The sequence below is a fragment of the Lithobates pipiens genome, unplaced genomic scaffold (assembly GCF_037356315.1).
Source record: "Lithobates pipiens isolate NorthernLeopardFrog02 unplaced genomic scaffold, aLitPip1_a1.2 Scaffold_18, whole genome shotgun sequence".
Taxonomy (NCBI): domain Eukaryota; kingdom Metazoa; phylum Chordata; class Amphibia; order Anura; family Ranidae; genus Lithobates; species Lithobates pipiens.
The window spans coordinates 78,731,977-78,876,155 of record NW_027507758.1 but is presented as its reverse complement, the minus strand read 5'-3'; the positions used below and the strand labels follow the sequence as shown (position 1 = coordinate 78,876,155).

Below are 144,179 nucleotides of genomic sequence, written 5' to 3'. Positions count from 1 at the left end.
CAGAGTAGTGAAGATCTGCTGAGAGATGTTCAGGTACTTCTTCACATGCTTTAAACTTTAACTGTACACGTATGTAAAGGAAAAACTATACAATGAAAATGGGCAGGCTCTCTTTACACCACACTCCTTTAAAAAAAAAAATAAATAACCTGAACCATAGGCTTAAATGCTTTGAATCGCTGATTTTAAACAAGTATGCAGATGGGAAGTTTCCATGGCCACCCCCCCCCCTCCCTTCTCCCCACTCACCACTGGCACCCCTGAATTTCTCACTCTGTACATAGCGCATCCCTGAACTTCACACATAACGCACTCCTGGTATTTATGGCCCCTTTAAAAACCCTCGAAAATATGGCAACGCCTACCATTTTATGCAGATCGGCGGAGGGGGCATGGTTGAATTCCTGCACCTATTCTCTAAGGGGAAAAAAAGCCCTGGATAAATTTATATAATCTTACAGATATAAACGACCCTTTGAGGGCAACCATAATGCTTTGGCTCAGAAGGAAATTGAGTTTGACACCCCTGTTTTAAAGTATAAATGTACGTGTGTGTGTGTGTGTGTGTGTAGTAATATATATATATATATATATATATATATATATATATTTATTACACACACACACACACACACGTACATTTATACTTTAAAACAGGGGTGTCAAACTCAATTTCCTTCTGAGCCAAAGTAGCATTATGGTTGCCCTCAAAGGGTCGTTTATATCTGTAAGACTATATAAATTTATTCAGGGCCTTTTTTATATATATTTATTACACACAAACACACACCCTGCTGACTGTAATGATGTCCATTATTTCGAGTTTTCTGTATGCGATTTTGAATGCATTTAGAAGCTAAATTAAAGAAGTCCAGCCTAAGCTTGTTTAGCTGGGCTTCTCCTATGGGTCACAGGAGTGCAATTTGTTTTGCACTCCTGTGACTGATTGTCAGCAGAGAGCGGACTTCATACCATTCTCCGCTGGAATCACTGATGCCCATCTCAGCCTCTCAGCGAGCTGCTAAGATGGTGAGATGGCCGCTCCCCGCCCCTCCACAGGCTGCAGCTTTCTGCTTGGGAAGCTGAGAGAACCAAGCCATCGGCAGAGGTGACGGGGAACAGATTCTGCATCCACCTAGTTAAATTTGATTAGGGGGGGAAAAAAAAACACCCTTTACTTCTCTTTTAAAGTCTACAATACTTCTGCTCCAATGGTCTGATGCTCATTAGGGCCCTCACCAGTATCTTCTCCTGGGTTTCTTCCATGTTTTCGTCTTCGTCTGTTGTGATTGGCTGGTGCGTTATGATGTAACTCCTTGCATGTGCAGTACTTCATTTATCTGGCACATAGGCACAATGCTGGTAATGTAAACTGAGCTGCACTGTGCATGTACATTAATAAAGACTGTGAGCAGGCAGGTAAGTTAAGAGCCTGTCTGCATTTTTTTAAATGTAGCCCTATGTCCAGAAGAACAGCAGCTGTTGGTGTGTGTGTGTGTGTGTGTGTGTGTGTGTGTGTGTGTGTGTGTGTGTGTGTGTGTGTGTGTGTGTGTGTGTGTGTGTGTGTGTGTGTGTGGGGGGGGGGGGGGGGGGGGGTGTGTGTGTGTGTGTGGGGGGGGGGGGGGGGGGGTGTGTGTGTGGGGGGGGGGGGGGGTGTGGTTGCAGAAGTCCATTGCTTTACTGAATAAAAGCAGCTTAAACGATTTCCATATAGGTAGTTGTATGGGTGTTCTACTGCAGATATGTTTGAAAACCTATGCAGAGGTCTTCACCTAAGATATTGAATTTTGGAATTGCTTAAATATTTTCTATTCTTAAAGGTATATTTTTTCCCCTCCTATTACAGACTGCAAATAAGAACACAGCAAAAGTTCCACCACCTGTTCCTTCCAAACCAAAACAGATCAACTTGCCTTACTACAGTCAAGCTCCCCAGCCTGCTACAGCTGACACAAAGACAGACATAGCCCCACCAAAGCCTACATCAACTTACACTGCAAACAAACAGAAATTATCTGTTCAGCAGAGGTTGTCTGTGCCTTCCAGCCAGGAACTTCCACCACCCGCCAAATTGGATAATCCCCCTGCAGTGGCAGTTCGTCCATTCACTCCTCAGACAGTCAAAGACCCACCAGTGCCGCAGTTCAACAAACCTCAGATGGTGGCTGCTAGTTCTATCTACTCTATGTACACAAAGCAGCAGACTCCTGGGAAAAACTACAGTGTACAGGGTGCCCTCGGCAGAGCTCAGACACGGTCTCAGTTTTCCAGTGGTAAGGATAGAATTCATCTACAATCCATCTGTTGCTGGTGCTCAGTCTGGTACAGCAGACTTGGGCTGCTCTGTAGCACTATAGGTGTTTTGAAGTTTGATCCTGCATGCCTTTTGGGGTTAGCCATTTCCTGGTTTGTGCTAGATTTTTCTTTTGGTAAGTTAGGTATGTAGCTTGGATTCAAAATCCTTATATTGGAGGGGGGAAATACCTAGAGCTGAACAAAATGAAACTCTGCACCAGGTCTGGAGCACATTTTGTTTTTGTGGTCCCATTATTTAACCGCTTGCCGACCATCCCATAGTAGATTTACTGCTACAGGGTTGCTGTTTTGTGCAGAATCATATATATATATATATATATATATATATATATATATATATATATATATATATATATATATATATATATATATATATATAATAATGTCATGTGTGATTCTGCACTTCTGAGTAGGGGGCTTGCACCGCTTCTGCTGTGATTGGTTACAGCAGAAGCCGAACAGCGAGTGCCGGCCATTGGATGCCCGTTGGCACCCGCTGATCGTTTAGGAGAGAGTCTGGACAGAGTGGTGCATATATAAACCATGCATAGCTCCATCCTGACAGCAGGGATGTGATGGATTTTCGTTCCCTGCTAAGCAAGAAATAAAATCCATCACATCCCTTTGTGTACACTGTGTGGTGCTTTCACTAACGCTGGTTAGGCACACAGTTAACTTTGTCGGCCTAGAGGTTAACCACTTCCCAGCCAGTGTCATTAGTACAGTGACCGTGCATATGTTTATCACTGATCACTGTTTTAGTGTCACCCAAAAGTGTCATTGTCCACTGCAATTTCGCGGTCCCTTTAAGCCGCCAATTGCCAGCATTACTAGTAGAAAATAAATAATTTTCCGGTATGTATACCATAGTTTGAAGATGCTATAAATTTTGCATAAACCATTATATATATATATATATATATATATATATATATATATATATATATATATAATATTATTATTATATATATTATTATTATCGTCGAGGCAAGTGTATATGGTAAATGTGCAGGTTTAGGAGATATTTCTAGTACATACAAGTAAGCCTCATTATAGGCTTACCTGTAGGTAAAAAATTGTGCAACCACTTTAAGAAGCTTTGTTGAATGCTTTTGTAAAAGTTTGCTGTGTAATATCTTTTTATTTAATTTTTTTCATTTTTCTACTTTCAGTTTATGGTAAACCAGTCATTGGTGGTGCAGCAGCTCAGAACCAGCAGAATGGCAGTCTACAGATAGATGGCACCTTAGTAGATGGACAGAAATCCAGCAGTCCAGAACCAGACTCGGAGACACCAGCAGCCAGCAGTGAAAACCAGGAGACCGAAAGGATTCCCCGTCCTCTCAGCCCCACCAAACTGCTGCCATTTTTATCCAACCCATACCGTAACCAGAGTGATGCCGACTTGGAGGCTCTGAGAAGGAAACTGTACAATGCCCCCAGGCCTTTAAAGAAACGTAGCTCCATAACCGAGCCAGAAGGACCCAATGGGCCAAACATTCAAAAGCTTCTTTATCAGAGGACTACCCTGGCTGCCATGGAGACCATCTCTGCCCCCAAGCAGACCCCTGTGACACCAATCTCTGAGAGCTCCACAGAGACTCAAGGTTTGCAAGTCTCCACAGACGTACAGGAGGAACCCCCCTCAGAAGATTCTTCTCTGCATGTCTTGGACATTCCCCCACCCGAAGATGTTGGCATGTTCACCGAGGACATAGATATCCCCTCACCGGAGCTAGGTCCGGACAGTATTCCTGAGGGAATCCCGTTTCCAGGTGTGACATCCCCAGCAGAGGTGGAGGTGAATCAGGATACCATTCAGCCCCCTGATACATATGTTGAAGAGTACCCTCCCTACCCTCCACCCCCATACCCCACTGGAGGGGACCCAGAGAACTTGGTAGAGGACATTAACATGCACCCTCCAGAAATCACAGAGCAATTCTCTCTTCCTCCAGTAAGTATCACACTACTTACTTTAGGGCAAATATGTAAAGCTGAACTCCAGCTAAATCTTGGCACAGTACAGAAAGTGATAGAAAATCTCTCCAACTGGTGGAAATTGTAGTGTGGGTAATTGAGAGCATCTGACAGTACTTTTACTGCTGTTCGTGGCTTCCGGTCTATTTCTCGAATAGAACACTACCGTTAAGGTTTAAAATGTAATTTGATGCAAACAAATATTTTTTGGTGTACTTTTAGCTGAGTGTTTATTACTTAGTTTGTGATGTTGACAAGTCAGCAATACATGGGTTCGGTTTTGTGTTCAACTATCCTCAGTGTTGCTCCACAGGTAGGAAGCGATTAGTAGTTCCATTCATCTGGACTTGTTTGGTCGAATTTTGTTCATAATAAAGATGGTCCATGGATTCTCCAAGCCACTTCATTTCTAATGAGTGTTAGGAACATTGAGATTAGTACACACTATAGAGGGATATGCTTTGCTCATATTTCATGCCTGAAGTTTACAACCACTTTAAGGTTGTAGGAAGACTGCTAACCTGTAGAATTTGTCCTCACATCCATGATCATTGGATTAAGATGTCTGTACTACTCATAGGGCTATAAATGCTGAGGTATCTTCCTGACACTCTTTAGAAATAAAAGAAGCTACAATACATTTTCAGCATTGCAGACCAAGTCCATCTGAGTGTTACTTCTACTAGCCCCATGGCCTGGATAAATGAACACCTTCACTGTTCTAGAGTTAACAATACTAACCCTCAGCAGGGAAGCTGCAAGATCCTTTGCTTGTTAGAAGGAACAATGCTTTCCTCCCTGAGGCCTGTTTAAGTCTTGATCAGCCAGATGTGATCTTACCCGGGTAAATGTCACTGCCCCATCCATGTTGACTGGGTTTGGGCCTGGCAATTGGCTGTTGGATTATGATCACATGGGGAGGTCACATGCTCCATCATACCCAGAAGCCTTGTTCAATTAGAGCAAAGAAGTGAGAGCTCTTACAATAAGGAAGTGCGGATTAATGAGTATACCTTACTGAAGAGTTTGTATATCGGGAGACAGTTACTTTTTCCTGAATGGACATAGGGACTGTTTAGTCATCAGCTCATTACATCTTTCAGGCACTGACACTGTGGAATTGTCTGTGAAAGTAGATCTGCCACAAACCTGTGGAATTTAGTGTAAGCATACAGTGAAAAAATTTAATTTAAAAAAAAGATGATCAGCAGATCCAGAATTCTGGACATCTAAAACTATTAATGCAAGTTTTACAAGAAAGGTACATTTATAACGTCTGTCATTGGAGAAACAAGGAGGCTGCCATTGCTAATGTCTTCATTAAACTGCTGGTTGCTGGGCTATAAGGCTGACACTTCAGCTTCAATATGTGTGCTTGTACCTGACTCTTCATCTGCATGCCTTTTTTCCAGTTCAGTTATTCAAAATGTAATTAAGCCACAGACAGCCAGGCAACTGGTATTTTTAGGAGGAGGTCAGTGAATGTAGTCCCCTTGTTTTTTTTTTTCTTGTAAATAAGTTCATTTTAGCTTTATCCCTTGTTCCTAGCATCAGTGTTGGCTCTAGAGATCTGCAATTGGCAAAGCTCATGTTCCCTGTGCATTGGTGTGTTTTTGCTCGGAATCAGAGAGATTACTGCTTCCCCACAGGGAGCAAGGGTCCTTCTCTGCGGCATGCTGGCGGCACACTGGCAGGGGCCAGTTTATTCCAATTGGTGTGTTGCTGCTTTACAAAGAAAACAAGCTGTGAGATGTTGGATTCCTTTTGTTTAGCTGATTTATAGGAGTTGTAAAGTGTCAGGGTTTTTCACCTTCACGCATAGAATGCATGAAGGTGAAAAACCTTCTGTGCTGCAGCTGCCCCCCAGAGCCCCCTTTTTCTTACCTGAACCTGATTGTTTCAGCGACGAGCAAAGCCCAGCAGCTCCAGCTGTTGTGTCCGGGACCTCATTAGATGGATCGATAGCAGCAGGAGCTATTGGCTTCTGCTGCTGTCAATCAAATCCAGTGACATGGGGGGCGTGGCTGAGTCCTGAGGTCTGTGTCAATGGATGCAGCAGCAGGACTCGGGAGCGCACCCACACGGATGCCCCCATGGAAAACAACTCTCTCGGGGTACTCGCTGAAGGGTAGGAGCCAGGAGTGTCGCCTGAGGACACCAGAAAAGGAGGCTCAGGGTCGCTCTGTGCAAAACCCTTGCACAGAGCAGGTAAGTATAACATATTTGTTATTTAAAAAAAACCTTTTACAATCACTTTAAACTGAGAGTTACATTGAGAATTGACAGAAAAATTAACATTTTGCATATGACTTCAGCTGTCTGTATCTGGATCTACTGATCAATATGTCATGTGAGTTTTGCTGGTAGTAACCTCTGCTAATATAATTTTATGTGATCAGTTTTTCTTCCCAGGGTTTAACTTTAAAGCAGGATTGCCTAAACTTTTGAAGAGCGAGGGCCACTTTAGCGACTTGGTAACCAGTCGCGGGCTACAATGAGGGGAGCGGACAGATGACAGGTCTGTGTCTGTCTACTTTGCATATGCAGAGCAAACATGAACACAACACGCTCTACTCTATGGATCCTCCTATCCACCCAGACAGAAGTGTGCGCATCCCCCTTTTGTTTTTGTTTTTTTGTTTTTTTAAGTGGATCGGATTGGAGATAGGCATGTGTAAACAGACACAAGTCTGTTTACATTTGCTGCACTATAGAGGTGAATAAAGGGTCTGATTGGGTCCACCTGAAAAACAGACAGACCCGATCGTGACAGATCGTGTGAAAGGGGCCTAAAGCTGCTTTCACACTGATTCACTGCACCTCAACTGACCTCAATCTTCACTTCTTCCTCAGGATTCCTCCAGGTATGGCTGGCAGCTGCTGGCTGTCCCCCAGGCGGGTATGGCTGGCAGCTGCTGCTGGCTGTCCTCCAGGGCTGGTCCTGCTGGTGGTGTCGGCTGGCTGGTACTGCTGGTGGGTCCTGTTGGTTGGTACTGCTTTAGGTCCTGCTGGTGGGTATCCGTGGTGGGTACTGCTGGCACTGTTGGGGAGTAGCACTGGCACTGCTGGTGGGTATCTCTGGGGGATGTTGTCCCAGATCATGGGTTCCTGACTGGCATCCACCCACTGCTGAATTATCAACTTTGATTATATTAATATGTTCAATTATCTGAGTAGTGTGCAGGTTTTTATTTATTTATATTTATTTATTTATTTTTAAACCCCTGGGTCGTTTTCAACTCCTTTTTCTCTCCCCCAGGGAAAGAGAACAAACTTGCGAAAGAATGGCTCTGAGAGAATTGCACACGGGATGAGAGTGAAGTTTAATCCTTTGGCTTTGCTGCTCGATTCCTCTCTGGAGGGAGAGTTTGATCTCGTGCAGAGAATAATCTACGAAGTAAGTTGTTTGTAATGTCGTTTTTTTTTTTTTTCCTCTGCTCCTCCATGGGGAAGCTTTAAAGAGATACTGTTCTGTAAGTAAAGTTTTATGTCCAGGCATTACTGATATTTGAAGCTGAACTCGGGGTAAGTAAATATTGTCTAATACAAAAGGCATGTGTATTATTACTGGAATCTTGGTGTGATTTTTGTATTTCTTCCAGATCTGTGCAGTAATCCAGTATGAAGGGCCAGTTCACATGCAGTCCAGTGATTTTTTTATTTTTTTTTTCCATTAAAAACGCATGGAAAGTAGGTTATATGATTTTTAATGGCGTAGTTCACACCAGTGCTTGTAGCGTCAGTGCGTTCCAGAAAAAGTATAACATGCTGCATTTTTCCTGCACTGCACTGGAATGCACCAAAAACGCACTGGAACACACGTGTCCTTATTTAGGGCCAGTTCACACAACATGCAGTCAAAAACGCATGGAAAGTAGGTTATATGGTTTTCAATGGCATAGTTCACACCAGTGCGTTCCAGTTTCAGAAAAAAAAAAAGTAGAACATGCTGCGCTGGAGTGTACTGTAACGCTGTAAAATACAACAAAAACGCACCTAAATGCACTAAAAATACACTGGAACACACCTGTCCCTATTTAAATTTTAAGAAAAAAGAGGGGGGGGGGATTCACTGGACTGCATCAAAACCGCGCATGAAGAAAAGCATCTGGAATGCACCCGGACAACGTTTCTGTGGCGTGAACTGGCTTCAAATGTTACCTCTGTCCTGTAACAAAGACCGGTCACTACTTGTGTGGGATGACTGGTCTTGTAGCTTCCCTCTCCTGTAGTTTTTCGATTGGCAGCCTGCAATGGGTGGGGTCTACTGGGTCCCTCCCACAGCACTGCACTGTGACATTTATAAAGTTAGATCTTTGCAAGAAGGCATTTCATGCACTAAAAGTATCTTTTTTTTTTTTTTTTTTTTTTTTTTTTTTTTTTTTGTATGGCTGTTGAGGGATTCGGTAATATATGGTTCAAGTTTAATACCAAACCTCCCTGTCCCTCTCCAGGTTATGTCCCAGCTTTATTTATTTATTTTCTTTTCCTTTTTACCTTGTTTCTATAGCGAGGAATGGCTTTTATTACTCTCTGACATCACCTGGCTTGTAAAATTCTTGGAGTAGCAGCTTCTGAGGGTCGTTTCGTTTTTTCTGGTTGCCCACCATAAGAACGTTTATCTCCCAAGAGCCATTTCACCTACCATTGTTTTGCTGGGAAAGAAATCCGTTTATGCATATAAAGTTGAACAGAGATGGGTGGCAATTAGACATTCTGTAGTCTGGCTGGTAGAGCTGACAACATTGGTTGGGATTTTAGTGCAAAAAAAGGTAGTGTGTTGTCAACCCAAACAGGCGGTTTGGAGCACACTGGATTTCTGACAAATCAGGTATTTTTCTGTGTTTGGATTTTTGTTTTTCAGAGACAAATTTAAAATTGTGTATGCATTGTAGAAATGTACTGAATGTTTGTTTGATTATTATCATTTATTTATTTTTCTTTACATACTTTAACCACTTCCTGCCCACGCTATGGCTGAAAAACTGCTACAGCACGTTCTCAGTTTGCCAGACGGGGTGCGTGGGTGGCATGCTCTGAGTCCTTTGGACTCAGCTGATCACAGATTGGGGTAAAGAGCCAATCACAGCGGCCCTTTACCATGTGGACAGTTGATCAAAGAAGTAAACACAATCCGGTTATCGGCTTTTCTTTCCTCATGCTTACAGCTTACGGAGAGCAAAAGAGAGACAATCGCTGGCTTGTGTTAAAGCATGGGTGTGGCCCTCCAGCTGTTGCGGAACTACAAGTCCCATCATGCCTCAGCCTTTGAGAGTCAGGCTTGTAACTGTTAGCCCTTGTACACACGATCGGAGATTCCGACGGAATGTGTCCGATCGGAGCGTTTTGTCGAATATTCGACTGTATGTGGTATGCATCGGACTGTTTCCGTCGGAATATCCATCGGACCAAATTTTCCAATTTGCCGGAAATATTTTCTGACAAAATGCTCCAATCGGACATACTCCGATCATCATGTGTAGAGAATTCCGATCGGACAAAGTGCCACGCATGCTCAGATCAAATTCCTACATCAAAGCTATTGATTACTAGCCTGAACCTAGTCCCATCGTAACCAAATGACGTCATCACGTTCTGAAAGATCGGATTTTCCGACAACTTTGTCCGACCGTGTGTATACAACAGTTTCGGACAAGATCCGTCGGACAAGATCCGACGGATTTGGTTGTCGGAATCTCCGACCGTGTGTACAAGGGCTTAGCCTTGCAATGCCCCATGGGACTTATAGTTCCGCAACAGCTGGAGGGCCACATGTTGAGCACCCATGTGTTAAAGGGACATCGGCACTGATAATTAGGGCACTGATTGTCAGTGCCCTAATTATCAGTGCTGTCAATCAGTGCCCACCGGTGCTGCCAATTGGTGCCCATCCGTGCAACCTCATCAGCACACATTAGTGAAGGAGAAAAATTACCTGTTTTATCATATTTTGTTAAAATTTTGCAATGTTTATTTTGTTTATTTTTTTTGGTCTTTTTTCGTTTGTTTAGCAAAAAAATTAAAAACCCCAGTGGTGATTTAACAGCTTCCCTACTGCGGCAGGTTGGCTCCCCTGCGCAAGCCGTTGTAGCTATATGTCGGCTCTTGGGGTCGGGATAGCAGGCGCGTGCTGGTGCTCGTGGCCAATGACCGCCGGCAACGAGCGATCGTGAGCAGGAGAGACAGAACAGGGACGAGTGTGTGTAAACGCACACTTCCCTGTTCTGTTCTGAACGGAGTGACAGATCGTGTGTTCCTATTAGCTAGGAACCACAATTCGTCACCTACCAGGGACACAGTTAACCCCTCGAGCGCCCCCTAGTGTTAACCGCTTCACTGTCAGTGACATTTTTACAGTAATAAATGCAATTTTATAGCATTGATTGCTGTATTAATGACAATGGTCCCAAAAATGTATCAAAATTGTCCGATGTGTCCGCCATAATGTCGCAGTCACGATTAAAATCCCAGATCACCGCCATTACTTGTTAAAATAAATAAATAAAAATGCTATAAATCTATTCCCTATTTTGTAGTTGTTATAACTTTTGCGAAAACCATTCAATAGACGCTTATTGCGATTTATATTTTTTTTAACCAAAAATATGTATAAGAATACATATCGGCCTAAACTGAGGGAAAAACATTGTTTATATATATATATATATATATATATATATATATATATATATATATATATATATATATATATATATATATATATATATATATATATATATATAAATTTTTGGGGGGATATTTATTATAGCAAAAATAAAAAAAACATGCGTTTTTTTTTTTTGTCAAAATTATCGCTCTTATTTTGTTGTAGCGCAAAAAATAAAAACCGCAGAGGCGATCAAATACCACCAAAAGCTCTATTTGTGGGGGAAAAAATTACTTCAATTTTGTTTGGGTACAACATCGCACAACCACGCAATTTGTCAGTTAAAGCGACGCAATGCGGAATCTCAAAGGGCTCTAGTCAGGAAGGGGGTAAATTCCTCCGGGGCTGAAGTGTTTAAATACCACCAAAAGAGAGCTCTATTTTTTAGTCGTTGTGCTTTCGCTTCATTAGTGAAATTCACACCACCTTAGTCCAGATACACATCATTCCGCCATTGTAGTTTTATGAGGAGTAAGAAGCAACAACAAACCAAAGAAGCAGCTACCAAACCATTATATATTACAGGTATTTTTATATAGCCGACAGTTTATGCAGCGCTGTACTTATTGTTCATTCACATCAGTCCCTGCCCTAGAGGTAAGATTCCTATCTCACGTGCGCAAACATACATACACACTATAGTGCCAATTTAGAAAGGAGCTATTTCACCTACCAGCATGTCTTTAGAGTGTGGGAGGAAACCAGAGTACCCGGAGGAAACCCACGCAGGCACAAGGAGATGGACACCTTTCCTTTGTGATGAGGGAGTAAAAAAGTGCATACTTTTTTTTTTTTTTTTTTTATGCATTTGTTTTGTGAAATCCATCCATGGTGACCTGGCAGTTCATTCTCTACTCTTTATACCTTTCCTTCTCTTTTATATATATTTTTATTTCAGCTGGAAAGCATCCTCGTTCCCCTTTTTGTCTTTTTGCGGTAAAAAATGAAGCTGGTCTTGAGCACAGGCATTGACAAATGGGCTTTATTGTGTTTATGCTAATAGTGTGCAGTGCGGCGGCTCTTGCTGTGTAGGAGCGGTGAACGTCTAGAACTGTAACCTTCTGGAACAGTCTGCTGCTATTGGGTTCCTTCCCTGTAGTGAATCTGTAGGGAGTACTCTCATTGCAAGTGTTACACTTTAAAGATGACCTGCATTGTGAACGTTGTGCCAAAATATGCAACCAGAGGGCAAAGGACTAGTTGCAGCATTGCCTCTGGGCTCCCTGCAGCTGATCATTTCCCTGTTACAGACTTGCCATTCCGTCTTCTGCATCAGAAGCGTAAACCAACAGAAGGAGCACCCGGCCAAAATCCTAAAAATGTCCAAATTACTTTTAATGGTTCTTAATAAAACGATCATTGCATTTCGGACACCAAAAAACTTCCCGTAGGGCTACAAAAAAATGTGATATATTATGTATGTATGTATATGTGTGTGTGTGTGTGTGTGTGTGTGTGTGTGTGTATATATATATATATATATATATATATATATATATATATATATATATATATACACACACACGTTTGTATTTGTAGCCCTAGGGGAATGATCATTTTATTAAGAACCATTAAAAGTAATTTGGAAATTTTTGTGGATTATATAATATCATTTCATTTAAAATTATGTGTTTGTATGGCTGCTGCACAGATAGGTAGGTCTTATTTGAGACTAGTTCCTCGTGACTTACAGGCAATATATGTTTTCAGGTTGAAGATCCCAGCGAGCCCAATGACGAGGGAATCACAGCACTTCACAACGCAGTGTGCGCCGGTCACACAGAGATCGTTAAATTCCTTGTACAGTTTGGTGTGAATGTAAATGCTGCAGACAGTGATGGCTGGTAAGGTCACATTTTATTATTTACAGTTATGTTCTTTTGTGTGATGAGGTATCCTACCAGAACTGGAATGTAGATAATGTATTTTCTGTCTTTTCTGTTAAATACTTTTCCGTTTTTCCTTATTCATATATAAAATCTTAAAAAAAAAAAAGTTCGACCATTAGGCACCCAAGGGTCTCTGTACATACCTGTTTATTACAAAAGGGTTTCTTACCCGCTTTAGGGACCCCCAGACTTTGCTAAAAATTTCTTGTAAGTAAAAAAGGAAATTGGTCAAACTAACTGAGATCTAGAATTGGTGAAAAATAAAAAGATACTAAAGTGCGGATAAACTCAGAAATGTTCTGACACCACAAATAATAGTATAACAGTATAATAATAGTATAACAAAAAATAATGCACTAAAAAATATATATGTGTGTGTGTGTGTGTGTGTGTGTGTCTTGAATGCTGACAAAATGTGAATAGAAATCGCTCCATTATCTGTGATAGTCACTGCTGGATATATGTGCTGAAAATAATCACCACCACCTCAGTGTGCAATGCCCGCTCACCTCAAGGACCCCATTGGGTCTATTGGTACTTTCAGTGATACTCCAAAAAGTTCAACCAGATCAGAAAGAGATTTCAAATATTGGTTCCAGGATTATCAGAACTTCTCCATAAAGTTATCTTCCCCAGGTTCAATTTCTCAAAGCAAAATAAAAATCATCATCGCGCAAGATTGAATATATTCCTTGCTTTTTATCAATAAGAATGCCTTAATCAAATGCACTCACATTTCATTGGTGATGAAAACGCCTCAAACAAACAGTTTACAATGGGACGGATCTCCTCCTTGTAGTGTAAAAATCTCCTAAATGTGTGCAGTTTAGGAGATATTTACTGTACATGCATCCTGTGCCGTTTCTTCAGAGCATGTGCCGTAAACGGCGGCTCCGGCAAGCAGAAGTGAGGTCCCTGTGGCTCCGGCCAGTCACAGAGCCGGTGTCCACAAACCTGGAAGCAAAACGGGTGAAGATGGAGGCTTTCGCCAGCGATGAAATTGCGTTGCATGAAGGCTTTGTTTTCAGGTAAATTGCACTTTATGTGCTAGTATGCGACACATGCTAGCACATTATGCCTTTGCTTTGCAGGTAAGAAGAAAAAAAACAAAGTTCAGCGGTTTACAACCACTTTAATGTGGAGAAAACGATAGCTAAAAGGCATTTTTATATCCTGAATATTATCGTTTAAAGGTATTAATCCCAATAGTTACTAAAATACAATATTTTTTACTATAGTAGTCATTTTAATTTTGTCCTATGCTTTGTAATTTCTCCATTTCTTGACCTGAACATGAGTGTAATGTAACTGTGTCTTGTTGGCCACTTCAGGACCCCGCTGCACTGTGCTGCATCCTGTAACAACGTTCAGGTGTGTAAATTTCTGGTGGAGTGTGGGGCTGCGGTATTCGCCACTACGTACAGCGACAAACAGACTGCGGCAGATAAATGTGAAGAGATGGAGGAAGGCTACAGCCAGTGCTCCCAGTTCCTCTATGGTGAGTGTGCACTGAGTGATATGTTTGGGGTGTGTAACCAGCCAGCTGAAGTGTTAGCTGGGTGTTTGTATTTTGATACCCACATAATGGGGTGCAGGGGGTAGTTTGTGATGGGCTTCCAGTGTCTTTTTACTGAGTGGTAAAGTCATTCAGCAACATTACAGAATAATCTTTCTTTCACATATCACATTCAATGATTTATAGATTATGAATAGGGCACTGTCTGTGTATGGCATGGACTGCAGCCCCTTGGTGCCCTAAAGTAGACAATGACCTGAGTACAACATGGATACTGTTGAAGAGCATATAAACATGTGGACATATTTGTGGTCATCGGGTCCTTCCTTTTACTTTATGGACACTATAAAGTTAAAAAAAAAAACCTGCAAACTTATTGATCCTCCCTGGGTGTAATGCTTTGCAGGCTCTAGTGGAAAAAATAGATGTACATTTTCTTTTTTCTTTTTTCCTTGCAAAAATATGTGCATTTAAATTTTTTCCCTTTTTAAAGGGGTTGTAAAGTCTCATGGTTTTTCAACTTAAAGTGGAAGTAAACCCATCGATTTAAACAGTTAAAAAAAAAAGGCATGCCGGGAATGCTAACTGCACATTGGCTGTGCTCTCAGCCAAACTATTAAACCATCCAATGGCTGGTGTCATAATGAATCACATGTGCAGCACCATAGCAGTTGAAGATTAAACAGAGGCAAAGATGGCAGCTTCCTTGGCTGAAAACGATAGGGGAGTTTACTTCCACTTTAATGCATTAAGGTGTAAAACCTTCTGTGCTGCAGCTGCCCCCACAGAGCCCCCCCCCTCCCTTTTTTTTCCCTAACCGGAGCCCAATCGTCCCAGCGATGTGCATGAGCACAGTGACTCCAGCTGCTGTCTCCGGTCCTCACTGGATGGCTTGATAGCAGCAGGAGCTATTGGCTCCCACTGCTGTCAATCAAATCCAGTGATACAGGAGCGGGGACGAGTCCTGCTGTCTGCGTCAATGTACGCAGCAGCGGGACTCAGGACTCATGAGCGCGCCTGTGTGGGTGTCCACAGGGAAAGTGTCTCTCTGTGGGGGCATCCGTTGGAGAAGAGGCGCCAGGAAGCACTGTTGGGGCACCTCAGAAGAAGAGGATAGGTGCCGCTCTGTGCAAAACCCTTGCACAGAACAGGTAAGTATAATATTAGTAGTGTGTTATTTATTTTTTAAAGGTGAACTTTATCTTTTTTGTCTTTAAACCCAAGAACAAAAGTGTAATGTATTACATCTGACCTGTCCTTAGATGTTCTGGATGTTTTAATTTCCTTTAGTTTTTTTTTTTTTTTTTTTAGTTATGTTTCAACAATTCCAGTCTCCTTGTAACTTCCTGTGCAAAGAACTGACTTCTTAAACAATGTTATCAGCTTTCCCGCTATCGTCTGTGAACTACAGATTACCTGCCCTTTTTGTAATGGAGATGATTAGAGGACAGGTGTTTTGTAGTCCAAATAAGGAGTGATGGCTTTGGGTGATGACTCTGTTCCTCCATAAATACAGTGAGTGTTGTCGCCCTAAAAGGTTCACCAAGTGAAAAAAAATAAAGAAAACAAATGCAGCCGTTACATCCAAGTTTGTTCTTGGGTTCTGTATACTGCAGATATTTTGGTTTGTCCTTGGCATTCTTGGACTTCAGCAGTGTTAGTAAATGCACTTATCTGATCAGCTTTCTTGTTGAATTTTCAGTACTTTTTACTGCAGTAAAGAAAAGGCTAACTTGACTGTTGTGGTCTGACTTCCATAAGAATCGCATGCAGCATATATTATAATCCAGATGGAGTATGTTTTCTGGAAGCTATTCCCAGCCTATTCCCCCCGCCTGTGTGTTTGTATAATAGCAGCCGCAGTAGTCTGCTTACAATGAATGCCTGGAATGTGGCAGATTATAGGCTTCCAGCTTTCACTTGGCTCTGGGCTGAGAAAATAATCGTTAACATGCTGATTAGATTACTCGCTGCCAAGATGCCAGATTTACCCTTTACTATACGGGCAAAGCCACTGCAAGCAGCACACAGCGCATCTAACCGCATTAATCTCTGACCATTCACACCTTGTTGGTCTGGTTTACCTGAACCATGACTGGTGAGCAGATACTGAACCACACATAGAGGTGTCTGCAATTTTTCAACCTACCTAAAGAGCCGTCTGATTATTGTCATATGAAAGAAGTACAGCCTTGGGAATGTGAATGAGTAATGGCTCGGGCCTTGTCTCATCTATCACAGTGTTCATTTTAGCTGTGTAACGTGTCCTATCGATTTGACTTTCCTACTTTAAACAAACCATAGAAGTCACATGCTTGGCTATAAGTTGAGAATGAAAAAAGTCTCGGCCCTTTAACTAATGCCTAATACACATGATCAGAAAATCGTATATGAAAAATGCCACTTTTGAAGCGATAGTACAATAATCTGGTTGTTGGCACAGAGCTTTCCTGAGCCAATCGGGACAGTTCGTGGAAAGCTATCTGAAGAGACGCACACAAAAAATGTTATTCGTACTATACCAGAACAAACGATTTTTGTTTAATCAGTACAGTATTCATCCGGAGAAAACAAAAAACAAAACAGAAGACCAAGACCACGCATGCTCAGAAACAAAAAAAAAAATATTACAACACATTACATACCTTCGGAAGTTGTATTTTGTCGTACGAGAATTTTCGTAATTTAGTAAGCACTTCATTTTCGATATGAGACTAGCTTGCAATAAAAGAAAAACAAAAAACACAATCAAATTCTAAAGATGCACGGAATGATTGTGTTCTGAACCACTAATGCTCTTTTCAAGTCTAGGGGTGCTTTTGCCATACAAAACAAAACCAAAGAAATTCCCAGCTCAACTTACCGACCAGCCTTTTAACCAATCGAATTATCCTGTCTAACAGTATGCGTTTAAAAACAGGGGTTTAGTTTGCACACAATTGCAGATACATGTGTAAGCTTTAAAGCCTCGTCAAGGCACCCAAGTATTTTCTATAGTCCTAACTCTAAATTTCTAGAGCCTCCACAGTGGAAGCACATACATTATAATGGATAGGAAGAGGGTAGGTTAATCTGGAGGGAGCCTGCCCCTCAAAGGCACATGGGTGCACTGGACACCCAGCACATCGCACAATGGCAGCAAAGGTGTTCAGTATGTCCCCTCACCAATATTTAAGCAGTACAAAAAAATGGCCACTGCCCTCATCTATAACTGGTCTTTGCAGCAAGGTGCACATGGGAGGGCAGCGCATGCCAAACATACCAGCTTTGCTATACCATCTTGATCGGTGATGGAAGAGGGGCCCTAGGCTTGAGCTCTGGATATGTAGTGGGGTAATTTTCTGGGCTCCACTGATTGGTTGACCAGGGTTTGCCTTTTGTGTGTCCCTGATTTTGTCAAGGCTCTCGATCTATTGAGGTCTCCTGCTATCCCCTTTTTGTCTGGTTAGAGCTGTGGATGTGTTCGGGTCACCTGTCCACCACCTAATTGGCTGACCTGAATTTAGGATGTATTGGGGTCACCTCCTGTCATCTGAGCAAATGTCTACACTCATATTGGAGCTTGTTAAATAAGTTTCAGTGCAGCACGCCAGACCCTATTTGGATGGGACAGATATCCATGCTGCTCTCCCCTCAGATTAGCTTTACCCAGTTGCTGACTGCCCTATAGCTGTTTTACTGCTACAGGGTGGCCATGCTACGCAGAATCACATGTCTATGTATGTGTGTGTATACTATATATAAATATATATTATGTGATCCTGCACGTCTGGGTACTGGGCACCGGCGGCTCGCTCTCACTATGATTTTACACAGCGCGAGCTGATCAGCGAGTCTCACGGACCTGATGTCCACCGGCACCTGCGGTATGCAGGCAGAATAGCAGTCTGCAAACAAGGCAGATTGCCATTCTGTCAGTACAGAAGGCATGGATCCTGTGTCTCTGCAAATTGGAGACACCGATTAATGCTTCCACTTGTAAAAGTACCTCCCCCACAATTCAATAAAACACTAGCTAGGCACACCATTCATGACCGATAAGAGCAGAAGATCCCGGGAGCCGCATATGAGAACAAGATCTGCTGTGTGTAGACAAGTGACAATCTCAGCCTTAGCGGCTCACATACATATCATAGGCACACAGTTAACCCTTTGATCTCGCCTGATGTTAACCCCTTCCCTGCCAGTGCCATTAGTACAGTGACTGTGCATATTTTTAGCACATTAGTGTCACTAGTTCCCAAAAAGTGTCAGGTGTCTTTGTCCGCCACAATATCACATTCCTGCTATAAGTTACTGATCGCCGCCATTACTATTAAAAAATAAATAAATAAAAATTCCATAAATATAGTATTTCACAAAAGCGAGTACCCCTCACATTTTATGTAAATACATTATTATACCTTTTCATGTGACAACACTGAAGAAATTACACTTTGCTACAATGTAAAGTAGTGAGCGTACAGCTTGTATAACAGTATAAATTTGCTGTTCTCTCAAAATAACTCAACACACAGCCATTAATGTCTAAACCGCTGGCAACAAAAGTGAGTACACCCCTAAGTGAAATTGTCCAAATTGGGCCCAAGGGGGTGTACTCACACTTAGGGGTGTACTCACTTTTGTTGCCAATGGTTTAGACATTAATGGCTGTGAATTGAGTTATTTTGAGGGGACAGAGATTTACACGAAGTGCAGGTTCACACAGGGGCGGCTTCAGAGTCATCCGACTCTGAAGCCGTGCCACACAGCACGGCTTGCAAATGACTCCTTTAACAGAAGTCGATGCAAGCCGCTCCGAAGTCGCCCCAAAGTAGTGCATGAACCCTTTTCTTTTTCTGAACGGCTTGAGTCGCTCCTATTAGAATGGCTCCATTGCACTGAATGAAGTGCGACTTGTCAGGTGGCTAAGTCACCTGACAGGTCGCCCCTGTGTGAACCGGACTTATACAAGCTGTACACTCATTACTTTACACTGTAGCAAAGTTTAATTTCTTCAGCGTTGTCACATGCAAAGATATAATAAAATATTTACAAAAATGTGTGGAATGTACTCACTTTTGTGACATACAATTGTATTTGGGTACAGCTTCGCGTGACCGCGCAATTGCCAGTTAAAGTAACGCAGTGCCATATTGCAAAAGATTGCCTGGTCCTGAAGAGAAAAAATGGGTGTAAAGGTTCCTGCTCTAACGGGCATTGCTTGGATCTGCTATAATCAGAAACGGCTCAGAGCCAGTCTCATCGTCTGACAGATTAGGAGCTGAGAATTGCATCTATGGAGAATGGTCTTTGCCAAACTGTCAGAACCTCCTGTCAATGCACAGAGAGGTGTATATAACAGACTGGCCCTTTAAACAGAATTGCCTAGTCTGTGTAATCTGCCAGGGGGGCATATCCTGGTATCAGCTCTGTTGCTAAGCTGCAGCCATAATCTCCAAATAGGTTTAACAGTCTAGATGTTGTTTACTGCACAAGTTCACACACTCCTCCTCCTCCTCCTCCTCCTCCTCCTTTCGCTTTTTCTACTCCAAAAAAAAAAAAAACTTTTTAGGATATCAATTGGGTGAAATGGAATGTCCACACCGACCTTTCTTGATCTTTTTAATGTGGGGGACCCATAAAATAATCAGGTCTAATACTGTATCTATAGCTACTTTGGTAAGAACAGTAAGTTGAGACATGAGAAAACGGCAGCTCTATGCAACAATTATTTTTAGTAATAAAATATTAATGGCCAGCAAATTAATTGTGGACAGTGAAAAAAAAATGTGTGTTCCCTATCATTGGTGGTTACAGTGATGAAATGCCCACTTTCTGTGGCGGTCAGTGGAAAAGTGCCCCCTACATTGGTAGGTGAAGTTTGAGATCAGTGGGAGGAGGATCCCTTTACCTTGGTGGTCTTTGGGAGGGTTAGTGAGAGAAGGGTTTCATTACATTGGTGGTCATTGGGAATAATGCTCCATGTAATGATGGCTAAAAAGATAATTGGTGTCAATACTTACCTACCTTAAAATGGATGTAAACCCAAAATGTTTTTTTTTTTTTAGGTCATAATGTAGAGTATAAGATTTCCTATCATTTGAGCCCAGTCTTGCCACAGAGTTTTTCCATCTCAGAGCAATCCTCTTTTATACAGTGAGATAATTCTTGACAAACAAAGAAAAACTTTGTCAAATCCTCCCCTTGCTGTGAGTGACAGGTGATTTACATATCTCGTGCACTAGCCTAAGAGACGTGCATTATTTTTTAATTCCCTCCCACTCCTTTCTTCTGCTGCTCTGCCAGGATTGGTTGTCCCACACCTCAGCATGATTTGGCATGCTGAAGTCATGTGGGGACTTTTCTAGATTTTGACTAGATGTTGGTGATCGTAGAAGTTCAGTGTAAGAAATACACAGGAGAAAATGCATGTTGATAAGGGGAGTGTAGAGGTGGGCGGGGAGTCTACTGACATCACAACTCCACCCACTGAGCTCCAGACAACAGACCTACCCACAGAATATGCAGTTTTTCGGGTCTCATAGCAGACAGAGGGGAGACATTTGTCAGATAAGTATACATGCAGGAGGCATCTATATCCTTCTAGATAATCAATATTGCAGTAGTTTAGAAAGGATGAGAGTGGGTTTACATCCACTTTAATGTCCAAAGTTTCTCATTGCTCGAGAACCCCAAGCAACCCTAATTAAAGCGGTGTTAACCCCAAAAGCAAACATTTCTTATATTGCAGCTTACCAATTCTTATGATGTGATTGTTGCATTCGTTTTTATTTTGAGACTTTCTTCTATTTTCATCGACTGATCTGGCCAGGAAGTCGTGTTTTTTTTTTTTTTTTTTTTAAAGAACAAGCGCTTTTGTAGTTGTTGCATGTTTGAAACAAACCATTTACCCAGGGGTGCCCAACCAGTGGCCCGCGGAGCCCTCTGATGTGGGCCGCGACCTCCTGCTCTGGGATGGCTGGTTGGCAAGCCCAGATCTTGGGTTCCCGACCCGGCATCCCAGAGCATCAGTGTTGTGAATGAAGCCGGCAGTAGAGGAAGCAAGCGGCTGCATAGCAGAGCCATATAAGACAATGCCTCCTGTATAGCGCCACCTCTGTCACAGGTGGAGTGATACCAAATGCACTCTGCCTGGAACAGCAACAGCTGGTGATATCCGAATTGAAGACTGTTATTAAAGGTATGTTTTATACTATAATCACAGTGTATATATGGGTATATCTGTTCTGCAGTGGTTACTGGGCTGCTTTCAAACTGCACTGCGCCATAGACCTGTTATTACCTACAGGTTTGGTGCTCTTTCAGAAAGCGCACCACATCTGTAGGATATAATAGAATTCTATGTCAAAGTGCAGCTAACCCATAGGAAAGCCAGAGGTGCACAGCTCTGGGTAAACCACAGCACATCAGTGTGAAAGCAGCCTTAGGCCCCTTTCACATGATCGGTGCGAACCAATCAGACCCTCCATTCACTTCTATGGAGCGGCAAGTGTAAATGTGCCCATTTACACTTGCCTACCTTCAATCCAATCCGCTAAAAGAAAAAAAACAGAAGGGGATCTGTCCCCTTCTATCTGGGCAGATCAGAGGGCTGTGTCCGCTCTGCATATGCAGAGTGTACACGGACCTGTCATCTGCCCACTCCACTCATTGTGGCCCACGACCGGTTACCAAGTCGGCTAAGAGTGGCCCTTGCTCTTCAAAAGGTTGGGCACCCTTGCATTTACCACTAACTGGGGTGCTTACAATGATCTGCTTTTAGTTATGCAAAACCTTTATCCCAAAAGAAAAATATTTTTTTGCTGTAACTGCTTATAAAGTGTTAAAGTAGTTGCAAATTCAGATTCATAAATCACTTGCATCCCCTCTGTTTTATGAAGCTATTAAGTACAGTGTCTTTGTTTAAAAAAAAAAAAAAAAAAAGTATAGTCCTAAATATCTCCTGGCACAGCTCCATTCTGCGGTCACGTGACCTCCCTCCACTCTTTCTGATTTTAAATAGAGCAGCTGAAGAGAACGTCAACTAGCCAGCAGAGGGAGGTCACGTGACTGCAGAGCTGGTCTCTATGCAAGAAGGTATTTAGGACTGTTATTTTTTTTATTTTTTTTAAACTGACACACTGTACTTAATATCTTCATAAAACAGAGGGGATACAAGTGATTTATGTTATTTTACAGCCACAGGAGAGGAGAGGCAGTCATGATTACTGTGGTCAATACACCTGGGGGAATACAGGGACAGGCAGGATCAACCAGGTATTTTAGAACATAGAATCGTGCTTTAAAGGAACAGGAGCCTTTTTTTCTTTTTAGGGTTACAACCACAAAGTTTGGCTTCAATTTGTTAGTTTATCTAAAGCGGGTAACACATTTACCAGTCCCTCCCATAATGCCAAGGCTGCTGTGCTCCAGCACAGGGGTGTGTTACTGGCCAGGTCACCAGGTGAAAACAGAGGGAAAAAGCCTAAAAATGAAAACTAATGCAGCCACTACATCTAGTTAGCCAAAATATATTTCAGTTTTGGGTTTAATACTGCTTTAGGAAAAGCTCATCCACACTGTACCAGCGATCAAAATAAATGACCTCTTCCCCCTGCATAGCCAAGGTTTCTCGCACATTACTTTCCGGTGGTGATGGTGGTGCAGTATTCAGGGTGTGTGCTGTTGGTTGGCAGTGAGTAGTTCGTGTTAAGTAGGATGAAAGAAGATGTCCTTTAGGGCCGGTTCACACAGGGAGCGACACGACTTGCCGTGCCGCGACCTGACAAGTCGCCCCCGTTCTGTACTACGGAACCGTTCTAAGAGGAGCGACTCGAGTCGCTCCGACTTAGAAAAAAGGTTCCTGTACTACTTTTGGGCGACCTCGGGGCGACTTGCATTGACTTCTATACAGAAGTCATTTGCAAGTCGCCGCTGAGGTCGCGGCAGGTCGCGGCATGGCAAGTCGTGTCGCCCCCAGTGTGAACCGGCCCTTACAGTGTAACTTCAGACAAGAATATTTTTGTACAGAAGGCACATCCAATCCTCCTGAGGCACAGAGGTCAGTTTTGCCCAAGAGGAGGAAACCTTCTCCTTCCTGACCCCTGGAAATTTTCCACATTTTGTCATATTACAACCAAAAATGTATTTTATTGGGATTTTTGTGATAGACCAACACAAGGTGGCACATAATTGTGAAGTGGAAGAAAAATGAGAAATTATTTTCTTATTTTATTTTTATTTTTTTACAAATATGTGAAAAGTGTGGGGTGCATTTTTATTCAGCCCTCTTTACTCTGATACCCCTTACTTATAATATAGTGGAACCAATTGCCTTCAAAAGTCACCTAATTAGTAAATAGAGTCCATCTGTGTGTAATTTAATCTCTGTATAAATACAGCTGTTCTGTGAAGTCCTCATAATTTTGTTAGAGAACCTTGGTGAACAAACTGCATCATGAAGGCCAAGGAACAAACCAGACAGGTCAGGGATAAAGTTGTGGAAGTTTAAAGCGGGGTTAGGTAATGAATAAAAAATAAAAATATCCCAAGCTTTGAACATCTCACAGAGCACTGTTCAATCTATCATTCAAAAATGAAGAGTATGGCACAACTGCAAACCCACCAAGACATGGCCGGCCACCCAAACTGACAGGCCGGGCAAGGAGAGCATTAATAAGAGAAGCAGCCAAGAGGCCCATGGTAACTCCTGGAGGAGCTGCAGAGATCCACATCTCAGGTGGGGGAATCTGTCCACAGGACAACTATTAGTCATGCACTCCACAAATCTGGCCTTTATGGAAGAGTGGCAAGAAAAAAAGCCATTGTTGAAAGAAAGACATAAGAAGTCCTGTTTGCGAGAAGCCATGTGGGGGACACAGCAAACACGTGGAAGAAGGTGCTCTGGTCAAACTTTTTGGCCTAAAAGCAAAATGCTATGTGTGGTGGAAAACTAACACTGCACATCACGCTGAACACACCATCCCTACTGTGAAACATGGTGGTGGCAGCATCATGTTGTGGGAATGCTTTTCTTCGACAGGGAAGCTGATCAGAGTTGATGGGAAGATGGATGGAATACAGAGCAATCTTAGAAGAAAACCTGTTAGTTTGCAAAAGACTTGAGACTGGGGCAGAGGTTCACTTTCCAGCAGGACAACGACCCTAAACACAGCTAGAGCTATAATAGAATGGTTTACATCAAAGTATATTCATGTGTTAGAATGGCCCAGTCACAGTCCAGACCTAAATCCAATTGAGAATTGACTTGACAATTGCTGTACAGACACTCTCCATCCAATCTGACAGTTTGCACATTTAGAGAGCCACATTTTTGCCTATTCTTCTTTGCAAAATAGCTCAAAGCTGGTAGAGACATCCCCAAAAAGACTTGCAGCTGTAATTGCAGTGAAAGGGGGTTCTACAAAGTATTGACTCAGGAGGGCTGAACCCTTGACGAACACTTGACCCCTTGATGCCCCTCCCACAGTACTCGGTGACTATTTTTAGCTCTGATCACTGTATAAATGTCAATGGTCCCAAAAAATGTCTGAAAGTGTCCAATCTGTCAACCCGCAATGTCGCAGTCCCACTAAAAATTGCAGATCACCGCCATTAGTAGTAAAAAAAAAAAAAAAAAACAATAAAAATGCCATAAATCTATTCCCTAGTTTGTAGACGCTATAAATTTTGCGCAAGCCAATCAATATATGCTTATTGCAAGAACTTTCTGTTTTTTTTTTTATTTTTTATTTACATTTTTGGGGATATTTATTATAGCAAAAAGTTAAAAATATATATATTTTTTTCTCAATATTGTTGGTCTTTTTTTATTTATAGTGCAAAAAAAAACTGCAGACGTGATCAAATACCACCATAAGAAAGCTATATGTGAGAAGAAATGGATTTTGTTTGGGTACAGAGTTGCCCGACCACGCAATTGTCGGTTAAAGCGACGCAGTGCCGTATCGCAAAAATGGCCTGGTCATTAAGGGGGCAAATCTTCCGATCCCTAAGTGGTTAATGTGACTTATAAAATGTACAACTCAGTTGAACAACAAACTGAAATCTTTTAGGTGGAGGGAAGCAAGAAAAAAAAAATATATATGGTTGCATAAGTATGCACACCCTTAAACTAATACTTTGTTGAAGCATCTTTTGATTTTATTACAGCACTTAGTCGTTTTGGGTATGAGAATATCAGCATGGCACATCTTGACTTGGCAATATTTTCCCACTCTTCTTTGCAAAAACACTCCAAATCTGTCCGTTTGTGAGGGCATCTCCTGTGCACAGCCCTCTTCAGATCACCCCAAAGATTTTCAATTGGAGCTCTGGCCGGGCCATTCCAAAATGTTAATCTTCTGGTGAAGCCATTCCTTTGTTGATTTGGATGTATGCTTTGGGTCGTTGTCATGCTGTAACAAAAGGCTTCCATCTTGCCACTCTACCCTCATAGCCCAGATATATGAAGAATATGGGAGATTGTTGTCACATGTACCACACAGACAGTACTTGTCAGATATTCCTGCAGCTCGTTTAGCCTAGGTTCACACTACTGTGATGCGATGTACTGCAAATTTGATCCACCTGTGTGAGGTGTGAATTTGATGTGCGTTTTTTGAGGTGGATAGGTGCGAATTTACCGTGCATTTCAGGAGGCAGACCGTGAACATTTTGCAGATATGTGGACCGTGTGCTGCAAATTTACTGCAAGTTCAGTTGAAGTCTATGAAGATAAAATTCACACTGCACCATAGGAATTTGCATCACACTCGCAGTAAAGACGCACAGGACCCTTTTATTTATTTTTTTCTTGCACCAAATTTGCAACGCATAGATGTGAACCAAAACCATGGAATACTATGCTTTTTACATGACCTGCGAATCTGTGTTCCTAAATGCATCAAACCTGCTGTAAATTTGCATCAGTGTGGCCCCAGGCTAAAGATGGAAAAAGTTCTGAAATTATTTATCTTTTTATCATTTATTTTTTACAGCACAGAAACCTGACATTTTATCATGGGTGTGTAGACATTTTATACCCACTGTATGTAATCTGCATTTTGGCTAACCAGATCTTACATGTTCTTCTGCAGGTGTTCAGGAGAAGATGGGCATTATGAATCGCGGAGTCCTCTATGCTCTCTGGGACAATGAGAGTGACAGTAATGATGAGCTGAGCTTAAAGGAAGGAGATTGCATGACCATAATCCGGCGGGAAGATGAAGATGAGACTGAATGGTGGTGGGCACGTATAGGCGACAAGGAAGGATACGTCCCACGCAATCTTCTTGGGGTATGTATTGTCTACAACATGGACATCCTGGGTACCTAGATTTCATATAAAGTAGGGTATACATGGACCAAAAATTGGCTGGTTCAGAAGGTACTGCAATATTAAGCTTAAATCCAGAGATTTCCCCCGCAGTAGTTTTTTTTTTTTTTTTTTTTTTCCTTTTTCTTTGCCACTAAATGTTCCTTAATCCACTTCCTTTGAGCCCAGGTTGCCTTGGACCTGCCCCAGCCTACGGCTGGACAGTGAAAGAAGAAACCTCACTGTCTCCTGAGCTCATCTGTCACTCTGCTGTGTTCTCCACTCAGCATTTTTCTTGTCAGCATATTGATTGTACTGCTTGTTACTCTCTCACTTCAGCCCTGATGTACAGGGACTATAAGAAGCTATTACTGGGCCAAATTCGGGTACTTACATGCTCACATTTAAAATTACGTTATGTATAAGTTATACTTTCCCTCTGTGCAATGATACTGCACAGAAAGGTTGCTTAACTCCTCTTTTGGCAGTCCCCCTATTTCAGGTGCCTCCTTGTAGCAGGTTGGGTGCTAAAGAGGCACACATTCCCATTGGGTCCCTAGCCGGGCTGTGTGCATCCTATAGACACACAGCACTGGTAAGCCACACCCCTACTCCCTCCTCACATAAGTTTTGACTGACAGCAGCAGGATCCTATGAGTTCGCTGTCCTCAGTTCCTCCTGTGTCAGGTAAGTGTTTAAGGAGGACAGATGGGGTGTTTTTTACCTTAACCACTTGCCATCCAGTGACATACTGGTACGTCGCTGGATTGGAAGGGTGATATCTTGGTCATCTCTGTAGCTGCAGCAATGATCAAGATATAATTTTTTAAGGCCGGTGATTTCCCTGCGATTTGACAGTAAACCTAGCGGCTAAGAGGCTACTGGATTACTTCTACAGGCTGCGGAAGGGGATTCCACCCTCCTGCCACAGCCTATACCAGGCACTCCTGTGCATCGGGGAGCCCTGTAAGGACCGGACTGGCGCCATCCGGTTCCTGGAACAGAGGGACTGATGTTCCTTCGACTGTGTGATGTCAGAAACCGGAAGTACAAAGAATTTTTTTTATTTTTTATTTATAAAGCGCTGCGCAAACTGTTGGCGCTATATAAAACCTGTATAGTAAGGTGATCAAGTACCACCAAAATAAAGCTCTGTTTGTGGGGGAGGCATCAATTTTATTTGGGTACAGTGTCGCACAACGTGCAATTGTCAGTTAAAGTAATGCAGTGCTGTATCACACAAAATGGCCTGATCATGAAGGGGGGGTAAATCCTTTCCAAAGTCGAGTGGTTAATGAGTTCAGAATGAATGTATTTTATATCTGCCTGGAGTTCAGCTTTAATGAGGAGGAGTACATTAACTGACTAGGTAAATGTTTTTTGTTTTCCCCTTTCAGCTCTACCCGAGAATCAAACAAAGACAAAGAAGTTTGGCTTAGATCATTCTGCAGCATTCCAGCCAGGAAACATCCAGATGTCTGCGTCACTTGAAGGAAAATTGATGATTTTTCCTAAATAAATGAAGGATTGCAACATGCGCTGTGTCAGCGACTGCACATATACCCATAATGCACTGGACTCTTAAAGGGCCAGTGCATCTGACTGTAGACTGTCACCAGTGACAGGTAGTCCAGCCTGCTCTCAGCTGGGCCTGCAAGCTTCTTTTGACCCTCATTATTCGAGGTCACATCACTGCGTCCACAGTCCTTCATCAATCTCCGTTCCATTCCAGCATCATATATGAAGAGCACACAGACCCCATGTATGGATTATTTTTTTATGACCTGAACGGTGGAAATTTTAAGGTTTTTATTTTTTCCCTCACTAACAAATGTATACATTTTACAACTGGACCATATAGATATAGAGGACTTCAGTATTTTACTAAAACATTATTATATATTTATTTTTTTTCTCATTGCTGGAAAATGTAGTTTAGAAATGCTGTGTAAACTCCAGAGACAAAAAAGTTTTTAATAAAAAAAACAAAAAAAAAAACACGTTGTGATGTAGAATATCGTGATTGGTTTCATTGTCCACCTCCAAGGAATTCTGTACTGAGAGAAATATGGTTTAGCTACATCCCTGCCCTCTGCTTCTAATGGATTCTCTCATCTGCTTTTCTGTATGTAAGGCGTTGAATTAAACGCAAAAAAATGTTTTCCTATTTTGTGTAACCTGTCAAAACCCTGTCAGGTGTTGTGTTTTTTTTTTTTTTATTCATAAATGTCTCCCACTTGGGAGATGTCCTTTCACTTCCTGTCTTGTAGAACCATCAGGAAATGAGCGGAAATCTTTCTACTGGGAGGCAGTTGTCACGGGATCTAGTGTTCCCATTTGACGATGCCCATTCAAATGTTTTTTTCCCCCTACTTTTCAGTCCAGAGATAACATTCACCAGGTCTTTTGGAGAGGGTGAATCTCCCTAACAGGAACACAGACAACAAAAATCCTGACAGCGATGCTACCACTTTATTCAAAAATAAAAAAGTTTTTGTTTTAGATACTTGTATATAGAGATTTGTAGGATAATCACTAGAGGGAGCTTGGTCTCGCATTGGGAGATCTCAGCCACACAGGAAGCATTCTTTTCTATTGAGGGTAAAATGACAGGTCCTCCTAATGGAGCACCACCCACCCTCCCCTCCCATCCCATACCGTCTCCTTGGTCCCCCAGTGCTCTAATCCTCCATGTAAACCAGGAGTCCAAACCCTGTGTGAGCTCTTCAGGGTTAATTACTAACCTCACAGGTGTTTAGGCCTAGCGATTGGCTGCTATGGCCTGTGCACTGTGTCCTGGAAGGAAAGAGCGGCTGTCATATGCTTGTATAGATCAACTCAAGTGCGTTTTGTCACCTCAGTCGCACAGATGTCCGCAAGCCAGATATAAAATCGCACTGCAGTAATGCAATTTCAAAGCCGCCTTCGGTGTGAACCAGGGCTAAAATGTAGAAGCTGATTGGTTACTATACACAGCTGCACCAGAGTCTGTGTACATCAGTTTTAGTAAATCATTGTTCTTGTAATTCTTAATAGTATGTTGTACATGTTTTAAGTGCAACATGTTTGATTTTCACCCAGTGCAACACATAGCGGTTTGTCCTTGCGTGGGGCCTGTATTGAGCATGTGACATGCATGAGGCCCTAAGTAGGTGATGAGTTGTTTTCAAGAGAGCATGTCGCTTTCCTTGATTGGGCATTTTAAGGGCTAAGTACACAGGAATCTTAAGAGATTGGTTTATGCTTTGATTTTAACAACTGCACCCTAATTGCCCGTGTTCACGGCCCCTTTATAAGGAATAGATATATTTTTATAGATATGGAAGTCTGTTTTTTTTTTTCCCAGAGATGTGCACTGTGAAGATAAATTCAAGGATAGTATAAAAACAAATGTACATCTCCAGTACTTTTATCTTGGTTTTGCTTTTTTTTTTTTTTCCTGCTGCAAGTTGTGGCCAGAGAAAAACCTGTAGGCATAGATTGTACCACACAATGGATGTGTAGCTTAGGTGAATTGTCTTGTCTTCATTTAAATATACCCAAAAATTCACATCAAGGCTTGTAGGTGTGCTAAATTGCAGACAATAATTCACTATTACCGAAAGCCAATATTTTGTACATTTTAAAAATTTTACACTGTAATTTTTACTTTTCTTAATCACTTATTTATCACAAGGAATGTAAACATCCCTTGTGACAGTAATGGGCATGTGAGAGGTACTCTTCATGCAGAGATCAGGGGTCCATAAGACCCCAAACCCCTCCTCTGCACTTCACAGTATTCAAAACGTCAAGATCTGCGTTTTTGAATACTTTTAACTTTTTTTTTTTTTTAAACTGGTGCCTTTTAAGATGCCAGTAATCCAGGAAGTGATGTCATGATATTGCTTCTGGGTTACTAGATCCGAGACCTGAATGCAGCATCGGTTTTGCTTGGGTCCTCAGCCAACCGATGGGGGGAGAATTTCCCTTCCCGCTCCTAATGAAAGCTGAGTGGCTGCTGCTGAGCCGCATCTGTGGTTGTTACAATAAAGCATGACTATCTGCTCTAAAGAACGGTACCGGGGTGAATCCTGCAGCTGCAAGCATCACCCCGGTAAAACCCATTAAAGCAATATGTCCGTTTTTTTTTTTTTTAAAGTGAATATCGGCCACACCCATAATTGATTGATCCCTAATCTATACCCAAGAAGAAAAAGCCTTAGATGTGGTATCTGATTGATTTATTTTACCCATTTTAGTTTGGAGATCCTTCCAGTAAAATCCAATGTTCTATTAACCCGCCCACAATGAACACCCCTCCGCACTTTATGGACACCCGTTTGTTCGTTTTTGTAAACACAATATAATATTAGAGATATAATCCTTCCAGTAACACACTTCCTATCCTAGGTGACAACACTCACAGTATTTATGGAGAAACACCATTGTCGCCCTGGGACAGGAACTGTTAGGACCACAGAACACCCCCTTCCCTTCTCCACCCTTCCCTTCCCTTCCCCTCCCCTCCAGCCTTCCCTTCCCCACCCTTCCCTTCCCCTCCCCTCCAGCCTTCCCTTCTCCTCCACATGGGGACAGTGTGCTTGCAGCCCACAGAAATACCTGGGAACATGTAACGGATAACATTCAGCAAAGGCATGGAGCACATCTCCCAAGACTGGCGAGATCAACAGGTATTTTTACACTCCTCAAACAGAAATAACAAAACACTTTGTCAATGGTATAACAGACCAAATAAGAAAAGTTCAGTGTTGGGGTTTACATTTAAGGCGGCTTTTCGATATAACAAATGACTAGAATCCAGAAAATCAGCCAATGCTTTAGTTTCCTTTTTATTAACCAGCATTTCAAAATCATCTCACATAACATATTGAACAAGGCTCATATTATATAAATAAATCGGTCATGAACACAGCTTATCTCCGATTTTTGCATAGATCATCTTATAGTGATTTGGTTATGAAATATCCCCAAAGTCCCTCCACCACCTAATCCAGTCTATTACACCACACAAGGCGGCCATTCTGCAAGAGGTGAACCAAAGGGGAACGCAGCATTACTGGCTTACAGAGAAGTGAGGCATATCATTGGCTCCTAGAGAACTGCGGCTTTGGCTCACACATTCTACTTCTGTGGTTCCTGTTGAAGAGAAGCGGCTGACACCAATGAACTTTAGAGCTCTGTCAAGTACTTTAATTATACCGACTGCATTATGTTATGTGGCCACTTGGGATAGAAGTCATGCTTTTTTTTTTTTTTTTTTTTCCCAGAGTTGCTTAACAGTAAGCGCAGCATTACAGACGGGTTTAAAAAAATAAAATTCTTCTCTAGATTAAATTTTTCTGTAGTGAAAAAATTATGGAGATTACTAATATCCCATTTTGAAAAATGCTAGTTACTGGGCTACCATGCTGACCCACCAGAGTCCGTTTTTTTTAATTTTTTAAACCACTGAGGGGACAAGGATGTAGAGTAGAAGTTTTGACTTCAGCCCAGCTCTCCTGATCTGCAAGCTTTGTCAGAGTCTGAAAGTACTGAAGCCACAGCCAGCCCAGCAACTAGTATTTTTAATAAAAATACCTGGTGCTTCTGGGTAGGAAAGGATCATGTGACAGGGTCTGCCAGCCAATCGCTAGGCCTGAGCACTGTCACCACTCCCCCTATAGCGTCCACCTCCAGCTGACTAGTGTTGGCTGCGATGGAGGAAAATGTGGTGAGGGAGCACTGGCAAGGTGAGTGTCTGGGGGGCTTAGCGGACATTCACTTTGTCCTGAATTGCAGAAGGTCTCTTTAAAGATCCTAGGTGCCCTATGACAAGTTCTCATTAAACTCCTAAAATTGTAAGCAAAGCTAAAACAGATAATGCTGCAATGTTGTAAACATTCATCAGTGACGTGAAAGGCATTTAGGTGGAAGGCAAATAAACAGGAGGTATCAGAGCATATGTGAGAGTAGTATTGCTTTTCCCATATAACAGGGTTTTCATTCACTAAAGCGCCACTAGATGGTGCCAAACCTGAGACTAAAATGGATATATCAATTGGATTATAGGGCACTTGTACTGAGAGAATATATAGATGACCTCTCCTTCTGAAAATGCTAATTGCCTTGCTGTTGTGTTGATCGAGTGGCTTCAATATATTCCAAGTCACAGACCAAGGATAAATATAGAGATTAGGAATGTCTGGGGAAAAAAAAAAAGTCAGGGGTTTTGGTTAGGGACTTCAAGGCATGGAAGCAAGAATGAGAGCCAGGGAACTAGCATTTTCTTAAGAAGGTGGTGGCCTGTATGTTTCTCTATTTAGAGGCTGCTTGTAAGCTCTTTATGCTGCTAGGAGGATCTTCAGCTAGATCAGACAGCATTTTTCTTAAAGGCACGGGGGTCAGATATATAACGGTTCCTTGCAGTCGGCGTTCTATTTGGGTGTAATATTCAGAGTTCTCTGGCCTGCTGATCACAAGACTGTGAATGACATCCACTGAAAGAAAAGACAAATACAGTTCAGTTGTATGTATTACCTAAAGCTGATGTTTATACTGCTCATGTATTAAACCCCTTTTCTAATTACATATCTTATTTTAGGGCCAGTGACATCACCGCTTTGTGTTTGAGGTCTCTATACCAGGGATCCTCAAACTACGGCCCTCCAGCTGTTGTGAAACTACACATCCCATGATGCATTGTAAAACTCTGACATTCACAGACATGACTGGGCATGATGGGAATTGTAGTTCCTGAACAACTGGAGGGCCATAGTTTGAAGACCCATGCTCTATACAATGCAGGCAGATCATGGCTGGAGGGAGCAGTTGGCTTGGCTCTCAGTTGTGCGCCGAGAGGCTGAGCCAGGTGCCAGTTCTGGGGGGATGCCGACCATCCATATTGTCCCAATCTTTCCCAAGCCTGGGCCGGCTCTGTGATGTCAGCCCGCTGTCAGCTGCAAGCAGGTCACAGGAGTGCAGAATGATCCGCAGGAGAAGTACAGCCAAACAAGCTTTGGCTGTACTTCTTTAAAGTAGTTATAAAGGCAAGATTTGTTTTTACTTTAATCCATTCCCTGCATTAGGGAACAAAATGTCCCAGTAATTGTATCACTCCCTCTCCCCTTTACTTACCTGAGTCCTGTCTCGATCTAATGCTGTGCTGATCTCAGTTCCTCTCCTCATAGGACACAAAGAGAGAAGCAGCCATTGATTGCTATCAATTAAAACCTGTGAGAGGAGGGAGCGGGCCGAATAGCAATATGTGCGTCTATGGACACACACAGCAGGGGGACCCCAGAACAGGAGATTCGGGCAGCATTGTGTAATACCATTGTACAGAGCAGGTAAGAGTAACATGTTTATTATACAGTGCCTTGAAAAAGGATTCATACTTCCTTGAAATTTTGTAATTTCAACCAAAAACGTAAATGTATTTATTGGGATTTTATGCGATAGCCTAACAAGTGGCACAGAATTGTGAAGTGGAAGGAAAATTATAGTTTTCAACATTTTTTACAAATAAATATCTGAAAAGTGTGGCGTGTATTCAGCCCCCTTTACTCTGATAACCCTAACTAAAATCTAGTGGAACCGATTGCCTTCAGAAGTCACCTAATTAGTAAATAGAGTCCACCTTAGTTTAAATACAGCTGTTCTGTGAAGCCCTCTGAGGTTTGTTAGAGAAACTTAGTGAACAAACAGCATCATGAAGGCCAAGGAACACACCAGACAGGTCAGGGATAACGTGGAGAAGTTTAAAGCAGGGTTATGTTAAAAAAAAATCCCAAGCTTTGAACATCTCACGGAGCACTGTTCAATACTCTTTCCATTTTCAGATGATGTAAGAGTATGACACAACTGCAAACCTACCAAGACATGGCCGCCCACCTAAACTGACAGGCCGGTGCAAGGAGAGCATTAATCAGAGAAGCGGCCAAGAGGCCCATGGTAACTCTGGAGGAGCTGCAGAGATCCACAGCTCAGGTGGGAGAATCTGTCCACAGGACAACTATCGTGCACTCCACAAATCTGGTCTTTATGGAAGAGTGGCAAGAGGCCATTGTTGAAAGAAAGCCATAAGAATTCCCATTTGCAGTTTGCGAGAAGCCATGTGGGGTACACAGCAAACATGGAAGAAGGTGCTCTGGTCAGACTAGACCAAAATTGAACTTTTTGGAATAAAAAGCAAAACACTATATGTGAAGGAAAACTAACACTGCACATCGCCCAGAACACACCATCCCCACTGTGAAACATGGCGGTGGCAGCATCATGTTGTGGGGATGCTTCTCGTCAACAGGGACAGGGAAGCTGGTCAGAGTTGATGGGAAGATGAATGGAGCCAAATACAGGGCAATCTTAGAAGAAAACCTGTTAGAGTCTGCAAAAGACTTGAGACTGAGGTGGAGGTTCACCTTCCAGCAGGACAGCGACCCTAAACATACAGACAGAACTATAATAGAATGGTTTAGATCAGTGTTTCTCAACTCCAGTCCTCAAGCCACACCAACAGGTCATGTTTTTAGGATTTCCTTCAGATGAAAAGGCTGTAATAATTACTAAGGCAGTGAAACTGATCAAATCGCCTGTGCAAAATAATGGAAAGCCTGAAAACATGACCTGTTGGGACTAGTGATGAACTTCCGACGGGACGTTTCGCGAACGGGCCCCATTGACTTCAATGGGAGGCGAACTTCGCAAACCTATAGGTCAAATTTGCAGCCACAAAATAAATTATTAGCTGTGCAAACATAGTCCCACCACATGGCCAATGACATAACACATGTACGAGGTGAATCTGGGATCGACAACTACAAGCATTCTTTTTTTATATGGGAAATTGTTGTGATAATTCAGGACTGTGGAGCGCATGAAGGCAATGGAGGAGAGGGAAGGTCAGGGACCAGGGTAGGCAAAGAAGAGGGTGCAGGAGATGATCACCAGCAGCGTGACATACAGCAATGACAACAGCACCGTGATAGAGAGCACTGACATCAGCAGCGTGACATAAAGCACTCACACCAGCACCGTGATATACAGCACTGACAGCAGCACCGTGATAGAGAGCACTGACAGCAGCACCGTGATAGAGAGCACTGACATCAGCACCGTGATATACAGCACTGACACCTGCACCGTAAGCAGCCCCAGGAGGAAGTCAGCACAGCACAGGGATGGTGGGAGCCCCTCATAATAAGCAGCCCCAGGAGGATGTCAGCATAGCACAGGGACGGTGGGAGCCCCTTATAATAAGCAGCCCCAGGAGGAAGTCCGCACAGCACAGGGATGGTGGGAGCCCCTCATAATAAGCAGCCCCAGTAGAAATATGACACCGCTCAACCTCTTCAAAGAGGAGGGTACGGGCATATAGTACGGCTTTTTTTGGACAAGGAAGTGAGCCAAATGAAGAAAGAAGGTCTCTGTGCTCGATTAAAAAATTGTTTATAGACATATACATGGTCTACTGGTCACATGTGTTGAATTCCTCCGAGATCCATGCCTCATTCATTTTTAGAAATGTGAGGTAGTTAACACTGTCGTGAGCTAGGCGAGTACGCTTATCGGTCACGATCCCCCCTGCTGCGCTGAACGTCCTTTCGGACAGGACACTGAATGAGGGGCAAGCCAACAGTTTGATTGTAAATTAGGCAAGCTTTGGCCAGAGGTCAAGCCTGCCCACCCAGTAGTCCAGGGGTTCATCACTCCTCAGAGCGTCCACATCGGCCGTTAACCCGATGTAGTCGGACACCTGACGGTCTAGGCGGTCCCTGATGCTGGATCCGGGTGACACCTGTCGATGGGTCGGCTGAAAGAATAACCTCATATCCGAAGTCACCAACACATCTTCAAACCGGCCTCTTCTTGCAGGCGCTGTTGGATTGGTACCCGCAACTCCTTCTCTGGGAGTGGGAATTGCTCCTCTGCCAGCGCACGCAAAAGCAGAATGCAGCATTTCTCGAAGCAAGGCCTCGAGTGCTGCATTCTGACAGCCCTCTGTGACGGCGGTAACATTTCTGCCATTTTGTGTTTGTACCGGGGGTCTAAGTACGTTGCCACCCAGTACTGGTCCTTGACCCTTATGCTTTTTATACGGGGGTCCCTATTAAAACACTGGAGCATGAAGGCCCCCATTTGCACTAAAGTGGAAGCGGTGTGGTGGCCTGGCTCCTGCTCATCATCCAGGATAATGTCGTCCTCTTCATTCTCCTCTCCCCATCCACGCACAACAGGGATCCCAGAAAGGTTTAAAGCATGCTCTTCTTGCTCCTCCTCATCCGCCCCGGCACCATCCTCCTCTGACTCCTCTTCAGACTCCTGTTGTTGACTTGTCTCAGATAGAGTAGCCCCCCCTGGGAATTCATCCAGCATTGCGACTTCCTCATCTTCCCGCTCCTGCTCCTCCACAGCTTGATCAATGCACGCTCCATAAAGAAGGCATAAGGTACCCCTGTCACTGATGGCGCCATGGCTGCGACTGACCAGTTTGGTGATCACCTCAAATAAGCGCAGAAGTCTGCATGCGTCGCGCATGAGCAGCCACTGGCGTAGTGAAAAAAACCCCAGCTTCCCAGAACCGGTTCTGCTGCAGAGTTCATACAGGTAGACGTTAACTGCACGTTTCTGCTGGAGCAGCCTATCAAGCATATAGAAGGTTGAGTTCCATCGCGTCGGGCAATCGCAAATAAGATGTCTGACCGGCAGATTGTGTCGCCGCTGAATGTCAGAAAGGCGAGCCATGGCCGTGTAAGATCTTCTGAAATGGGCCGAGATTTTCCTTGCCTGCCGCAAGATGTCCTGGACCCCAGGGTATTTGACAAGGAATCGCTGCACGACCAAGTTTAAGACGTGTGCCATGCATGGCACGTGCGTGATTTTGCCCTGTTTCAATGCGCTAAGCAGATTGGCACCGTTGTCACACACCACTTTACCAACTGTCAAATTGAGGGGTGTCAGCCACTGATCTGCCTGTGAACGCAAAGCTGAAAGGAGTGCCGGGCCAGTGTGGCTCTTGGCTTCCAGGCACAACAGACGCAGCTCGGCATGGCAACGTCTCACCTGGCATGTCGAATAGGTACTGGGGAGCTTGGGCGACACAGCGGAAGAGACGCTAGCAGCGGAAAAGGAGGAGTCAGCTGGGGAGGAGAGGGAGGAGGATGGAGTAGGAGGAGGAGGAGAAGAAGAGTCAGGCCTGCATGCAATCCGTGGCGGTAAAACCAAATCTACACGGGTGCCACGGGTTACATGCTTGACGGCCGTCAGAAGGTTCACCCAGTGGGCAGTAAAAGTGATATACCTTCCCTGCCCGTGTTTGCTAGACCACGTGTCAGTGGTCAGATGTATCTTGGCACCGACACTGTGTGCCAGAGATACATTCACTTGCCCCTGAACATGGCCATATAGCTCTGGGATGCCCTGCTCTGAGAAATACTTCCTTCCTGGGACCTTCCATTGTGGTGTTCCAATGGCCACAAATTTGCGAAAGGCCTCAGAGTCCACCAGTTTATATGGCAGTAGTTGGCGGGCTATGAGTTCTGACAAGCCAGCCGTCAACCGTTGGGCAAGAGGGTTATCCGGCGTCATCATCTTTTTACGCTCGAACAGTAGGCCCACGGAAGCCTGCCTTTTTGCAGAAAAACGTGAGCTTGGCGTGATGGAAGGTGGAGTGGAGAACAATTGTGAGGAGAGAGGAGAAGGAGAAGTAGAAGACGAGGCTGGACGGTGAGAGCCTGCAGTGTGGCTTTGTGTGTTCCGTTGCTCCCACTCGGCTCGGTGATGGCAGCTCATGTGCCTTCTTAAGGCGGTCGTCCCTAGGTGATTGTTGGGCTTACCACGACTAATGCGTTGACTGCAAAGATTGCAGATGGCAACGCTATTGTCAGCAGCAGACACGTTAAAAAAAGCCCACACTGCGGAGCCATGTGCCGGTGTCCTGGGAGCGCCAGATGTGACCGTACATGGTCGATGACTCGCTCCTGATACATTTGCAGTCTGCTTTGTCCCTCCTGTGCAATGTAAGTTATTCCTGCTTCTCCTCCCTATCTGCTGGTCCATATCTCCCTCTGAATTCCCCTCCTCTTCCTCTCTTGTGGGCACCCACGTGACATCACTAGACATGTCATCATCAACGTCACCTTCCCCACCGCTATAAGTAGAGATCTCGGAGTAGGCAGCAACATCGGGGACCAACCTCCTCCTTGGGCTGATCTGGGTACTGTCGTCAGACTGCTGAGTAGCGGTTGTTGCTACCTCCTCTTCCTGATCCAATACCAAGAGTGGCTGCGCATCAGAAATGTCCTCTTGATATGGATCGGAAAATAATTCCTGTGACTCAAGCGGAAGGTATGTGGTGGTGGTGGTGGTAGTGTCTTTGGGGGTGCACATAGCAGAGAGTGAAGAAGAGGGTGCAGATCGAGAGGATGAGGAGGGTGCAGAAGAGTAAGGCTGAGCGAGCCACTCAACCAAGTCTGGTGCGTCCTTTAAAGTAATTGAACGCACCTTCTGCAACTTCCCACTTTGGCTCAAGCCTGTTGCTCCTGCCCTACCACCCCTGCGGAAGGGCCTGCCTCTTCCTCTGCCTGTCATTTTTTAAATGACCCTGTGACAAAACTCTCAGTCCCTATACCGATGAAGGACTGCTGCAGTATAGGGCAGCGGTCAGCAGTAGTGCACCTCAACCCTATGTATTGTGGACCGATACCAGTCCTTATAGAATGGAAGACTGTACCTCACTCAACCCTATGTACTGTAGCACCCTAGACAGACCAAGTTAACAGTCCTTATAAGGAGCTTTGTGGAACAAGTGGGTTGTGAATGATTAGCAGACTGCAGCAGAAGGGCAGCAGTCAAGTATAATATTCTTTCTATATTTGGAAGAAAGAATATTATACGTGTACAAGCCTATAACCATACCACTGATACCAGTCCTGAAAAGAACCTTTGTGGAACTAATAGTAACAGCTACTGATTAAACTGACACACTGCTTCCTGCCTGTCCCTATATAAACTGACAAAACAGAGGCTACTGGAACAATAACTGGAATAGCACTTTTGTGGACCTGATAGTAACAGCTAATGATGATGACTAAACTGACTGTCCCTACAGCAGACACAGCGTCCTGTCCCTTTCTCTAAACTGACAAAAGACACTCAGGCTGCTGCAACAATCACTAGCACAGCACTGCCTACCCTGAACTACACCTAACACCTATACCAGTCCTGAAAAGAACTTTTGTGTACCAAATAGCTAGCGATTTGGGTCACTGTAATCTCTCCCTGCTCCACACAGCAACCTCTCCCTATAGTGACAGAAGAAAGAATGTAAAATGGCCGCCGGATCGGGTGTATTTATAGGTTAGGGGGAATGTCCAAGTGTCCATGTGCTGTAATGTCTCAATTGGCTGTCCTGTACCCCATGATGGATGTGTCATCATAGGTCAAAGTTCTTTTACACAGTAAACGCGGAAGTCCGCCGGACGAACGTTCTGTGTAAATGCAAATATTCTCAGGCTATATTATTTTCAATTCAAATGTGTGAATGCAGGAAAAAACACATCATGGCCACTGGATGGCACTATCATAGAAAAAAGTATGCTCCTTTTCGCCATCTAGTGGCCATAATGTGGTAATTTCCACATTCACGCATTCAAATTGCAGATAATATAGCCTGAGAATATTCGATTTTACCGTTTTCACAGAATTAACTTATGTGCAGTTTTGATGGATGAACAGGCATGTCCTTTTTTTTATTTTTATTTTTTATAAATATACCTCTTCATGTAAAAAAAGGTAATTGACTTCCCATCCAACTTATACTTACATTGTCAAAAGAGAGAGGCACCACTCCGCTGTTCTCTGTATCCATCTGCTTGAAAAGTTCTGCAGATTGATAAACAAAATTAGTATGAAGGTCTAGGGATGCTTTTGAGGCCATTTATCTACAACACCACTAATAAAATTAGAAATGCTGTCAAGATTTTACCTTACACCTGGCTCATACTATAATAAACAATGGGGTTAATGTACTAAAGGCAAATCCACTTTGCACTACAAGTGCTCTTGTAAGTGCAGTCGCTGTAGATCTGAGGGGGATATGCAAGGAAAATAAAAAACAGCATTTTTGCTTGTACATAATTGGATGATAAAATCAGCAGAGCTTCCCCTCATTTCAGATCTTCCCCTCGGATCTACAGCGACTGCACCTCCAAGTGCACTTGTAGTACAAAGTGAATTTGCCTTTAGTAAATCAACCCTAGTGTCTGCTATCTAGGATTTACAAACACATCTTCTCTCCTGCAGTGGTGTTGTCACACTCAAGATGGTCATACATGTGACAATCTTCAGTCAATTGTAACCACTTTTGAGCCACTGAGAACTGCAGATATGAGAAACTTAGCAAGCTCCCTCCCACGAGTTAAATCACCAGAATTCAATTGCTTGTGAAGTCAAAACGGCAATAAATTAACAACTTCAATATAGTTTAACAGGGAAAATACTACTGCAATAATGTCTTCTAAAAGTGATTCGATTTTTCTACTATTTTCAATCAGGACAATCCCAACTCCCTACAGTCAATGGAAACCCCCATTTTGTGTCTATGGATAGCAGAGCTTTCTGTGCTGAGAGCACGCTCCCAGCACAGTGACTGAAGTGTCAAAGTAGTTTCTGCTACTGATCAGGATCCAGCAGGACTAGCTCCTGATCATGTAACCACTATGCCAGCCAATCACATTGGTTCACATGATCACCAGGTCCTTCTCGACCCCCCCCCCCCCCCAAGCTTAAAGCAGAACTTTACCAATAACAGCTTGATAAAAAATAATTTTCTTTAGCAAGGAACTAGGTTAACTATGCTAATAAAATTATTGTGTGCTGCAAATGGGCTTCAGCAAAAATGGCAGCCTCCAGCAAGAAGAAACGGGAACAATGCTGGAGGCTGCCATTTTACTGAAGCCCAGAGCTCCTGAGCAGCAGGAAATCTGTAGGCTGTCAGCAGATTGGCATCTAGTGGCTCTGACTTTCGACACAGTGCAAATAATAGAGAGAAACTGAAGCTGCGCAGGGCAGGGTGAGACCTGTGCATTACTGGGTTTTAAAAAGTATAGGCACTTATTTTGTATGTTTTACATAGCTATACCTGTAAAGGGATTGGCCTGAAGTGATCTATCATGACTTAAAGTGGTTGTAAACCTCAGTATTATGAACAAAACATCTCAACCCAAAGCACTGTGTAATTTCTGTCTGTTGCTTCATCCCTTTGCTATCAGCATGAATTGCATCTGACAAATTTTCCTGACACCAAGAGAAAAAAGGTGACAGTGGAGGGATCTCCAGCACACAGTCTGTGATTAACAGCCTTAGCTCTGTTCCCGTGTGCTATGTGAAGGGGGTGTGTCCCTTCACCCCAATCTGGTCTCCTCACTGATGTCAGGGCACCAATGGCAGGAGAAGAACTCTAGGGCCCAGCATCTACACCAGCACTTCACATGGGCCTTTATAAGGAAGTCTGCCAGTGGTTGAAGTTGCTGATTGATCTTCAGCTTGTTACTCGTGTTCCTAGTTTCTGTCCCGGCTTGTTCCCTACCTGTGTCCCCTGCCTGTCTCCAGTCCTCCACACCGGCTTGTCTAACAGATAGCCTCGGCCTGCTTCTCGTGTTTGACCTTGGCTTCTACCTGACTTGGTCTGATCAGCCTACCATCTGGTTCCAAATCTGGGCTTGTGTTGATTATCCTACTGTTTCAATGATTCACCTATGTGCCACCTGCCTGCAAACTGTTCATCACATCATCAGTGTTCTCGAGTCTATCTGCTAGCAACTCCGTAGGCGACCTGTCCTACTTTGTGCCCAACTCCTCCTGTCTCAGCTCCAGGTGAGTCTGGAAGTTAGCCGCTAGGGAAGCCCTCTCTCCATTGGCTTCCAGCACCTGTACTTGATAACTGAGCTCTGCAGACTAACTTCAGCTGCCCAGCCCCTTTTCTTCTGAAAGCTCAGGCAAGCTTTATAAATTCTGCACTTTGGACAGCTGCAGAGTAGAGTGGGCTGCAAATAAACAAGTACAGCTTATGTATGTGGATTCCTTTATCTCACCTGAGGCAGTCACATCACTGGGTATATGTAAGGGTTTACAAGCACTTAAAATTTCTGATTAAAGTTCCACTTTAAAGACCCTGTTAAATTGATCCCGGGGCTGGGCAGGAAGGGGTTAAATACCTGCTGTCAGTTTTTTTTTGCTTTTATATTACTCTGTGTCCCCATTGAGAAGATTCATCCCTCTATTTGTACTATTGTCACTGAGAAAGAAAAAGAGAAAATATGAAATTTTGGAGTTGTCCCCAGAACAAGAGGTAAGGGAAAATCTTCTAATGGGAACACCTGCTTTAATGATATCTGTCTATTAGGGAATTACCCTCACTTTTCCTCTAGCTTCCTGTTGTTTCTCAGACAGGAAGTGGGAGGATATTTCCCCAACAGTACACAAACACCAAAAAATATATATATTTTTACTCTTCCCCACTCTATCCAAACAAAGTTTGGGCTATACATATACTTTAACATGTGCAAATGCACAAACATACCACAATTCCTATTTTTTGGAGGATAAACTTTAAGTCACAGGAACTTGATAGCATAAAAACTCCCACACTGCACACTTTCACCAGTATAGTTTTATTACTGCTACAATTTGATCAGCTGTCTTAAACCCTAAGTGAACCCTCATTATTTATTACCATTTTGCAGTTGGCTGCACATACAATAATTAATGTGGGGCTTTTTAATTTATTTTTTTACAAATTTAAAATATCTTGGGCTGGCAACACACAGAAGAGCCGAGCCACTGCTCTCATGCACAGCTCTCCAGTGGTCTGACATCCCCCCTTTCACACTGCTCCCATTTCCAGCACTACCCAGGGAGTGACATCAGTGTAAGACTAGAGCCGTGTTCTGGGAGAATTGCACTACTGGAGAGCTGGCCACAACTTGTATGAGAGCAGCGGTCCGACTCTCCTATGTGCTGCATATTGATAAACCACGAGGAAATGTGCATGTATTGCAAAGATGTACTGAATAGGTTTTTTTTCCCCAGACATACACATCAATTGTCTACTTACTGAACATAATTTCCAGGCGGATGAGACATCGTACAAAGTTATCAAAGTCGATGGAGTAATTTTCATCAGCAAAGCGAGCCACAAGCAGTTGGTGGATCTGAGAATTCAGCTTAAATCCTGGGAAGGAATGAAGAAGGTCAACACTGTGCTGGGAATGAGGGCTTAAAGTGGAAGTCCATGGAAAAACTAAAATCCTTGCATCTATAGACACCACCGATCTAACACTAACCTCTCTATCCTCGTAAAGAAAAAATTTGTATAAATACCTTTTTCTTTCTCGTACATCACGGGACACAGAGACTCCGTAATTACTGATGGGTTATAGGGTATCACTAGGTGATTGGACACTGCCACACCCTAGACAGGAAGTTCAATCCCCCATATAACCCCTCCCCCTACTGGAGGTACCTCAGTTTTTTTGCCAGTGTCTTAGGTGTTGGTCGCAAGTAAAGAAAATGGAATTCCTATTAAAAAATGTTTTCTCCTTGGCAGGTTCAGTAGCTCAACCTGCAGTGACAGCAATTGGAGTCTGTCAATATTTGAGAGACCATGTTAACCACTTGGTTCCCACACTACGTCTATTGACGTCATGGGCTTTCAGTGGTTATATCTAAATGATGCCTGAGGCCACAGACATCATTCAGATATTGCCGTTTTCAGCCGGCGATTCCCTGCATCATAAGAACGATTATAGCGGCTGTTCCGCAGCTTGATCGTTCTTACGGTCAGTGTCCAATCCCCTAGTGATACCCTATAACCCATCAGTAATTACTGAGTCTCTGTGTCCCGTAATGTACCTCAAAAGAAAAGGATTTTACAGGTAAGCTGTTATAAAAATCCTACCCAATCTGCAACAGAGGAAGCTCTGCAAAGGACACAGCCGACAACAGCTGTGAAATGAATGGGAAGTTACGTCACCCATAGAGTTACTATGGGGCTTCCATTGATGGAGGTGTCCTCTGCAACCGCATGACAGCTCAGTGTAGGATCTGAGCTTCCACCGCTGGAGATTGGGTCGGAGCGGCTTAAAAAAAACGTATCTACACTCATTTTTTCTTTAAAGGACTAGAGAGGTTAGTGTTACAATGCTGGTGGCTATAGATGCAGTTATTTTAGTTTTTGCATAGACTTTCACTTTAACTATCATATTAGAATCACACAACTGAGAAATTTAAATTGGGACTCGGGAAAAAAAAAAATAGTTGACGTTTTAGTTTTTGGATATAGCGGAGAAGAGTTAGAACCTGTATCAGGACTTTATTCCCAGTGGCAAGAACTCTCCTTATTACCTGTCCTGAAGATGCAACAGGAAGTGAGAGAAATTCTCTTCCACAAAGGATTCTGGGTCTGGGGTGTACAGGGACATTATCCAATTGGATAAGCTTCAACATTATCCAAAACCAGAATTTATTCAGGGTGCTATCTAGCAGTGTAGGGAGCAAGGATGAGTTAGGTATGCATGCCAGGCAGTGTCATATACAGAAATGGAGCCAGCTTTCTGTGTATTGCACTTGGCTGGCCTATTAATAGTCACTGTAGTATATTGGAACTAATATAACAAAATTTCCAATAGGCTTTAACATGGTAATTTGCAATGCAAAGGTCATTTTCAATATTTTTAAATCTGCAGTTTAAATTAATTAAAATTACACTAGGTGCTGCTGCCAAGAACGTCTCTGTTCAGGAACTTCCTGCCATAGGGTGACAACGCGTTGTCCCCTTCTCCTACCTGAGCTCCTACATTGTCACCTTGTTACTCAGGCATCTGATGGAGACTGCAAAGTACTGTTTCAACACACATTATAATGGCATGGTCCAGTTTTGTGACCATCAGGAACCCCAGCCTGAGAAATGCAACCTATGCAGAAATATAGCAGCACTGAGATATAACAAAGGATGAAAAAAGTGAACAAAGGGATTTTAGTTTAGTTTAGTTTTTTTTTTTAAGGCAATTATTTTTGATACAGTGATGCATGTAATTCAGTTTGGGCTTTTATCTAGTATAGATCTAGTAAAAGGCACAAAAGAACAAGGTGGGATAGTATTTGCTCTTTACAAAACTGATCATTGTCCTTTCAATACATGAAATTATGAGGAAGGTCCTGTTTGGACTTTAAACACACAGCGGTGCAACTAATCTCCAGGTCCCCTCATACACAATTACTGACCTGCTGCCTCAAGGGCTTTCCTCATCTCAGTGGTATTCATCGTCCCAGATCGATCCACATCAATGCTGCGATAAATTTTCTACAGCCAAGGAAAGACACATGATTACCTCTTCCCACCAGAAGATGGCAGCACACAACCTTAAACATTACATTTGAATAATGAGTAATGATAATTTAGTGTTACTAAACCCAGTAATATGAAAATAGTTCATCTGTCCCCCACAGTGCCCACAGCTTATACATCTTCTTTTTACATTAAAATATTGCCACTATATACTTTTTTGGCTGATCTGTATACCACGGTCAGTGATAAACTGCACAGTTTCTCCAGTGGTGAGAGTTGAGGTAGGAGGAGATTTCCACTTCAGCCTGTATACACACCCACATGTGTGATGACAATATCATGTGACCTGGCTAGCTCTGAGAACAAGTATATGTTCTCTCCAGCATAAAAGACACAACTGAGCATGTGCAGGTTGACTACTCTGCCTGTGTTAGCTGGCTTTCACCAGATAGACAGTGCAGGTGGGGAGGATCTGTGCATACAGGATAAAAACAGCCTTTTTACACAATGCAGAGGATTAACCCCTTAAGTTCCACAGTGAGTATAACAAGCATGCTATGCTGCATATACATACTGATTTTACTGCTGTGGGTTTAGTAACACTTTAAAGTTGAATTCCAGCTTTACATTCATTCTTGCACAGTTGTACGGGCTCTTCTCCTGTACTGAAATTGCCTACTCTGATTTCACTGCACACTGTGAGCTTCTCACAAAATGTGGCAAGTCAGCTAGAACTCACTTCATTTCCTGACCTGAGGACATCCAACATCATCTAGCAGTGCACTTTTCTTCCTGACCACTGCAGACTACACTGAAAAGGATCCACTCTTAGTCTTTGAGTGAATAAGGAAGGAACACCACACAGAGAGTCACCCCTCTGCTCCCCCCTCCCGCCACAGAAGTAGAAGAAAGGTCTAGTGGTGCCCATTCTAGGGCCACCAGAAAGGTAAATAAATACAGTCTGAAGGAAGCAGCACAGGTACATGTTCAAGTCAATAGTAAGACCACACAAGAGAAGGATAACCCACATCCCACCTCCTATATACAGGAATCCAAGATCCAAGACAGGTGGTAGCAGCACAAAACTATTCTTTATGTTAGATTATCCAAGATACAAAGAAACAGCAACAGTTTCAGGCACACTCACTAAGCAGGCGGATGACAGGTCCGTCTCCGCTCACTGTGCAGAGCAGAGACAGACAGAGTCCCGATCCTCTATGGGGAGATCAGGTGAAAACGTACCGCCTGTCTGATTTCATTCAATTATATCTGATCCGATAGACAGATGGAAAATAGGACCACCATCCATCTGGATTTTGCAGGCAGGATCGGATGGCAGGAGTAAACAGGTCACCACTGACATCCACTGCTCCATAGGGATGAATGGAGGGTATTAGATCCGCCTGAAAAACTGATCGGACCATCCACGTCATAGGGGCCTTATCAAGCTGATTACAAACAAGTATGACATATTGTATCATTTAAAGCAGAACTAAAGTCAAATTAAAAAGTCTTCTAAAAATGCAGGACATTTACAGCAGGAAAGACATGTAATGTCTGTTCAGCAGTAAAACAAGCTTAACCGTCTGCTTTCACCGATGTACACCGAGCTGCGCATGCACAACTGGAAGACTGGCATCAATGAGGGATATGGTATCTGTGGTTTTAGTTCCGCTTTAAAGTGAACAGGTAGGAAGCAATATCATCTAATCACCAACACCATATGCATCTAAGTGTAAGTTCACACTGCCGCAACCTGAAAGTCGCACGGCTTGCGGTGAGACTTTGCCAGGCATCTTCCTGGCTACTTGAGTACTACTTTGATAGAAGTATAGAATGGAAGTCAGATAGAAATTGCCTTCAAGAGGTGCAGGAAACTTTTCTAAAGTGATAACAGTAGTGCTGATTAAGACAATTCTCCTATACAAACATAGAATTTGACATGTCATGTGACTTGGGGTCTCACAAGTTGGATCCCAAGTCCCAGTAGTGTGAACCAAGCCTTAAGAGAATGACATGCTTGAAACTGTTGCTGTTACTTTGTATCTTGTGTGTTGCAACTACCTGTCTTGGATATATCTTGACATCCCTGGGTGTCTTCAGTTTAAAAATGACCCTGGGGTGACACTGCATCCGCTGTTCCCATTTAAAACAGAATTGACACTCCTATTCTTTACAGTCATTGACGCTTCCATCTTAGGCAGGCCATAGACGGTGCAAATTTCTTACCTGCAACCACAGGTTGACAGGGGAATGCCTCCTGCCGAGCCATTGTCTGTTCCTGGCAGGGGAGGGGATGCCAGCCCCACTGAAAGAAGACAGTGATTATTGCTAGCAGCTAGCGATAATTGCAAGTGAATCCGGCAGGCTGGTTGTACCCAAGTTCACCGATCGATCGACTTGGTACATTCAGTTAATCTCAGCTGGTTCCTGCTAAACTGGCTGAGATTCAAACCGTCTATTGCCGGCCTAAGCCTCTGTTTGATATGCAGCTGCCATAGCGCTGCACATGTAATCAGTTATGACACCAGACATTTGATGGGTTGACAGATCAGTTGTGAGTACAATCAACTGTGGCAGTTCTGGTTCATGGCATGCCTTGAATCTAACTATTTTGGAACAGATAATTGGATGAGTTTGGTTTTGCTTTAATGGCCTTGCCCTTTATGTGCTTTATGGTCCTGAGAATTTTAACTTGGAGGAAAATTCTGTTGAAATCCCATTCACAAGTGACAGTGGGGCTGATTACACTGCAGCCTAATCGAAATAGTCCTTCTTATGGACTTCTGTGTAATTTGGGGACACTTTGCAGAGGATGCAGAGACATGCGTCCACAAAGGCATTCATTCCCTGCAGAATAACTGGGCTTAAAATCCATGGGTAATACTGACCTACAGTTTTTCAACATTAAATATGCCCTGTGTGCAGGATATCAATGCAATGGGTACAGATAAATAGAAAGTAATGGAGTTTAATTTTATCATACAGTTTCTTCAGTTTATAAAACCGTTCATACGCAGAACTCCATAAAAGAACTTGTGTATGAGACTTACCTGGTATTTCTGGAGTTTGGACCAGAGGATGTTAAATTCTTTTAAACCCAGTTTTCCTGACCCATCAGACTGTATTATTGTAATAAGTTAAAGAAAGCTATAGAAACACAAAGACAATCTAATTGGCTAATATTATTTACCCTAAAAAAATAAAAAAAATAAAAGGCTTCTGCTTTGTGATCTGCTATTGGTCGAGTTCAACAATCTCCCATGTTCTTGGTAATCTTCTAAGGGATCACATAGGCCCCTTTCACATGACAAGCCCACTCGGTTCCGCCTGTCTGTTTTTCAGGCGGATCCAGGTGGGCCACCCGTTGACTCCTATGAGCAGGCGGATGTCAGCGGAGATGTATCCACTGACAGCCGGCTGCCACCCGATCAAGACAGCCGTATGACGATATGTTTAGCCACCCATCTGGCGGATCGGATAAAAACAGACATGCTGCCCGTTTTCCAAAAAACAAACCAAAAAAAAGATAATTAGCAGATGCTCTGGTCTAGAGGTCCAGTTGTTGGCTATTGGCAAGTTGAATAAAGTACGTCCAATGCCTGACAGTTCATTTGCACCGATTGCTGCAGCTCTCCAAGATTCCACCGGGTGGCCAGAACAGTGTTCATTTTGGCAGCACATTTTGATTTCGTTTTAGTCTTAGGACTAAAATTACATTTTAGTTTTAGTCCCTTTTTATTCTTCTTCAAGTGTTTTAGTTAGACATGTGCAATTCCTTTCATTCCTAAAAAAAACGTTTTTTTTCCAACTAAATTAACGAAAACCCATGTAACTAATTTTTCCTGAAAATCTAAAAATTTTCATGCTTACTTTAGAATAATCAGATTTTCAAATTTCCAGGTTTCCAGATTTTCAAATTTCTGATTTTTCAGATTTTGAATTTTTCCGAAGTTACAAATTTATTCGAAATAACAAATTTCGATCATAACAAATGACACAAAAAACAAACCAAACCCAAAACGAATGTGATAGATTAGGGATAGGCAATTAGCGGACCTCCAGCTGTTGCAGAACTACAAGTCCCATGAGGCATAGCAAGACTCTGATAGCCACACTCATGACACCGAGAGGCAGAGGCATGATGGGACTTGTAGTTTTGCAACAGCTGGAGGTCCGCTAATTGCAGATCCCTGTGATAGACCAACACAAAGAGGCACATAATTGTGAAGTGGTAGGAAAATGATAAATGGTTTTCAACTTTTTTTTACAAATATGTGAAAAGTGTGGTGTCCATTTGTATTCAGCCCCCTTTACTCCCTTTACCCCTGATACCCCTAACCAACATCTAGTGGAACCAATTTCCCTCAGAAGTCACCTTATTAGTAAATAGAGTCTACCTGTGTGTAATTTAATCTCAGTATAAATACAACTGTTCTGTGAAGCCCCCAGAGATTTCTTAGGGAACCTTAATGAACAAACAGCATCATGAAGGCCAAGGAACACACCAGACAGGTCAGGGATAATGTTGTGGAGAAGTTTAAAGCAGGGTTAGGTTATACAAAAATACCCCAAGCTTTGAACATCTCACGGAGCACTGTTCAATCCATCATCCAAAAATGGAAAAAGAGTATGGCACAACCGCAAATCTACCAAGACATGGCTGTCCACCCAAATTGACAGGCCGGGCAAGGAGAGCTTTCATCAGAGAAGCAGCCAAGAGGCCCATGGTAACTCTGGAGAAACTGCAGACATCCACAGCTCAGGTGGGAGAATCTGTCCACAGGACAACTATTAGTCATGCTCTCCACCAATTTGGCCTTTATGGAAGAGAGACAAGAAGAAAGTCATTGTTGAATGAAAGCCATAAGAAGTCCCGTTTGCGAGAAGCCATGTGGGGGACACAGCAAACATGTGGAAGAAGGTTCTCTGGTCAGATGAGACCAAAATTTTACTTTTTGGCCTAAAAGCAAAATGATGTGTGTGGCAGAAAACTAACACTGCACATAACCTTGAACACACCGTCCCCGCTGTGAAACATGGTGGTGGCAGCATCATTTTGTGGGAATGCTTTTATTTAGCAGGGACAGGGAAGCTGGTCAGAGTTGATGGGAAGATGGAAGGAGCCAAATACAGGGCAATCTTATAAGAAAACCTGTTAGAGTCTGCAAAAGACTTGAGACTGGGACGGAGGTTCACCTTCCAGCAGGACAGCAACCCTAAACATACAGCCAGAGCTACAATGGAATGTTTTAAGTCAAAGCATATTCATGTGTTAGAAAGGCCCAGTCACATATTTGTAAAAAAAAAAAAAATTGAAAGCCATTTATCATTTTCCTTCAACTTCACAATTATGTGCCATTTTGTGTTGATCTATCACATAAAATCCCAATAAAATACATTTACCTTTTTGGTTGTAACAGAACAAAATGTGGACATTTTTCAAGAGGTATGAATACTTTTTCAAGGCATGTACACCGGTACTACACTCTCAGTCTGCTCTCTGCTCTGCATGTGGGTGGTCATCTCACGAGGTGGGCCTGTAATGCACAGTTATGCTCTGGTCTCTGGCAGTCACCATGGACGATGCACACGATTCAACTCCCTTGCTTGGGAGCGGGAGCAGAAGCAGGTGGAGCTCCGTGCAAAACCAAAAGTTGGTTCACAGGAGTAAACACGTCCCTGCCTCACATTTTCGTCTCATTTACATTCATTAATGAAAACGGATCCCTTCCAGACAACTATAAATACTTTTTACGAGGATCCTGGCCAACCATTTATCCCAATTCTGGACAAAATTGATCAAGAATCAAGTAAGCCTCATCCCTACCAGAGACAATACTAGACGCACCATAGACATGTTGAATAGAGTACGCAGACCTGCTAAATTCTTAGCTTAAACGCTCAGAAAGCGTTTGACAGATTGAGCAGGCCTTATACGTTCGCCACCCTAACCAAATTCGGACTCCGAGGCCCCTTTATATCTGCTCTAAAAACCCTCTATTCCAACCCTTCATCCTTTAAATACTCTACTATCAAGAGTCAGTGATCTCTCCAGGTACAAAATCAATACCTTTAAAAACGGAGGCGCTGCCTCTCCACATCCTATCTGTGGAACTGAATTTGTTACAACACTCATTCCCATACCACTGGTGTTCCTCCTCCCTCAAGTACCTAGGCATGCAAATCACCCCAACTTGCACTTCCCTATATGAGGCCAACTATGTTCCCCCATTTAAAGAAGTCAGTGACATGTTAAAGCATTGGAACCCAGTCCCAATATCTTGGGCAGGTAGGATCAATTTACTGAAAATGACTGTTAAGCCTAAACTGCTATATCTTTTTGAGACCCTACTGGTTCCTATCCCCATGTCACCATTAAAAGTTATCAAACATTGGTTCCTTAATTTCCTTTGGAACGACAAGACCCATAGGGTAGCAAGCTCTGTGGTCTTCTCCCCTCGGCATTGAGGGGGTCTGGGGGACCCCGGATGTTTATAATTATTATTTAGCATCCCACCTTCAGGCAGTGGTCTCCTGGTCCAGCCTAGAAGCACCAAATAGATGTACGGATTTTATTTGTATTTCCCACACACCCCTGCTCCCTTGTCTGGTCACCCACCCTGATTTAGGATCCCAAACTCCATAGTCTATGTTTAAGTTCTATGCTGTTCACATTAAAGCTCTGGCGCACTTGTATCAACAAATTCTCTCTCTTCACCATGCCCCCAAGTATCTAATGTACTCTTCAACCCACTGCTCCTAGACAGCCTATCCCACTCCCGTATGGCATCCTGGGCACAAGCTGGCCTGTTTCAAGTTCACCATTTCATCTACCCAGCCACCCGTAAATTCAGATTCTTCGCTAACCTCCAGTCTAAATACTCCCCAAAAATTTGCACTACTCTCATCTCCAAATAAGTCATTTTTGTCCCCTACCCTTGTTTTACCTAAACCAAGAACCTTTGAACTCATCTGCTCCCAAGGCCCCATCAAACACGATTCATTTCTGCTATCTACCAAATACTACAAGATTCATTCCCCCTTTCAGATGATCTTCACACTTACATGAGAAAATGGGCCCAAATCATCCAAAAGCCTATCTCTATCCCTCAGTGGGGCAGGATCTGAACCTCCACCTCCAAGATATCTTGTCACGTGGCGCAGAGAGAGAGACAACATTTAAAATACTGTTCTGGTATAGAACACCAGAGATCTTACACCGTTATGATCCCTCTTTGTCCCCACTTTGCAAGTTATTAACTTTTTGGTCCATAGTGATGTCGCTACTCTAATGACTATTTGAATCTCTTCTCCTGTTGGATCCGCTACATCTCCTCCTTGGCCTTCCCTTGCCAGGTTTGGGGAAAAACTCAAACAAATTAGCCTCATACATTTTATTAGCAGCTAAGAGAGTTATCCCAATGTGTTGGTTGGCCCCTACGCCTCCCTCTCAGGAACAGCTTCTCAATGTCATCACCGAAATTTGCAGAATGGAGTACATGACGGTATTGGTGGAGGATGCTGTTGACAGGTTTGATGGGGTCTGGGAGTTATGAGATGAACCTGAATATCGTTCTCCCCCCTGACCCTCTCTGTTTCACATCAGTCCCTCCATCCCGGCACCTTCTTGATATAGCTCCCCTTTATACTTCCACTTTCCTTGTTGATTTCTGGTTGCCACCCAGATTACCATCCCCTCACCCCATGGTATACACTCCCAGCTGTAATCCAGAGAAATATTGTTATAGCCCTTAATTGGTCTGCCTTATACAGCTCTTTTTCTGGATACACATCTATTTTCGACCTGGATACCTGTAATTTTTTTCATTTTGTTTGTTTTTCATTTCTTGTTTGATTCCTTCCAGCTCTCACCGAGCTTACTGTGCTGTATTTGTAATGTGAAAATCTTTACAAAAATACAATAAAAAAAAAACTAACATTAGAGGGCTTTCATACTGCACCGCCCATAGCGTCGGTGGTAAAACGCCACTATTTTTGGCGGCGTTTTACCGTCGGATTTGCGGCGAGAAAGGGTTAAAACTGCCTGCAATATGCCACAATAGCGGTGTTTTGCCGGCGGTATTGCAGCGCTGCCCCATTAATTTCAATGGGGAGGAGCATTAAACACACCGCTCCTTCACTGCTCCAAAGAAGCTGCTGGCAGGCCTTTTCCTGACGTCCTGCCAGCGCACCTCTCCAGTGTGAGAGCCCTCGGGCTTTCACACTGGAGATAATGGAGCAGCAGTTTTAGGGCAGATTGCAGGCACTATTTGTAACGCTATAGCACCTGAAAAACACCCTCAGTGTGAAAGGGGTCTTAGGGCGGATGTGTGCTCTCTCTCCTGTGTTTGTGTTGATTTAGTTGTGTCTTTTTTCAACCTAACTACGTAACTATGTACAGTAAATCGAATTCAATTTTGCACACCCGTTTGGGATGCCCATGGTCATGTTTGTTCACTCACCATTTTATTTACACTGCTAGGCACCGCAGAGGGTAGGCTGCCTACCCCATACAATAGTGATTTATCTTTCTCCAGTTTACAGCAAGGTGGTCATGCTCCTTCCCCTGGATTCTCTACAGGGATAGGAATGGAGGTGACCCTATAATGAGGGTAATAAAAACAGGACGGGGACTAAACCTACCAAACTTTTATTACTGTTTGGGGTAGACGGACCCTATAAATCAGAAGAGCCTTTTTTTTGTATAAACAGGTAAGACATATAGGAATCTTGCCCTAGAATAAAAAACAAACTGCAGTGTAATGTAAAGCTGGGTCCTGGGCAGTATACAAGAAAAAGAAAGGATACGTCCAGGAGATCCACAATGGTCTTGCATGTCTCCAAACTGAATCCATCAGACTTGATGTCGGGCTCTGAATAGGACAATAGGAGTGAAAAAAAGATTGCAATTACTTATCAGCTCATTTTACTGAAGTCACATGTGACATTTGTAGGTTACTTTGCTTTACGTCTTGATTTGCTTGTCATAACACAATGCAGTAGAACATAAAGGTCACCGATCCTTCCTACCCCTTTCTACCCCTGTCCAGTTTTAAAGCGCATCAGTGCCCAGACAAAGGACAATTAATCTTTTGCATATTCCTTACAAGCCGTTAAAAAGCTTTCATTATTCTCTGCGGCTGCTTGTAGTGTGAAGTTAATAATCGCCAAAGATCACAACAGACTCTAAGGCTACGTTCACACTGTATCGTATGGTGCAGCTCACATTTGAATAGGCCGCTGTACCCGTGTTGCAAAAAGCCCCTGACCCTTTTTTGAAAAAGCAGTTGCATGCAACTTTATGGTGCTTTGACGAGTTTCCAATACGTGAGGGTGCCATGAAAAATTTAAAGATCAGCGCCTTTGGGCTGCAGGTGTGGGAATGTGATTTATCTACATTTCCACAACCCCAATAGTGTAAACCTAAGCTAAAGGGAAAGCCCTGCTTGTCTGCCTCCTCCCTCCTCCACTGCCACATTTGGCCCCTTTGGGGGGGGGGAATCTGGGACCTGGTTTGGACAGGTTACCCCCACTTCTGTCTCACTTCGCTGTGGCAAAGTGAGCCCCCCCGCCTTCCCCCCGACAGCCAGACCATTCGGAGAGCACAGTGCGATTTGCGCATGCACAGAAGCAAACCAGCTGTGAAGCCACAAGGCTTCACTCCCCTTAGCTGAGAGCCAATTCAATGCACCAGCACCAGAGAGCCAATTCAAGGACCCCGCTGATGCCTGGACCGGTAAGTGCAGTATTTCTAGGTGCTGACTTTTCATTTCTTGGAGGGGGGGGGTTGTGTAAAATAAAAGGGAGAGGAGATGCGATTTCATTGCCTGCGTTGTGAACATTTAAGATTATTTTCTTCACAGCTGCAGAGTGTTTTCTAACTCATTTACTGTTTGCTCTAAATATTCCAATATTTTATTGTGCAAAGTCTGGGCATTTGCAATTTGTATCAATTTCACACCAGTGCTGGCAACCGTCCCTAATTTCTGGAGACACAGGGGCTCCAGTTAACACACCAGGATAAAGGTAATTATTTTTAAAAAGTGGCAATTGTTTTCAGTTGAGTCTAATGAGATTTGATAATCACATAGCTAAATTAAAGTTCTTTATCCTTGTGTTAAAACTTTGTGAATTGAGCTTATGGTCTGGTTTTGAAGGCTTGAATCCGGAAATGTCCCTTATTATCGTTATTACTGACCAAAGCCATGGCCGTTGCTATTGCACATAACATTCAACTTTCCTTATTTATTTATATTTTGGGAACTTTTTGAGGTAATACTCACCAAGGTGCAGCATTTCCACTGCAAAACACCCTATTTTTAAAGAGCACCTGTCAGCGTTGTAATCCAATACTGGTAAACATTTTTGCTGCCTAACATTAGGAACCATAAAATGTTCACTGTTTGCCAGTAAATCATCCTCCTTGTGTTTCTCTGAAGAGGTATGGCATGCCTAATTTAAGAACTAATGTTAATGTTAAAGTGATTGCATTTTAATTTTTTTTACCTTTACATAAACAAAACATCTCTATACTTACCTGTTCTTTGCAATGGAATTGCACAGAGCATCCACAAACATCCTCTTCTGGGGTTCCCTCGCACCCTCGTCCGCTTCCTATGGGGGCAGTCGCGCGTGTTCGCTCCCGAGTCCCGCTGCTGCGTCCTTAAAAACACAAACAGCGGGACTCGGCCCCGCCTCCCCACACCGTCATTCCTGGCTTTGATTCTCCCTCAGAAGCGGGGGGGGGGGGGGGGGGGAAGAGCTACAGACGGGCACAGCACTGGATCGAATGAGGGCTCAGGTAAGTAAAAGGGGGAGTTAGGGGGATGCTGATGCCTAAACATTTTTTAATACAAGCAATACAAATGTTTAGGCTTTAGAACTTTAAGTCCCATCAATTTTCATCTTCCTGTCAAAAGATCAAGCAAGGCACTCTAACTGAGAAAGAGAATGGCAATGGGTGTGGCTTAAGCTAACTTCAGAGGGGTACACATACAGTCAGGTCCATAAATATTGGGACATCAACACAATTCTAATCTTTTTGGCTCTATACACTGTCACAATGTATTTGAAATAAAACAAACAAGATGTGCTTTAACTGCAGACTTTCAGCTTTAAACTTGAGGGTATTTACATCAAAATCAGGTGAACGGTGTAGGAATTACAACAGTTTGGATATGTGACTCCCACTTTTTAAGGGACAAAAAGTAATGGGACAGATTTACAATCATCCAAACTTTCACTTTTTAGTACCTGGTTGCAAATTATTTGCAGTCAATTACAGCCTGAAGTCTGGAAAACATAGACATCACCAGACTCTGGGTTTCATCCCTGGTGATGCTCTGCCAGGCCTCTACTGCAACTGTCTTCAGTTCCTGCTTGTTTTTGGGGCATTTTTCCCTTCAGTTTTGTCTTCAGCAAGTCAAATTCATGCTCAAATCGGATTCAGGTCAGGTGATTGACTTGGCCAGTGCATAACATTCCACTTTTTCCCTTAAAAACTCTTTGGTTGCTTTCGCAGTATGCTCCGGGTCATTGTCCATCTGCACTGTGAAGCGCCGTCCAATGAGTTCTGAAGCATTTTGCTGAATATGAGCAGATAATATTGTCCGAAACATTTCAGAAGTCATCCTGCTGCTTTTGTCCGCAGTCACATCATCAATAAATACAAGAGAACCAGTTCCATTGGAAGCCATACATGCCCACGCCATGACACTACCACCACCATGCTTCACTGATGAGGTGGTATGCTTTGGATCATGAGCAGTTCCTTTCCTTCTCCATACTCTTCTCTTCCCATCACTCTGGTACAAGTTGATCTTGGTCTCATCTGTCAATAGGATTTTGTTCCAGAACTGTGAAGGCTTTTTTAAATGTTGTTTCGCAAACTCCAATCTGGCCTTCCTGTTTTTGAGGCTCACCAATGGTTTACATCTTGTGGTGAACCCTCTGTATTCACTCTGGTGAAGTCTTCTCTTGATTGTTGACTGACACACATACACCTACCTCCTGGAGAGTGTTCTTGATCTGGCCAACTGTTGTGAAGGGTGTTTTCTTTACCAGGGAAAGAATTCTTCGGTCATCCACCACAGTTGTTTTCCGTGGTCTTCTGGGTGTTGCTGAGCTCACTGGTGCATTCTTTCTTTTTAAGGATGTTCCAAACAGTCGATTTGGCCACACGTAGTGTTTTTACTATCTCTCTGATGGCTTTGTTTTGTTTTTTTCAGCCCAATGACGGCTTGCTTCACTGATAGTGACAGCTCATTGGATCTCATATTGAGAGTTGACAGCAACAGATTCCAAATGCAAATAGCACACTTGAAATTAACTCTGGATCTTTTATCTGCTCCTTGTAAATGGGATAATGGAGGGAATAACATACACCTAGCCATGGAACAGCTGAGCAGCCAATTGTCCCATTACTTTTGGTCCCTTAAAAAGTGGGAGGCACATATACAAACTGTTGTAATTCCTACACCATTCCCCTGATTTAGATGTAAATACCCTCAAATTAAAGCTGACAGTCGGCAATTAAAGCACATCTTGCTTGTTTCATTTCAAATCCATTGTGGTGGTGTATAGAGCCAACAATATTAGAATTGTGTTGATGTCCCAATATTTAGGGACCTGACTGTAGATCGGTTGATCAAGTAATAAAAAGGTAATAACAGGCTTCTTCTGGTATCTGCAGGACTTCTACTGTTAATTAGAAAAGCCTGACAGGTCCACATTAGCAGGGCAGCCTGGCTGCATGAAAATTCGTTGTTTCGTGCATGAGATACTGTGGGTGCATGCGCTCCCACTGCATGATGGGGGGAGCGCATGCACAGGTCCAATGGACTCGATGTCCGCCAGCCACCCGTGATCGCTCCACAGAGAGGCACTACAGGGATTTGCAGTTAACACAGTTAACCCTTCGATCGCCCTTCCCTGCCTGTGTCATTTATACATTGATCGTTGCATTTTTTTTTTTAGCACTGATCACTATATTGATGTCACTGGTCCCCAAAAAGTGTCACTTAGGGTCAGATTTGGACAGATCGCCACCATTACCAGTAAAAACAAGAAAAAATTAAAGTCCCTAAATCTTTCACCTATTTTGTACATGCTATAACTTTTGCGCAAACCAATCAATATACACTTTTTGGGATTTTCTTTACCAACAATATGTAGAAAAATACATATTGGCTTAAATTGATAAGGAAATAATTTGTTTTACATTTTTTTGGATATGTATTATAGCAGAAAGTACGAAATATATATATATATATATATATATATATATATATATATATATATATATATATATATATATATATATATATATATATATATATATAAAAATTTTTAATTTGCACTTTTTTTTGTTTATAGCGCAAAAAATAAAAACTGCAAAGGTGATCAAATACCACCAAAATAAAGCTCTATTTGTGTGAAAAAAATGACATCAATTTTGTTTGGGTACAACGTTGCATGACCGTGCAATTGTCAGTTAGAACGACACAGTGGCCTATTGCAAAAAATAGCCTGTTCATTAAGGGGGTAAATCCTTCTGGGGCTGAAGTGGTTAAGGGTTTACCTTGCAGTCTGTGGCAATCAAGTCGCATGAAAGTCAGACCAAAGTAGTGCAGGAACCCAAGTTTCTGCAACAGGCGTACCGCGATTCTATTTGTGCGATTTTACGGCATTGCATCCGGGGGACAATCTCGGCAAAATCGCACCGCAATCGGGGTGCCATAGGAAGTGACTGGGCTCGCAAAGGGATCCCATGATTTGGGATCGAAGAACCATGTTCCAGGATGCCTAGATGTGAACAGAGCATCATTGACTGTCCTGAATCTACAAAAGAAGAAACCTTGTCACCCTAGGCTCAAACGATATCACGGATGTACTGCGGGCATCGGCTCCGGTGTCTGCTCCTCCAGCAGCTTCCTCCGGCTCTAATCACGTGCTTCAAAAAAACACTGTGTTAAATGGACTGTAGTGTGTTTCTGCAAAACTGAAAATGCACTAAAAATGCATAGGTGTGAGCCATGCCTTAGTGTAATTCATGTAATACAGACATAATCAGTTCTGAAATCAACTAGGAGATAAGGCAGGCTTATATAGACACTTGTGCTCTGATATGGAGAGAATACAAGTAAATAATAATAATAAAAAAATGTTTGCATAATTATACCAAACTGCTTCTCTATAAGAATAAAGCTCTGGTTTCATTATGTATGTAACACATATAGGTACAGAACATTTTTTTGTAGTAAAATGTCACTAAAAATCCTCTTTCCATTTCAATCTTCAGACAGTTATGATTTTCTAACACAAAGACTGTAAATACGCCCCGCGACATACTAAGACTAATATATTTTATGTTCCTAGCGGCCAAAATTGCTATCGCGACTTGTGAATGTCCTGCAAGACAAAACCCCTTTTTGATAAAATATGGTGCCCCTGGCGTGCTTACTTACAAGTCCCTGATGTACGGAGTTGACTTCACAGATGATCGATGGAGGATCCCTGGATGGATTCATCCTCCTCTCTTCTCCCCCACTTTTTTTTTCCTTTTACCTTGTCTTTCATTTTTTCGTTTGACAATCTTGGCATCATGTCTTCTCGGTTTTCTTGTCTCCTATCTTACCTAGATATTTTGGTGCATACTTGAGGGCATGGAGTCCCCGATGTTGGGACGATTTTGGTGTTTGGTAGTGGACAGAGCCTTTGATCAGAAATTATAGGACTGGGACTTGCTCACAACCTAGACCAATCTACAGTGGCTACGTTTTAATGTTATGATCCCAGGGTTCTTCTATTTTGCAGAAATATGATCCATAAGGTGGATGGCTGTCCCTTTAGAGGTCATGATGCCTTTATGGCCCGCCATTTGTTCTTCATATCCATACAAGTTTATGTGTTCCCATATAAGTATAATTTATGTGTTCCCATGGGGCATCATAAAAAGCCCAACCTGACTGTTAAGGCTTTCTTGCATCCCTCCCCTCCCCCCCTACTTATGTATCACTTTGGTTACATTCACTGAGCACACGAGGATTTTTCACTGCTCTGCTAAGTGATCTTTTATCTTTTTATGTTTTCAAAATAATAAAAACTATTGAAACAAAGACTGTAAATGCATACTATTTACAATGCTGATTATTATTATTGTATAGGATTTATATAGTGCCAACAGTTTACAAAAGGAGGGCAGACAGTACAGTTACAATACAATTCAATACAGGAGAAATCAAAGGTCTCTAGAGCTTACAATCTAGAAGTGAGGGTCAAGAGATGCAAGCAGTAATAATTGTGGGGGGATGAGCTGGTGAAGAAAATAAAAGTACAGTTGTTAGGTGTGGGCAGAATAGGCTTCTCTGAAGAGGAGGGTTTTCAGGGAACACCTAAAAGTAAACAGAGAAGGAGCTAGTCGGACAGATTTGGGTAGGGAGTTCCATAGGATGGGAGAGACATGGCAAAAGTCCTGGAGGCGAGCATGGGAGGAGGCGATGAGGAGTTAGAGAGCAGGAGGTCTTGAGAGGAACGAAGGGGACGATTTGGTTGGTATTTTGAGACTAGGTTAGTGATGTAGCTGGGGGTAGAGTTGTGGATGGCTTTGTAACAAGTTATTATTAGTACTTTGAATTTTGTTCATTCAGTGAGTGGCAGACAATGGAGGGATTGGCAGTGAGGGGTGGAGGACATTGAACGGTTGGTAAGGTGCACGAGTCTTGCAACACCATTTATTGTGAACTGAACCGGGGATAGTCTATGTAAAGGTAATCCAATGTGGAGGGAGTTGCAGTATTCGAGGCGAGAGATAACCTGGGAGTGAACTAGGAGCTTAGTTTAGAGGTGTCACTGGTTAGGAAGGGGCATATTTTGGAGATGTTGCATAGGTTGAGGTGGCAAGATTTTGTGATTCTCCATTTTGTAGGTTCCGTTCTCAAACTTCCATCACAGATAATACAAGTGACACACAGGATTGATACTCACGTCTGGAAATGACCTTCTGTAGAATTCCATGCAGCTCGAATGCCGAGATCTCCTTATCCTGGGCAAGAGAAGATAGGACTGTCAGAAAAAAAAGGTGGAAGAGATCGAAGAAGCCCATGACCCAAATACTCACATTCAGCCCATGAGAGAAATATTGACCAGACTGATTGTGGGCCCAGACAAGTCAGCTGATCCACGAATACCTCTAACGCTGTATAGGGGGGCCACATTTATAAGAGAATTATACAATGCATGATGCTAGCAAAGTAGAAAAGAATAATCCGATTGGTTGCTAAAAGCAATACTATCAATCTGAGACAATGGGGTTGATTTACTAAAGGCAACCAAGTTCCCTTGCAAAGCACAACTACCCTTGCAAAGCTTAGTGAACCTGGTAACATTTCCCTTTGCAAAGAATATCCAAACAAGTGCAGGAAAAATAAAAAAGCAGCATTTTTGCACATGTTTGGATGATGGAAGTCAGCAGGGCTTTGCCTCATTCACTAAACTCAGAGGAAGATTCCCTTGCAAAGTGCAACTTCCCATGCAAAGTGAACAGTCTTTAGTAAATCAACTTATGTAAGACCCATCGGATATCCTTCAATTACAGAATACTCAGAGTACAAACTGTTCAATTAAGCTCATAGGTTACAAAACTTGGCAGAGTCTGTATAGAACACTCTGCCATGTTCCTTAGGTTTAACATATGAGCTAGCTAAACACAGCAAACCAGGAATTCACACTAGAACAAGAGAGTGAGGGATAGAGAAAGATATAGGAGAGGCTGACAATGAGAGGGGGGTGGTAAAAGTCAGAGGATGAGAGAAACAGAGGACGAGAGAAAGAAACGGAAAATAAGAAGAGAATGGAGGGGGAAACAGGCAGATGTAGAACAGTAAAAAGACAATAGAGTTCTTTACAAATATTAGCGAACATTTGCACAGTCTGGCCATGTACAATCAGAAGGTTTACTTGCTTGGGGGGGGAAGACTCGGTCCTCCCTATATCAAAGGCACAAACATACAAGTCTACCCAATGCCAATATGCATGGTCATACTGATGCAACTGCTGAAGGACTGAAAAGGGTAAGAGAAAGACAAAAGGGAAGATAAGAGATAAGAATGGTTTGGAGGACTGAAGTAAGAAGATCCTGGATTGGCCAGTTAAATAACAGATTTTAATCAAAGCTTTTTTTCATAACCAACTCAAGAGGTCATGTGCATTTTCAAGGCACATGCAGGATGAAGCTAGCAGTAGGCAGCTGTGATAAGCCAAGCGAGTAGAAAGGAATAAGATAAATAACTTATAGAACAGATCTTATATATGCCAAATGGACTAGACTAATCAAGAGAACCCATGAGAAGGTGATTAAAACATTCTATGTAAGGGACTTGGTATTATGAGGGTATCATGTGGAAAAAATGTAAAATAGGTCACCTTTAAAAGGTAAGTCCTATGACTACAGCGCTCCGTTAATAAAGCTAGGAAAATATGACAGTGGTAGCAGCTATGATGGCTTGGCATCTTTAGCCCCCTGGGGATAGTTATATATATCATATTTATTATGGTTTGATACAGACCAGTGAAAGCAGCTAAATGACTTTATGGTCAAAAGCACATGGACTTCTCTAAAGTATTGTGTTTAAAGCGGGAGTAAACCCAGTTTCAAAAAACACTTACATTCCCGGCATGCCGGAAATGCCAACGTTCATATTGGTTGTGCTCTCAACCAATCTTTCAAACCATCCAATAGCTGGTGTCATAACTGATCACATGTGCAGCATTATGGCAGTTGAAGAATTATTAGAGGCCAAGATGGTGGCTTCCTTGACTGAAAACGATAGAAGTGTTTACTTCCACTATGTGAAGTGACTCCAGTAAAGGGCACTGGTAATGCTACAGCATATTAAGACACTTTAGACAATTGAGCACTTCTAACCTTGGGGCAACAACTTGGGGAAGACCCTTTTCTGTTCCAGCATCACTGTGTCCCTGTCCACAAAGCCAGCTCCATAAAGACATGGTTTGATGAGTTTGTGTTGGAGGAACCTGAGCGGCTGGCAGAGATCCCTGACTTCAACCCTACTGATCACCCATGAAATGAATCGGAACACTGACTTTGAAATATTTCAAACATCAGAACCTAACCTCACATATGCTGTTTCAGCTGAAGAGGCACACATTCCCAAAGATACATTACAAAAATCTTGAAAGCCTTCCAGAGGGGTGGAGGCTGTCATAAAGGGCAGAAACTCCATATTGACACCCACATTTTTGGGTGTCCCAATTAGCACACATAGATGTGCCCACAAACTTTTGGCCAAATAATGGAGCCTTTCTATGGACTACCAAAAAAAAGCGATCGCCCAACCTTCTAGCTACTTTTGCAGTTTTGTTCAAACCTGTGACTTGTACTGCTTCCCTTCCATGTGTGGGCCAGGGGTATATATTCTAGATTGCTAAGCAGTGGGTCACTCAGTGTAGCAAATACAGCATATAGCAGTAGAGGACAGCATGGGCAGGACAGTAGCTAGAAAGAGCACACAGCGTAAGAAGCAACCATACCTCTGGTGAGATCTATGCCAATTGAAAAATCAAACCAGAACACAGGGTTAGTTGGAAAATGGTGGATGAAGCTTCAAAACTAAGCCAGTATAAAATACAGGTCTCTCACCAGTGTCTCTTGTGCATATGAGAAAAACACAGTGGAGTTGATTTACTGATTTACTAAAACCTAACAATACAAAATCTGGTGCAGCTCTGCAAAGAAACAAATCAGCTTTCATTTTTTTTCCGTCAAAGCTTAATTGAACAAGCTGAAGTTAGAAGCTGATTGGCTACCATGCACAGCTGCACCAGATTTTGCAGTCTTCAGTTTTAGTAAATCAACCCCAGTGTATTGTTAGTTTACACGTGGTTTAAAGCTGGACTCCAGGCAAACAGCTCAAATACACTACTAAAATACATATATGGAACTTGTTTTACATGTAAATTAATTTATATTTCTTACCATCCAGTCCTTAGATTTACACAGTGCTGCCAGGCAGCAGAATCAGGCTGGTGACTTAACGTTTCTCTGATGCAGATAAGCAATGCAGCTTGGTCACCTCTCCACCCCTAACATGGATAGTAAAGGAGCCTACTGGTTAGCCATCCCTCTGCTCTCCATTCTAATTAGCATGTTCCTTGCGAGGATATATGCATACAGCCAGAGCCATCTTAAGAGCATTATAGGCCCCTGGGCAATACAGTGCACTGGGGCCCTGTCTACACAATCACGCACGAGAATAAAAATGCAAATTATCAATAAGGGCACAGTGGCTGCGTTTAATGGCACAGTGGCTGCGTTTGATGGGCACAGTGGCTGCGTTTGATGGGCACAGTGGCTGCATTTTAAATATTAGCAAATCTATTTTTAATGTAATGTATTTATTGGTATATTTTTATATCTGCCTGGAGTTTGGCTTTAAAACCATAATTGCAAAATTTACCCAAAGGCAATTTTGTACACAACTCTCACATTTATACATGTTGGCTGTATAGACCTATAGATTCCTAGTGGTTAGCTTTAGATCAGGGACCCCTGCTGATATAAAATGAATTGCAGTATAGATCAATCAATACACAGCACTACAAACCAAGAAGCACCACCTGTATCTTTAAGGAGGAAGGTACCCATTTCTCTTTACTTATATATTTGCATAGCTGAAACGTGGTTACTAACCCTTCAGTGACTGCTGTTCCTCTCTGCCAATCCCTTCACTGGCTTCCCCTACCCCACCGCATACAATTAAAAATACTAACCCTTAACATGCAAGGCCATCCACAACATTTCCCCCAGCTACGTCACCAACCTCATCTGCAAGATATCACCCAAATCCTCCTCTCTGCTCCTCCCAAGACCTCCTGCTCCCTAGTTCCCTTGTTACCTCCTCCCATGCTCGCCTCCAGGACTTCTCCAGAGCCTCTCCCATCCTCTGGAATTCCCTGTCCCAGTATTTCCATTCAGCCCCTACCTTTAGGTGATCCCTGAAAATGTCCTTATTCAGAGAAGCCTACCCCACATCCACCTAAGGACTGTACCCAAGTCACCTCCATCAGATCATCCTCTGCATCTATTACCTTTTGTACCACCTCCCCCTCTCTTTAGATTGTAAGCTCCATCAAGGCCCTCCTATTCCTTCTGTACTGAACTGTATTGTAATTCTACTGTCCCTCTACATTGTAAAGTGCTGCATAAACTGTTGGCACTATAGAAATGCTGTATAATAATAATAATAATATTTGCTGCTCTGAAGGAATGGAAAATGACATGTGTATCTGTGTCTTTAGTTGTGTTCAGTAGCTGTGTCAAGAAATAAATAATCAAATTTTCCATCATGTCTGTGTATACTAATTAATCTTACCCCACCCACAGACAACAAATAAATAAAAATAAAATAAAGTCCCAAACAAAGCCCCAGTAACAAAGAGTTCTCATAAAGGAACATGTAATGTATAGAACTCACCTCGCCTGCCAGCTGCAGAAACAATTTTCTAAAGTTTGCATCAATATGATCTTCACTGAGATCCGGCTAAAAATAAAAAAAATGCTGTGACTACAGTCCAGATTATACCCAGAACCATACTGTAAACACCACCATTGTCACTACACTGTTCCTATAAATACTTAAATGCTAAAATAGACTCTGATGTGCTTTCCTTTTCTTGCAAAGATCTGTGCTCTGGGCGCCCCCTGGCACTGGTCCCATGATCAAATGCCTAGGAACTGGCCATATGATCCCTGCTGAAGAGCAGGATAATCCAGGGTCCCTTCTGCAGAGATCATGTGATGTGTGACCTGTGCCACAGTATTTGATCACATGGCTGATACCGGATGGCACAGACTTGATAGAATGATAAAAATATCATGAATCTTTCATGGGTCCGGTTTTGGTGCAGAGACCAGTGCGGTTTTAATTCGGCGATTCAGACGCGATTCAGGTGGGAAATTGACACTGAAATCTTGAAAACCTGAACTGACTGAAAAATGCACAGAACCCTTTTAAAATTTGCATGGCAACCAGCCCATATACACTATACTGTTAAAAGTATTGGGACATCTGAATTAACAAGCACGTGAACTTTATTGGCATCCCAGTCTTAGTCCGTAGGGTTTAATATTGAGTTGGCCCACCCTTTGCAGCTATAACAGCTTCAAGTCTTCTGGGAAGGCTGTCCACAAAGTTTGGGAGTGTGTCTATGGGAATGTTTGACTATTCTTCCAGAAGCACATTTGTGGGATCAGGCACTGATGTGGACTAAAAGGCCTGGCTCACAGTCTCGCAGTCTCCGGTCTAATTCATCCAAAAAGTGTTCTATCAGGTTGAGGTCAGTCAAGTTCCTCCACTCCAAACTCGCTCATCCACTTCTTTATGGACTTTGATTTTTGCACTGGCCAAAATCATTTGATGGAGGGGGATTGTGGCATGAGGTTGTTTTTCAAAGGTTAGGCTTGGCTCCTTAGTTCCACTGAAGGGAACTCTTAAGGTGTCAGCATACCAAGACATTTTGGACAATTTCAACTTTGTGGTAAGTTTGGAGATGGCCCTTTCCCGTTCCAACATGACTGCATACCAGTGCACAAAGCAAGGTCCATAAAGATATGGATGAGCGAAATTGTAGTGGAGGAACTTGACTGGCCTGCATAGAGTCCTGATTCCAACCCTATAGGACACCTTTGGGATGAATTAGAGCGGAGACTGCGAGCCAGGCCTTCTCTTCCAAAACCAGTGCCTGACCTCCCAAATGCGCTTCTGGAAGAATGGTCAAACATTCCCATAGCCATACTACTAAACCTTGTGGACAGCCTTCCCAGAAGAGTTGAAGCTGGTATAGCTGCAAAGGGTTGGTCAACTCAATATTGAACGCTACAGGCTAAGACTGGGATGCCATTAAAGTTAATAGAAAGGCAGGCGTCCCAATACTTTTGACAGTATAGTGTATATGTGAACCAGCTCTATTAAAAGCCAGTCTGGTTTCACATGTTATGTGACTCGGACAAAACACATCCAATTCGCATATCAGTGAACCATTTGGGAAACTAAAAATGTAAGCAATATTTGTAGTTAATATTTCGAGGTGTAAGCTTTCAAAAAACATTTAATGAACAAATCGGTCATGTTGAGATGAGTGTAAAAATCATACACTGTAGACATATATACTGCTTAAATATCGGGATATATGTCCCCAAGAATTGTGGTCAGGGGATTACCTACCCATTCTTAAAGTAACCGGAGGACAAAACGATGGTGCACACAGGTTATTTTTAGCCTATTTAAAGTGAAGAATTGTCTCCACTGCCAAAATGGTTTACAACAAGTTGGGACATTTATGTCATATTGAGGTTCCAATGATCACCCTCTAGAGGAGTCAGCAACTGTCTACATGTCACAAGCAGTGTTCAAACCAGATGCATCAATTGCGATTTTGAAGCGGTTCATACCCATCATATTTAAATTCTTGCTACTAAAAAAAAAAAACTTACATAAAACACTTTATTAAAACTATATCATTTATAGGCAACAGCACTTTAGATGGCTACCAGATAAATGAACTGAAAAACAGAGTAGGGATCTCACAACCTCCATGCCTGTGCAGGGCTGTATGGAGTTTTAAATAGAAAAAAAAAAATAGTCAGAAAATAAACAGCTCCTGCTGTGCTCTATTAAGGTACTCTGTAATGCAAATGCAACCAAGAGTTTTAAAATGAAGATTTTGTATAAATATAAAAATGATATGAAGTACCAATGTGTGTTTTTTAAGACTTTCAGCAGCTGGTTTAATCATTTACTTAGTATGCAACCTCTTTATCTTTTAAGCCTTGCCTGTTCCAGTTTAACTTTAATGCCATGACTGCAGCCTCAGGTTTCCTGTTTCAGGGTGGCTCCTTTCTCTTGCTGCATCCTATAAAGTCAGCCTTGCATGCAGGGGCTAGAGTTGTGTCTCCCCACACTGTTTGCATCAATAAAAACACACAGCCTGTATCCAATTATGGCAAGGCACTAACCAGCTCCCCCCTCCAATATAACAGACTGGCTTGAGACTGCACTGTCCCTTGTTAACCCTTTCTGATGAAGACCAGAAGTTCAGGGAAGCAGCATTAAGAGAACAAGACCCAGCAGCACTGAGACTTGTAAACTGTAAGTGCTTGGGTAAGAATATTAATAAATAGTTTATGAGGGAATGTTCATTTTATTGTGTTCAATGTGTTAAGCTAAACAAAACGCAGAGGGTTCAATACTACTTTAATGTGAATAATATATTTTAAAAGATATAAAAGTAAATCTTACTTCCTCAATGTTGGCCTCGATCTTATCATCGACAACCCTGAATTAAAAATTAAAGAAATTAAAGAATTAAAATTGATCAGTTAGTAGAGGTTAATTAAACAATGCATGAAACTATGGGTGTAAAGGGGACCGAAGTCTTGGGTGTAGAAGGCTCACTGGTGATCACACCAAAAGTCTCTCACTGGATAAATAATTACCCAATAAACCCCTAATTACAAGGACCAGGACATATAAAAAGGAGCTCGGGGAAGCGTCATAACACGGCGCTTTTAACCCATTCTTTGGGGTTAAAAGCGTCTCACTAGCAGCCGAACAGCAGTAAAGCGCAGCTAAAACGAGCGGCGCTTTAGCGCTGATGTGCCCGTGGCTCGGCATGAAAGGGGCCTTAGATGTGGACTGGTAGACTATACCTGTTGACCTTGCTAGAAATGAAGTGTCCTTGTCACTTCCTGAAAGCTCAATGCAATTTTCCTTGTCTAAACAAGTAACTCTTCCACTCCCGCATTGCAGAGAAGAAGAGGGGAAGACAAGTCCAGCCGGAGTGACAACCATGGCTGTTGTCATAGATGTAGTATGGTACTTGAACATAGCCATCCCAGGACAGGAAGTGTGTTTTACTTGCATGATCACCAGGTGAAAAACAAAAATAAGCCTGAATATTTTATATAAATATATTATATATAATATATATTGCCACATTTCAGGCTTCAAACATAAAGATATAAAATTTTTATTTTTTGTGAAGAATCACCAACAAGTGGGACACAACTGTGAAGTGGAACGAAATCTATTGGATTTTTGAAACTTTTTTAACTAATAAAAAAATTAAAAGTGGGCCGTGCAAAATTATTCGGCCCCCTTGCGTTAATACTTTGTAGAGCCACCTTTTGCTGCGATTACAGCTGCAAGTCGCTTGGGGTATGTCTCCATCAGTTTTGCACATCAAGAGACTGAAATTCTTGCCCATTCTTCCTTGCAAAACAGCTCGAGCTCAGTGAGGTTGGATGGAGAGTGTTTGTGAACAGCAGTTTTCAGCTCTTTCCACAGATTCTTGATTGGATTCAGGTCCGGACTTTGACTTGGCCATTCTAACACCTGAATATGTTTATTTGTGAACCATTCCTTTGTAGATTTTGCTGTATGTTTGGGATCATTGTCTTGTTGGAAGATAAATCTCCGTCCCAGTTTCAGGTCTTTTGCACACTCCAACAGGTTTTCATCCAGAATGATCCTGTATTTGGCTGCATCCATCTTCCCCTCAATTTTAACCATCTTCCCTGTCCCTGCTGAAGAAAAGCAGGCCCAAACCATGATGCTGCCACCACCATGTTTGACAGTGGGGATGGTGTGTTGAGGGTGATGAGCTGTGTTGCTTTTACGCCAAACATATCGTTTTGCATTGTGTGCAAATAGTTCGATTTTGGTTTCATCTGACCAGAGCACCTTCTTCCACATGTTTGGTGTGTCTCCCAGGTGGCTTGTGGCACACTTTAGACAAGACTTTTTATGGATATCTTTGAGAAATGGCTTTCTTCTTGCCACTCTTCCATAAAGGCCAGATTTGTGCAGTGTACGACTGATTGTTGTCCTATGGACAGACTCTCTTACCTCAGCTGTAGTTCTCTGAAGTTCATCCAGAGTGATCATGGGCCTCTTGGCTGCATCTCTGATCAGTCTTCTCCTTGTCTGAGCTGAAAGTTCAGAGGGACAGCCAGGTCTTGGTAGATTTGCAGTGGTCTGATACTCCTTCCATTTCAAATGATCGCTTGCACAGTGCTCCTTGGGATGTTTAAAGCTTGGGAAATCTTTTTGTATCCAAATCCAGCTTTAAACTTCTCCACAACAGTATTACGGACCTGCCTGGTGTGTTCCTTGGTCTTCATGATGCTCTCTGCGCTTTCAACAGAACCCTGAGACTATCACAGAGCAGGTGCATTTATACAGAGACTTGATTACACACAGGTGGATTCTATTTATCACCATCAGTCATTTAGGACAACATTGGATCATTCAGAGATCCTCCCTGAACTTCTGGAGTGAGTTTGCTGCACTGAAAGTAAAGGGGCCGAATAATTTTGCACGCACCACTTTTCAGTTTTTTACTTGCTAAAAAAGTTTAAATTATACAATAGATTTCGTTCCACTTCACAATTGTGTCCCACTTGTTGGTGATTCTTCACAAAAAATAAAAATGTTATATCCTTATGTTTGAAGCCTGAAATGTGGCAAAAGGTTGAAAAGTTCAAGGGGGCCGAATACTTTCGCAAGTATAAATACTTTCGCACTGTATATATATATATATATATATATATATATATATATATATATATATACACACACACACACACACATATACATATACACACACACACACACACACACACTATTATGTACATTCATAACTGAAGCATTGACTGTATAGGGCCCCGTGGTTTCTAACAGCAGCCCTGGTGACAGGTCCACTTTAACAGATCACAGTTCTTGTGCTGAATGTCTGAATTTGGCTCTTCTGCAGGCTGGCAAAACCTCAACCGCAAACCAGGTCATTATCATGGGATACTTACTGTGACTCTGCACTCTTCTCGGAGAAAACCCGTATACAGAAGTCTCCCACTTTATGGGGCTCGAAGGTGGATGGTACAATTAAATATTCTCCAGCTGGCAGCCGGAATCTGTTCAGAACCTCTCTGAGATTTATGAAGGTGTCTGAGCGATCTTTGGCCTTGTTCCGCAGGAAGAAATCTCTGTTCAGGTGAACATCAGTCTGTCCTCGCAACTGCAACAAAAGCAGAGCACCCACCAAAAACAAAAATGTGGCTTTAGATATAGTCACCACTTCAACATCGGGCCTATTCTGAGATTTCTCTCCTACATTTAAATATTTTTTTTTTTTATAGAAAATTACTTCGAACCCCCAAACATTATATATTGTGTAAGCAAAAGCCCCAGAGAATAAAATGACAGGTATTCCGATATTATTCTGTCTCATGGTATTCGCATAGTGCTTTTTTTAATTGCTAATTTTTTGGCAAAAAAATACACTTTCATTTTTAATGAAAAAAACACAATATAATATCCAATTGCTTGGGAAAATATAATGATACGCCAATTAGATACCAAAAAGTCACACTTTAAAATTGCAATCGCCCGTGGAACGGAAATCTCCATAGGTGATGCTTTAAAAGCCTTTACAGGTTACCAGTTTAGAGGCTGGCACTAAAATTATTTCCCTCCATCTGCCGTTCAGGGGCAATACCTCACATGTGTGGTGCGATTGCCGTTTACATATGCATGTGGGACCTAAGTGCATGGTCACATTTGCGTGTGAGCTCAAGGGAAGGGGCGTGCTTTACATTTTTTTTTTATGATTTATTTTATTATTTATTTATTTGATGGACAACCCTAGTCATAGCATGGACCATGACAGGTCCTCTTTACGGACAGACCTGGAGTCTATTAGACTCCAGATCTCTTCTTAGGACTCCAAAGCATCTGATCAAACCACAATAGGTTTGATCAGATGCTTGTTCAAGCCGGTAATGACTTGTTTACATGAGGCCAAAATTGGAAGTGACAAAATCCTCCTTGCTTCCAGTTTCTGACGTCACACAGCGAGAGGAGAAACCTCAGTTCCTCTCACTGTGTCCCAGGAACCCGATGCCACCGGTCACATCCTTACCGGGCTCCCTGATTGCACGGGAGAGCCCTGTAAAAGGTGGTGGCAGGAGGGGGGGGGGGGGGTGGGACCACCTTTCGCCACCTGTAAAAATAATCCAGCAGCTTCTTAGCCGATAGGATTACTTTTATAGTGAAGAGAATTGCCGGCAAAAGAAAATGTTCTCGATCATTGCTGAAGCTGCATTGATGACCGAGATATCAGCCTTCCAATCCAGCAACATACTGGTAAATTGCTGGTCGGCAAATGGTTAAAATGCATCTAAAGCCAAAACTACTTTAAAAAATAAATAAAATAAAGTAGTGAGGGGTTAGAACCAACTCCCAGGTTCTTATTGCTGTCTGTGTCCCCATTGGGGAGATAAACCCTCTATATTTGTCCTGCCGACCATGGTCACCAAGACAGGAAGTGATGTGAAATCCAGAAATGTACCGGTGGCCTCAGAACAGAAGGGCATAGGCTTCAGTAACTACCTGGCTTTTGGAGATTTCCTCTGATTTTCTGTTATGCCTCAGGGGCAGGAAGTAGGGAAATCTTCCCACTAGGATATGGACAGCCAAATAAAAGAAAAATGCATTATATGGGATCTAAAGCTGGCCATATACTGAACAGTTTGTCAGAAACTGGGCAAATTTTGATCATTTTGTGGCCCTCCCTGCTGCAGCTGCTGTCAGGATACAATGTCTCAGCTGGAGGGCTTCTTCCATCCACCCCATTTGTGTGAATGGAGGAATCTGTTTTATTTTGGTTTGTTTTTCAGCCCATTGAAGACTACTGGAACTTGACGATTTACCACCAGGATTAAACAGAGGGATTTGTGTATATAGTACTCCATGACTGTCATATATTTACACTCACCTTCTAAAATAATAAAATGTGACCTTGATCTAGGCAGAAAATGATAAAATATCAACATACCTGGGGTGGGACCTAAAATTAGAAATAATAAAGTGGGAATTATTATATGTCAGTAACAAATGTGTAAACACAAAATCTACATATGACGTATGTCAGGAACATTGTGTCATTTAAAAGCTAAACTTACCTAAACAGAGGAAAATACAAATTAAATTTAAATGAAATTAATTACTTATGAGGGAGCTACTGAACATGCCAACATATTTGTATTTCTGTCTTTCCAGTCCAGAGCTTTGCACAGCTCTATCTGGCAAAGCAGAGGACCTTATTATTCTTTGCTGCAGTTCAGTAACACTTACTTGCCCCCCCCCCCCCCCACCAGCCTATGACTGGACAGTGAATGGAGAAATAGGAGACTAATGAGCTCATCTCTCTGTCACTCTGCTCCCTCCTTCTATCAGCATGTACTGCAGTACAACTAACCTGCTCCTTGTGGGTATATAGGCTCCCGCAAAGTCATCAAGACTAAATAAAATAACAAAGATGCATTTTTCAAAAGATAATCCTGGCCAGATATTGACTGAACCCACCAGTGTCCAAGTAAAAGTGTATGTTTTTGGTATGCTGACCCTTCAAGTGGCACTGGTGTAAAAATAAATAAGAGTAACCCACCTCATAGATGGCAAAGCCAATAGTGTGCATGTCCTCTCCCACTTTCCGTGCTTTCCTCCGATTCTTCTGCATCAGACCCACAATGAACGTGCAGCCTTCCTCTCCATCATCCGGATCATCATCCTCCTCATTCAGCTTTATCATATACTGCGGGTTCATCCAGAAGGTGTCTGTAGAAAGAAACATCATTTTTCCATGTACTGTGCTACTGCTATAATACTACAGGGTATGGTTTAATTAAATCTGTGACCAAGCTATAAATATTTAGGTATTTATAAATAAGTAGTAAATGATCTTTAAAAAAAAAAAAACAACACTCACTAACCTCTGTAGCTGCAGGCACTGTGGAGCAGTTTATTAGCAAATTTCACAGCAGAAACAAGTAATTTCAATTCATTCTCTCAGTAACATAGCGTTTGACGTTAATGCATTCTATTGCCCAGATTTCTGGCCATTAGAGTAAATTTCCCCTGAGTTTAGCAAATCTATTCATGGCAAAGTGGGAAGAGGAGGTGATGCGCACCGATCGAAGCCCATTTTTAACTTTTTGGGCCAGATATATTGATGGTGTACTGTTTTTATTGGAGGGTACCACTTCATTTTAATTAAAGTGGCATTGATTTGGGGCTCTGTTGGAAGCATGCAAAGAACACTGGCGGAGCTGGATATGGAATCGGTACTATACATGGAGTGCACAAGCCTAGCCCAGCAGCTCATAAATGTGGAGGAAATATCGCAACTGTAACCTACAATATCTTAACCTAAATCAGCAGCCAAAATAATAAAGAAGCTAAGACTCCTTTTCTCCCTGTGACCTACCTGGGAAATTCCGGCACCCTCCAGCAGTGGATCCTCGCCTCCACATTCCGTCCATCTTCACCAGACTCCACTTCTTGTATTTCTCTGAGCTCAGGGTGTCGGGGGTGAGATTACAGATCTCCAGCCTGGAGTAGTGTCTCAGGAAATCATCAAATGACATCCTAGGAGGGAGAGCAGGAAATATATCATATGCACTGACATACTCGGAAATCAGAAAACAGAGGAGATTATAATCTAACCTCCTGCTGTAATTATGTGGATACATTTTACATATTAAAGTCTGTTTGTTAAAGAGTCAGCCAAAGCATTATCCAGATTTACCTCCCATACCTCCTCTCTCGCCCTCTAGAGCAGCCTTTCTCAACCTTTTATACTCAGAGGAACCCTTGAAATCGTTCTCGGGTCTCGGGGGAACCCCTGCTAAAAATTAGAAGTCTACAACTCCTAATACATTGGTGTGATGGTCAGTGGGAAGAATGGTCCTTACACTTGTGGTCATTGGGAAGAATTACCTCCTTACAGATAGCTAAAAAGATCAATGGTGTCAGTGGGAACTTATCTTAGAGGCAGAAATTGCCCAATGCTGAAGGAACCCCTAGCAACCTCTGGAGGAACACTGGGGTTCCATGGAGCCCTGGTTGAGAATCACTGCTCTAGAGCATGACGCCACATTATTCTTTTTGTTTAACTTGTTCCTATAAGGCAGTGGTCTCCAAACTGCGGCCCTTTGCTTGCCTTTTCTGGCCCTCAGGACACCATTCCTCCTCCCTCTGACATCAACAGAAGGAGTATTATTCCTCCCACTAACCCCAATGATGGAGCATGAATTCTTCCACTGATACCAATGACGGGCACTATTCCTTCCACTGACACAATAATGGGGCACTATTCCTCCCACTGACACCAATTATGGGGCAATATTCCTCCCGCTGACACCAATGATGAGGCACTATTCCTCCCCACTGACACCAATGAGGGGGCACTATTCCTTCCACTGACACCAACGATGGGACCCTATTCCTTCCACTGACACCAATGACGGGGCACTATTCCTTCCACTGACACCAATGATGGGACCCTATTCCTATCCCTATTCCTTCAACTGACACCAATGAGGAGGCTCTATTCCCCCCACTGACACCAATGAGGAGGCACAATTTCTCTCACTGACACCAATGATGAGGCACTATTACTCCCGCTGACAACAATGATGGGGCACTATTCCTTCCACTGACACCAATGAGGGGGCACAATTTCTCCAACTGACACCAATGATTAGGCACTATTCCTCCTACTGAGGACCATCCTCAGAAATGAATGGGGCTGTGGCAGATGTGAGCACTAGGCACTGGACCCAGCTGGGATGTTTTCCTTGCGGGGGGTGGGGCTGCACTGGACGACTACACCATGGGCTTATGTATACAAAAAATATAAAAAATCGATGTGCAAATGTCAAATCATTCACACTGGCTCTATAAATCTTCACTATCATTTTCCTAAAATATTTCTATCCTAGGATCATCATCGCCATCTGGTGGCAATAATGCAGTTTTTAAATAATTCAATCAGGAAAAATGCTGCATTGTCACTAGATAGCACTAACAATCCCTTAAAATGTCCTATTATTAAAATTACAGTGAAGATTTGTGGAGCCTGTGCAAATGATTGGCACATCTGCACTATGGATTTTTTTTTTTTTATAGACCTCTTAAAGCGTAGTTGTCCTTTGCAGATGAACTCCAAAGCTCCAATCAAATATAAAAATAAAAAATAAAAAAAAACACCAATCAATGCAGTTATATATTCATTTAGGACCCAATCAGACTATAGCTCTGTGGTACTGCTTGAAGCTAAGTGCAGTGCATTTTGGTGTCATTCATTTTTAATGGCACCGCAACGCTCTTAGCCAGCGCACCACAAGGCTTGTGTCATTTGGTCCTGGCGTACATTTAAATTGTGATTGGAGTGCCTGGAGAAAACCCACACAGATTGGAGATGAATGTGGGACCTCAGACAACCGTGCTACCCACTGTGTACACGGCTCCACCCAGATGTGTACTGCATTATTTTATGAATTATTCACATTCCAGCTGACTCAAATGTCCTATTTTCTAGAAGAGGACGCTGTAATTGATTGTATCATATGAATAATGCAGACATAGTTTCCTTCCTGAGCTCCTGAAGAACAGTCATATTTATATTGATTGCCATGGGTACCATCCCACATCCTACCAGTGCAAATATGTAAACTCCAAAATTTTGAACTGTTGCTATGGGCAACACATCATATAAGGAATTACTTCTGGAAGTAACCATCATTCCAGCAAAAAAAAATTAAAAATTTGAGAAAGTATAATTTCAAAGGTCGAAATTGAAATATGTGTGGGTGTGATATATTCAAGTTGTGTTATAGTGTTTATTTTTCTATTGAACTTAGTCTAAACTTTGGCCTGGCCCCATATATCCTGTTATTAGTTTTATTTTTTTCTTGTTTTTTTTTTAACCACACACAATTTTGGCTTTCTTGGACATATTGGAATGTGGTTACACATTTTTACCAGCAGAGGGCACAGTTTTCCACCCGCTATCTTGCCAGGAATAATAGGAGTGCTATTTCCTCCTGGCAGAGAGAGGTGGAGTGATTCATGAATGTTTCTGCGGCTATATTCATGGAAAAACAAGACACACGGCTTACTCAGTATAGAATAGTAAACACACAATCCATGATATTAAGATTTTACTTTATAATTTTCTGAATGCAGTTCACTCTCAGATGCATCCATCTTGCATTTCAGATGCTCCAACGTTTTTTTTTTCTGATCTCCTTTAAGCTGAAATTTGTATCCCTATTGACTTGTATGGGAAGAAAAGCATTCCAACTCAGAGACCCGTGTACACAAGTTGTTACGTTATACCAGCTGCAAGGACTTACTGCATTTTGCATTGCCAAACAAGTTCTTTGTATTGTGTAATAATAACATTTCCAACCAAAACCTCTGTGCAATCCTTGTTAAACTGATAAAAATTCAGCTTTCAGGTCCATAGTATGTGAGAATAAAGAGTAAAGGTGCATCCACAATGGCGACTAGCACACATTGCAAATTCCAGATGCAAGCATCTACAGATTCCTGTGGCTGAAATGACAGGTGTGTGCAGAGTTCAGCCATACAAAGCAGTGACAGGCCGATGGCGGCTGCAGCCAGTACCAGGACAGGTTCATCTATTGCCCAGGGAAAGGATGTGGGACTGCACCCCCCTCACCCACTGCCAATGCATGACATAGAACGGATGCAGCGCCCCAGGGCCCATTCTCTGCACCCTTTGCTCTGGCTGCGTAAGGTTGGCATAGAGTGTGCTCTGGTGAATGGTCAATCGCTTGCTTTCTAGCAGTTAGAATGTAGTTGCACAGTGGAGTGTGCAGTAAGGGAGCACCCCTTCTCTACCACTACGCCCTGGACAGCTGCCCCTCTTGCCCTGCCCTTATCCCAGCCTTGGCTGCAGCTATCTGACTGTTGACACAGACAAGGATTACCAAAGTTGAACTAAAGGCAAGAATAGTCATTTAGGTTCCAGTGGTCCGACACCTGCGAGGTAAATGGAGCTGAACTTGCACAACCTCATGTACATTCTGCAGAGCAATGTGGGTAAATCAGGTACGTTTATATTATTGCAGAAGAGACATTGCATGTCTCCTCCTGCAATAAAAAGCTGCCCGTTTGCAAATGTTTATTTTATTTTTCACAAATTCACCAGTTCCACCCCACAACAATCATATGTCACTAACCATGGATACTCTCTGGCTGTAAGAACAGTCACTGATACATAGAGCCTCTGTCATGGCTGTAAATACAGTAGCTCTCCATAGAGAAGTACAAAGACCAAAATAAGTTGTAATAAATATGTTAAAATTCAACTTTAAATATTTCCAATGCTATCCAAAAAAAGTTTACGGCTTTAGATAAATTCAAGGTTTTCCCATTGTTCTTCCATGACATAGGTTGCTTGCAGGTTGAGCCTTTATGATTGTTCAACATTACTTTTCTAATGAACATGAAACCATAACAGAGTCTTCATTATGTGAAATGTTTGGATTTGTCTGCTAATCACTAATCAGCAGAACATACATGGCAATGTACAGAAATATCTAATGTGAACATCTCATTAGCTTTATTAAAGGAGCCTGGTAAGTGTCAAGCAAGTCCAGATTACCAGCATCGTAGACCAAACCTTTAATTTCATGATTTCACTTCTGGTTAAGAAGAAGGCAAACATACATCAGCCGGCCTAATTGGGAAGTCAATGCAAAGCAAACAGGAACACGTGCAGCAGTGTAAGCAGGATTCCTCAATTCCCCAGGGCACAAAAATTAGCACAAGTAACTAACAGCAAAAAAGGGTGCTGACTTAAAGCTGAACCCTGATATATATAACATAATGACTGCTGCAGTGGTCCCCCTCCATACTGTCTGCAAAGAATATGCAGGTAGGCTTACCTTATTCTTCATTCTGCACAGGCTTCCTCCTCCCGAAGCTGCATCCCTTCACTGTTCCGCAGGTTGCAAGCATTCTGACGTCATCATGGGCATTGCAGGACCAGCAGTCCTGCATGGTACATGAGGACCTGCCTACTTTCTAGAGCACTGGACAGCGGAGGAGAGTGCCAGCTACTGGAAGAGTGAGGAATAAGGCAAATATAGCTGCTTATTCCTCTACACTAGATAAAACAAGCATTTAAAACTTGCATTGTAAGGGGAGAGGGAGCTGAACTCATCCTCAATGCAACTCAGTAATGTTGGGCCTGGGAAAACCACAGGAAAACTTGGCATTACTGAGTGTACTCTACCTGGCTGCTGCACCTGTCACAGAGACAGGTACAGCGGCTGAGCCTCTTCAGTGGCATCGATTCTTTAAAAGTGCAGGTTCAGCGTCACTGTGCACAGTGCTACCAGTCACTGCCCCTGCCTGTGATAGACACAGATGCAATGCAGATATATATTAATTAAAAAAAACATTTAATATGTTTTTAAATGAACCTAGCATAAGTAACTAAGTTTGACTTGGTATGAGACTTTAATCCCCTGTACAGCAGAGCTCAGACTCAGGAGAGAGAAGGGAGGTAATCAGATATGATGTAGTACTCACGTTGTTACAAAGAACATACAGACATGGAGAGAGAGCAGAGTGATAAGCCCACCAGCTAGCTTCTGCTCCTTCAATGTCCAATCACAGGCTTGGGGGAGAGTTAAAAGAGAATTATGGTCAAACCTTTGTTGCCTTTACATTCTTTTGCATTACAGGAGTACATTTGCTAACCCAGCATCAGATGATAGCAGGCTATTGTCGGATCTACTCAGCTGCCTTTGCTCCAACTGATCAGTGGTCATGTGAAGGGTCAGCTCTTTGTCTTAGAGAACGGAAAATTTGCAGTGCACATGGATGCTGCAGCATTAAGGTGAGTATGTAAGTTTGTGTTTTTAGTAACCCCGCAATTCTCCTTTAAGCTTTATGGATATACAATAACCATACATAATCTAACATGTACACTAACCATATATAATGTAGCTCATTCCTTTAGATCAAATCTCAGTCACTTACCAGAATTCACCATCATTACATCGCTTAATCAGTCTGTCCCTCACACTGGGATCCACAGAATTCCACTCACTGGAGCTGGAGGTGGGGAATAATAAAAAAAAAAAAAAAAATAATAATTAAAAATAAATCCATATTTAGCGATAGCTACTTTAATAGGATAACAACATGGTCACCGATTAGAGGTGGCTTTTGACCTTCAAAAATTCAGAGCTATGGTGGCCATAAATGGCTCCTGCCCCCAAACATCCCAATACGTTGTTCAGGCAAGAATGGGGCTACCTGGAGCCCTTCAAAGTGCTTGTTATCACAGATATCTCTTACTTTCTGAAAACCCTCCATGTGATAGATGTTATCCCACAAACCATGTATGCCATGCATGTCATGCATGCTTCATGAGTGTTGAACAAGCAGCGCTACCAGAATGAGTAGATTTATCATTCTCTGCCTGTCCATGACCAGCATGAAAGCCGACTTGTCAAAACATTAATGCCTATACTCACACGCCCAGCGGCTAAATGTACCTGTAATGCGTCTCCACCCAGGACCACCTATGGTAGAGCATGGTACATGCCCCCCTGCTTTCTCATAATGCAACGCTCATCCGAAAATACAATACAAATACAACACATGACATCACTTCTAAAAAAATGTTTTCTGTTGTACGAGAATTTTTGTAACCGCCTCATTTTTAATATGAGACTAGCATCCAAAAAAAAAGATGTACGATCATTCAACTGATAATCTCATCACGTGTACCAGGCTATAGATCAGTAATGGTGAACTTTGGCACCCCAGATGTTTTGGAACTACATTTCCCATGATGCTCATGCACTCTGCAGTGTAGTGGAACATCATGGGAAATGTAGTTTCAAAACATCTGGGGTGCCAAGGTTCGCCATCACTGCTATAGACTATGTCTGCCCACTGTCCAATGCAATATACTACATGCACTGCTAATTTGTATCTCTTTAGTGTGCCCAAGAGTGCCCCAATCCCTTTTCAGCCCTATTAATGTTTCTAATGCCTACCCCTTCCTCATTCTTCCAGAACTGACAGGCTGCTTAGACACCAAGCGCTCTTTGAAGGGGTTAGTGTCACATGTTGTTCCCCATACCCAAAAAGTACTGAATATTTCTGGCTGTGGGGCCCAATGTAGGTGGATGAAAGGTAGGGAAGGTATAGGTTGGTGACATAAATTAGATGTAAATTGTGGTGCTGAATGTTCTATGTACAGTATGTTGGAGCTCTGTCGTCCTCTCAGCAATGGCCCACTTTACTAATAGCTTTGTCTTTCTGTTAATGCTCACTTGTCACTCCAAGCACCCGTCCACTCCACGTCTCCCCATGGATTGCGGATTCTGATGAGCTTTTCCATCCTTCCTCTGTAGTCCACCTGTTAAATTAAAATTGCTTACAAATTCAAACCATAGTGCAAAAAGGCCAACCTATGGAAAGGAGGGTATCTCCAAGAGAACAATGGGCAGGGAGGTATTTGCCTATTTGCCTGTCTTGGAAGTAGTCACTGGGGCTGTGATACTACCTTATGGGGAAGGCAAATAATATAGTCTTCAAGTGATGCCTAAACCTGGAGCATTGCTTGTGATTATTAGACCAATTATGGCCACCCTAAACCAAATAAGAATGTGATGTAAAAAATATAGGGAGATTGTTAGTGAACATGAATCAATGTTAATAATAAATGCCAAACTAATCCATGTACATTAGTGAAATATTTGTATCTTTTTTATTTTGGGTCCATAAATGCCATTTCTGGAAATGCCCTAGAAAATAAAATATTGTCAAAACTCTAGATTTCAAATCTGAGAATATTTCTTATAGCGGACGACAGGTTTTCAGTTGCCACTTGAAATTTTGGCTGGATACTTTGAAATGGCCGTAAGAGAGCCTCATCTAGCGATGTGCTCCTCGTCTCTACTACAGAAGAATAATAATAGGAACAAAAGGATGATACAGACATTTCCCATAGACACATCAATCCATGGAGACCAAACGTTCTTTAGACTCTTTGATAAAAGGGACTTAACATTATTCTCTCACAGTACCCACCTCTTCTGCGGCGGTGACGGAATAGGCGTGACCTTTCACCAGTTTCTGGAAGGTGATCGCCTCGGTCTCAGCGGCACTTGTGATCTGTAAAAGAAAAGGTAACAAAAGTTCTTCCACATGGCTGCACAGAGACAAAGCTCTCATAGAATATTAAACAAAAGACAAGAACAATTGTTGGCTCTTTATTTTTATCTCCTCATGTACTGTCACGGAACTCACACTCCACATAGTCGCTTTCATCTTTTTTAGAACCGGCCAAAACAATCCTTTTGAAAATGCAAAGAAAAAAACTAATAAAGATTTTCTTTTTCATAGAGCACTTTTCATTGATGGAAGCTATAGTACAGCGTCTATCAATAAAGGAGTGGTGCGGAAAGTAGGGGCATAGTCGGCACTCTTCTTGACAAATGCCTATGACAGGCTTCTATTAACCCCCGCAGCACCGGAAGATTACCGCAGCAGTGGTATGGGGTCAGAGGACCAGGATAGAAGCCACCAGCCACTCTCATTAAATATAAGTACTACTGTGCCTTGTACAGATTTAAAAAAAAGTAACAAATTACACTATATTGTCAAAAATATTGGGATGCTTGCCTTTACACACACATGAACTTTAATGGCCTTGTTCTGTAGGATTCAATATTGATTTGGCCCACCCTTTGCAACTATTACAGCTTCAACTCTTCTGGGAAAGCTGTCCACAAGGTTTAGGAGTGTGTCTATGGGAATGTTTGACCATTCTTCCAGAAGCACATTTGTGAGGTCAGGCACTGATATTGGATGAGAAGGCCTGGCTCGCAGTCTCCGCTCTAATTCATCCCAAAGGTGTTCTATTGGGGTTGAGGTCAAGTTCCTCCAGGGGCGTAACTATAGGGGGGTGCAGCAGTCGCGACCGCAACTGGGCCCTGTGATGCAGGGGGCCCATGCAGCCCCCTCTATATATGGCCGGCAGCAGTATAGGCAGCTAGGGGTACCAGTGCACCATGCACACGGGTGGCTGAAGGTGGAGGGTGACTAGCAGAGCTCCATGCTCGATTATCGCACTCGCTGCTCTTTAGTTGTGCATTCCCCGCATGACCTGTGTCCTCGGCCGGCTCCTCAGAGTACCCCTCTCCTGCTCCATGCATTGCCGCTCAGTCCGACGTCTGTTCTCCCCAGCCAGGGACCCCTTCTCACGTGGGGACAGGGACCCCTTCTCACCTGGGGCAGTAACTTCATCTGCCCTGGAGAAAAGGACCTCATCTCTTCTGGGGATAGGGACCCCATCCTGCCTAGGGACAGTCCCCCAATGGGGCACCTAAAAATAAAAAAAAAATAAAATAAAAAAAAACTACTGATACCAGTAGTGGAACTACAGAGCTCAGAAAGGTCATACCTGTGACCACGCCCTGGAGTTCCAGCGCCGGACTTGGAGGGAAGGGCCCTGGCTGGGGTTCAGGGGGGCCCTTCATGGTTTCTTGCATAGGGGCCCTTAAGGTTCCTAGTTACGCCACTGAGTTCCTCCACCCCAAACTCGCTCATCTATGTCTTTGTAGACCTTGCTTTGTGCACTGGTCCAAATCTTTTGGTGGTGGGGAGATTATGGTGTGGGGTTAGGTTTGGCCCCTTAGGTCCAGTGAAGGGAACTCTTAAGGCGTCAGCACACCAAGACATTTTAGACAATTTCATGCTCCCAACTTTGTGGGAACAGTTTGGAGATGGCCCCTTCCTGTTCCAACATGACTGTGCACCAGTGCACAAACAAGGTACATAAAGACATGGAAGAGCGAGTTTGGGTTGGAAGAACTTGACTGGCCTGCACAGAGCCCTGACCTCAACCTGATAGAATGCCTTTGGGATAGATTAGAGTAGGGACTGCGAGACAGGCCTTCTCGTCCAACATCAGTGCCTGACCTCACAAATGCGCTTCTGGAAGAATGGTCAAACATTCCCATAGACACACTCCTAAACCTTGTGAGCAGCCTTCCCAGAAGATGTGAAGCTGTTATAGCTGCAAAGGGTGGGCCTACTCAATACCAAACCCTACGGACTAAGGCTGGGATGATATTAAAGTTTTTGTGTGTGTAAAGGCAGGTGTCCCGATACTTTTGAAATATGGTGTAGGTTTTTAATACCACACGGGTGATGCCTCAACACACCAGTAGCCTGCAGAGGGTGTACAAATAGGGATACTCATGAATCTAGCCATGAATAAGTGGAGAGCACATTGGACTTCTGCATAGAGACCACTGCTTCCACACAAAGAGCATTTTTCTTTCTCTCTAGTTTTAACCCAACAAGTGTCCTTATTAAAAAATTACCCTTTACTCTTGTTCTAGTAACAACTCAAAAATTGGATTCGGCCTCATTTTCAACAGCCAGAGGTTTTTCACTGGCTGAATTGAAAAACGTATTTTTTAACCAAAAAGCATAAATGTAATATACCGCAGTTTACCACCCCTTAGCCCTTGTACACACGGTTGGAGAATCCGTCGGAATGTGTCCTATCGGACCGTGTCGTCAGATAATCCGACTGTGTGTGGTACGCATCGGACTGATTCCGTCGGACCCAATTTCCCAACATGTTGGAAATATTTCCAGACCAACTGGGCCGATCGGACATACTCCGATCATGTGTAGAGAACTTTGATCGGACCAAGTGCCACGCATGCTCAGATCAAATTCCTACATCAAAGCTATTGGCTACTAGCCTGAATGTAGTAAAAAATCCGACGGGCAAAATCTGATGGATTTGGTTGTGGAAATCTCTGACCGTGTGTACAGGGGCTTAGATGTGGTGGCTGCATTCATTTCTTTTTATAAGCTTTTTTTTCCTTTTCACCTGGTGATCCTGCCAGTAACACCCTTCCTGTCCTAGGGTGACAACATTCACTATACTGTACCTATGAAGAAGCAGCTTCGTCACCACGGGACTGGACTACAAACACCCTCCTGTGTAATCCACAGAGACAGCAGGTAACAATGCAACAGCACTGCAAGTGATCACCTTTTCAGATTCCTTAGAAAGTATTTTTCCATTCATTGAACTGATCATGTAACAAAGTGCTTTCAACTGTATAGTTAACATCCCCAAAGCAGCAAAAGAGAAGTTCATTGTTAGAGTTTATATTGCTTTTGACAAAGTTTTTTAATAGTGATTTTAAGACCCTCACTTACATCTATGGAGCAGCCCAGAAGAGAACCTGTCTTCAGAGCCTTCTGTATGATCTTGTACAGGTTGTTTGGAGCTTTTTTCAGTTCGTACCACTCGGCCAGACCCCCGGTGAAGTCTTCAAAACCTTCTGTGGTGGCCCCGCCAGACAGAGCTTCATAAGACCCATTCAGCCTGTGTTTGAGGACAAGAAGTTCTAAAATGCATCTGGATTTTATAACACGGCCTTTCATCTGACCTGACTCATCTATCTGCTAGAAATGGCCCCTGAAATGCTCGGTACATCTCTGTACTTAAAAACAACAAAGTTAGAAATTCTTGCTATAGTCTAAAGCCTGGTACACACAAATAGTTTTTTTTTTCATTCAACCCAGCGATCGGAGCCGCTGTACTAATGAACCAACATTAGTACAGCTATCTCCCCTGCTGAGTTGTTGTGTTCTGACAGGGGGACGGCCCCCCACCAGAACCCTCTGATTAGCACACTCTCTGCCATTGGCTGAGAGCGCTGATCAGGATACAGTCGACTGCTGGTTTTCCAGCATTCTCCTCCGACAGAAGCCAGGCCAAACAGCCAGCTTCTGTCGGACCAGCTGACATACACACGGGCCGAATGTCTGATGTTTTTTATTGAACCGGACGATGTCTGACATTCGGCCCATGTTTACTAAGCTTTGAGATAGGCCTACTGAAGCCATTTTAGCCACTAATATGCATATTGACTGATCTCCTACATAGTAGTAACTTACATAGTAGGTGAGGTTGAATAAAGACACAAATCCATCAAGCCCAACCCATGTGTGTGATTTTATGTCAGTATTACATTGTATATCCCTGTATGTTGTGGTCGTTCAGATGCTTATCTAATAGTTTTTTAAAAATATTGATGCTCCCCGTTGAGACCACCACCTGTGGTAGTGAATTCCACATCCTTGCTGCTCTTACAGTAATGAACCCTCTACGCAGTCTAAGGTTAAACCTCTTTTCTTCCAACCTTAATGAGTGGCCACGTGTCTTGTTAAACTCCCTTCCACTGAAAACTTTTATCCCTGTTGTGGGGTTATCAATATGGTATTTGCAAATTAAAATCATATCCCCTCTCAAGCGTCTCTTCTCCAGAGAGAGTAAGTTCAGTACTCGTAAGCTTCATAACTTAATATCTTCCAGACCCTTTATTATTTTTGTTGCCCTTCTCTGTACTCGCTCCATTTCCAGTACATCCTTCCTGAGGACTGGTGCCCAGAACTGAACAGTATATTCCAGGTGAGGCCGGAGAATTATCGCTTTATGTCTTCAGTTAATCCCCCTTTTTAATGCATGCAATATTCTGTTTGCTTTGTTAGCAGCAGCTTGGCATTGCATGCCATTGTTGAGCCTATCATCTACTGGGACCCCCAGGTCCTTTTCCATCCTTGAGTCCCCCAGAGGTTCTCCACCCATTGTGTAGATTGTATTCATATTTTTGCTACTCAAATGCATTATTTAAAAATTTTCCACATTAATCCTCATTTGCAATGTAGTTGTCCACCCCATTAATTTGTTGAGATCTTCTTGCGAAGTTTCCACATCTTGCGGAGAAGTTATTGCCCTGCTTAGCCTAGTATTGTCTGCAAATACAGAGAATGAACTGTTTGCCCCATCTTCTAGGTAATTTATGAACAAATTAAATAGGATTTGTCTCTTAGCACAGAACCCTGGGGGACCCCAATTGCTGCCCCTGACCATTCCGAGTACTACCCATTTATCACCAGCCTCTGAACTTGCCCTTGTAGCCAGTTTTCAATCTATGTACTCACCCCATGGTCCATGCCAACGGACCTTACTTTGTACAGTAAAAGTTTATGGGGAACTGTGTCAAATACTTTTGCAAACTCCAGGTACACCACATCTACGGGCATTCTTTTATCTAGATGGCAGCTCACCTCCTCACAGAATGTTAATAGATTGGTTTGACAAGAACAATTCTTCATGAATTCATGCTGATTACTGCCAATGATACAGTTTTCAATACTAAAATCTTGTATTCAGTCCCTTATCATCCCCTCCAAGCACTTGCATACTATTGATGTTAGGCTAACTGGTCTGTAATTTCCAGGGATGCATTTTGGCCCTTTTTTAAATATTGGAGCTACATTGCCTTTTCTCCCGTCTACTGGTCAGTAGACTGTCAGTAAAAAATTGGGAACAATGGTCTGGACCCTTGGTCTTTTTCTAATTCTGTCCTCTGTTAGCCATGAGGGTGCTTCCTGTAATGTGTCATGAGGATAAACACTGCAGTTTTGTTTACCAAGGCCCCCCTGATTCCCTCCTGAAGACTGAGGAGAAGAATAAATGCAGCGCCTTCACCATCTCCGCATCCGTTGTAACCAGATTTCCTTCCTCATTCTTTATGGGGCCCAATATGAATGTCCTTCCTTTTTTACTGTTTATATACTAAAAGAATTTCTTGGGATTTTTTTTGCTCTCCTCCACTGTGTGTCTTTCATGTTCTTTCTTAGCAGCCCTAATTGCACCCTTAAATTCTTTGTTGCATTCTTTGTAAAGTCTGAATGCTGATGATGATCCCGCAGCCTTGTATTTTTTAAAGGCCTTCTCCTTTGCTTTTATATACATTTGTACATGGGAGTTAAGCCATCCAGGACTTTTGTTTGCGCTTTTAAATTTATTTCCCAATGGGATCCACTGGCTAATGCCCTTATTTAATATATATGCTCTTAAAGCAAACCCATTTTTCCTCTGTGTTCTTTGTTCCTAATATTTTATCCCAATTTATATTATCTATCTATCTATCTATCTATCTATCTATCTATCTATCTATTATCTTCTAGCAAAGTTTGTAGTTTGGGGAAGTTTGCTATTTTTAAATTCAATGTCTTTGTATTCCCCTTATGTTTCCCATCTGTGTGATTTAAGCTAATTGACCTGTGATCACTTTTTCCCAAATTGCCCCTTATTTCCACATACATGGTCAGGTCTGTATTGTTGATAATCAGTAGGTCTAGTAATGCTTTTCTTCTAGTTGGTACGTCTACCATCTGACCCATGAAAATGTCCTGCAAGACATCTAGGCACTGGCAAGCCTTAGACGAATGCAAGGTTCCTTCTGCCCAGTCTAAGTCTGGATAATTAAAATCCCCCATTATGATGACACTTCCCGTCCTTGCTGCTAATTCAGATTGTGATAGGAGGTCAGTCTCCCCCTCCTCCCTCAGGTTAGGGGGACTATAGCATACTCCCCTTTTAGGGTCGTTGTGCTACTGGAAGGTGAACCTCCGCCCCAGTCTCAAGTCTTTTGCAGATTCTAACAGGTTTTCTTCTAAGACTGCCCTGTATTTGGCTCCATCTATCTTCCCATCAACTCTGACCAGCTTCTCTGTCCCTGCTGAAGAAAAGAGTCCCCACATCATGATGCTGTTTGTTCACTAAGGTTCTCTAACAAACGTCTGAGGGCTTCACAGAACAGCTGTATTTATACTGAGATTAAACTGCACACAGGTGGACTCTATTTACTTTATTTGGTGACTTCTGAAGGCAGTTGGTTCCACTAGATGGTAGTTGCCACTTTGTGTTGGTCTATCACATACAATCCCAATAAAATAAATTGATGTGGAAAATTTCAAGGGGTATGAATAATTTTTAAAGGCACTATAGTAAGTAGTGTTTAAAGGATAAGTTCTATATAAAGGAAGAATACTGCGCATGTGTAAAAACATAAAAAATAATGTCAATCACCACCATTACAGTGTAAATTGTCCAGCAACATCACAAAAGTGAGATATAATCACAATAAACAACATGCAGAAAAAAACAATGATGTGCTAAACAAAAATCTCATTTTGGGTTATTAAAATATAACTGTTGAAAACACAAAACCTTGTGCATGAACCGTCACCACAGGCAATAAAGACTCTTACCAGAGAGCCTGGACCCTTTATTATGAAGGGTCAAACAGGCTTGATGTAACTAGGGTTTGAGCGGTAATGGTATCAGTACCGATACCGAGCATTTGCATGAGTACTTGTATGTACTCGCGCAAATGCTCCCGATGCCTGCTCCGGTACCTGGGAGATGCAGTGTTTCAGATTAGGCGAAGTCAGCGGGCGGAACGGAAGTGACGACATCCCGACGCCCATCTTTGTACATCTTTGTCTCGGCCGCAGTAAGCCAGCAGTGGACATCTTGTTACATCCAGCCCATATAGTTTGGGCAAGGTGTAACAAGATGGCCACTGCTGCTTTTATGTGGCCGAGTGCAAGGAGTACCAAGATGGGTGTTGCAGGTAGCCTTTCCTTTCATGACATTTCATTGACCTCCCATTAGTGCCAATAATTTCCACCTATCAGTGCCTAGTGCCCATAAGTGCCACCTATCAGTGCTAGCCACCTGTCAGTGCCATCTATCATTTTGGATTCAACTACTTATCAGGGATTTGTGTTTTCTACAGTTGGATTTTAATACCCCAATATGAGATTTTTGTTTCTATATAAAGGATAAGTTCAACCTTTGGGAAAAAAAAAAAAAATGAACATATATATTCAGAAAAGAAAATGCATTTATTATTTTTTATTGCACGAGCCTGCAAATAATTGGAACAGCGATTAGCGAATCATGGGTGCAATATCAGGCTCCTGCAGACAAGCCCTACAGTTTTCAACCCATCAATTTGAAAGCTGCAGGGGTTGTGAATGAACGAGTGCACTCATCACCGCATTCGTAGTTCATTAACCTCTTGCTGACCAGCCGCCATCATTTTACTGTGGCAGGTCAACTCTCCTGCGCAAACTGCCGTAGGTGTACATTGGCCTGGGTAAGGAGAATAGCGGGTGCCCGCGGACTCAACATCCACCGGTGACTCGCGATCGCTGTGTACAGAGGCCGAACGGGGAACTGCCTATGTAAACAAGGCAGATCCCCATTCTGCCTAATGACATGTCAGATCTACTGGTCCCAGTGATCAGGAACAGTGATCTTGGTCATATACCAGTGAGCCCACCCCCCCTAAAGTCAGATTACACCCAAGGAACACACTTAACCCCTTGATCGCCCCCTAATGTTAACCCCTTTCCTGCCAGTGTAATTTTTACACTGATCACTGTATTTTTATATCACTGATCAATGTAATAATGTAACTGGTCCTCAAAGTGTCATTTGGGGTCAGATTTGTCCGCCGCAATGTCACAGTCCAGCTAAAAATCACAGATCTCCAGTAAAAACAATAAAAATAAATAAGTGTCCCTAAATCTATAGTTTGTAGACACAATAACTTTTACGCAAACCAATCAATATACGACTATTGCAATTTTTTTAACCAAAATATGTAGAATATGTATCGACCTAAATTGATGAATAAATTAGTTTTTTTAAATATTTTTCGTATATATGTATCATAGCAGAAAGTAAAAAAAAATGTTTTGTTTTTTTTCAAACTTGGTCTTTTTTTGTTTATAGTGCAAAAAATAAAAACCGCAGAGGTGATCAAATACCACCAAAAGAAAGCTCTATTTGTGGGTAAAAAAGAATGTCAACTTTGTTTGGGTGCAGCATCATACGATCGTGCAGTTGTCAGTTAAATTGATGCAGTGCCGTATCGCAAAAAATGGCCTGGTCATTAAGGGGCTGAAGTGGTTGAGCACTACAGGCCCTCTGCCTCGGTGGAAGACAGGATTTGTAGTTCTCTCACTTGCAAATTGCTGTGAATAAATGACATGTTTTTGAAAATGGGAACTTCCACCCACTGTCACAGGGGGAGGGGGGGCTGCTGGAGCATGCAACATCCGAAATATGGGAGTATTGTGTAACATGCTCCAAAAGGTGCAATTAGCCTCTAACTTACTTAAAGAGGAGCTGCACCTTAAAAAAAAATATTAAAAGTCAGCAGCTACAAATACTGCAGCTGCTGACTTTTAAGAAATGGACACTTACTTGTTCCAGGGTCCAGCGATGTTGCCAGCAGATGACGAGCAATCGCTCGTCTCTTGGCTGTCCCCACCGCCATCCTCTGTCAGAGAATCGGGAAGTGAAGCGTTGCGGCTTCACTGCCCGGTTCCCTACTGCACATGTGCGAGTCACGCTGCGTGCCTCCACTGGTCCCCGTTGTGTCCTGGGAACTGTGTGTTTCCCAGAACACAACGGGGGGCAGGGCATCTGTGGCTAGCTTGTCCCGGAAGTGGGTGCAGATACCTGGATTATACAGGTATCTGCACCCCCCTCCCCCCCTGAAAGGTGCCAATTGTGGCACTGAGGAGAGGGGGGGGCGGTTCCGATGAGCAGACCTTCCACTTTATGGTGGAGGTCCTCTTTAATGCTATTCGCACAAGCAGAGTTGCATTAAAGTAGAACTATAGGCAAAACTAGTAAACGATTAAAGGATTATAACCCCTGTAAGGTTCATCTTTGTCCCATTGGGGAGATTCACCTTCACTTCCTGTCCCATAACCAAAAGAGGAAGTAAGTGAAAATTTCTGCAAATTAAGCAAATCTCTTGGGACCCCCCAGGTCACCAGAACTAGTGTCCCTATTGTTAGATTTTCCCTCTATTACTTTTCTGGGGATAACCCAAAATTTGCTATGATCCTTGACTTTCACTTTCAATGATAATCCCTCTCCACTGAATCCAAAATTTTAAAAAAAGTTTGCCTTTAGTTATACTTTATGGTGCGTATAATGTGCAACTACAATATGATGTTAAAGGATATTGAAGCGTTTGTTTTTATTTTTTATTTTATTAACTTCTATTTAACGATATTCATGGCGTCATGTTGCGGCATGGTATAGCATGTTGGAATTTTCTGCACAAACATGGAACATGTCCTATTTTTTCTGTGCACACCAACACAGCGCATTGGTTGGACACAAGACAAATTGCCTTGTCAATGCATTGGGACCGCATTGGGTAACGCTGACTAATACAGCCCATAAGGTATGAGTTGCCCACCACTTACTTTGCATAGGCTTTCTCCATCAGCGCACTCCAAAATTCAGTCCCTTCAGCTGAGTGGACGAATACAAGCTCCCCATCCTTGGTTGGAAGTCTGTCATCGATAACCACATCCACCCATTCTCCAAACTGCCAGAACTAGAAAGGAAAAAAATTTGGAGACAAATTTAAAAATGGTATAAACTAAAAGGTGGTAGCATTAAACTTTTTTTTTCTATTTTTTTTTCAATTTACTGATAAAACTAAAATGATCTATGAAGGTTACCCTCCATATCTTCTTGATTTAATACCAGGATATTTTTTCTATATAGCCCACATCTTTAATAAAATGTTTTGAAAGCATGGACAGAAAGAAAAGTGGCGAGGGGAAGAGGATGCGAGAGGCTCATATTTTCTGGTGTTAAATGAAATGCTTTCTAGCATCCCTTTAGATCTTTTATGTAGCAAGATCACCAGGCCTCCTTCAGTCTAATGCCGCGTACAAACGATCGGAATTTCCGGCCAGAAAAAGACCGATGAGAGCTTTTCATCGGAAAATGCTACCGTGTGTATACTCCATCGGAATTTAGCTGTCCGAATTTCCGCCAGCCAAAAATTGATAGCATGTTCATGTTCCGACGGAAAAACTTTCTATCGGTAATTTCGATCGTGTGTATGCAATTCCAAAAATCACGCATGCTCAGATTCAACTACGAGACAGAAGCTATTGGCTATTGGCTATTAAAATTCCGTTTTCTAGTCACGTGGTACATGTTGTATGTCACCGCATTATAAATGATCGGAATTTGATGTGACCATGTGTAGGCAAGACAGCTTGAGCCGAATTCCGTCGGAAAAACCATCAGAGCTTTTTCCAACGAGAATTCCGATCGTGTGTACGCAGCATTAGCCCTTGTACACACAGTCGGACACTCCGACCACAAAATCCGTCTGATTTTTTCCCACGGATTTTGTCCGAAACTGGTGTTGCATACACATGGTCGGACAAAGTTGTCAGAAAATCCGATCGTTTGGAACGTGATGATGTTCGTTCGTTACGATGGGACTGCATTGAGGCTAGTAGCCAATAGATTTGGTCTTGTAATTTGATCTAACCATGCGTGGCACTTTTCCGATCGGAATTCTCTACAAATGATTGGACAAAGTCCGATCGGATCACGTTGTCAGAAAATTTTATATCCAGCTCTCAAACTTTGTTGGTCCGACGGAAAAAGTCAGATGGAGCCCACACACGGTCGGATTATCCGACAACATGGTCCGGACATTTTCCGTCGGAATTTCCGACCGCGTGTACAAGGGCTACTGAGAAGGTAGTTGCAATGTCAATTAGCAGACTCCAAGACTTCTACAGGTAGACAGCCATATAGGGAAAGGCATCCAGCAAGATACCACATCTGCATGTGTAGGAACGCTATCTCCTATGGCAATCTTACAATCTGTGATAGGAACTGTTGAAAAGTATTGTGATTTAAAATGTGCATTTTACAGGGTGACACTGTAGATGCACAAAATAGTAATGTGCCAATGTCCCTAAATTACTTGTGGAAAAAAAGAAAACTAATTAATTTGGACTTTAAAAAGGCACATAGGTAGCTGATCTAAAAATAATTATATTTATTTAATCAAGTAATAAAAACAATTACATATAAAGAATCGGTAGAGTTAGTATTCATGGACCCTTACACAACCAATCTGACACCATTAGAATAATGATAGAGACAAATTACACAATCAAATCCACAAATAACGATCAAAATCAGTTGTTTTGTAGAGAGCAGGTACAATCTCCAGATAAAGAGATAGATATTGTGGAGATGTTGGGTCAGAAGTATGGGTCCGTAGGTAGTTCGATCGTTAGCTCGACATGTTCCACATCGAAAATAACGCTTCTTCAGGAGCAATTGATTCAAAGGCTTTTTAGTAGCAGAGATAAAGAGGAGATGTAATGCTGGTAAGCACTTAAATGCACTGTTTGCGTATATCCAGGGAGATAAACTCTACAAAACAACAGATTTTGATCGTTATGTGTGGATTTGATTGTGTATTTTGTCTCTATCATTATTCTAATGGTGTCAGATTGGTTGTGTAAGGGTCCATGAATACTAACTCTACCGATTCTTTATATGTAATTGCTTTTATTAATTGATTAAATAAATATAATTATTTTTAGATCAGCTACCTATGTGCCTTTTAAAGTCCAAATTAATTCGTTTTCTCTTTTTCCATGTGTTAGGAACTGTTCTAACAAACTCCTTTACTTTCATAAATCACTTCTTGTAGATTCTCAGCCCATCTTCTTACTTTAGTATTTTCCTCAAGCGTCACCCCCGCTTCCCTGCTGGGTCCCTGGATTGGCACTACAGATTCTCCTCAAGCATCACTCCACTGGCTGGGCCCCTGGCTTGGCACCTGCTGAAGATTCCAGATTCCATACCATCCCCGGTTGGTGAGAATACTGCTCTGGTACTTGCTTCAGCTACTTACTGTGGTCCCTGGTAACAAGGTGGTTGGTCCCTTAGTGGTGACAGCTTCCCCCCTACCTCTACTACCTACTATGATAGGTTCTCCGGCTGGCAGAACCGTCACTTCTGGTTGGACTGCAAGCCACAATCCCAACCCTACGCTGCTCTCTTGCTTCTGTATAGGCCCTCAGACATCCTAGAAGCCAAATGTGCCCGGGATAGGCCCAAACTCCAGCCTAGCAGCTCGGGCAACCCAACACACGTCCACCCAGACTGCCATCCGAGTGGTACAGAACCCAGATCACCTGACCTCACCCAAATAAATAGGCTCTCCCCAGGGGCGTTGCTAGGTGGCAAAAGGACAAAAGGACCAGGGGCTTCAGCCCGGAGTCCAAGGCCTGAACGGGGGGGGGGGGGGGGGTGTTGTATGCAACTTTTTTTTGGCTGGGCCGTGACACTGACGGTAGTGACCTACATACACTAACCTACCTACACTGATGGTAGTGACCTACCTACACTGACATTACCACACACACTGACCTACCTACACTGACATTACCACACACACTGACCTACCTACACTGACGATAGTGACCTACCTACACTCACCTGCCTGACCTACATACACTGGACATATACATATACTGACCTACATACACTAACGGTAGTGACCTACCTACACTGACCGACCTACACTGACATTACCACACACACTGACCTACCTACACTGACATTACCACACACACTGACCTACCTACACTGACATTGACGGTAGTGACCTACCTACACTGACGATAGTGACCTACCTACACTCACCTGCCGTATAGGTTTAGGAGATATTTCTTGGACCTACAGGTAAGCCTTAATCTAGGCTTTGCTGTAGGTCAAAGTGGTTTGTAAGGGTTTACAACAACTTTAACACACTGACCTACCTACATTGACATTAACACACTGACATTACCACACACTGAGCTACCTACACCGACATTAACACACTGACATTAACACACTGACCTACCTACACTGACATTACCACACACTGACCTACCTACACTGACATTAACACACTGACCTACCTACACTGACATTAACACACTGACCTACCTACACTGACATTACCACACACTGACCTACCTACATTGTCATTATCACACACTGACCTACCTACACTGAGCTTATTACACACTGACCTGTCACAGCAGCCAGTCCGAGGTGGAGAGGAGAGCGGCTCGCCCGAGCGCCAATCGGGTGTGTGGCGCGGCAGCCACTTTGCAATTCCCGCCTTCTGGAGCCAACAGTGCCTATGATGAATGTCACACGTCCCGCGGTCCCGGCATTGGACCAATGGGACGTCCATCATAGACGTGCAGGCTCCAGAAGGCGGGACCTGCTCTGGCACTCGGCCGCACTCGGCAGCGCTCGGGATGAGATTGGTCCTGGCGCTCGCCGCATCGCTCGGGGCCGACAATGAAGACCCTGCGGAGCTGACACTCTGGGCTTTAGGGGGTCTCATTCGGGGCTTCAGCCCCCCTAGCCACCCCCTCCCGATGCCCCTGGTTCTCCCAGGAGGCCAAGAGACCCAAGAAAATCCCTGCCCATTGGCTGACATACCCTATCTATTGCTAATCTGTCCTTGCAATGCCTTTGTCTTAATGTCACCAGAAGTGCAGTAGTTCCAGACTTGGGGTCAAAATCAACTGATCTCTCACAAGTGGCCAAGACAATGATATATCACATGTAAATTTAGCAGCAACCCTACTTAAACATCGGGGTGCTACATGTACGTTCCTGGTTATCCATGCATGCCAGAGATGTGTTCACTCCTTTAACTGTGTATACAAAACCATGGGACTAGCTGCAATTTTATAATAGGAAAGAGAATATAATTTTAATTTTGAAACTCAAGTATACTCTCAAAAGAAATAAAGTAAGTGAAATCTGTTTGAAAATTAGCTTGATTTGACTGAAGTAGATAATACTTTTTTTATGGTGTTTATTATTGGTTTTAAATTGTAATTTCACGCACTGGAGATGTGCTCTTCCTCTGCCTGGGGTTCTCGGCTCTTGATTGGATAGATTGATAGAAGCGCAGCCATTGGCTCCTGCTGCTGTCAATCAAATCCAATGATGCAGTCGTCGGGGGGAGGGGCCGAGTCCAGCATTCGTGTCTGTATCGATGACACTTTGGACAAGGTGTCTGTCATGTGTAAATTTAGTTTTTGCCTCAGAACAGTAATGGGGTTCTGAGTGTTAATTATGTAGGTTAACTTTGACATCAGTTTGGCTGGGCTGTGTTAGAGTTCTGCCTGGTCATGTGTACAGTTAGGTGCACATGACAGGCTCAGAACCAGGCCTGGTTGGACGCTTTTGGTATCGGCATTCCCCACAACCAATCAGTGGGTGTGCTGGGTCCTGGGGAAGGGTACTTAAGATGTTGAAGTCACGTTTTGAGGGTTCGTTCGGGAGGTCATAGCGGCCTGTTCCTGATACTGGACTGGGGTAGCCCCGCAAGTGGTCCCGGTCACGGGAGTGTATGTCGCTCCACAACATGCTTCGGTTGGTTAGCCCCAATAGACCCGCCTCGTCTGGGGTGAGGATCCGTCTGTTCCGGAGCTGGTCTGAGGCTTAGTAACTGAGGGAGGATTCAAGACGTCCGGGTGTGCTCTCGGCTTGGAGGGGCACCACAGCTCGTGTAAGTGACCGGGGGAGGACTCTTCGGAGGAGGGTTGATAAGCTGGCATCCTGAGAAGTGCCTGGTTGCTGAGTTGTGGAGGACACTGACGAATTCACATTTATTCCAGTACTGACAAGGAGACAGAGAATGTTCCAGGTACTGAGGAAAAAGGTTCCTGTTCACTTCAGTTGCAAGTTACTCAAGGTGCAAGATTTCACAAGTTCTGGATCAAAGTGCTGACCGCCATAATCTCTGGCTAGAGATTTGTTCAGCTTTGAAGCGCCCAGCTGCGAGTGGCTACTCTCTGGGTGGTATTAGAGACTTTCTGATATTAGCAGTTCAAGGTGCCTGAGTTTCTTCACCCTTGCCCTCTGTTCCCATACGAGACTGTGTTTGTTGGATGTTACCCCTGCACATAAAAACCTTTTCTAAAGGACTTTTATTTTGTCAGCTTGCAAAGTTGTTGGGTACTAACTCTGGGAACCCCTAGATGTGGAAGAACCAGCCCAGCGGAGGTAACCGGTAAGCTCAAAAGTTAAGGCCGCCCTGCCAATGGTTATGGCCGCTACATGTCTATGGAGAACGCTTCTTCTAGGGGGTTAAATGATAAGAGAAGGAGCCGTGAGAGCCACGAGGGACCCCAGAAGAGGATGTTCTGGGCCACTCTCTGCAAAACGAGCTGCACAGTGGAGGAAAGTATGACATGTTTGTTATTCAAAATGTTTTTTTAAAAGAAACCTTTACATTCACTTTAAGTCAGTCATCTTTAAATCATTCTGATCAGAGGCTAGAGATTTTGGGTTGCTAGAGAATTACAAATTTGCCCACTATATTTATAAAAAAAATAGCAGCTCTTTACAGAGATCAAGGTCGCGCTGTATCCTAGCAACACAGCGTGGCTGTAATCGTCGTTCTGGGATGCAGTCATATGACTGGCCCAGAACGAAATCCGCACTGCACACAGTTAACTAGGGCTTTTTTTGGGGGTAGGGCTTATATTGCAGTCATCCCAGAAACTCACGCTAGATCTTATTTTTGGGGTAGGGTTTCTTTTCGGAGAAAAAGGGTACTTGGGTATTTACTTATAGACCAGTTTTGTAGTTTACAATTTTCACTTTCCAAAGCATCAATTTTTTCTGAAGCATTTTGTATACTAAACACCTGCATTATTTCACTATTTTGCATGGTAAATGATTAGCACATTTGCATATTTTTAACATTTAATTGAATAAAGTGCGCAATTTCTAATCTGCTCAGGCTTTATAAATGACATTGCGAGTTTGTTTCACAACTAGGATATTGTTAGTAGCGTTTGATTCTCTTTGTGTTACATTGTTGCCAAACATTCTGCTGGGTATGGCCTTTCACACGGGTGTGCTGGCTGCTATATTGTGTAAATAAGACATTTGTTTTTGCACCAGCATTGGCCCCAAGCTGCGTGCAAGGCAGCCAGTGGAAGCGAATGCAGATGTATACGCTGCTCCAAATAGGTCGGCATCCCTGCACACCCTGATGACCATTTATTTGAACCAGACCCATTAAAAAAAAAACAGTAGGGTGCCAAGTATTACGCATTTTGATGTGTGCACAGGGCTTGCAGATGTACACTCGTCCAAAAACGTGCCCGCACCAACATTTCCTGCTGCCCAGATCAAATAATCAGAATGCTTTCCTTCATTTCCAACTCTGCACTACAGAAATGATAGCTGGAAGCTGATTGGCCAATATAGGCGAGAAGATATTTTCCTGTTAGCAAGTCAGCAAGCATCCTGCATTAGCCTCAAAAGAGTATTCCAGTACAAATAACGTCCGGTCTGACATTGCCAGATGTTCTTCCCTGGATTACCTGGAAGTGGAAGATCCCTGCATAGTTCTCCTGGAAGCTCTGATCTTTTGGGACCACCCTGGAGAGGATCTGTTCATTGAGAGTGAGGGAGGCGATGGCAGCCAGCAGCCAGCAATCACCTGGAAAGAAAACAAAAGAAAACAAAATATTATTCAATAAAGTTCTGATTTTTAAGTTCTTATTCCTAAAGCCCGACCCCAGACTTTTCTCTGTTTATGGCCCCCCAGCACATATAAAAAAAAAAAAAAGTTCTGGCTCCAATACTCCCCTCCTCTCCGAATTTGTCTCCCCCAATAACCCTTTTCACCAGCAAGCATTATTCAACCCATATCCTTAAAGCGTAAAATAAAAAAAATAAAAAATACAAATAAAAACATTCCCCTCTAAGTGATCTATGTACATTGCAAGGATTGTCATTTTGTTGTAGATTCCTACTTCTTTTATTCTGAAGAAATCCCTGTGTGTGTTCTCTGTGCTCAGTATATCTAATGGGAGTGTTTTCATAATAATCAACCAGCTGCTGCACCTGCAGGACTCTGAGGAAAGTTGTAGGGTCTGCATCCCTTTAGATATGTTCCTATTGGGAGTATCTCACCAAACATGACTTTTTTGTTGCAGGGCATTCCTGAAATCTGACTTGTATCTTAGTGCAGATTTCTGGGAAAATCAGCAAGCCAATCACACAAGCAGGAAATGATGTTTCTGGGGGGGGGGGGGGCGTTCTGTACATATTCTGTGTACAGAAAACCTCCAGGTAGTCAGATTGCATTTTACAGAGTTGCAGATTGAAAAAGTAAAGGCAAGTTTGAATAACATTTAATTACAATGAGACTTGTGTCGTAACTGTATATATATATATATATATATATATATATATATATATATATATATATATATATATATATTCTGTATTGTTTTGACTTCCCTTCTCCTATGCTGCATAAACAAAAGAGCTCTGGGACTCCGACATATTTCGCAGGAACACCTAGAGCAGAATTCCAGCCCTCTGTTCAGTCTTGCACAGTTATACAGGCGCCTCTCCTGTACTGAAACTGCTTACTCAGATTTTTCTACACACGCGGGAGCGTCTCACGATGTTCATTAGATGATGCACCAAAACAGATAGAGCCCACCTAATTTCCCAGCTGAAAGATGTCCAACATCATCTAGCCCAGCCTACCTCAACCTTTTCAACACAGAGGAACCCTGGAAATGGTCCTCGGGTCTCAGGGAACCCCTGCTAAAAATGACAACTCATGATACATTAGTGTGATGGTCAGTGGGAAGAATGTTCCCTACATGTGTGGTCATTGGGAAGAATTACCTCCTTACAGATAGCTAAAAAGATCAGTGGTGTCAGTGAGAAATAATCTGAGAGGCAGAAATGACCTAATGCTGTTGAGAATCACTGATCTAGCCCTTTCCTCCGCACATGACTGTCCCTGACTCGCCCTTTTCTTTTGTTGTATTTCAGTTATTTCTTCTCAGCATCACATGTAGGCAGCCTGCCTAGGAACGCCCACCCCTCCAGACTGACATCCATCAATCAAGACATTTTAATATTTGCATAACTCCACCCAAAATCCTGTCTACTGCAATTAAAGTGATATTAAACCCAAAAATAAAAATGTAATATATTGCAGCTTACCAATCATTAGATGTGGTGGCTGCATCCAGGGGCGGACTGACCATTCAGGCACTGCCCGAGGGCCCCATGCCACTAAGGGGCCCCATCAGGGTTGCCAGCCTCAATAAAGGGACAGTATGTAAAAATCTGTGTTTTTAAAAAAAAATCTATCTATTTCCTGGGGGCCCCATAATCTCCTATTGCCCGACGACCCCATAATCTCCTATTGCCCAGGGACCCCATGAGTTGTCAGTCCGCCCCTGGCTGCATCTATTTTCACTTTTTTTTGTGTGTGCTTTTTTTGTCACCCTTTTATTTTCACCAGAGTTTAATACTGCTTAACCACTTCATTACTCGCCCATAGTCATATGACATCCGCAGGAGGGATCTCCCATCCTGGGCTGGAGTCATATGACGTCCTTGGCTTCCCAGCCATCTAGGGGGCGCGCGTGGGGCGGTGTCCACCGGGCACCTGTGATTGCCCATGAACACAGCAGGACCGTGGATCTGTGAGAGACCGATGGTGTGTTCTCAGTACAAAGGAACACCGATCGGTCTCCTCCCCTTGTGAGTCCCCGCCCCCTACAGTTAGAACCACTTCCTAGGAAACATAATTAACCCCTCGATCACCCCCTAGTTTTAACCCCTTCCCTGCCAGTCACATTTACACAGTAATCAGTGCAATTTAGTAGCTGATCGCTGTATAAATGTGAATAGTCCCAAAAATGTGTCAAAAGTGTCCGATATGTCCGTCGCAATGTCACAGTCATGAAAAAAATTGAAGATCGCCGCCATTACTAGTATAAAATAAAAAATAAAAATGCCATAAATCTATCTTGTATTTTTGTAGAAGCTATAACTTTTGCGCAAACCAATCAATATACACCTATTGCGATTTTTTTTTTAACCAAAAATACGTATAAGAATACATATCGGTCTAAACTGAGGGAAAAAATGTTTTTTTTTTTTTTTTTTTAAATTGTGATATTTATTAAAGTAAAAAAAAAAAAAAGTAAAAAATAGTGTTTTTTTTTCAAAATTGATGCTGTTCTTTTGTTTATAGCGCAAAAAATAAAAACCGCAGATCAAATACCACCAAAAGAAATCTCTATTTGTGGGGAAAAAAAAAAAACATTTCATTTGGGTATGGTGTTGCATGACCGCGCAATTGTCATTCAAAATGCGACAGTGCTGAAAATTGAAAAATGTTCTGGGCAGAAAGGGGGTGAAAATGCCCAGTATTGAAGTGGTTAAAGAATGAGTACTCAGGCTCCATGCACACTGAAGCTCATACACGGCTGTTTTGGGGATTTTGGGATTTTTTTTTTTAACAGCCCATAAACTCCCTTCTATGTTATCCTATGTGTCCATGCATACATAGACGTTTTTGGATGTTTATCACCAGTGGAGTTTATGGGCTGTTTGCTGAATGCCATAAAATTGTGTTCAGGAGTCGTTTTACTGACCACAAAAAACATGGCTCACCGGCGCTTAACGTTCTTGATCCATTGAAAAAAAAAACGACAAAAAAACGATGAAAACCGCTAACACGGAACACCACTAAAAACCGATAATAAATGCTATTGCAAATCTACTGGCGTTTTCATAATATGATTTTAATGTCCAGTGTGCATGGAGCCTTAAAGCGTTTGTTACCCCAACATTTCACATCCCTGATGTGTACTTGCTGTACCATATGAGAAAGTCTCCTGTTCTCTTTGTATTGCTTCCTTTATGTGAAATTCCTAGTGTTCCTGCCAGTCCCTCTGCTTTCCTATTAAAAACTGACCACACTAAGCAGGTGATCACTCCATGGTCAGTTTTTTGACTGTGCTGGGAACTCAGCCAGCTCTCCCTCCAATGATCAGACTTGTTCTAACACCCCCACCCCCTCCCCACCGCTACACAACCATTCAATGGCAAGCTTCAGTGTCCTGCTGTTTCTCCTCCCCCAACTCTTATGCAGCTGAGAACAGAGGGAATGTGATCATTAATAAAAAAAGGGTAAAAAAATGTATTTATAACATATTTTATATCTATATAACAATGTTTTGCCTTTCATTTCTATTTTAAACTGAATGGGTTATTTAACAAGTGATCGTTTACTATAACTTTAGGCAGGATGCTGTGATGTTTTCAGGAAGCTACTGTCATAGTTCCCAAATGTCCCTCTGTCCCTCTTCCTCCTCATTTGTCCCTCATTTTGGTCTGATCTATATAGTTGTATATAAAATGCACTATTTTGTCTTTAAAAAAGTGTTTCCCAGTGCTAAACCTTTCATTCAATTTCTAAATTGCTGCATTTGTAAATTTCAAAGCCAATATAAAAGGAATAGTAGTAGTAAAAAAAAAAAAAAAAAAAAAGCCACTTGTGGGTTTACCAAATCATTTTTTTTTTAGTATTCTCCTGGGGGGCATGGCAGGGGTGTGTGACCTATGCCACATACTTTTGCTAATAGGTGTCCCTTGTTCCCATCTTAAAAAAGTTGGGAGGTGTGGCCACTGTATGTACAGCACCCTGCTTGTCCCTCCCACTAACCATGATTTGTCTGAATTGCATAGAGGTGCACAGAGACCCAGTGATGATGTCTCTCGGTCTATAATAAGGTGCATAATGAAAACAGAAAAGGTTTTTTTTAAATATATGATGAACATGTTGATGGGGGATGGGCAGTGCTAAAGAGCAACCAGGGCAGACAAAGTTCAGCTTTTATTGGATTTTAGTAAATTGATGAAAGTCTATGGTCTATTTGGTCTATAAGTCTATTTATCGCCTGTACATTCAAACCAGCAACAAGCGTAGGTCTGCAGTAAATGTTATAAATATCTGTATTCTCCGGCGGCAAAGTCGCGTGATTTGTGATGAAATGATTGTATGAAAGGGAGCTCTGTGCCCCTTTCTGAATATTCAGATACAAGCCGGCCTGATGGAAAATCCCCAACCGCCTCCCGTCACAGAGAGGAGGATAATCCAGCTGTAGAATGGAGCTGGTCGGTTATTTGTGTTTTATAATATAATAAAATAAATATAATAAAATTCTTCTTTTTTACCTTACAAAATAAAGAATGGAGCAAGCATCTGATTGGATGCCAGGAATATGAAAAGTTTTTCCCTGACTCTGGCTTTTCCATATGTTTTCAGGGCCAGTTCACTGTTTGTGCGTTTCTGTATGTATGGTTACATGCATTTTTGATGCGTTCCAGTGCGTTTTCCCCTTTTTTTATTCTCTCTCACAAATTCGGGACATGTGCATTCCGGTGTGTTTCTGGTTCATTTTGCTGCATTCCAGATGCATTCCATGCAGAAAAAAAAATGCAGCATATTCCTACTTTTGCTGACTGCATTGGAACGCACTGCCCTGGTGTGAACTAGGGCCATTGGAATATATGGAAAACACTGTGCATGCATTTTTTGGTGCAGATTGAAAACCTGAACCTGATTAGAACCAACCTGGGCCGGTTCACACCAGATGGAGTCCAGTGCAAAAGGAATGGACAGTAGATTATATGGGTTCCAATGGCATAGTTTACACCAGTGCAGAAGAATTAACCACTTAAGGACCGGAAGATTTCCCCCCTTAATGACCAGGCCATTTTTTGCGATACGGCACTGCGTTGTTTTAACTGACAATTGTGCATTTGTGCAATGCTGTACCCAAACAAAATTGCCGTCCTTTTTTTCCCACAAATAGAGCCTTCTTTTGGTGGTATTTGATCACCTCTGCCGTTTTTATTTTTTGCGCTATAAACAACTAGTCACGGGGCCTGGAACACAGCGAGATGCCTCAAAGGGACCATCCAATACCTGGGACAGGTCATGTAGGAGCCCAGAAAGATGGGAGTTTTGGTGCCCATGAGGAACTTGCTGCTGGCTCTCTGCCTCTTCTTGGTACTGGGATTATTCTACTATCCAGCATGGAAGCTCCACCTCCTGTGCTGGGAAGATTCACAAACCAGACCACCTGGGATTCTTGCTTCCATGTGATCATTAGATGTGGTGAACTTCAGTTTCCATCTCCAAGCTATCTACCCCTCCTGTTGTCTTGTTGAGGCGTTACAGGCCTTATGCTCACAGCTCCTTGGGCAGACACCCTTGGCTCTTGTCATCTGAAAGTGCTGTCATTTTCAAAATTATTTCTATTTTGAGTAGCTACCCTGTCAGTAGCATCTACTCCTGATGAAGTGAACCAATATTCACGAAACGTTAAGGATTTGTGATGCACTTTATTTTAGTATCTAGCTGAAATTTTATGGAATGTTATAGAGGAGCTCCAGTCTCCCCCCAAAACATTAAGAGTCAACATCTTACACCTGTCCAGGGATCCAACAATGTCCTCACCTGAGCCGATTCTTCAATTGGCTTTGAGTCCAAGCACCAGCTTCATAAATAAGGGAGACCGGCAGTAAAGCATTCCAGTGTCACAGCCAGGTTCCTACTGCGCATACACGAGCTGTGCTGTGCTTTGTGAATGGTCCCAAAGTCTTCTGGGACCTGTGATGTGTCCCAGAAGGCTGCAGGGCCAGGGAAGGGGGGGGGGGGATGAACTGCCATGGCGATCTGACCGGAAATGGGAATGGGTACCTGACATAACCAGGTACCTGTTCCACCCTCACCTAAAAGTGACAGTGTGGGGGGGGGGGGGGGGGGGGATGCAAACAAGCAGCACTTTCCCTTTAAGGTGAAGTTCTGCTTTAATATAAATATTTCTGAATAATATATGAACTCTAAATAAAATCACAGGTAAATCAGCTTGATTCATTTATCTTTTCATTGTTTTGTACCCCATATAAAATATCATGAGCTTTTTATTTTTTTATTTAAAGGTATGCAGCAAAACATAGTAATATGACATAACAATCTATGCTTAATGATATCCCTTAAAATACATCAATAAAGTAATAAACTAGGTTCCAGCACAGTAACATGCAGTGCCTATAGACTTTTGGCTGTAGCCTCCGCAGCAAATACATCCTGCATTGTGGTGGGAGACATATAGGAGAACATAACGGACATGCACTGTCACGGTCAGGAGTGAGGCCGAGATGCTGAGAGGGCTCCCCTTGCGGCCGAGTGCAGCACAACCCTGAAGTTGACACAGGGATGCAGTGCCCACAGTAGCACAGGTTGCCAGGTAGCAGCAGCAGAGGTCAGGTACCGGGTAAGCAAGCTTCTAGGGGCAACTGTGCTAGGAAGTCCGAGAGTGGGCAGCGGAAGTCCAGAGAGTGGTCAAGACAGGCCGGGATCAGGTGCAGGAAGCAGATCAGGAGCGTCGGGTACATGCCAGGAGTCAGAGCCAGGAGAATAACAGGAGCAGGTCAAGCAAGCCGGGTCGGTACACAGGAGGTTGGATAACAGGAAACACGGGTACAGGTTCACAGGAGAGCTGACGATAATCCAGCGATGCGGCACTGTCAGGCAAACGTTTAAATAGGCGAGATGACCGGGTCACGTCGTGAGCGCGTCGGGGCGATCGTACGGCTACGTCGAGTACGTTGTGTATTCGTAGCATCACCGCGTATGCCCGTCCGGTTAGACGTAGCATCGGTCGTTCGTCTTGAAACTACTTTGCGCTTACGTAGGCGCCGACGCGCGCTAACACGAACGTACCTCGTGAGATTGCGGCTATTTCCCTGACATGCACATACCAAGAAGATGGCAAAAACTAGCAGAAACAAAGTCACTATGAGGTGAGAAGTGAAACATAGACCTCATATGGTGCAGAACACCTTGACCCACCACCAGATCAATCATACCTTGAACTCAGAGCATACTGGATATTATTTTATGGATTTTAGCAGTGTAGCACCCTCTAGGTAGGTGCTAGAGTTAGGATTTTTGTGAGAGCGGGTAAATTTAATCAGGCCTAGCTAGCAGCTGTTTTGATCTCTGAGGGCTGGGAGTGGCCTAGAGCAGCTGACGACTCACAGACAGCATCACTCCACTGTCACCTCCCTCTTTCTTTTAGAGGATTCTAGAAGAGGAGGAGGAGCAGTGGTGGGGAGGAGCAGTCTGGGATGTCTCAGGGAGCCCTGACCAATCCCCAACTAGGATTGGCAGGGGGCAGACCTCCTTGAAATACACAGGGTCAGCCCAGCTGGGGAGGAGTTGTCGGGTGGAAGAACTGAGGATAGAGTACTAGGCTGTTGGGGCCTTTGGGGGAGCTCCCCAGTCTGGGGAGGAGGGTGACCTGGGGCCTGGGATTCGGGTCCTTTCAAGAACCCATGAAGGATCTGAACAGGAGGCACAGAGAGGAGTCAGAGAGGACAGTGGGAGCTAGTACTGCCGAACAAGTCTTCAGGAGGGAACCACCAGTTTGCAACCAGAAGGGCTGGTAAATGACATGGGCAGTCAGGAGGACTGGAGAGGCATGCCAGAGAAGACTAAGAGGAAACAGCCAGAAATGGGTGTGGAGCCAGTAAGGATTGCAGTGGCACAGGCAGCGAAGTTGGGCAGCTGCAGCCAGGAGGGTTGGCAGGGCCTGAAGAGAGCTACCTGGGAGCAGTAGTGCACAATTGGACAGCTCGCACTAAAGACTTTGTATTTCTACTACACTAAAAAGGAACCCACGGTCCCTGCCTGCAAAAGGCAGTTGTTGAGGCCTGACTGAGTCAGGGTTGTAACTAACCATGTGCTAGCTGTGCCTGGAGTAAAGTGTTGTGCAGGAGAGAGAGTGAGAGTAACAGTCTGCAAGCAAGAGACGTGCTGGAGACTGGAGTAGCCAAGTGTGTATTCAATCAACCAATTGCTTGTTCTCCTGTTTTTCCCATCCCTATCCAAGTTTAAATCCCGCAATAAAAATACAAAAACAAACACATGGACTGTTCATTGTCTCCAAGGTGATTGGGAAGTGAATGCCGGGCTGGGCAGGGTGCTAGACGGGCCACACTTTTCAGCATCCCCTATGGGGGTACTGCTACAGAGGAAAAATGTTGGCAGCCTAGGTAAGGGGAACCCATGGGATTGTTTAACCACTTTCAGACCGGACCATTTTGCTGGTAAATGACCAGAGGTCTTTTTACACTTTGGCACTGCGCTGCTTTAACTGGTAATTGCGCGGTCATGCAATGTTGTACCCAAACAAAATTTGCGTCCTTTTCTTCCCACAAATAGAGCTTTCTTTTGATGGTATTTGATTGCCTCTGCGATTTTTATTTTTTGCGATATAAACGTAAAAAGACCGCAAATTTTGAAAAAAAATGATATTTTCTACTTTTTGTTATTAGAAAAATCCAATAAACTCAATTTTAGTCATACATTTAGGCCAAAATGTATTCAGCCACATGTCTTTGGTAAAAAAAAAGTCAATAATTGTATATTTATTGGTTTGCGCAAAAGTTGTCACATCTACAAACTAAGGTACGTTTTCTGGAATTTACGCAGCTTTTAGTTTACGACTGCCTATCTCATTTCTTGAGGTACTAAAATGGCAGGGCAGTACAAAACCCCCCCAAATGACCCCATTTTGGAAAGTAGACCCCCTAAGGAAATTGATAAGAGGCATGTTGAGCCCATTGAATATTTTATTTTTTTGCCTCAAGCGATTGAATAATGACAAAAAAAAAAATTTTTTTTTTTTTTTACACAAAGTTGTCACTAAATGATATATTGCTCACACATGCTATGGGCGTATGTGAAATGACACCCCAAAATAAATTCTGCTGCTTCTCCTGAGTACGGGGATACCACATATGTGGGACTTTTTGGGAGCCTAGCCGCGTACGGGGCCCCGAAAACCAAGCACCGCCTTCAGGCTTTCTAAGGGCGTAAATTTTTGAGTTCACTTCTCACTACCTATTACAGTTTTGAAGGCCATAAAATGCCAAGATGGCACAAAACCCCCACAAATGACCCCATTTTAGAAAGTAGACACCCCAAGCTATTTGCTGAGAGGCATGTTGAGTTCATGGAATATTTTATATTTTGCCACAAGTTGCGGGAAAATTACAAACTTTTTTTTTTTTTTTTTTTTTTTCACAAAGTTGTCACTAAATGATATATTGCTCACGCATGCCATGGGCATATGTGAAATGACACCCCAAAATAAATTCTGCTGCTTCTCCTGAGTACGGGGATACCACATATGTGGGACTTTTTGGGAGCCTAGCCGCGTACGGGGCCCCGAAAACCAAGCACCGCCTTCAGGCTTTCTAAGGGCGTAATTTTTTGATTTCACTCCTCACTACCTATTACAGTTTTGAAGGCCATAAAATGCCAAGATGGCACAAAACCCCCACAAATGACCCCATTTTAGAAAGTAGACACCCCAAGCTATTTGCTGAGAGGCATGTTGAGTCCATGGAATATTTTATATTTTGCCACAAGTTGCGGGAAAATTACAAACTTTTTTTTTTTTTTTTTTTTTTTCACAAAGTTGTCACTAAATGATATATTGCTCACGCATGCCATGGGCATATGTGAAATGACACCCCAAAATAAATTCTGCTGCTTCTCCTGAGTACGGGGATACCACATATGTGGGACTTTTTGGGAGCCTAGCCGCGTACGGGGCCCCGAAAACCAAGCACCGCCTTCAGGCTTTCTAAGGGCGTTACAGTTTTGAAGGCCATAAAATGCCAAGATGGCACAAACCCCCCCCAAATGACCCCATTTTGGAAAGTAGACACCCCTAAATTTAGGGGTACACTAGTGAGACTAGGTAATAAATGGCGGGTGCCCTGAAACTATAAAAAAAATAACTAACCAACCAGCGTCACCTGTAACAGTTATATGGTGATCACTGGTGAAAGGGTTAACTAGGGGGCAATTAGGGGGCTTTATGCGGTAGTATATGGGGGTCCCTGGCGCTATAAAAAGCTGCAGCGAACCTAAATACCTACCTGCCTAACTAGCGTCACCTGTGACACTAATACAGCGATCAGAAAAACGATCGCTTATTAGGCTGGGTTCACACTGGAGCGATGCGGGAACGCCACGAATGCGCGGCGGGTTCCCGCATCGCATGCCTCCCGGCGGCAGTTCACACTGCCCTATGCGAACTGCTGGGAGTGTCAGTGAAATGTTACTGACACCCCCAGATCAGTTCGCATATCGCAGTGCGATCTGCAAACTCGGATCGCATGGTGTGAACACCCATGCGATCCGATTCTGCTGCGGGCCAAAAAAAGGGTCCCGTGCGAATTTGCGGCGGGTGCGGCGAATGGCTGAACTCGAATCGCACAGAGATCGGATGTGATTTGCACTGCAGTGCGGTGCGAATCACATCCGTTCTCATAAACCGCTGCAATGTGAACCCAGCCTTAGTGACACTGGCGACGGGGGGTGATCACGGGGTTAAACCTTTATTGGGGGGGTTAGGGGGGTACCTTAGAACTAAAGGGGGCTAACCCTAACTGCCCTAACAGTTATTAGTCACAAATGACACCCGCCGGGTGATCAGGGGGTTAAACCTTTATTAGGTAATAAATGGCGGGTGCCCTGAAACTATAAAAAAAGAACTAACCAACCAGCGTCACCTGTAACAGTTATATGGTGATCACTGGTGAAAGGGTTAACTAGGGGGCAATCAGGGGGCTTTATGCGGTAGTATATGGGGGTCCCTGGCGCTATAAAAAGCTGCGGCGAACCTAAATACCTACCTGCCTAACTAGCGTCACCTGTGACACTAATACGGCGATCAGAAAAATGATCGCTTATTAGGCTGGGTTCACACTGGAGCGATGCGGAAACGCCGCGAATCCGCGGCGGGTTCCCGCATCGCATGCCTCCCGGCGGCAGTTCACACTGCCCTATGGGAACTGCTGGGAGTGTCAGTGAAATGTTACTGACACCCCCAGATCAGTTCGCATATCGCAGTGCGATCTGCAAACTCGGATCGCATGGTGTGAACACCCATGCGATCCGATTCTGCTGCGGGCCAAAAAAAGGGTCCCGTGCGAATTTGCGGCGGGTGCGGCGGGTGTGGCGGGTGCGGCGGGTGCGGCGAATGGCTGAACTCGAATCGCACAGAGATCGGATGTGATTTGCACTGCAGTGCGGTGCGAATCACATTCGTTCTCATAAACCGCTGCAATGTGAACCCAGCCTTAGTGACACTGGCGACGGGGGGTGATCACGGGGTTAAACCTTTATTGGGGGGGTTAGGGGGGTACATTAGAACTAAAGGGGGCTAACTCTAACTGCCCTAACAGTTATTACAGTCACAAATGACACCAATGCAAAAAAAAAAAAAAAAAATGACATTGGTGTCACTGTGACTGGGGGGCAGGGGTAATTGGGGGGGTGATCGGGGGGTAAAGGGGGGGTGTGAGTGTGCCTGGCATGTTCTACTGTGTGTGTGAGTGTTGGTGCAACTTACTGATCCGCTCTCCTCCGTGTCGGAACGAAAAATACCGACACGGAGGAGAGAATACATCACTTCCTCTCCTGTGTTTACATTACAGGAGAGGAAGTGATGTCACCGGGGATTTCTATTCGTCGGGAGCGATCGCGAGGGGGTGGCCATGAATGAATGGCCGTCCCCTCGTCCGGGATCGCTCCCGAACGAATACCGACCGCCGCAGGCACCGGGCGGGGGCCCGATCGGGCCCCCGACCCGCGGGAGGCAAGGGACGTACATGTATGTCCTTATGCCTGCCCGTGCCATTGTACCGACGTACATCGGCGTGCGGCGGTCGGCAACTGGTTAATGAGGGATGGAATTTCAGCTCCTTCTGGTGAGATGCATTTCCTCCTCCTGGGCCATGATGTATGTGGCAAGGGGTTGTTCCCTGGTCTGGCCTGGTGGGGCAAATTCTGTGTGCGCTTTGGACCTGTGGGCATCTGGGAGTGGCGCTTGGGAGAGCTACAGTATGAAGCCATGTGGCTGTTTTGATTCTGCTCAAACCATCCCAGGTGAGAACATGAGGGTGTGTGGTTGCCATTCTTCATAAGGTCTGGTGTAATGCATCTCTCCTTGTTTGTGCATTTTTGTTTTTTTGGAATTGTTTTTGTAGAAAGTTTCTTTATTTGTAATAACTCCCTGTGGCAGTTTACTTTTATTTTTATTTTTTTTCATCTTTGTAGGCCACAACAAACTTATTTTTAGGTGTTCTTTTTCTTTAACACACCTTTTTGAGGTGTTCCTTTTCTTGATGCGGGATACATAACAGGCATCCTTTTGAACTCGCTCAGTATACAACCACCCCATAGTTCTGGCTACAACTTAGGTCATTAACCACTTCAGCCCCAGAAGAATTTACCCCCTTCCTGACCAGAGCACTTTTTGCGATTCAGCACTGCGTCTCTTTAAAGAGGAAGTAAACCCTGATGAGTTTACTTCCTCTTTGTCTCCCTGCAAAGGTAAAGCATAATGGACTACTATGCATCGCATAGTAGTCCATTATGTGTCACTTACCTGACACAGGAGCCAGCGAAGTCACCGCTGTCCCCTGTAGTCCGGAGCATCCATCTTCTCGGTGGGTCTCACTGCTCCGCCGCTGTCATTCGGTGAAGCCGCGATGATGTCACTCCCGCGCATGCGCAGGGAGCTGCCACGCGCGGCATATCGCCATTGACGGCGGCGCGCTCAGTGCGTGTCTTTAGGCAAATATCTCCTAAACCGTGTAGGTTTAGGAGATGTTTCTTGGACCTACAGGTAAGCCTTAATCTAGGCTTACCCGTAGGTCAAAGTGTGTTGTAAGGGTTTACAACCACTTTAACTGACAATTGCGTGGCCGTGCGATGTGACTCCCAAACAAAATTGACGTCCTTTTTTCCCCACAAATAGACCTTTCTTTTGGTGGTATTAGATCACCTCTGCGGTTTTTATTTTTTTGCGCTATAAACACAAAAAGAGCAACGATTTTGAAAAAAAAAAACTTTTAACCTTTTGCTATAATAAATATCCCCAAAAAATATTTTAAAAAACTTTTTTCCCTCAGTTTAGGCCGATACATATTCTTCTAGATATTTTTGGTAAAAAAATAAATAAAAATAAAATAAAATTGCAATAATCGTTGATTGCTTTGCACAAAAGTAATAGCGTCTACAAAATAGGGGATAGTTTTATGGCATTTTTATTGATTTTTTTTTTTTTTTTACTAGTAATCACAGTGATCAGCGGTTTTTATCATGACTGTGACATTATGACGGACACATCGGACAATTTTGACACATTTTGGGACCATTGGCATTAATACAGCGGTCAATGCTAAAAAATTCCATGGATTACTGTAAAAATGTCACTGGCAGTGAATGGGTTAACCACTAGATGGCGCTGTAGGGGTTAAGTGTGTCCTAGGGAGTGATTCTAACTGTGGGGGGGAGGGGCTGTGTGTGACACATCACTGATCAGAGCCCCCCAATTACAGGGAGAGCTGATCAGTGACAGTGTCACTAGGCAGAACAGGGAGATGCTTGTTTAGCATCACCCTGTTCTTCCTCACCGTGAGACGATCGCGGGTATCCCCACGGACATCGCATCCGCGGGGCCCGTGATCACAGTCATGGAGCTCCTGGTGGCCCTTTTGCAGCAGTATATCTGCGTGAGGCGATCGGGAAGCGGTTAATACATTTTAATCTGTGAGTAGATCTACCCTATTTTGGGAAACATCATATGTGGTTTTATTTTTCAGTGTTGAAGCATGATTTTTGAATTTTATTGCAGAAGTTATGCGTTTGTATCCCCACACCCTCCCCTCAGGCCGGAGGAGACTGTCCGCTCTCACGATCCAGATGTTGGTATAACATTCTTGTTGGACAGGTGTGTGCTTTATTTCTTTTTTTTATTAGCAACATGCACAGTTTTTCTTCTTGGTTGTGAGAGATATAGATATATCTATACATACATACATACAAATTTGTTCTTTGGAACATTTTGCACTGCGCATGTCTTGGTAGCAATACCATGTTCTGTGCATTGATGTTTTTTGAATATGGTTTCCTTAGGCCGCGTACACACGGGCGGACTGTTCGCTCAACTTTGTCCGCTGAACAGTGTTTCAGCGGACAGTCCGCTCGTGTGTGGGGCTTCAGCGGACAGTTTCAGCGGACAGTTTGACGAACAAAGTTTTTCGGAAATTCCGAAAAACTGTCCGCTGAAACTTGGTTTGAGCGGACAGTCCGCCCGTGTGTAGGCCACTTTCGAAATGAGCAAACTGTTCCCGCTCGGAGGAAAGTCTGCTCATTTCGAGCGCGTCTCCAGGTAGGCGGGGCCCGCGAAGGAGACGTTGCGGGCCCCACCGCCTGGTATGGACTTAAAGGGGAACCCCAACGCCGAAAAAAATCGGCGTGGGGGTCCCCCTAAAGTCCACAACAGACCCTTGTCCGAGCACGCTACCCGGCCGGCCAGGAAAGGGGGGCGAGCGAGCGCGCCCCCCCTCCCGAGCCGCACCAGGCCGCGTGCCCTCAACATGGGGGGGGGCCTTGGGGAAGGGGGGGGCGCGCGCCCCCCCCACCCCAAAGCACCTTGTCCCCATGTTGATGAGGACAAGGGCCTCTTCCCGACAACCCTGGCCGTTGGTTGTCGGGGTCTGCGGGCGGGGGGCTTATCGGAATCCGGGAGCCCCCTTTAATAAGGGGGCCCCCGGATACCGGCCCCCCACCCTATGTGAATGAGTATGGGGTACAATGTACCCTTACCCATTCACCTGTAAAATAAAAGTACCCAAAAAAAAAACACAACACACGAGATAAAATATTTTATTGCACAGCTCCGGGGGTCTTCCGTCTTCGGGGGTCTTCTCGCCGGACTCCTCCGCTATCTTCTTGTAGCTCTTTTGCTAGCGGAGGAGTCCGGCTTTCTTCCTCCCCGCCGCCGGCCTCTTCTCCCGACTTCGGGGGTCTTGTCCCCCTCTTCGGTTCTTCTGCCGGGCCACCGCGCCTTCTTATAGCTCTTTTGCAGGCGGTGGCCCGGTCTTCTGTCGCCGCCGCCTTCCGTTCTTCTGCCGGGCCACCGCGCCTTCTTATAGCTCTTTTAGAGGCGGTGGCCCGGTCTTCTGTCGCCGCTGTCGCCTTCCGGTCGCCTTCCGTTCTTCTTCTTGTTCTTCTTCTTCTTCTCCAGGAGATGTTGACACGTCGCTCTCTCCGGCCGGAATGCCAGAGCCGCGCTGCGCGGCCACTTATATAGTGACAATGGGGCGGTGTCACATGGTATATGTCACATGGGTTGGTCACATGGGTTGATGTCACATGGGGACTATGACATCGTAAGGGGGCGGGGTCACCATGTGACCAACCCATGTGACATATACCATGTGACACCGCCCCATTGTCACTATATAAGTGGCCGCACAGCGCGGCTCTGGCATTCCGGCCGGAGAGAGCGACGTGTCAACATCTCCTGGAGAAGAAGAACAACAACAACAAGAAGAACGGAAGGCGACAGCGGCGACAGAAGACCGGGCCACCGCCTGCAAAAGAGCTATAAGAAGGCGCGGTGGCCCGGCAGAAGAACCGAAGAGGGGGACAAGACCCCCGAAGTCGGGAGAAGAGGCCGGCGGCGGGGAGGAAGAAAGCCGGACTCCTCCGCTAGCAAAAGAGCTACAAGAAGATAGCGGAGGAGTCTGGCGAGAAGACCCCCGAAGACGGAAGACCCCCGGAGCTGTGCAATAAAATATTTTATCTCGTGTGTTGTGTTTTTTTTTTGGGTACTTTTATTTTACAGGTGAATGGGTAGGGGTACATTGTACCCCATACTCATTCACATAGGGTGGGGGGCCGGTATCCGGGGGCCCCCTTATTAAATGGGGCTCCCGGATTCCGATAAGCCCCCCGCCCGCAGACCCCGACAACCAACAGCCAGGGTTGTCGGGAAGAGGCCCTTGTCCTCATCAACATGGGGACAAGGTGCTTTGGGGTGGGGGGGCCGCGCGCCCCCCCCTTCCCCAAGGCACCCCCCATGTTGAGGGCACGCGGCCTGGTACGGCTCGGGAGGGGGGGCGCGCTCGCTCGCCCCCCTTTCCTGGCCGGCCGGGTAGCGTGCTCGGACAAGGGTCTGTTGTGGACTTTGGGGGGACCCCCACGCCGATTTTTTTTCGGCGTTGGGGTTCCCCTTTAAGTCCATACCAGGCGGCAGGGCCCGCGACGTCTCCGTCGCGGGCCCCGCCTACCTGCACACGCGCTCGAAATGAGCGGACTGTTGCCTCGTGTGTGGGCGAGTCCGTTCAGTTCAAAAGTTGCGCGGACTTAGTACGACGAACAAAGTTTGCCGTATTTGTCCGCTCAAAAAGTGCCGTGTGTGGGCGTGTTCGTTCATTCAAAAGTTTGAGCGGACTGTTTGACGAACTTAGTTTCGGCAGACAGTCCCCGCGTGTGTACGCGGCCTTAGAGTTGTATCTAAGCATGTTGAACTTTGGTGCCTCTGTCCTGAGGAAGCAGTTCCAGCGAAATGCGTTGACAGTTGAATGCCAGGTGCTGGTACCTTCATTCTGTGTATGTTTTATACAACCGTGTTTTCTACCACCTCTGGTTTTTAACATTTTTATAATAAAGGATTTGGATGATTCTCTCCCCCGTCCTATCCTGACCTGGCCACCTCTGTCTACAACAGTTCATGCTCATCATCACTAGATGCACTTGCTCCTCTAACTACACGCAGAATCAGGCCCTGACCGTTACAACCCTGGCAAACTAACAAAACTAGAAATCTCAAGAGACACTGTCGTGCTCTTGAATGACTGTGGTGTAAAACCAAAGGCTTGCAAGACTTCACCCTCCATGCTGCCAAACAAGCCTACTTAGTTTCTCTTATTAATACCTTTTCATCCGGTCCCCGCAGGTTCTTCTCAACCTTTAAATCTCTGCTTCGTCCTCCACCCCCTCTACCCACTAACTCACTCACTGCCCAAGAGATTGCCAATCACTTCAAAGACAAGATTGATGCAATTCGTGAGGACAACTCCCCTGTGCGCACATCTTCCCCACCCAACATACCTTGCCTAAAAGCACATTCAACACTCTCCTCTTTTGAATTGGAGAGGTTACAAAACCTCTCAGATGCCCACCTAACCAATTGTTCCTTAAAATTCTGTTCCCTCACAACTACTACTGTCACCCTCTTCTTCTACCCTATGATCCCTCACTCACCTTTTCAATCTCTCCTCTCTAGTGGCACCTTCCCCTGCCCTCTAAAACATTATTATTATACACGATTTATATAGCGCCAACAGTTTACACATCGCTTTACAATGTATAAGCCCTTGTACACACGGTCGGACATTCAGAAGGAAAATGTCCGATCGAACCATGTTGTCGGATAATCCGACAGTGTATGGGCTCCATCGGACTGTTTCCATCGGAATATCCGACTGACAAAGTTTTAGAGCTGGGCTATAAAATTTTTCGACAACATGATCCGATCGGACTTTGTCTGATCGTTTGTAGAGAATTCCGATCGGACAAAGTGCCACGCATGTTCAGATCAAATTCCTAGACCAAAGCTATTGGCTACTAGCCTGAACGTAGTCCCGTCGTAACGAAATAACGTCATCACGTCGGATTTTCCGACAACTTTGTGCGACCTTGTGTATGCAACACCAGTTTCGGACAAAATCCATCAGACAAAATCCGACAGATTTTGTTGTCGGAATGTACGACCGTGTGTACAAGGGCTTAGGGGGACAACACAATTACAGTACAATACAAAAGGTACAGGAGGGCCCTGCTCGTAGAGCTTACGCGCAGATCACTCCCATACTTAAAAAGCCCTCACTGGACCCCACCAATCTAAACAACCTAAGACCCATGTCATTGCTTCCGTTCACCTCTAAACTTCTAGAACGCTTAGTCTACAACTGTCTTAGCTCCTACCTCAGTGACATCTTACAGTCTGGCTTTCGCTTGCAGCACTCCACGGAAACTGCCTTACTAAAACTCTCTAACGATTTAATAGCTGCTAAAGCCAACAGCCAGTACTACTACTGATACTGTTGACCACCCGCTCCTTCTCAATAAACTACATTCCCTTGGCCTCCAAGATTCTGCTCTATCCTGGTTCTCTGCCTATCTATCACAGCGCTCCTTCAGTGTTACCTACAACTCTATCTGCTCCTCTCCATTGCCCCTTTCTGTGGGGGTCCCCCAAGGCTCTGTTCTTGGACCCCTTCTCTTCTCTATCTACACCTCCTCCCTTGGTCACTCGAAAACCGACCATGGCTTCCAATACCACTTATACGCTGATGACTCCCAAATCTATCTGTCTACTCCACAACTCACTTCATCAGTCTCCTCTCACATTAATAACTTACTAACTGACATATCAGCATGGATGTCGTACCACTTCCTTAACCACTTAAGCCCCGGACCAATTGTCAGCCTAAGGACCAGAGGTCTTTTTACAATTTCGCACTGCACTGCTTTAACTGGTAATGGCGCGGTCATGCAATGTTGTACCCAAAAGAAATTTGCGTCCTTTTCTTCCTACAAATAGAGCTTTGTTTGATGGTATTTGATTGCCTCTGCGATTTTTATTTTTTACGATATAAAAAGGAAAAAGACTGAAAATTTTGAAAAAAAAAGATATTTTCTACTTTTTGTTATAAGAAAAATCAAATAAACTAAATTTTAGTCATACATTTAGACCAAAATGTATTCAGCCACATGTCTTTAGTAAAAAAAATGTCAATAAGCGTATATTTATTGGTTTGCGCAAAAGTTATAGCGTCTACAAACTAGAGTACATTTTCTGGAATTTACATAGCTTTTAATTTATGACTACCTATCTCATTTCTTGAGGTGCATGTTGAGCCCATTGAATATTTTTTTTTTGTCCCAAGTGATTGAATAATGACACAAAAAAAAAAAAGTTTACAAAAAGTTGTCACTAAATGATATATTGCTCACACATGCCATAGTTATATGTGGAATTGCATCCCAGAATATATTCTGCTACTTCTCCTGAGTACGGGGATACCACATATGTGGGACTTTTTGTGAGTCTAGTCGCGCACGGCACCCCGAAAACCAATCACTGCCTTCAGGATTTCTAAGGGTGCAAATTTTTGATTTCACTCCTCACTACCCATCACAGTTTCGAAGGCCATAAAATGCCAAAATAGCACAAAACCCCCCCAAATGACCCCATTTTGGAAAGTAGACACCCCAAGGAAATTGCTGAGGGGCATGTTAAGCCCATTGAATATATTTTTTTTTGTCCCAAGTGATTAAATAATGACACAAAAAAAAGTTTACAAAAAGTTGTCACTAAATGATATATTGCTCACACATGCCATAGTTATATGTGGAATTGCACGTCAAAATATATTCTGCTGCTTCTCCTGAGTACGGGGATACCACATATGTGGGACTTTTTGGGAGCCTAGCCGCGTACGGGACCCCGAAATCCAAGCACCGCCTTCAGGATTTAAATATAAAACGCTACCAAAAAAAACTGTTAGCGATCGCAGGGATCAGGCCTGACTCTGCGAATGCTGCAGTTATGCGTTTAGTGTTTTGTAAGTGACAGTGATCGATCAATACTGCACTTGGGTGGGCTGGGCGGAGGGGCAAAACGCAGGTGCTAACAGGTATCTGGGCTGATCCTGCTAACAATCCGTTTTTTTGGAACCCTAAACTGCTGGGGACGCTAGTATAGATCTGATCAGATCAGATATTGATCTGTTCAGATACTATACCACTACGGGAGGTGTGTGCTTTGCGCGTGGGTTTTAGTGGTACTGGCACTAACCTAGCGCTGCCTGGGGCGACGCAGACCCTGACCCTAAAACCTAATTGATATCACCCGCTGGGTGATCAGGGGGTTAAACCTTTATTGGGTAATAAATGGTGGGTGCCCTGATGCTATAAAAAGCAAACTAACTAACCAGAGTCACCCGTAACACTTATATGGTGATCACTGGTGAAAGGGTTAACTAGGGGCAATCAGGGGGTTAAAATCTTTATTAGGTAGTATATGGGGGTTCCAGACGCTATATAAAAACCTGACGGAGAACCTAAATAACTAACTGGCTAACCAGCGTCACCAGTGACACTTATACGGTGATCGCTGGTGAAAGGGTTAACTCTAGGGGCAATCAGGGGGTTAAAATCTTTATTAGGTAGTATATGGGGGTACCTAACGCTATAAAAACCTGGCGGTGAACATAAAAAATAACTAGCTACCTAGCGGCACCAGTGACACTAATGCAGCGATCAGAAAACGATTGCTTAGTGACACTGGCAAAAGGGGGTGAAAGGGTTAACTAGGGGCAATTAGGAGGTTAAAACCTTTATTAGGTAGTATATGGGGGGTCCCGGACGCTATATAAAAACCTGATGGGGAACCTAAATAACTAACTGGCTATCCAGCATCACCAGTGACACTTATACGGTGATCGCTGGTGAAAGGGTTAACTCTAGGGGCAATCAGGGGGTTAAAACGTTTATTGGGTAGTATATGGGGGTACCTAATGCTATAAAAACCTGGCGGTGAACCTAAAAAAATAACTAGCTACCTAGCAGCACCAGTGACACTAATGCAGCGATCAGAAAAACGATTGCTTAGTGACACTGGCAAAAGGGGGTGAAAGGGTTAACTAGGGGCAATTAGGAGGTTAAAACCTTTATTAGGTAGTATATGGGGGTCCCGGACGCTATATAAAAACCTGATGGGGAACCTAAATAACTAACTGGCTATCCAGCATCACCAGTGACACTTATATGGTGATCGCTGGTGAAAGGGTTAACTCTAGGGGCAATCAGGGGGTTAAAACCTTTATTGGGTAGTATATGGGGGTACCTAATGCTATAAAAACCTGGCGGTGAACCTAAAAAAAATAACTAGCTACCTAGCGGCACCAGTGACACTAATGCAGCGATCAGAAAAACGATTGCTTAGTGACACTGGCAAAAGGGGGTGAAAGGGTTAACTCTAGGGGCAATCAGGGGGTTAAACCTTTATTAGGGGGGGGGGCTACCCTGGACCTAACACTAACTGCCCTGACACTTTTTACTGTCACAACTGACACTAAATGCAGTGATCAGTAAATAAATAATCACTGCAATCAGTGACATTGTGACTGGGAGGGGGGGGGGGGGCGATTTGTGTGCCTATGTGTACCTACGTGTCAGTGTAGTGATTGGTGCACTTACTATGTGTTCTCCTCGCAGTCCGGTCAAAAAGATCCCCCCCCGAGGAGAGTCACATCACTTCCTCCCTGCCTGTGTTTACACTACACAGGCAGGGGAAGTTTCTCATTCGCCAGGAGCGATCGAGAGAGGATGGCCAGAAAACAACGGCCATCCCCTCATCCCGGATCGCTCCTGAAACGAAACGGACCGCCGCTGCCAACAGGAGGGGGTCCGATCGGACGTACCGGTACATGCTTGTGCCTGTCGGTGCCATTGTGCCGACGTAGATTTACATGCGGCGGTCCTTAAGTGGTTAAACTAAATCTCTCTAAAACTAAGCTATTAATATTCCCCCATGCACGGGCCCCCCTCCATGACTTTCCCATCAAAATCAGCAATACAACTGTCAGTCCTTCCCCTCACGTCAGGGTACTAGGTATAATCCCAGACTCTGACTTGTCATTTCAGCCTCAAGTCCAATCGTTGTCAAAAGTTTGTAGATTTCACCTCATTCACTCACTTGTTATCTCTCGCCTTGACTATTGCAACTCCCTTCTCATTGGCCTGCCTCTCTATAGGCTATCTCCTCTTCAGTCTATCATGACTGCTGCTGCCAGACTTATCCACCTTACCAACCGCTCAGCTTCTGCCAATCCTCTCCTCCATTCCCTACAATGGCTCCCAATCACCCAGCGAATTAAATTCAAAATACTAACCACAACATACAAAGTCATTCACAACTCTGCCCCAAGCTACATCACCAATCTTGTCTCCAAATATCACCCAAATTGTCCTCTCCGCTCTTCTCAAGACCTCCTACTCTCAAGCTCTCTCGCCTCCTCCTCTCATGCTCATCTCCAGGATTTCTCCAGAGCCTCTCCCACCTTCTGGAACTTGCTACCTCCACTGGTCCAGCTACTGTATCCCCTACTCTTGCTACCTTCAGGCGATCCCTGAAAACTCATCTCTTCAGGAAAGCCTATCACATCTCCAACTAATCTTTACCACTTCCATCAGCTCATTCGCCACAGTTACAACCTTTTGTACCACCAGGACTCGTCATCTGCCTCTTAAGGTAAGGGGGCCTCAGATGGATCTGTCCATCTCCTGTGGCTGGGGAGGGGGGGGGGGCTGGGTGGTTGTTTAATGAAAGCTGCCTTCCAGTCTGTCTCCCGCCGGGGGGAGTGCCATTGGTTTGCCACTCCCCAAAATATTGAGCACCAGCCGCCACTGATTAAATGTAATTTCTGTCTGTTGCCTCCTTCCTGTTACTGTATGAGCCACTTTTGACAAGTTTTCCTGAGTGTAAGTGTGAGAGTGTAACTGCAGCGCTCCGCTCCCTATTTTCTGAAAGCTCAGACAAGCTTTTTAAAATTCTGGACTTTGAACAGATGTAGAGAAGAGAAGACTGCAGATAAACAGGTACAACTTATCACCTGAGGCCAGGCACTTCACTGGGTATATGTAAGGGTTACAACCACTTTAACTGCTGCAGGGAAAAATAATGCCTCCTGCAGCCAAACAGATCTATGCTGTTTGGCAGAGGTGTGTGAATTTGAGAACAGAATGAACAGAAATAGAAATCATCTGACAGGCAAAAGTTTTTTTATATGCATTTCATCTATGTATTAAAGACATAAATGGGACACTGGGTGTCGTGCACCCTGGAGGATGAACGGTGAAAAGTGGCGGCGAGGAAAGGAGGAATAAATTATGATGTCTGCTGTCATGCGAAAAATACAGGTTCACTCTAAAGCTTTATTTTCCACATGCATCAAACAAAGTAAAAAACAATTATGACTTTGCTCTAAATGCCTGCTGGGCTTCGGTTTTTAGGAGGAATTGTCACAAAGTTTGATCTGCCCCTACAATAGTAAGAAAGGGACGTGCCCCTTGTGAATGAGCTGTGAATAGCAGAGCCTAGTGACACAGAATACAAACCTATCCAGGGTACATTGTACCAGCTGAGTCACACACTGGATTTCTCACTTTGGGTGTGGTGGAAAACCCTCACCTCCGCTAAACCGCATAATCACATGTTGCAATCTCAGCGTTAATTGTGCATTTTGTGCTAACAGAGAACACATAATGAAGTTTAATTTAGATATAAGAAACTGCAAACAGGTCTCCGTCTTTGAAGGACAATAAACTGTAGCTAAACCAAAAAACAAATGTAATATATTACACCTCACCGATCCTTGCATGTGATGGCTGCATTTGTTTTCTTTTTTTTCCTCCTGGTGATCTAGCCAATAACGCATTTCCTGTTGTATGGTGGCTCCACTATCTATAGAGGAGCAATGGAGACATCCTTCGGAAGGCACCAAATTCCCCTCCTGCCCAGACCAAATTTTCAGCTTTTAGCACTGTCACTCTTTGAACAACAATTGAGCAGCCACACAACACTATACCCAAATAAAAAAAATAATTTTTTTTTCCCCACAAATATAGTTTTATTTTGGTGGTATTTGATCACCTCTAGGTTGTTTTTTTTTTTTGGTTAAAAAATATTAAAAAAGACCAAAGTTGAAAAAAAATTAAAAAAAAGACAAAATCGTTTTATATTTTGTTAATAAATTTTGCAAACAGGTTATTTTTCTCCTTCATTGATGTACGCTGATGAGGCTGCACTGATGGGCACTAATAGGCTGCATTGATGGGCACTAATAGGCATCACTGATGGGCACTGATGAGGTGGCACTGATAGGTGGCACCGATGAGGCCCTCGTGGGCATTGATAGGTGTCACTGATTGCTGGCATTTATGCACTGTGTGGGCACTGGCAGGTGGCACTGGAACGCGGTATTGGTGGGTACAGATGAGGTGGCTTCACCTCTTCCTCTTTGGGACCGATGTCCCTTGCACTGAAGCCAGCGTCAGCGTCAGGAGAAAAAAAAACCTGATTACCGATCTTCTGTTTACATCACGTGATCAGCTGTCATTAGCTGACAGCTTATCACGTGGTAAGGGGCCAGGATCGGCCCCTTACTCCAATCTGTGATCAGCCGAGTCTCCAGGGGGCACGTGGGGAGCGTGCAAAGGGGAGGACGTCTATTGATGGCCTCCCGGCAAAGCAGATCTGCGCTGTAGCCGTCATTCGGCTATAGCGCGGATCTGAAGGAGGTAGAAATTACTTGCTAACCTCTTGCTAGATCTGCCAGGCTTTACACGTTTGTTACACAATTGCAGCAATTCTACATTGCATGACCAGTTCAACTTTCTTTGCAAACGTTCTGCAAGTTCTGTTGTGCTATAGTCATCCCACCACAGGGGTCGCTGTGGCTGAATTTTCATGCGGTAGACTTGCAAAGCTCTTGCAGTAGACTCCCCACTGCAACTTTACTCTCGTTATAGACTTGTCACGCAAATTTCCTGTGTCAACTAGAACTTGTGCTTCAAGTGCTCTGCAAGTCTACAACTTGCCAGTGAAAATCTGCAGCAAGTTAACAGACTTACAATTCAGCACTGCCATAAATTTGTAGCAAGTTATCCTTGCTATCTGGGCAGATTTTTGCTCTCCTTTTCTTAGTGCAGGTTTGGCGCAGCTTCAGGAAATGGGAACCCATTTATTAGCCTAAAGCAGCTATGTAGCTGTGTAAACCCCGGGGCTGGAAGGCAGTACTGTGCATCACAGCAGTATCAGCAGAGTGCTATTTTATACTCTCCCTCCTCACTTGGCTCGCCTGTGTCTGGAGACTGAAGGTCCATCACAATGAAATGTATTGGAGTATTCAGCTACATAGACGCCAGTGGCATTGCTAGGGGGGTGCGGTCAGCACCCGGGTGCCACCCACTACAGGGGTGACACCATCCCGAGGGTGACAGGAGCCCTGGCTCCCTTTTGCAGTTTTTTTTTCAGCCTGAAAACCCTCTTTCAGCACCGCGGCCATGCCTGGCCTGTGTTCTCCTACTCCTCCTCCCCTGTGTCTCTCACTACAGCGCTGCTACCCAAGCCTGTCATGGTAGATTCTCCACGCGGGCGGCACAGCTGCACACTGTCTTCTCCTCTCCAGCTGCTGCCCGGGTGTTCCGTGTATCTGAGCTGCCTGAGCTGGTGTGGTAACAGGGGGGGAGGTGGTGAGTGTTGGCTTGCAGTGGGGGGATTACTAATAGAGGGGGGTTCTTTGTCCTGGGGGGGTCTGTACTAATGGAGGGGGTGCTATGTCCTGGGGGGTCTGTACTAATGGAGGGGGTGCTATGTACTGAGGGTCTGTACTAATGGAAGGGGGTGCTATGTACTGGGGGTCTGTACTAATGGAAGGGGGTGCTATGTACTGGGGGTCTGTACTAATGGAAGGGGGTGCTATGTACTGGGGGTCTGTACTAATGGAAGGGGGTTCTTTGTCCTGGTGGGGTTTGTACTAATGGAAGGGGGTTCTTTGTCCTAGGGGGGAGATCTGTACTAATGGTGGGGGGTGCTTTATCCTGGCGGAGGTCTATACTTGGAAAGGGGTCTGTACTGATCGAGGGAGGTCTATACTGAGGGAGGACTATAATTGGTGAAGGGGGGGCTGTACTGATGGAGAGGGGTCTACTGAAGGAAGGGAGTCTGTACTAAGGGGCGACTATAGTTGGTAGGGGGGGTGACACAATGTTTTACTGCACCGGGTGACACCAACCCTAGTGACGCCACCGATAGATGCCTCTTGCTATGATTAACCCTTGGTAGCGTGGCTGGATTTATACCTAGGGTTTTGGGTCATTCATTTCATTTTGCAAACTGAGAAAAGTTTGCCACTTCTTGTTATAATGTATCACATTTACATTTTTTTATAGCGCCTCTGTCTGCATAAAATGTATTATAAACCTAGGAGATAGCAAATCTATTTCTGTGGATTAGCGGAGGTGAGGGTTTGATAGTCTGCAATAAGGTAGATTTAACCTCACATCCTGTCTCAAAGACAACTTGTCACTGGGACAGGAAGTGAGGGAAAATCTCCCCAATAAGGCACAGTCAAAAAAGAAAAAAAAAAAAAAAAAAAAGCTTCCCCACTATATCCACAATAATAAAAATAGGTTTGGGCTTTTATGTCAAATAATCTCAATAGATGTCATTTCTTTTGACTTTTAAGTCAACCTAATTAATACCTGATAATTGCTGGGGGTGGACAGTTAGAGAAGAACGTCAGTTGAGTTAAGGTACAATTGTAGCATTTATCATATGTAAACCCTAACACTTAACTTCTCATATGTGCTCCATTTCGGTATGGTAAATATACCATTTCAATTTTGTAATATATCTTTTCAATATTTGCAAATATAAATTTGCTGATCCTGCCAAAAATCTTGTCCTGTACCCTGAGAACTCTGCAGCATTATCAACCCTGCCCGGGTTACTTCTGCGGACTACAGAAAACCTCCCCACGTTATAGAGAAGGGGAGAGGGGAGGTGTTCTGTAGTCTGAATACACTTCCTGTCATTGCATGAAAACACTGCTCCTTCATTGAAACAATAGCCACACAGGGAGAGCATTGTTTTCACTGGGTAGGCCAATTCATAGACCTGTATGGTAAGAAGAGCGTTAAAGCACAACCATTGTGTAGGTTATAAAATAGGGTTTATAAGACACCAAAGAGGAACTCCAGGCTCCTTCAGAAAAAAGTTAAAAGTCAGCAGCTACAAATATTGTAGCTGCTGACTTTTAATACTGGGACATTTACCTGTCCAGAAATCCAGTGGTGTCCTAACCTGAACTGTTTTTTTCAATTGGCTATCGGGTGCTGCTGCCACTATCTCCACTAAGGGAAACCAGCAGTGAAGCCCTGTGGCTTTACAGCTGAATCCAGGGTGGATTTGTTTTAAATCAACTCGAATTTAAATCAGAATTTTTAAAGAGCAACTGTCATCTCTGTTCTGCAGCAGCTCCTCCTCTGACCCGCTGTTGACTCTCCAACAGTCCCATTCACTTTACTGGGAAAGCTGGTGATGTGGCAGTGACAAGGTGAGGGACGTGGCAGCAGCAGGGGAGTGAATGCCCACTAACAGGCGCTGCCATGATGGATCTGAAATGGCAGGCGTTCTTTAAATGTAAGGACTTATTCTTGCTGGTAGTTAGAATGTTTAATATTTGCAAACAAAATAAATGAAGGTTTCCTATTTAGAATAAGCTGTCAGGTTAGTAAAACAGTGATATCAGAACCGATTCAATCATACAGTTTGTAGTGTACATAGATTTGCAAAACAATGGGATAAAGGAATATTACTGAACTTTATTTTGTCTCATGGTTACTGTGAAATTGTGTGAATGAATCAATGCAGTGCATGTTATCTCAGCTTGCAGAGCTGGGATTCATTGAATGAGTTTATCAAAAATGTAAACATTGCAGAATATTCAGCCTCATGCTACACAACTAAGCTCCATTTCACGCTGAATAAACTAAACTATGAATGCATCTTAAATACAAAACTATCTTTCGATAGATTTTTTTACTCCAAAAGCATTTTTTATTAAAAAAACATTTGATAAAACTAAAGAAAAACAATAAAAAAAAAAAAAAAATCTGATTTAAATAAAATAAATAATACTTTTTTGGGATTTAAGAAAAAAAAAATCATTGATTTATATCCACCCTTGCTGGATCCCTAATGCGCAAAGTGCGCTGTGCTCTGTGAATGAGCCGGCTCAGCCGAAAGCGGGAGTGGGTATCTGTCAAAACCAAGTACCCGCTCCCCTCTCTCCTCCCAAAAAGGTGCCAAATGTGAAAGTGGGGGGGGGGGGGGGGGGGCAGACAAGTGGAGCTTCCTCTTTTGGGTGGAGCTCTGCTTTTACAAACACTGATACTCACAGCAAGCTGATCTCTTTGAAAACATATTAAAAATAAGAGACGTTCCCTTCAATCTGTTTTCTTGGCTTGAACTGTGTGTATCTGCAGTAGGCTAAACTAAGAAGTATAATGGACTGCTGCTAATGCAATGGATTCTACATAACAGTTAGAAAATCAATATTATTGATTGTAATGATGTAAAGTGCTTTCTTGGGCTCTTGACAAAAAGCCTTTCCTTATGTAATGAGCCTTGGCAACGTAAAGTTCAGACGGAGGCAAAACACAAACCTGCAGGACGTGCATGCACATACAGTATATATAAATCTGTTATATCAAATAAGATTTTACCTAGAATTGGATACACAAATGGTGAGAGGCGGTTTCAAGCAGAGGTGAGTGCTATCCAACTAGGACCAGCTACAGCTGCCTTCTGGCCAATACAAATGGGACTTGTTGATGTTATTGGTATACTCCGCTCCCTTGGCCTACAAGACTATGCTTTTTCCTGGCTCTCTTCCTGTCTAAGTGGTCCTTCAGTGTCACCTACAACTCAATGTCCTCCCCTGCTGCCTCCGTAGGGGTTCCTCGGACCCCTTCTATTCTCCATCTTCACCTCCTCCTTGGGTTAGCCAATATCCTCCCATGACTTCCAATACCATCTTTATGCTGGCAACACCCAAATCCTTCTCTCTACCCCTTCAGGCTCATCATACATCACCAATTTACTAATGGACATATCGCTATGGTTTTCACGCCACTTCCCAAACGCAATTTTCCCAAACCTGAGCGCATAATAATTCTGCCACCCGTGCCTGCTCCCCTACTTTTCTACTGAGATTAACAACACATCTATCCTTCCCTCCACTCCTGCCATGGTGCTAGGTGTAATCCTGCACACAGACTTGTCCTTTCAGTTCCACATCTATCACTATCCAAAATCATATCATCTTTACCTCAATATGACTCTTCTTGACCAATAACACCACCAGCTAATAATTTACTCTGTTATTTCTCACATTGACTATTGCAACTCCCTTCTCCTAGGCCAACCTCTACAGAGGCTACCCCCACACTTCTATCATCTATCATGAATTATGCTACCAGACCTTACCAAGAACTCGGTGTCCACCATCCCTCTGACTCCACTAGCTTACATTTACCCAACTAATAAAAAAACAACATACGAAACCACCCACAACTATGGCCCCAGCTACATCACCAATCTTGTCTCAAAAACTCACCCAAACCATCTTCATCACAATTAAAAAGACCTCTCTACCTTCCCGTCTCCTCGTACCATGTTCACCTCCAAGACTTTTCCATCTTTTGAAATTATCTACCCCAATCTGGCTGTCTCCTCCCCTGTTTTCTGTTAGGTGATCCCTTTAACCACTTGCAGACCGCTGCACGCCAATATACGTCGGCACAATGGCAGCAGTGGGCCAGTGGGCGTACTGGTACGTCCCCTTTAATTTGAGGGCTAGTGGGTGTGTACCCGCTGCACGACTGTGCCCACGGACTCGATGTCCGCCGGTGTCCCACGATCGTGTCACGGAGCGACAAAACGGGGGAGCTGCCTATATAAACAAGGCATTTCCCTGTTCTGCCTAGCAACATGACAGATCTACTGCCATCGGGAGCAGAGATCTCTGTCATGTTTCAGGGAGCCCATCCCCCCTTCAGTTAGAATCACTCCCCAGGACACACTTAACCCCTTAATCGCCCCCTAGTGTTGTTTAACCCCTTCCCTGCCAGTGTCATTTACACACTAATCAGTGCATTTTTATAGCACTGATCGCTGTATAAATGACAAAAATAAATAAAAAATTATATATATATATATATATATATATATATATATATATATATATATATATATATATATATATATATATATATATAAAATCAGATAGCCACCATTACTAATAAGGAAAAATTTATAATAAAAATGCCATAAAACTATCCCCTACTTTGTAGACGCTATATCTTTTGCACAAACCAATCAATAAAAGGTTATTGTGATTTTTTTACGAAAAATATGTAGAAGAATACATATTGGCCTAAACTGAGAAAAAAATAGTTTTTTTGGATTTTTTTGGGGGGATATTTATTGTAGCAAAAAGTAAAAAATATTGCTTTTTTTTTCAAAATTGTCATGATTTTTTGTTTATAGCGCAAAAAAATAAAAACCACAAAGGTGATAAAATATGACCAAAAGAAAGCTCTATTTGTGGGGAAAAAAAGGACGTCAATTTTGTTTTGGTGCAACGTCGCACCACCGCGCAATTGTCAGTTACAGTAACGCAGTGCCAAATCGCAAAAAGTGCTCTGGTCAGGAAGTTGGTAAATCCTTCTAGGGCTGAAGTGGTTAAAATAATTTCTTCAGGGAAGCCTAACCCGCCGCAAGAACTAAACTTTCTTTCTCCATCAGTACAACCCCAAACAGCGATTACCTTTTGGAATATAAATTTTCATGAGCAGGGCTTTCAAACACTCTTGTCTTGATCTTGATTGTATTGTAACTGTACTGTCTACCTTTATATTGTAAAACAATGCACAAAAACTGGTGGCATTATATAAATCCTATAAAATAAAAAATTATAAACAATACTGAAAAGACGCTTTATTGGATTGCACAGCACTTTAAATCTAACATGTTTAAGCAGGAGAGGGATGTGGTGACAGCTGATATACTTAGTTTTATGAGGAGAGATAGAAAAAAGGAAGGAATAAAAGAAGAAGAAGGAGAAGGAAAAGAAGAAGGAGAAGGAAAAGAAGAAGGAGAAGGAAAAGAAGAAGGAGAAGGAAAATAAGAAGGAGAAAGAAAATAAGAAGGAGAAGGAGGACAAGGACAAGGAGAAGAAGAAGAAATAAGAAGAAAGCAGAAAGAAGAAGACAGAAGAAAGAAGCAGAAGAAGAAGAAGAAAGAAAGAAGAAGGAAGAAGAAGGAGGAATAAAAGAAGAAGGAGGAATAAAAGAAGAAGGAGGAATAAAAGAAGAAGAAAGAAGAAGAAGAAAGAAGAAATAGAAGAAGAAAGGAAGGAGGAGGAATAAAAGAAGTAGAAAGGAAGGAGGAGGAATAAAAGAAGAATAAGAAGAAAGAAGGTGGAAGAAGGAAGGAAGGAGACAAGAAGGAAGAAAGAAAAGGAAAGAAGAAAGAAGACTCAGCATTAAGGGTAATATTAATTCTTTGTCCAATTACTGTGCTGGATATGGGGAAGTGACAAAAACTAACATTTCTGGCATCACCCACTTGTCTATATTGGGAGGCAGGGGCATGTAAAGCACAAGACCAGCTGAATAGAATCACAAAATTAGTTGGTAGGTAAAATAATTGACCTATGGAGGTTTCATAGCTGTTTAACTGCAATCCCACTTCATGTAGTATAATTATAAGAAGACAGAATATACACCATCTGGATTCCCTGGAAAAGGTGAGTGAATGGTGCTCTGGATGATGGTGTCTTCCTAACACCCAAGTACATAATAGGATCAAGATTTATAACTGGCAACACATCATGCAAAGCAAATGTATTTATTAATACAGGTGGAATACAGTATACAACAACTTCAGAGTTTCAGCTACATAGCCTTAGTCATAAATAGTACAATTAAAATATATATATATAAATGGTATCTACAAATCATTTTTGCCATGCTGCTTAGTTGGTACTTGTAGTATTTCTATGGTTAGAAGACTGCAGAGCACCTAACCCTCAGATCAATGTACTACTGTTTTACAAACTATTTCAAGTATTCCTTACCAATACAAAACTTTTTGGCTAGTTAGTCGGCCAGTGTATTGTTACAGAGAGAGTACTTTAAATAGAACTCCAACCAAAAATAAAAAGATAAAATTGAATAGCCAATTAAAAGATAAAATAACAAAACCAGCTTTTTCTTCTATATTTGCCTTCAATCCAGAGACCTCCATCCCCCAAAAGTACTTTATTTTTGCCTCTAGGTGTCCTCAATCTCATGGCCAGCCTCATTTAAGCCCCTTTATCTGATCCCAGGTTGGCATGGACCTGTCCCAGCCTGTAACTAGACAGTGAAAGGAGACGTAGCACAGCGATGAACTCATCTATATGTCCCTCTGATCTCTGCTCCTATCTGTATAGTTCTTGTCAGCAAATGAACTGATTGGCTCCTTGTGCTGCTTTTTTCTATCACACCCCAGACCTGCTGTACCAGAGGCTGATCGGGTTCTTGCACTTTTTGCATTAAAAATCCAATAATTGATGCATTATTGATTACAAAACTGCATTACCTATTTCATCACTCTGTATACGATACTGATTATAATACATGGTTACAGACAACATGCCTGATCACCAAACATCATAAGGTAAAGTCATTGAAACTGTTTGGATCTTGGCACCCTGTAACAGGAAATCACATTTTTAATATTCTTCCTGTCACCGTATCAGCTTCCTGTGACAAACCAAGTATTTAAACAGATACTTTTTATAAACCAACTTGTCAACTGAGTAAGCACTGTTCCGTGCATGGGCAACTTAAAGCATTTGTTACCCCAACACTTCATATTCCTGATCTGTGCCTGCTGTACCATATGCTTGTATGAGAAAATATCTGTTCTCTTTGAATTGCTTCATTTGTGTGAAATCCCTGGTGTTCCTGACAGTCCCTCGGCTTTCCTATTAAAAACTGACCACACCAAGCATGAGAGCACAGTGTGGCTTGTTCTCTAGCTCTGTTGGGGACTCAGAGTACGCTCCCCCAATGATCAGACTTGTCCTGATATGCCCCCACTGTACAGCCATTCACTGTGAAGATCGGTGTGCTGCTACTTCTCCTTCCCGCAGCTCTTATGCAGCTGAGAACAGAGGGAATTTATACAAGGAAAAAGGGTGTTTAAAATGTTTTTTTCTATATCTATGCAAAAATATTTTGACTATCATTTATATTTTAAACTCAATGGGTTGTTTTACAAGGTGATCGTTTATAATCACTTTAAAAGGGTTAAATCAACCAAAAAACTGAAGCTTTGATGTGAAGATAAAAGTAGCTTAAAATATTAACCCTTCAAACCTAAGGGTAAAACAAATCTTAATGCCTAAACCCAATTTTCCAACTTTAACATGCGTTAGTTAAACTGTACATATCATCGCAACTACTTTGTGTATCCAGGTGGATTATACCTGTTTTTTTCCAAGACAAAATGGGCTTTCATTTGGTGGTAAATGGTACTCGATATCTCATATTTTTTTATCTAAGGAAAACTGGCCAAAATTGTAAAAAAAAAAAAAAAAAAAATTATATATATATAATTATTTTTTTTATAGGTTATTTATTTTATATATATTTTTTTTTTAATGTGACTGTATATTTCTTGCTACTAACCTACCACCAAAAAATCCAAAATATTTTCTCCACCTCCTCGATTGCAGTGATACCACACATGTGAATTTAGTTGTTGTTTGTACCCATAGTACAGACCAGAAACAATAGTATGCATATTGCTAAAAATTAAGTGTGCAAAATCTGGTGCAGCTCTGCATAGAAACCAATCATCTTCCATTTTATTTTTCAAAGTTTAATTGAACAAGCTGAATTTAGAAGCCGATTGGCTATCATGGACAGCTGCACCAGATTCTGAGTGCTCCAGTTTTAGTAAATCTCCCCCTATGTATCTGTCTCATCCAATCACAGAGAAAGAAGGCACGGGGGCTTGCTTCTCAGTGACTGATCACTGTCATAGCCAATCAGAGGCCATCACAGCGATCAGGTGACCTGGAATCGGATGTTCCAGGTCCTGATCGCTAGAAGTGGACTCAGGACTCTTGGTGGGACCCTGGTCTCTGTGCTGAGAGCTCGCCATGCGGTGCGCTCCCAGCACAAAGGGAGATACGCAAATATGTGGCCCCACAGAAAGAAGCCCAGTCCAGCGAGGCCACATATTTACAGATGGTCGGTGTGATAGGGTTAAAGTCCAACTCCAGCCAAAACTTTTATTTTAGTTTATGATGGAAATTGGGAGGGTTAGTGTTCCTATAGAAGATAACACTCGGTTCTTCTTGCTCTGTCCCCAAGAAAGAAAGTGAAGAGAAATCTCTCATCATGCATGCATTGGATAAATATTGATTTGGCAAGTCTGAAATTGATTGAACAAAGATTGTAATGTGTCTGGTGACCCTAATGAGGGCACACACAGGTCCAGGCAAATCCAGACAAAATTTGCCACTTTGAGGTGAACTCAATGGGGTAAATTCGCTACAATCAAATCACTCAGTGAATCTGGATCTCATCTGGCTTGAGAACATCCAGCTCCATCCATTGCCCTTTCCTTCCCAGTCAGTCTGTCCCTGGCCTGCACCTTTCTTTCATTGGATTTTAGTTCTTTTAAGCGTCAAATACTAAGTTCCCCTTCGTGATAAATAAATATAATAATTCCACATATTTTTGCAGGGAAAAAAAAAGTTAATTTATAATTTTCTACAGGATCCTGCAGAGCATTGCACCCGCAGTCAGTAGATCACAGGTGCAATGGCAGGCTCCTGCACACACTGCCTAAAGCTATCTTGCCTGTATCTCTTTACAGACTTTCAGCTACAGAGTTGAAGGCAGTGTGAATGGACTAGGAGCGTGCTTATCTGCCACAGTGGAAGACGGGACTTATAGTTCATCCATTCGCAGTTTGTTGTGAATGAATGACATGGCTGTATGGGTGGAACCACACAAAGCCGTGCCATTTTCAAAATGGGACAGCGGGTAAGGGGAGAGGAACCCCTGTCCACTGACACAGGGAGGGGGGGCTCTGGTGGTGGGTGAATAGGAGCATGTTACATACAGTTTTACACTCTAAATATGGGTGTAAAATCTAACATGCTCCTAAGATGAACCTATTTTTAAAAACTTTTCATTACAGAAAATGCGCCAGGAATTGTAGACACCAGAGAAAGTACAGAGAAGGGCAACTAAACTGATAAGAGGTATGGAGGAGCTCAGCCATGAGGAAAGATTAGAGGAACTGAATTTATTCTCTCCTGAGAAGGAGATTAAGGGGGGATATGGCCAACATTTACAAATAAATAATTGGTCCATGTAGTGAACTTGGTGTACAGTTATTCACAATAAGGTCATCACAGAGGGCAGGGGGCACTCTTTACGTTTGGAGAAAAAGATTTAATCTCCAAACATGGAAAGGTTTCTTCACAGTAAGAGCTCAATAGATTGCTTTAAAAAAGGCTTGGATTATTTTCTAAATGTACAGACTATAACTGGATACTGATACTTATAGGTAAAGTTGATCAAGGGAATATTTGATTGTCTCTCAGGGGATCGGGAAGGAATTTTTTCTCCTGCAGAAGCAAATTGGATCATGCCTTATTGTTTTTTTTTTTGCCTTCCTCTGGATGAACTGTGGGTATAGGATTGTATAATTTTTTTTTCCACTTTCATTGCTTGAACAAGATGGACTTTTTTTTTTTTTTTTTAAACAAAACATGTAACTTTTTGATTGGTTTTGTAAAGCTTATACCATACAAGAACGGTACCGACATTTGGTAATGGCCATGGCAAAGTGTGTTGGGCCAAACATTTTTCATATCCACATCTTACCTAGAGCTCCTTGACAAATGTCTGTCCGAGTTGCTCCTCCTGAGATGAACTGAGGGCTGGAACACAACTCCTAAAAGGCAAATCAGGAAATACTATTAACAAAGTGTAGAGCATTTAAATTGAATTTTAATGAAAGGTCCTCCTCCCCTTTACCTCTATACATAACATTTTATGTCACTGCTGGGATGAGGAGAGAGGATAAACTATAGAGTGTCACTTGAGTCTACTGGGGCTGCTGACATCACTTACAAGATGGCGGCGCCCAGCAGCAGTCTCAGAGTTTTTGGAGGTCTACATCAGGGAGGCTTTTACAGGTAAATAACATGCCTAAAATATGTTAAATGCACATACCATATAATCTTATAGGAAGATTTTGGTTGTAATAAATGGACTTCCGAAAGGGTCACTTTAAATTTGAACTCCTAAAAAAAAGGTATAACAATTTTTATTCCCCCACCCCCCCTTCCCATGCAGATAATGACAGGGTGCTCATCTTTGGCCTGACATAAACAATCTAAAAATATATACAGAATAAAAAAAAGCAGTCCACAAGCTTGAGCCAATGTTGCTCTCTTTATCTTATTCGTTCAGTTAATGGAATTCTCCATAATGGGCCCTGCTGACTCTTCATTTTCTGAGAGGCAGACAGAAGTCAGATTGCACTTCCCACATTTAGTCAAAATAAAGAGCGAACAGTGATGGCTATTAATGTCAGTAATGCCAAAACCTGGAAGAGGGGTTATTGAAGATAGAGGAGGCTGTACATCCATGTTAGCCGGATTTCTGGAGCTGCCAAGTCCTGGTCAGGCATAATGCACTGCAGGCGGCCTCAACCCAGAACTAGCACCCCTACCTTGAGTCAGGCGCCGCCCCCCCAGGCAGTCCAAAAAATTATTTAAACATATCCCTTTAAAAAAAAAAAAATTGAAATGTCCTTGTGTGGACTGTGTCCCGGCACCGGGCGCAGTGCAATATTGGAAGAACCACATCTATGCAATCACAAGATTGCAGTCGAGGCGCTTCAGTTGCCCCAAAAAAACTCGCTCTGTGGCGGGGTGGATCGCGCCACGGCTCCTGGCACGCTGGACTGGCCGGGCGAGATTCATTGAGCTGCGCTACCGACGTCACTCCAGGAAGTGACATTGGGACTCCTCTGCTCAGTCCAGCGCCCCCCCCCCCCCCCGACTAGATCACAGACTCAATTCATTCATTTCTTCCCCGGCAGCACCCCCCCCATCCCTCCCCCCCCCCCCCCCCCCCCCCCGCTTATCAACTGAAAAACTGAAAGTAATAGAAGTCATGAAGTCATGGTAAGTAATGATCATTATATCTTAGTGAATGGTACTTATTCTCTGTGGGCTGCTAAAGGAGATAAAACCTGCCACTTAACAATAGGAAAGTTTTCTTTCATGTAATCCTGACAGAGCCTTTGTTATTTGGCTGTTTTATGACTGTTATCAGCACTTAGGTAAGGCAGGAGGTAAAAGAGACTCCATGGGGCTATCAGCCAACACTGAGCTGACACCTTTACTCTGAAAGGGAGACAATGCAGCACAAACAGGAATCCCTTAACAATGAAGGTGTGCAGCTCTAATACTTTACCAATAGAGATTTAGGCAGGGTCCAAAAAAATTCGTTTACAAAGTAAAAACTCCATTTTTTTTTTTTTTATCTTGATAAATCCCAGCCTAGGCCAGAATGATGTAGCAGGACCTGATACATGTGCAGGCACTTCACATGACTCTTGTGCATGTTTGACATAGACATCCATAACCAGTTTGTATGAAAATTCATATGTTCACGTGCCACAGAGTCTATGATATTGAAATGGCAGAGACCTGTGATGTGTCTGCGCATACGTGGGGATTTGTTGCATGCGTACAGGGCTAGTGCTAGCCTATTTTCCACCCTAGGCAAGACCAGGTGCTTGCACTTGGGGAGGGGAGAAGGTGGGCTAAGCTGTGGCCCATGATCGTAGTATGATCTCATACTACTACACAGAATGTGCAGCCTGGTATATGATGTACAGGGCCCTGTGTATAATGTGCAGAGCCCGGTGTATAATGTGCAGCCTGGTATATGATGTGCAGAGCCCTGTGTATAATGTGCAGCCTGGTATATGATGTAGAGAGCCCTGTGTATAATGTGCAGCCTGATATATGATGTGCAGAGCCCTGTGTATAATGTGCAGAGCCCTGTGTATAATGTGCAGAGCCCTGTGTATAATGTGCAGAGCCCTGTGTATAATGTGCAGAGCCCTGTGTATAATGTGCAGAGCCCTGTGTATAATGTGCAGAGCCCTGTGTATAATGTACAGCCTGGTATATGATGTGCAGAGCCCTGTATATAATGTGCAGCCTGATATATGATGTGCAGAGCCCTGTGTATAATGTGCAGCCTCGTATATGATGTGAATTCTATAAGGGGTGTGGCTTACAAGAAGTGGGAGGGACCAAACATGGAGGGTGGGGTCTTGCACCCCCCCATCCTAAAACTTCACCAACCGCCAGTGAATATACTGTATTTTTATAATCTGGCCGAAGCTCATCTGTAAACTGGCAATACATACAGATTTTTTTGTTTATGTTTTTGGTAGATTATCATGAGGGGGGGGGGGATAAATATTTTGCAGAAATTAAATTTTTTTGAGCTACAACACAAACTAGTTTGAAATGTTATGTTTTTTCTCGTGTTTATGTGTTCCATATTTGCATGAAACTAAAATTTTTTATAAATTTACAACATATTCCACCATGGCCAATTTAATCAATTGACATTGGTGGACAATGAGGAATGCAGGCTGTGCATAGACTGTGATTTTCAAACATTCCTAAATATGAAAACACTGGGTTAAAATAATGAAGAAATTCAATGATATACTATGATAAAAATGGACCCACACCCTCTAGTGCTGGTCATGATGGGAAAATTATGTGTTTGTAAATTTCAATATATGGTTTATGAAAACCCAAAATATTGGAGCATTTGCCCAAAGCCAAATTAGGTTTCAGACAAAGAAAAAATAATTTGACTGGTTGCAGTAGTTAACTGATTTCTTTTTTCTAAAGTATACCCCAAAACCAAAAATGTGGTGGTTACAGTAGTTTTGTCATGTCAAGCCTGGTATGTTTCAGCCTCCCCCTCCGCACCTCTTGCTCACCCCCCTCCCCTTTCCTGCATGCTCGGATAAGGGTTTGGTATGGATTTTGGGGGGACCCTATGCCCTTTTTTTTTTATTTCAATTTTGGCATGGGGTTCCCCTTAAAATTCATACCAGACCCAAAGGGCCTGGTATGGATTGGAGGGACCCCCATGGAGTTTTTTTTTTTTTTAAACATTTTTCTATTGCCGGCAATGGTATTGTATTTCCGGCAAATTTAAATATCATTTTTTTTTCTTTATAAAATGTGCCACTTTACAGGAAGACAAGGGGGGCCCCAGGCACTATATTTTAAAAGGAACATTTCATTTTTATTGTTTCAAATTTAAGTATCATTAAAATCACCACTCCTGCAAAAACAATCTTTTTAAAAACATTATTTTGCATTGGTGCATGTCCCCAAGGGCAGTACCTGGGCCCCATACCTTTTTATGGTCAATAACTTGCATATAAGCCTTTAAAACGGGCGCTTTTGATTTATCCAGTTCTGGGGGGAGGTGTTCAGCACAACTCTAGTTGTGCAAATATAATGGGACTATGACCTTTTTATTCTACATGGCCTCTGCTTTCAGAAAATATATCATGTTCTGGGGGTTTAAACAATTTTATGGCCAAACATTAAAAATTTTAACACGTATGCGAACAATTAAAAAAATTGATCTTGAGCCAAACTGAATATATACTGTAGATATAACTATATAGTGGGAAACCATAATTAACACCAGCCCCCTAAAACCAGCCTACAGTTCTCCACAAATTTACGGCAATAATGTATTTTGAAAACAAAAAAGTTTCTGTCGAGAAAAGTGACTCACTGAGCATTCATAAGAGCAGAATTATAAGCCTGGAGGTCCAAACAGTAGAGCTTCCCAGATGTGTATTTCGACTTCCCAGTGGTAGAATAACTTTCAAGTCCACAAAAAAGAAGCATAGCAACGGTGCAGAAGGAAGTTAAAAAAAGACAGTAAAACAGGAAAGGCAAAGAGAATGTCACACAGTTTTGCCGTTTACAAAGATCCATTCAGGAGGTAGAGCGGTTACATGTCTGCTGACATCTGCCGATATCCGATCTGATCCTTTAAGTTAGCCAATAAGGTCTATTTTGCACGGGTGGTCCAATCAGATCTGCCTGCCAGTTTTTCAGGCAGACCTGATCGGAAGGTCCATGCAAACTGAAGGAGAGGCGAGCGGAAAAAGGACTTGTGTCCATTTCCACCCACCATCTCTGGGTTTGATTCAGTCCACAAAAAGAAGAATAAGAAAAAAAAAAGGAAGGAGGAAACATAAGGTGATCTCTCCTTTTCCATTTAGGAGTATATCATACCTCCCAACTTTTTGATATGGGAATGAGGGACACCTATTTGCAAAAATATGTTAGGATAAGACACACCTTAAAAATAAGAATTATAAAAAAATAAAATAAATATGGATTAAACCCAAAGGGGGGGGGGGGGAGAAGAACCTCCATTTCTGAGCTATGCGGCGGTCGCAACAGAAGTGGGAAGCGGGTACCTTTTCAAAAAATGTATTTCCAGTACTTATATAGCGCCGTCAATTTACGCTGCGCTTTACATATACATTCACATTAGTCCCTACGCTCAAGGAGCTTACAATCTCAGGTCCCTAACTCACATTCATACATACACATACTAGGGACAATTTAGACAGCATCCAATTAACCTACCAGCATTTCTTTGGAGTGTGGGAGGAAACCGGAGAACCCGGAGGAAACCTATGCAGGCACAGGGAGAGCATGCAAATTATAATAAACTTCCATATGTATGACCAGCATGAGCACTTCATGACAACTGCATACTGTTTGGACATGCTGGAACTAGCAATCACCAGGAAAAGAAACATTCAGGACCTGACAGTATCTACAAATAAACTGAGACGTTGGATGTCAGGATCCCCCCAACCTTTCTCTAGGGAACCTCTCAGTACAGAAAGATGGGACCTCCCACTGCTGACTTATTTTATAGGGGTACGAGTTCCAAGGCTATCATTCTGCCCCATGTCCAAGTTTGATATTGACTCGGAAGTGCTGCGAATCCAGACAAGCTGGAACTCCCCACCCGCATACTTGTTCTGCATGTGTGATTAGCCAAGTAGTGAAATGAGGTTGAAGATGACAGCCCAGTGACGTGTACTTACAAAAGCACATTGGTAGCTCTCATATTATTATTTATTACAGGTACTTATATAGCGTCATCAATGTAGCGCTTTACATATATATTGCACATTCACATAAGTCCCTGCCCTCAAGGCGCTTACACAAAAGGTGTAAAACTTACCCGATTGCCTTGAGAATTTCAGTTTCACAGCAACAACCTATGAATAGTAATCTTTCAGAATAAGGATGAGCTCCAGCGGGTTCGCGCACTCCACATGCAGAGCCCACCAGGAAGTCGGCACTGCGCTAATCACAGGCAGTGAGATATTTTCCCGATGTGCGGCTCCAGAGATCAGGGACAATGTATAAATGCCTGTGATTAGCGCAGCGCTGCAACGACTTCCTGGCGGGCTCTGCATCTGGAGTGTGCGAACGCGCCAGAGCTCATCCCTATTTCAGTAGATCAGCCCATGCTGGAATTTGTAGTTCCACAGCTGGTAATCCCAGATTCTACAACTCTCATACATCATGCACCTTCCTGAGGCTGGTGACTTACCGTAGGTCTTTTCCACACCACCCCCTGCACTTTGGAGGAGTTGGCGCCCAGTTCATTGAACCCCAGCGAGGAATGGATGGCTGGAAAATAGGAATCCTTAAACAAAGTCCCAGACTGGAGGCATTCATTCCTTAGGGTCTCATAGTCCTGGTTGAGGTATTTCAGGGCTTTCTCATTGGTGCCATAGCCATTGGCCAGAGCCCGGTCATGAACCAACTTGGCTGCTGAACCAATCATCGTCCTTGGACTGTGATCACAGGAAGGTAGCCGGTGGGCACAAGGGTGGCCAAATGAGGGTGGCAGGAGGCATGCACAGAGAAATCACTGCAGAGCAGTCCTTGTACTGACACTCCAGGACAGACAGATGCTGGCAGATATTCTATATATTAAAGCAGAGGGAGGAAAGGTGCAGGCATCCCTTGGTGTGTGCAGGGGAGAGGGGACTGCACAGTGCTGGATGGAGCAAATGCAGATCATACTGAGGAACGTCATCAAGGAGGTTTCCCATTACAGCTGCAGGAAGAGGCAGCCCAGCCTGTCAGATGATAGTTGCAGGGTGTGCCTTGTCTGAACAGGCAGCTGCCAGCCTCCGGCTGCTCCTTCCAAATTGTGCAGAGCACCTGGAACGCTGCGTGCCGCAAATCTGCAATTTCTTTAACAGCGCAATTAAAAAAATACAAACTCTCATGAGCAGGGCTCTCCTAACCCCCTTAATTGAAAGTGTGTTGCCACTGTACTCTCCTTTTATTTCAAGTGCTGTGCAAACTGTTGCCCCCCTATAAATCATCTATAATTATAATAATGATCCTTTGTATGCAGCAAATATTAAACATCAGTGTAGCTGAATTGGGCAATATTTCACTGTAGACAATTTTTTTTCTGTGATCATTTGTCTGTCTTTTAGACTGTAATTTGAAGCCAGGAAGGAAGTCCAGTCATGCAATTTAAAGTGGACCTGTCAGTAAGGCCAGCCATACACAGAGCAACCCAAGAAATTGGCTAGATTCCCCCATCAATACAGACAGTGTTGATGCGGGAATGCCTCCTGCCAGACCATTGTCTTCCCCCCGGTGAGGGGACGGGGGAAGCCATCCCTGCTGGGAGAAGACAGCGATTATCGCTAACGGTTTTAGCAAGCGCTAGAGATAATCACAAGAAAATCCCGCAGGCTGCTTGTACTCAATCGATCGATCAACTTGGTACATTCAGCTTGCCCATTAACATTTCGAATCTCGGCCGGCCGAGATTGGAACCGTGTATGGCCGTACTAATTTACATATCTGCATGAATAAATTATTGACATGTCACTCACAATATACTGCAACAATAACAGCAACCTGTACCTTTTATCATTAACAATCAGTCCTTGAGCTCCAGTCCACCAGAGACTTTGCCTAGGCTCAGATGATGTCTTCAGAAGGAAGCATTTCCTCAGTCTCCTCTCCACCAGCCTGTACATTACATCTCTGTAGCAAAGCGAGAGGCTGCAGCCAGGGCTGATCTTTGTAAGACTTTTGAGAACATGGCCAAGAACTGCGCAGTCATAAATAACCTGAAAGTGTAGAACATAATTTACTTATGCATGCATGCATTAATATAACAAAAATATATTTGAATACATAAGTTCACAGAAAAGTGATATCCTGGTTATAGATGGAGCTGTGGGGGGTGGGGGGCATCTTTATATTTCCTTTGGGCTATGAGACAGGAAGTGATTCTAAAGGTTTGCTTTTTTAATTAAAGGAGAAGTCTAAAACTCGTTTGGCTGAACTTCTGTGGATCTCATCTTCTGGGGTCCTCCCTGCATTGTATAACCCCCTAGGAGAGGTGCCCTCCCAGGGCATTACCTTGCAGGCTTGCTCCTGAGTCCAGTATTTGCGTCCATAGACACAGAATGCCAGACTTGGCCCCCCATCATTACAACCCCTTTAAGCCCTTGTACACACGATCGGAGATTCTGTCGGAATGTGTCCGATCGGAGCGTTTTGTCTGATATTCCAACTGTGTGTGGTCTGCATCGGACTGTTTCCGTCGGAATATCCGTTGGACCAAATTTTCCAACTTGCCGGAAATATTTTCCGACAAACTGCTCTGATCGGACATACTCCAATCATGTGTAGAGAATTCTGATCGGAGAAAGTGCCACGCATGCTCAGATCAAATTCCTACATCAAAGCTATTGGCTACTAGCCTGAATGTAGTCCCATCGTAACGAAATTACGTCATCACGTTCTGCACGATCGGATTTTCCGACAACTTTGTCCGACCGTGTGTATGCAACAGTTTCGGATGAAATCCGTCGGACAAA

The 144,179-nt window shown here is 43.3% G+C and overlaps 2 protein-coding genes across 4 annotated transcripts in view; one reads left to right on the top strand and one right to left on the bottom strand.

Moving 5' to 3' along the window:
- TP53BP2 (tumor protein p53 binding protein 2) overlaps window positions 1–28,656 on the top strand; it is a 99,990-nt gene extending 71,334 nt beyond the window's left edge. For all 3 annotated transcript variants that reach the window (XM_077485819.1, XM_077485817.1, XM_077485818.1), the window contains exons 12-19: window positions 1–33; window positions 1,847–2,273; window positions 3,489–4,273; window positions 7,556–7,693; window positions 12,674–12,807; window positions 14,184–14,350; window positions 26,449–26,648; window positions 28,064–28,656. The exon at window positions 1–33 is cut by the window's left edge and continues 116 nt beyond it. In XM_077485819.1, coding sequence (XP_077341945.1) covers window positions 1–33; window positions 1,847–2,273; window positions 3,489–4,273; window positions 7,556–7,693; window positions 12,674–12,807; window positions 14,184–14,350; window positions 26,449–26,648; window positions 28,064–28,105 — 1,926 coding nt within the window. In that variant the 3' untranslated portion in view covers window positions 28,106–28,656. The remainder of the gene's footprint in view (window positions 34–1,846; window positions 2,274–3,488; window positions 4,274–7,555; window positions 7,694–12,673; window positions 12,808–14,183; window positions 14,351–26,448; window positions 26,649–28,063) is intronic.
- Window positions 28,657–31,479: 2,823 nt separating this feature from the next.
- Window positions 31,480–142,337, bottom strand: LOC143987228 (calpain-2 catalytic subunit-like). The gene is made up of 21 exons (XM_077485816.1): window positions 141,872–142,337; window positions 136,043–136,112; window positions 100,065–100,183; window positions 93,087–93,220; window positions 86,151–86,319; window positions 82,995–83,078; window positions 82,235–82,320; window positions 80,928–81,002; window positions 75,334–75,494; window positions 74,515–74,684; window positions 73,903–73,914; window positions 71,873–72,084; window positions 69,309–69,345; window positions 66,486–66,551; window positions 61,978–62,035; window positions 54,802–54,866; window positions 49,044–49,112; window positions 45,927–46,005; window positions 43,759–43,875; window positions 40,468–40,526; window positions 31,480–33,145 (listed from the first exon to the last, which is right to left on the bottom strand). Exons 1-21 carry the CDS (start codon window positions 142,106–142,108, stop codon window positions 33,122–33,124), a joined length of 2,103 nt encoding a protein of 700 aa, XP_077341942.1. The 5' UTR covers window positions 142,109–142,337; the 3' UTR covers window positions 31,480–33,121.
- Between the last annotated feature and the right edge of the window lie 1,842 nt (window positions 142,338–144,179).

Bases quoted from the DNA above. Each gene is read 5' to 3' on its own strand.
- LOC143987228 (XM_077485816.1), bottom strand. From the start codon at position 142,108: ATGATTGGTTCAGCAGCCAAGTTGGTTCATGACCGGGCTCTGGCCAAT. The intron at 136,113-141,871 runs GTAAGTCACCAG...TTTGCCTTTTAG, and splicing joins TGGTGTGGAAAAGACCTACG to GAGTTGTGTTCCAGCCCTCA. The intron at 66,552-69,308 runs GTAAGATTTACT...TTTTATTTTTAG, and splicing joins TCGAGGCCAACATTGAGGAA to CCGGATCTCAGTGAAGATCA.